The sequence below is a fragment of the Embiotoca jacksoni genome, unplaced genomic scaffold (genome assembly GCF_022577435.1).
Source record: "Embiotoca jacksoni isolate LCO1_2020_lvr unplaced genomic scaffold, fEmbJac1.0.p SCAF_23, whole genome shotgun sequence".
In the NCBI taxonomy this organism is placed as follows: Eukaryota; Metazoa; Chordata; class Actinopteri; family Embiotocidae; genus Embiotoca; species Embiotoca jacksoni.
The window spans coordinates 10,489,496-10,625,103 of record NW_027185374.1 but is presented as its reverse complement, the minus strand read 5'-3'; the positions used below and the strand labels follow the sequence as shown (position 1 = coordinate 10,625,103).

At 42.0% G+C, this 135,608-nt stretch overlaps 5 protein-coding genes across 12 annotated transcripts in view; 2 read left to right on the top strand and 3 right to left on the bottom strand.

Annotated features, from left to right (window-relative positions):
- Nucleotides 1-16,943: 16,943 nt before the first annotated feature.
- On the top strand, nucleotides 16,944-51,425 carry snap25a (synaptosome associated protein 25a). Its single transcript, XM_069158674.1, has 8 exons — nucleotides 16,944-17,116; nucleotides 32,873-33,016; nucleotides 34,819-34,860; nucleotides 39,317-39,365; nucleotides 43,281-43,398; nucleotides 48,077-48,196; nucleotides 49,156-49,300; nucleotides 49,797-51,425. The coding sequence occupies exons 2-8, from the start codon at nucleotides 32,945-32,947 to the stop codon at nucleotides 49,863-49,865; spliced, it is 615 nt and encodes a 204-aa protein (XP_069014775.1). The 5' UTR covers nucleotides 16,944-17,116; nucleotides 32,873-32,944; the 3' UTR covers nucleotides 49,866-51,425.
- An 11,274-nt stretch (nucleotides 51,426-62,699) lies between these two features.
- sccpdhb (saccharopine dehydrogenase b) lies at nucleotides 62,700-72,274 on the bottom strand. 2 transcript variants are annotated; one of them, XM_069158671.1, is made up of 12 exons: nucleotides 72,061-72,274; nucleotides 70,924-71,036; nucleotides 70,354-70,434; nucleotides 70,061-70,190; nucleotides 69,777-69,826; nucleotides 69,213-69,343; nucleotides 68,448-68,565; nucleotides 66,745-66,864; nucleotides 66,292-66,348; nucleotides 64,821-64,932; nucleotides 64,177-64,258; nucleotides 62,700-64,019 (listed from the first exon to the last, which is right to left on the bottom strand). In XM_069158671.1, the coding sequence occupies exons 1-12, from the start codon at nucleotides 72,254-72,256 to the stop codon at nucleotides 63,920-63,922; spliced, it is 1,290 nt and encodes a 429-aa protein (XP_069014772.1). In that variant the 5' UTR covers nucleotides 72,257-72,274; the 3' UTR covers nucleotides 62,700-63,919. The 2 variants fall into 2 exon arrangements, with proteins under 2 accessions (XP_069014772.1, XP_069014773.1); XM_069158672.1 differs by having other exon boundaries at nucleotides 72,036-72,153.
- A 710-nt stretch (nucleotides 72,275-72,984) lies between these two features.
- cnstb (consortin, connexin sorting protein b) lies at nucleotides 72,985-91,760 on the bottom strand. The gene is made up of 11 exons (XM_069158673.1): nucleotides 91,481-91,760; nucleotides 86,676-87,166; nucleotides 84,852-84,961; nucleotides 82,345-82,375; nucleotides 80,368-80,454; nucleotides 80,118-80,229; nucleotides 79,429-79,450; nucleotides 79,273-79,333; nucleotides 78,348-78,604; nucleotides 75,092-75,236; nucleotides 72,985-74,850 (listed from the first exon to the last, which is right to left on the bottom strand). Exons 2-11 carry the CDS (start codon nucleotides 86,761-86,763, stop codon nucleotides 74,642-74,644), a joined length of 1,122 nt encoding a protein of 373 aa, XP_069014774.1. The 5' UTR covers nucleotides 86,764-87,166; nucleotides 91,481-91,760; the 3' UTR covers nucleotides 72,985-74,641.
- Nucleotides 91,761-95,571: 3,811 nt separating this feature from the next.
- kif26bb (kinesin family member 26Bb) lies at nucleotides 95,572-121,726 on the bottom strand. 7 transcript variants are annotated; one of them, XM_069158664.1, is made up of 15 exons: nucleotides 121,485-121,726; nucleotides 120,916-121,278; nucleotides 118,363-118,842; nucleotides 115,491-115,615; nucleotides 115,219-115,390; nucleotides 111,419-111,628; nucleotides 110,889-110,982; nucleotides 108,575-108,846; nucleotides 106,695-106,872; nucleotides 106,361-106,499; nucleotides 105,942-106,101; nucleotides 102,572-105,740; nucleotides 100,246-100,415; nucleotides 97,625-97,775; nucleotides 95,572-96,026 (listed from the first exon to the last, which is right to left on the bottom strand). In XM_069158664.1, exons 1-15 carry the CDS (start codon nucleotides 121,542-121,544, stop codon nucleotides 95,821-95,823), a joined length of 5,949 nt encoding a protein of 1,982 aa, XP_069014765.1. In that variant the 5' UTR covers nucleotides 121,545-121,726; the 3' UTR covers nucleotides 95,572-95,820. The 7 variants fall into 7 exon arrangements, with proteins under 7 accessions (XP_069014765.1, XP_069014766.1, XP_069014767.1 ...); XM_069158665.1 differs by having other exon boundaries at nucleotides 115,491-115,612; XM_069158666.1 differs by having other exon boundaries at nucleotides 95,811-96,026; nucleotides 100,260-100,415.
- Nucleotides 121,727-125,400: 3,674 nt separating this feature from the next.
- Nucleotides 125,401-135,608, top strand: part of hnrnpub (heterogeneous nuclear ribonucleoprotein Ub) — a 10,821-nt gene continuing 613 nt past the window's right edge. The window contains exons 1-14 of the mRNA XM_069158663.1: nucleotides 125,401-126,063; nucleotides 127,481-127,595; nucleotides 129,579-129,655; nucleotides 129,789-129,928; nucleotides 130,056-130,155; nucleotides 130,986-131,098; nucleotides 131,359-131,622; nucleotides 131,745-131,864; nucleotides 131,962-132,090; nucleotides 132,195-132,363; nucleotides 132,474-132,767; nucleotides 132,906-133,180; nucleotides 133,309-133,446; nucleotides 134,112-135,608. The exon at nucleotides 134,112-135,608 is cut by the window's right edge and continues 613 nt beyond it. Coding sequence (XP_069014764.1) covers nucleotides 125,556-126,063; nucleotides 127,481-127,595; nucleotides 129,579-129,655; nucleotides 129,789-129,928; nucleotides 130,056-130,155; nucleotides 130,986-131,098; nucleotides 131,359-131,622; nucleotides 131,745-131,864; nucleotides 131,962-132,090; nucleotides 132,195-132,363; nucleotides 132,474-132,767; nucleotides 132,906-133,180; nucleotides 133,309-133,446; nucleotides 134,112-134,162 — 2,493 coding nt within the window. The 5' untranslated portion in view covers nucleotides 125,401-125,555 and the 3' untranslated portion in view covers nucleotides 134,163-135,608. The remainder of the gene's footprint in view (nucleotides 126,064-127,480; nucleotides 127,596-129,578; nucleotides 129,656-129,788; nucleotides 129,929-130,055; nucleotides 130,156-130,985; nucleotides 131,099-131,358; nucleotides 131,623-131,744; nucleotides 131,865-131,961; nucleotides 132,091-132,194; nucleotides 132,364-132,473; nucleotides 132,768-132,905; nucleotides 133,181-133,308; nucleotides 133,447-134,111) is intronic.

Here is a 135,608-nt window from a genome sequence, read left to right as displayed (position 1 = left end):
TTAAGAAACACACTCACAAAGTGAAGAAGTATCACCTAATTTGAACATTTTTATAACTTTCTAAATTAGAAATAAAACAGTGAAGTTATACTTAACACGTACATGGAGCAAACGTTATGAGAGTTCTGGGCAGCAGTGGTGGACAAGCAACGTTTGTTGACCGATGAGGACAAATAATCAGTGCAATTGATCACGTTATCATGATCATTCTTCAATGAAATGCTAATAATCCTATATTTTCCATTGTAACCTAAAATATAGCATTTTTAAAAAAAGATTTTTGGCACACTGAAACTTAAATGGAAGCCCAGCTGACATGAGAGGTTTAATGGAAGAAAATACATTTAAGTCAAAACATGCTTGACTACAATTTGTCATCGTTGCAACTGGCTGGTTCTTGTACGTATTTAATAGCTAATAACATGACTCCAAATCTAACTGTGTGGTGTTGCTCCACTGCTGCCTCCGAGTGGAGATGGTGAGCACGTGGTTATGACATGTCGTGTGAACAGTAGCTGATGCTCGGCGTTCAAGTAGGTAAGTCATGTAAACACTGTCGCTAAGCAACGAGAGGCTACAAATTTAGCATGCCAGCAGGCGGCAACGCAACGCACGAAATAATGACAGAGGGAAACGACGTTGGTAACGTCAGCATTTTCCTCCTGGTAAATTTAGAGGCTTTTTGAAGTTCATATGGACTCTCCTAGTGAACACAACCCCATTTCAAAGTAGTTGTGTATATAGGCACGTTTAACTTAATAAAGGGCTGACGTCAATGTGGTGTTTGAACCGAACAGATAAATAGTTTAGGACGTTGTATTTGGTGCCTGCGGGTCTCATTTTGTTTTGTTAAACTCTTGACCGACTTTGTTCACTGTTCCAGAAAAGTTTCAAAGCCGTTGTAATGTCTTTGCATTTGGCTCCGTTTTATACTGCAGCATCGTCTGCACCCACCCAAACTGTCTCCCTCAGTCCTTTGGAAAAAAAAAAACGAAAGGAGAGATGGGCTCGGTCTTTTCTCACATTCTCTCTCCCACTCTCTCTGTCTCTCTCTCTCTCTCTCTCTCTCTCTCTCTCTCACACACACACTCACACTGCCACAGACACACTCACTGTCACACTTACACACTCACACACTCTCACACACACTCCCAACTGATTAAGGCCTCCTCAGTGGTCAATTGCTCAGCAATGGTTGGATTCCTGAGCAAGGGGGGACGATTTAATCAAACTTCAACCAGGCAACACGGTCATAAAATATGCATGTTATATAAGGAATTGTCGGCAGCGCTTTCTAATAAGTCTATAAATACAAAAAAAAAATTAAAAAAAGAATGTTATGTAAAAGCGGAGGGTGACAAGAAGACAGAACAACTCAAGACGTGGCTTGTAGTGACTTTTAACTTCCAGGATAATTCCAACACTCATTCTCAAGTCTCTGGAGAGTTTTACCGTCATGTAAACATTCATTTCATTCTGAAAATCTAATTAGGCATATTTTATTTTGGGGGAAAAGAACTTCTTTTTTTGTGATGCATTTAATATCATGGGACATAATGAGGGGTCTGAGAAGTTTTCGTCACTTGTGATTATGTTTCTCGTTAGCGTTATTTCCCTTAAAGCTCCGGAACGCAAACTTATCAGTGTCAGTGTATTCTCATACTCCATAGTAATGATGTATCTGTAGCTGCGGTTCGCCGTAGCCGGAAGAGGAAAGGATGCCGAGAGAGAACATTTAACCGAACACCAAACATCCTCTGAATATTCATACGATCCTGATTTTATCATGTACAAGAGAAACACGCTGCAGGGAGGGAGAGGAGAAAGTAGGTGAGGGTTTGTTCCACAGCAGCCAGTGGATGATGAAGAGGAGTTAAAGTGAGCAACAGAGCAGAAAGAGGAGAGTGAGGTGAAGGAAAGACGAGATCTGCAGCCGGGTTAAAGTAGGTCAAGAAAGAGGAACGTGTTGTTTGCAGTGGAAGATGAGGTGAGATTCAGAAGGGAGATTGTGTTTATATGGTAGGTAGGTAGGTAGGTATTTACTTTACTAATCCCCGAGGGGAAATTTTTTTAAATGTGCGTGTGTGTGTGTGTGTGTGTGTTAGAGAGGAGTGGTAAAAGGGTGTCTTCCAAAAAACTGGCTAGTCATTGCTGCATCTGGAGCAATCAGAGTGGTGATGCTATTTTTCCAAATACAGGTGAAAGCTGGAGGTCATAATAGTTGGAGCACAAGGGCTAAGACACGAGGACTCGGCAGTGGGAGACGTAACAGGGGTGTTTTCCCGAAGCCGGGCAGCCACTGCAGAGCCCGAAGCTGAGGAGGTTTTTCTTTTTTTTTTTTTTAGGAAGAGTTTTGTTATGCTGCTGCACCACCGAATCGATGAGGAGGAGAGAGGAGAGAGGAGAGGAGAAAGGGGAGGAGGGTCAGCCTGGTCTACTGTTGTTTCACTGCAGTGGAGGCTTTCTGTCCTCCCTTACTTTGCCTCACGTTGATAGACCCCGTCTCTGTCCCTCTGTCTCTCTCTGTTCCCTGCTGTCATTCTAACTGATGTCTCATCTGTCTGCCTTCGCTTGACACGCCGTCTCTTTCTGTCCCTCTCCTCCTTTTCCTCCAGGCGGACCCTGCTTTCCGATACCTGGCGCCCCATTGTCCAAAACTGATCTGGCAACCTTGGCAGAAGTTGTCCCCGAGTCCCGCAGTGTGCAGACGGTGCACAGCTCGCCAAAACACACTTTTCCTTTTTAGCTGTATCAGCGTCTTCCAAATAGTAACTTAGGACAATTGCACAAAACGGAGTCGTTTTGAGTTTGTTTACGAGGCAGTTTGATGAGGTCCAGTGTGTATGGAGGTGGGTGGTTGTCTTTCAGCAGGGATTTACAAACACAGGGAAATGACTCGATGTGATAATGCACAATAAACACACTGCGCTGTTAATCAAACCTTAAGACAAGTTTGGGAGACTGTCGTGTTAGAAAGTGCACCAAATTGTGTTCACATTCAATTCACAAAGCTTGCTGTATTAGTTGTGGTGGGAGCCAGGAAATAGGGCAGGTGACGTTATTACAGAGCAACAGTGTTTGCTTGAGGAGGAGGTCAGGGTGGACGGAGGGGTCAGCACACCTTTAACAGGGGACACGGCTGTTTGTTTCCTTTTTTAGGGCCAACAAGTCAACTCTTTTTTTTTTAAGTATGACTACAGTGGTCCCTCACCATTATGTTTATTATTGCAAGCATAATATGATGGTTCCCTAACCTCAACTTTGTCATTTTAACACAAATAGCAAAACCCAACAATACAAAGTATTTATTTTAATGTTTACCATGTTGGGTTTGTGCCTTCGTGATGCTGTCATGGAAACCTGAAACCTGAAAACACAAAAATGACCTAATTTGTCCATGTCCTTATTTGGACCACTACCAAAACAACGTACCTTTAAATCTAAACTTCTTCCTGTGTTTCACAATAAATGCTATGAAAGTGAAATGTTTGATGTTTGCAGTTAGGTAAGAGGAATCACTTTATGTTGCCGGGATGCACACGTAACGTGCTTTTACACACAGGAGCATAACCTCTGCATGTAATCCATCGGGAAGCAGTGAACACAAACACACACCTGGAGGAGTGCGCTGTTCATTCACTCCCCCTTGCATTTCTTTTCTTTGCCAGCGCGAGGAAACGAAAAGGTAATTCTCTGGTCTCAAGTATAGACAATTCTCAATTGACCCGAGTTAGTGAGAGGTTAGTGATGGAGCAACACCAGACAGAGGAGAATGACTCAGGGAACGAGAACTGATCATTCGTATTAACTATGCTGACTGGCATCGACCAGACCTTTGCAATGACTTCCTAAACTGCACCTGATATGTAAATCTCATTTTTACTTTTTTTTTTTTGTAAATGAAACAAAAAATAAATAACATATAAAATAACTAGCTTTAACGCTGCTGTTTTTTTAATTTATTTTTTACCTTCAGACGAAGCCCAGCTAGCTAGCCTGAGGAACCCCTGTCTTTATGCTAACCGTCTCCAAGCTGTCGTCTTTTACATCAAGGAGATATGAGAGTGATGTTGATCTTCTTTTCTAACGTAGCTTCAGTCTCACCTGAGAAAAAAAAAAGGGCATCTTTCTGATGTTTCTCAGAAAGAAGTAAACTCTATGTTTTTAAATTTGGACAGATGCCCTGATGTCAGACTGGTTCTTCAGAACTGGTATGAGGGGAGACAAATCCTGAAGGTGCACCCCACTCTCTGTGCTGTATTGTGCCAGTCAGGGTTTGATGATGAGTAATCACTTTGCTTTTGGTCTGAGCCACACGCTGGCTCATCGCTGATTCATAAAGAACGACACATCTGTTTGAACCATCAACAGCCGCTGATCAAAGCTCGGCTAATTCTGTTTAAGAGCATCACAGAGCAACGTGTTGTCATTAGTTTCAAATCTATTTTGTCTTGTCTGTGTTAAAGTGATGTGTATGGTGTGTTTCTGGTTTTGTTTGTGTGTGTACAGCGTGAATTGTGGTCTGTGTGTAGCTTATTCAAATCATAATAATTCATGTGGTTAACAGACTTAAGGGCTGCGGTTTGAGTCCAGTACTTTAGTTGTGTGTGTGTGTGTGTGTGTGTGTGTGTGTGTGTGTGTGTGTGTGTGTGTGTGTGTGTGTGCGCGCGTGTCTCTTTCAGTGAGCGCGATTTGGACTCCAGAGAGAGGGAGAGAGACAGACAGTAAATTATGGCGAGAGCGAGAGAGAGCAAGTGAGAAGCTGATAGAAAGGAGCAGGAAACCAGACCAAACATGGGCACAGGTGACGCACAGAGGATACCCAGTTTCCATAGCAACAGGCAGGTGCAAGACACTGGGAGCTCGCTTTTCAATCTGCTGAGGTGAAACATTTGCATGCACATCACAGTGTGATTAGCCCAATTCACACACACACACACACACACACACACACACACACACACACACACACACACACACACACACACGAAATGTACACAAACACAAAGACACAGCTCGATCCGTAGGGGGAATCACAAAGCACACACACACACACACACACACACACACACACACACACACACACACACACACACACACAAGATGTGAAGACACATACACACACGTGTGACATGGAATCAGAAATAGAGAAGATGTGATTGGCCAGCTGGGACGCTGACTTTGCTGACCCTACATACACACATAATAGGAAACGCCTGACGCATTGACGATGTGGAGGGATGAGAGGAGGATGAAAGGGGAGAAGACACGAAGGGGAGAGGAGGAGAGGAGGGAGGAAGAAGGAGAAAGAGATAAAAGGGGAAGGGGAGCTCAGGGATGGGAGTGTTGATCTGTACCCTGGAGGTGCGTTACATGATGAAGAGGAAGGAAGAGACACAGAGGGGGAGTGCTGGGGTGGGGTTGTTATTGCCTGGTGAGGAGAGAGGGAAGGAGAAGAAAGCAACTGAGAAGAGAGGGAGGTGATGTGATGAAGAGGTGAGAAGGACAGAAAGTTGAGGAAAGTAAAAGTAGTTATATGCAATGTTTGGTGCAGAAATATTGGACAAAAATATTTATATTTTACCAGCTCTCATTGTATGGTGATATAATGTTTTCTGGTTCTGATTTAAAGCCACTTTTACGGTAGCTGTTCTTCTAAAGGTGGGGTAATGTTGGTATCCTCACTATTTTCAGTACACACAGGTAGGTTTGAAAAGTGCTAATATTTTTGTCTGGTTTCAGCAGCTTGCGGTCAAAGTTTGTCCATTCATGGCTGCATTTAAAATAGTTTTACAGTCACATAACGAGCGTCGTTGTCATCAAATTTAAATAACTCTCTACTCGGCGAAATGCACGGTCGACTCTCAAACTAAGCTGAAATGAAACAATAGCGTAGTAGTTATTTGATGAAACTGCAGTTCTACGTGTATGTTCGTATTTAGTTTCTTTCAGGTGTTTGTTGGTGGGGCGGCCCAACCTCCCAAGACAATGGTAGCGGATACACTTGCTTTCAGACGGACTCCTCTTTAAGGCACCAATAGCGTTGCTCTCATTTGTACACACAAACAAGTGACAATAATTGTTGGGTTAAGACTGAATACAGACGTTTGAGCCCTGCTGATGTCCTCACCTACCCACTACTGGAACTGACACAGTCACTGCATCTAGTTTGCATAAATGTCAGTTTGGGGGAAAACGATCCATTCAGAGGTCAGATAGGTGAAGGATTTCTGAAGGCATCAAACAAGCAGGTCCAATGAAGCATGCAGGCAGCTACAGCCATACTAGCTGCTCTGTGAGGTTGTATCTGAAGCACAGCGGCGCTTTTAGCAAAACGCTAGCGTCAGCGTGCTAACGTGCTCACAGTAACAATGTTAAAAGGCTGATTTTTAGCAGGTACAATGTTCACTGTTCACCATCTTAATTTAGCATGCTGACATTGGAAAATGTGCTGATTAGCACTAAACACAAAGTACATTGTGGCTGGTGGGAATGTTGTTAGTTACTGTTATTATTCAAGTGTTTGGTTTCAAAAACAAAGTAGAGGAAAAAGTGTTTTTTTTTTTTTTTTTAAAGTTATTCAATTTAACCCGAGAGAAAGATGAATGTCTGTGGCAAGTTTAATGGCAATGAGTGTGTTATATATCCAGTCATTTTCTGCTTCTCATCTGAGGTCCAGTTGTGGTGGCAGCAGGATGAGCACGTTAGCCCGGATGTTCCTCTGCCCAGCGACGACATTTTCCAGCTCCTCCTGGGAGATCCCGAGGGGCTTCCAGGCCAGATGAGAGATACAATCTCTCCAGAATGTTCTGGGTCTATCCTGGGGTCTCCTCCTAGTTGGACATCTACGGAAAAGCTCCACTGGAAGGCTTCCAGGAAGCATCCTAATCAGATGCCTGAACCACCTCAACTCAAGGAGCAGCGGGTCTCCTTGAGTTTTATCCGGATGTCGGAGCCCCTCAACCTACCTCTGAGGCCCAGCACAGCCATCTTACAAGAGAAACTCATTTCAGTCACTTGTATCCATAATCTCTTCCTTCCGGTCACGACCCAAAGCTCATGACAAGAGGTGAGGGTCGGACCGTAGATTGAACAGTAAATCAAAAGCTTAGACAGCCACCTCTCCAACAACTGCAATTTGGTACATCCACTGCTGACACCAAACTGATCCACCCGTCAATCTCACGCTCCATCCTACCCTACCTATAGAGCGATTCATGTCTCTTTTCATGCAACCATTGCAGCCCAGTCTCACACCAAAATGCTACATTGCAAAACATACAGTATTAGTTTTAAAATCGCATAAGACAGAGGGAGGTCATGTGACCGAGTAGAAATGGTGACAGTATCTGTGGAATTCAGAGGTTCAGACTTTTCCCCAGGAGAGATTTGTTCAAGTCTGAAAGAACAAAAATTCATGTGGATTTTTTTTTTTTTTTAGTAATGCAAGCAAGTAAACAAATGTAATCCACTTATGTACATAAGTTAACTTATTTTAACCGAAACATGATCCCCATGTGGTTTTTGGTGCCTAAACCTAACGCGTGCGTATGTCTGAGACATCAGTGGGATTGTTGGACAGTCAAATGATGTCCAACTATTTATTGGCTTTAATGTATTTATTTACATGAACCTAATTTTCCAGTGTTAGCATTTGTAAAGCAGCTCCTTTTGTCTTTTTGTCTCCTAAATTTGAGCAAACAAATTAAATTGGAAAAGGCCCTTCTGAGGGAGAGATGATGGAAATATTCATTTATTTTTAGCACGTTTATTCATCTCTCATTACCGTACAAGTAAAACTAAATATCTTATTTCTCTTATCCTGAAACAAAGCTCATGACATTTCTCTGCTCACTGGGCATTTTAACCCTAGTCATGCAGAAACACGGTGTCAGCTGTTCAAACATTCAAACGCACATTTATGTGGAGCTTTATCTACGCACATGTGCCCATACGGGAGATTGGGAGTACGCACATTTGGATTTCAGTCGGCAGTAATGTTCCACTTCCTTCGAGCTAGCCAGGAGGGATGTTAGGTTCTGGGCCAGTGCACACTCGCCACTTCTGCTCTGTTTTGGTTTCCCTTTCCTCCTCTGCTCTCTGCTCTATTGTTGCATTACCTTGACTTACATTATGTTACATTACCTTGTTACTTGACATGACACTCTCCAGGATGCGTGTACGTTTTATGGTGTTGGATGAGGATACTTGATAACTTACGTAACCTTTCTGTTGCAGCTGTGTTTTTCTGCTCTGTCCTCTTATCATCTGTTCTCCTCTGCTCTCTTGAGCTCAGCTGTTTACACACAATGAATCAAACCTTCACTTCATTCACAAATACTACTTACAAAAAAATACAACTGAAGGAAGACAGAAAGGAGGAGAGGAGAGAGGAGGGCTGTAAATTGATAGCAGGGGGAAAGTAAGCGAGCACTGGAGCAAACAGAAGAAAGAAAATAGAAAAGCCAAAGATGGAAAAAAGAAGAAAAAAGAGGGCAGTGAGGCGTAGAGCCGCGGGTCGATGCAAATCCATTCTGCCTCCGACAACCATCCTCACCGTCGCATGCAAGACCTTCAGTCCCACACTTATCAATGTCACCACTCACTCCCGATCTATCAATACCTCAATTATCAGATTGAATATCACTCTCTCCAGTGGGCCTGATGAGACCGAGAGCTATTCTTCATGCACGTCTTTGTTGGCGTGCAGTCGCTCACAGTTCAGCGCCTCTGTAAAGACAAAGCAACACAACAGGCCTACAGGTAACCACACTGAGGATCCAACCACTGAACATGAACCGTGGACGATGCTGAGATCGAGTCTGTAACATATAAAACAGTTTAATGTTAAAATACATAAATAAACACCACTAATCTGCAGTGTAAAGTACATTTACTCTTGAGTACTGTACTTCACTACTTATAGTATTTTTACTTTTACGTATTTCAATTTGATCAGAAGGAAATATCATACTTCTTATTGTACTGCATTAATTTTACAGCTACATTCAAATTATAGATTTAGATTAAAAAAAAACACTTGCAATGTGCAAAATGTATTGAAAAATAAATGTGATTGATTGTTTATGCAATACATTAAACTGCTCAAAAGTTGCTCAGATAAGCTGTACCTAATCTAACGTGTTGGCTGTTTTTTCCTCCTCCGAAAAACCTGCACTGTTTACAGAAACGTCTGCTGCCAGTCATCTTCCTACCTGCCCTGCTGACACACTGCTCTGCGATTACCACCTCTGATCGTTGATTGGCGGAATACGGTGACACCTTCACCAGTTTTATGCATAATACAACCAAAATGGGGGTCACTCTTAAAAACATTCCTTCACAGCACTGCGAGTGGTCAAAAATATATAGTGTTCCTTTCAAATTCTAACTCGCATGTTGATGCAAACCCAATATTAATATATCCATATCATCATATCATATCATTCTTCCTTCTTTATAGGTAGTTTTACTTTTGCTAAATTTCTGCACTCATATCTTAATTTAGAGTATTTGTACGTTGTGGTTTTGCTCTTGTTTTGTTTATCTTGTGTAAAGGATGATGACTTCTTCTGAGTTCTGCTGTTAGCCAGGATAGAGGTACACTTCTGAGGAAGTACATTTAATAGAACAAAACTTTTATTTTGGTGTCATTTAATCAGGTACCCATACACTCAGGGACTGATTTACCAAGATCTCAAATAAAGGGTAATAAATTGCGTGTTCCTTCTAAAAGTTTACACTTTTTTTTTTTTTTGCACCAGTTTTGCAGGTAATTTACTAAGAGTAATTGCGTCATTGAAATCAGGTGCAAATCGCTGTATTTAAATGAGGTGTTTGCGTGTGTTGAAGTGATTCCAGCAATAGAAAACAGCCATCGCAAAAGCAAAAGGAAATCTGATGCCATTGAAATTAAGAAATAGAAATATAACAAGAACAAAACGCTATAGAGGAGATTATTAGCAAGAAAGTCAATACTGTGGGAAAAATAAAAAGGCGAAAAAAAAAAAAGTCATAATAATAAAACATCGGCAATAAAAGAGGAGGGACGGTGGATGAGATCCTCTAACAAACACCGATCAGCAGGTCCAGATATTTCTGTGATGAGCAGGTGACTTTTCATTCAGGACCTGTGACAGCTCACCTTGAATAACAGGGCTGGCGGGATATCCAAGCAGCGATACGCAGGAATGACCCAGAGGCAGGAAAATGCTGAGTCGTAAGAAGTTTTGACATTGCTAGTATTTCGTGGCTCCTCCTTGTTATTGGCTGTCAAGCAGCATTCATTTCATACAATAACTCAGAAATGTCATCGCTGGACAGACGATATGTCTGAATAATCTCTCCCTCTGTCATCTCAAATGTTTCCACGGGTGTAAAACACGTTCTCAACCTATTCTTTAGTTTCCCTGCGTCTCCTTCTCACCACAATAATAACAGCAGCCGTCTCTCCAGATTTGAGGGATCTGATTCAGTCGTCCTAAAATACACACGCAAACACTTCTCCTGTTTCTACTTTCAGGTGTAGTAAATATCGTTGCGGGTGCTAGATTGTTCTATTCGCATGTTGCATGTTGCATGCCCCCACCCCCAGTATTTTGCACCTTCAAGCAGACACGCCCAATATTACATATGCATGCAGGCAAACACGCAAAATGGACAACGTGTGTTAAATAGCACATTTCAAAGAAGCAATCCTCACTGTACGTCGTTAGTAGATTTGCTTGCGGGCGGTGTGGAGTTTGCACGTGATTTTACACACGCAAACCATTAGTAAGTCAGGCCCATAATGTACAAAAAGCTTTTTGTGACTAAAGTTTCAACTGAGGGAAAGAATATTCAGATCTTCAGAAAGTAGCAAAACTAGACTGTTTCACATCTTTATATTTCACTTGGCGATTTACTGATAAGCAACAAATTAAATCATTTTAAAAGCTATAATATGTGTCTTAAATCTTAAAGTGAAAGAACAAATTAAGCTGTTGCATTTGCACCAGTATATTTGACCAAATATCCAGAACAAATGCAGAAACCAAGATACTTTTAAATGCACTCGTGGCTTCTTTATACACGGTTGAATCTGCGCCGTGAAATAAATGTAACCTTAATCCGATGGAACATTTCAACACAACAGCCGAACCACATGAAACACACTGCTGACAGGCTCTCCAAAGAACGATGAAAAAGAGGTCTAACAGTGTGTTTGGTAGGATGACTAAGGACTGATATTTGAGGGAGAGGAGAGAGAGAGAGGCAGATTTTAGTGCTGAGTCACAGCAAGGCTGCTGCTGCAGCGCCCTCCCCCACACTGAACCACTCAGCCTGGCTGACTGGCTTCATCTCATCCTGCCCTCCTTCACTTCATACACTGATTCTGTGTTTATGTATTATGTATAGATAAATATACAGTGAAAATATATGTATATATATATATATATATATATACACATGTAAATATCTATATAGATAGAGATAAAAAAAAAACCTATATATATATTCACTGTATATATATCTATAAATATATATACAGTATATACATTTAAATGTGTTGTGCCTCTCGTCCTCTCTGATGTCATATGTCTGTCTCAGTCGATTTTTTTTTTTTTTTTTGCACATTTCTTTCTGTTTTTTTCACATACCTGTTGTTTGTTGTTGTTGTTTTTTTGCCTCATCACTGTTTCACAGCTCACCCCTGCTCTCCTCTCCTCCTTCAGTTCCACCGGCCCCCCACCTTCCCTCTGAAGTTTAATTAAGAATGAAATCAGTCAGAGGGGGGAGAGATGAGAGTGCGTGAGCTTGTCTGCTACAGGGTTGATAATGCTGTGGCTAATCTTCTCCTCCACTTGCTGTGTTTTGCTCTTTGACTGTTCGACGAAGCCTGAAAAGTTAGACATTCTCTTTCATCTCTGCAAAAAGCCAAAATATACAGCAAGCTTCAAAGATTGAAAAGACAAATAAAGGTGAGTAAAGGATGAGTCGTTAAAGACTCTCATTGACAGCGTTCATTTCAAATGTACTCTTCATCAGCGTCAACTCATCTTAAGGCATCACGTTACATTCAAATGCTAAATTACAGTGACCAACTCACCCTTAAATCTACGAGCCAGAGAACTAACAACGTGCAGCGTTACCACTTCATCAAACGGTTCAATCTGGAGCTGCTCTGTGGAGGATAAAATGTGAAAGATAAGCAGCAGAAGTGCCAGAGGGATGTTTCCGGAAATAAGCTGACAATGCCTTATTCAGATGGCTGATAACCCTGTCAGACAAAAAAAATCACCCTAATCTAAATTTCTCACTGTATTAATAGAAAAAGCGTGTCCAATTGGATTAACCTCAATCAGGTACAAGTAATAATGTCCTGAAAATCTCTGGGAGGACCAAAAGGTAGATGTTTCTGGATGGATTTGCTGAGTCACTGGAAGGCATTCAAGTATTCAACTATTTCTTGTTTATGCTGTTTCCTGATGTTGTGCATTTAATCACATGTAGCATGAATGTATGGAATGTATGTTTTGTAAGAAATAAAATAGAAAGGTTTGAATGAACAAGTGCATAAAACAGAGCCCACTGATAAAGAACTGCAGGACCGTACACATGTCCAATGTTTAATGATTTCTTTACTGTGAACAATATAATGGTAAATTGTTAAGATTACCAGTAGCAGCTGGAATAAAGCAAAAGGCTTGAGGTATATTGAGACGCAGACCAAGCAAGTGTTTATTCTCCCACAATAATACAGCAAAACCAACATGGTGCACCAAAAACCACTGCCGACCAGGTGGCACGAGGTCCCAGCACCACCAGCAGCCCTCCTGAGCTTAACTGGCAGCCTTTTATAGGCTCTTACTAATTACCACCACAGACCCTACCAATCCACAGGGTAGACTGGTCCACACAATCCAACAAAACCAACTACACACATTACAGCCATCAAGATATTTGCATATACACACATTACATTAAATTGATTATTTTATCCAAACAATTTTACATTCCAGATATAAAGGTATCATTTCAAGTTTAAGTCAGCAGAAACATGTCACCCCTCATCAGTTAGCCACTTGGTTTCTCCCAGGCTCCAGCTGCCCTGGACTCTTTTGGCATGACAGGAAGTACACAACAGAGGTAAGAAACTAAAGTGCACTTGCTTAACACAACGTTTCACCTGGAGATGAAACTTTCAATTAAAATTATTTTTTAATGTCATTCATTGTAATGAAGAGGACCTTCATTACAATGAATATGAATCCATTGAGGTCTAAACTTCAGTTTGAAATGACCAAGGCTGAGTTACCACTTAAACTCCCCCACGACCCCTGACACCCAGAGTCCTGAAGAGTTTCCGTTTTCACCATCAGTGAGGTTTTTGATCTACTGCAGATTTTTTGGGGAATTCAACATTAAAAGTGCAATGTCAGCATAAGAAGGGCTTTCATTATCGTCTAATGCTGTGTGCCTGTCTTGTAGAGGAGCAAAAATCATGACCTTTTCTATTTTAGGTTTATGGTGCTTGTATAGTTTATATTAGTAAATAATAGTTCATATTGTTCAAATTACCACCAATTTACAGATTTGGGGACATGAAGATTTACTCCAGCAAAGGATCAGGAGGTTAAAATGGGCCTGGATTAATCAAGCCATGGTTATAGGCACATTCTCCATGTATTTGTCGTTCATATGGCTGAAATATCAGGACGACTGAAAGACCAGTAAACTATTTTAAAATAGAATTACTTTGGGTTTCGGAGAAGATTTGTAATGTTTCTGATTAAAAAGTCTCAAAAGCATTTCTACACAGTACCAAGACTTTATGGGAATCATGAAAGTATCATTCATCTCATCAGTTATTAGATGGAGTGAAATGTGGTACACACTCATTAAGTTTTCCCCGTTAGCACCATCATCATGTCAGATTTTGAATTAGTCCAATACTTTGCTTATACCTGCAAAATGAATTCCACCCTCCTCCACCTCAGCTGCACTTTTTTTTTTAGTGCTAATTAACAAATATTACTTTGATAAGTTAAGATGGTGAGCATGGTAAACATTATACCTGCTAAACCTTTGATTGTTAGCATTACAATTTCCAGCATTGTTACCCTGCTGTTGTTAACATCTATCTCAGGGCGCCACTGATAGAGCTGCTACCCAGGCTGCAGTCTCACGGCATTAGTCATTAAATGTGTGTGGATTAAATCATAACTAATAATGCATCTTTTTCACAATAGACATTTTGTTTCAGTCTGGAAAGTACAGATGGAATTAAAAATGTCTCGGTACCATGAAGTGAACCAACATGCACAAAGGCAGGACCTCCCCCTGTATGGAACGCAGCCATCACTGATACACCTGTAAATGGTCAATGGTCTGCATTTGTACAGCACTTTATCACGTTAGCAGTCTCAAAGCTCTTTACACTGTTCCCCTTTGCCCATTCAGGCACTGAGGCTGAGCTGCCATGTGCCCACCATCAGGAATACATTCACACACCAATCGTACACCACTGGGAGCAACTTGGTGTTCAGTGTCATGCCCATGGACACTTGGGCATGTGGACAAGAGGAGCCAGGGATCGAACCGGCAACCTACACATGCTTTGGAGTGTTACCGGGCTACTCGCTAATAAGGTGGTCACTAATATTATTAGTATTAATCCGAACACACACTTGTCTCTGATGGTGGAAGGAAGCCAGGGGAGAACATGCAAGCACTACAAAGAAAGGACCCGAGACGGCAGGAAGTCAAACCAATCCTCTTGTGATGAAGCCGCAGTGCTGACCACTGAAACACTTTTCCATCATTCTGTTACTGAGAATGATATTAGTCATTTTTGAGACTAAAAATACATACATGTTGTCTTTTATTTGTGTGTGCATTGGAATAGGACCCATCAGTTTACTGTAAGGACCCTTCGAGGCCTTTGGACCTCAGTTTGGAAACGACTGCTATAACCTGATCTTCCACACTTTCTGTTGTCTCTCTTCAAACAGACCTACAATCCTTCACGTCCATCAGCCCCTAATATGGTTTGATATACTCCTGTTATATTGTTTTTAAAGGAGAGTGAATGAATGAGAAACCTGTAGATTCATTCTCCTCGCTCAAATGCACACACACATCCCTACACACACAAACTTCCCCACAGACATACATGGACTCACTGTGCGCGCACACACACACACACACACACACACACACACACACAGAGTCCCCACTCTTCTCCTCTGGCTCTCCTCTCCAAATGGATTTTTCATGCAGAGTTATCATTATCATTAATTTAGGAGACAGGTTCGCTTCAGAGCAATTGAAGACACATTTGTTACAGTGCCAAGCAGCGGCTGGAGAGGGAGGGGAGGAGGGGAGGAATGGAGGAGGGGGGGACATTCCCACGCTGTTGAGTCCACAGACGATTCAGAGAAAACATCAATCAGTCTCTTTGTACGCTTCTCATTTGACTGATCAGAAATACAAAGCATTAGCGTTTAGCGTTTTAATTAATCTGGAGCACACGAGTGCTTAAAATCACACTGTACATGTTGTATGTTTCTGTGTTCATACATAGTTTCTGCCACTGAGAACATGGTTGCAGAAAAAAAACAAAAAATGGCTGAGTGACACAGCACCCAGCAACTGTTTCAACGTCACACCGTATTTTTCTTCTGAGTAACTGACAGAGAAAATGTGATAAATGACACATTTTGCTGGTGTGCAGGAGTGGATACGTGGGATACGTGTGAGACAATTGTTTATGGCACTGAGCTACGCAAAAATCTTGATTTCAAATTTCCAATAAACAAGCAATGACTTAAAGGAAAAGGCTGGTGATATTCTATCTTTATCTTATAGTCAAAAATCTATAAAGACCAAACCTAATAACCTATTCGTCCAGCTCACAATACTTTCTGGTTTCCCAGATTGTCTTCTGCTCTTGGTGTCATTCATTCATTGGTTCCTACTGAAGGAAATAAATCACAAATATAAACCTTGATTTTAGAAAGAGGCTGACAATTCCTCAAACATCTGGGAATTGTAGCAACTGTTACTCAAACAGGAGGAAGAAACCAATCCAAAACAGAGAAACCAATCACTATAGCTCCCAGGTTATGGCCAGATTAAACTTCTCTGGAGCCAAGAGCAAATAGATGCTACTAGGCCCCTATTAACCCCCCAGTTCATCTCTATGATCAGTGTGTGCAGTTTTAAATGTGGGACCACTGTAATTATCCAGGTTTAATGTCAAGTAATTTGATTAAACACAAATAATTTAGGTCTATACACCATGTAAGATCAATATCACCTGCAGGTCTAGATCTGGACTCGTAGTACAGACGTGCATTCGGACCAGTCCGTGTCTCTGGAGCCACAGGGCCCACTTAGCCAACAGGTGGTCCAGTTTTGGTTGGAGCATGCCTACTCATAATGGTGGGATTTAAAACAATAATGAAGTTCCCATTCAGATCCCACTGTGTGTGTGTTTGTGTGCAGTGACAGTGCAAAGCGAGTTTGACTGGAATATAGTCCACATTTTTTAATCTGTTGTCACGATGAAATGACACTTATGAGCTTGCAAAAGCTGAGAGGAACCTCGAGAAATGTTGTCTGGTAAAGTGTTGAGCAGGAAAAACAAGGATGCCTAAATTCATGTATGAAGAGCTGATCTATTGAATCTAGATCTAGCATCCATGTGGCGGGATATGAAACATAGACCAGCAGCATTTGAAAACATCTAAAATATTCAGTCGCTGAGCTGCTGTCCACGCAGCTGGCCCTCGTAACAAAGACTTTTCTCTCTCGCTTTTTCTCGCTCTTTCTCGCTCTTTCTTTCTCTCTCGCTTTCTCTCTCGCTCTCTCTCTCTCTCTCTCTCTCTCTCGCTCTCCCCCTCGCTGACAGATATCTATTAAAAGCCGCTGCTGACGTCAAAAGTGTCCGCCATCTTTGACGAGAGCTGCACTGCTTTCCCCCCATTGAAGAAGAAGTAGTGAGGAGGAATCAGCCGACGCGCAGTGCCTTTGCAACATCCCAGTCATTTACAGAGCGACTGGTATCGGGTAGCTGTTGATATACGCAGACTTTTCCTCCCATACTGACGGTGGGCACCGAGAGCAGGCACAGGTGAGACCGGAGACCTTTTCTACTACATTTTTACCATTTTTATATTTCTAAAACCAGTTGATTTATTTGTAAATTGAAGCAGCAGATGATTCCGTGTTTGTGAGCGGTGGACATCGGGTTTCTTTTCAGTTTGAATGACGCCGATATGAAAGGTCATTACATGCTTTTGGCTGTTTGGGGATATAGTGGATGATTTGCAGCGTTGTTAGCGGGAAGAAAAGGGTGAAGAAAGCGAAGCAGGAGAGGAAGACGGCAATGCGTGACCTCCTGGGTGATAAATCTCAAACACGCAGTGGATGGCTGAGAGGATGGATGCGGTGCGCTATAATGCGTATATTCAATGTGGGCGTTTTCAGGGTTTCAGTACCTTGGACAGCGCTAGAGAGGGAACACGCACACGCACACACACCGCGGAGCCGAAATAAACGTCTCAGCAGGTCGATGTTTGCGACCTAAGAAAAGAGGATGCGATTTAAAAAAAAAAAAAAAAAAAGGTGGGGGAGGGGGGTTGTTTCCTTCAAAATCGGTGCCGTGGCGGAATGAGATCTCACCTCAGAGCTGGCAGCAGGTAGACTGCTGATGTCGCAGCAAGATGATGAGGCATGAATCAATCTGGCGCACTCGTGGCTACCACAAGGCAAAAAAAAAAAAAAAAGGAGCATCCCCGCTGATCTGAAAAGAGGAGTCGGGGTGATTGCGGTGGAAGGAGTATGATTGAGAGAATGTCATGTTATAGTAAACTGCGCCATGGTGAAGGAGGTGGTAGGAGGGTTGCCGATATAAACTGGGGGGAGGGAGGGGGGGAGGCTTCGCTCCATTTTAATTTCTTTTACGCAGTGTCTTTGCATCATCACAAGCCAAATTCGTGCCACATTGACGTGACCGAGACATGAAGGCAAACATATCCTGCTGGTACAACGCTTGGGGGGGATGACGGGGGTGAGGGGGGGGGGGGGGTGAGGAATGAGTGGCGGGGAGGACCTTGGTGAAACCCGCACTACGACACCCCCGCCCCCTGCGTCCCACCTCTGTACCCCATCTATCCATCCACAGCCAGCCAGCCGTCTCCGTGGCGACGCACAAAACTGTCAATAAGCCCCGAGCAGCTGTCTGTCAATCATCACGCGTGGTGCACGATGGCAGCGTGCTAAATTGGGTACCCCACTCGTGTACCAGTTTGGAGTGGTGCGTTTCTGGTGCAGGACATGAGGCTCCCTGCAGACCACACATGACGCTTTAAGAGTGTGACGCTGTTTCCATACTTGACCTTTTTAGCTGTAACCCATTTCAAAAGGATGCACGAGACCGAGCATCACCTTGCGTGAGTCATAATCTCATCCTTCATATTTTGAATTAAAATATTGTATCTAGTGGAAAAGATGTTTGACATCTGCATTTATGGAGGCAAAACATTGTCTTGTTTTTCTATCCTTTTGTAGTGAATTGAGGCTGGTGGCTGCCTGTCACGCACAGCGCACAACGCCATGCCTGCTGTGAGAGGTACCTGACCCTGCTGATGCAGAAACAGAGACCTGAATTGTTGATTATCTGGTGGTTTGATGATGCGGTAGAGAGGATACTGAAGTGGTGTTGATCTCTGGCACACCTGGAATTATTGTCCATTACCACATGGTGCGTAGGCAGCTGATGGCCACTGACACATGATGTCACTTAAGCTTTGATTGAGCTGTTGACACATCGCTGGGATCATTATAATGAATACTAGAACAGGAGACGAGCAAAGGTTGCCCTCAGATCACATTCCTTTAATGATTGCGACGTGATTTTAAGTGACCTTAAAATTACAGCTATTGTGGTAAAGACGGAAGCAAACAATCCTAAACAAAGAGCCTGCAGCCTTCGGACAATGTCCACTGTGTGTTCACGACAACGGCACAGACTACAGCCTGCAGCGTAGTAAAGCCCCCAAAGGATGCTCCAGTTGCCATGATCACTATACCATATCACGTTATGCGGCGTGCACCGTTTGGACTGCAGAGAGGGAGAGAGACAGAAACAGGGAGGGGGTGGAGGTGGTGGGAGGGGATGTCAGGCCTATACTGCGCGCATTGTGAAGGGGCCGCTTTCTGTTATAAATGGTGGCTCACAACACCATCGCCACCCGCTGATTGTTTCCGAGAAACACCTTGGTCGTCGTTCATTTACCCGAGCCTGCCTGCGTCGTACCTTCATGCACCTTGAGGGAGGTGAAGCCTCTCTGATTGATGCTGGTGAATGCCGAGCTGGCTGGCTGGCTGCGCATTGCGTGTTTTAGCGCAGGTACAGGTCTTATTTGCTTCAGCTCATTTTTGTTCTGATTCAGGCTTTCACCCAGAAGTATTTTTCAATCAGATTTAAAGCGTCTTTCACAGGCCCAACCATTAACCTCGTGTCTGCCCATTAACATCATGATACAGTCACACAAACCCTCTTTGGTCTTAAAAGAAATGAGATCAGTCACGTGATCATCTCGATTTCACCTTCTACAACCAGTCCGAGAGATATTTGTCGTTTCTCTCCGTGTTTGTTGATGGAAAGATTTGATCATGTTTAGAGGGCAAAAAGGTGTTCAGGCCTTCGTGTGTTGTTTCTTCATTCACACTCACAGGTGTTTGCATGAAAGGATGTTGCTTTTTTCACATGGTGGATATTTCATTCAGGAGCAAGCGTCACGTTTTATTCTCCACGATGACCAACAACCGAGCAAGGTCAGGCGCAGAGTCACAAAAGCAGTTTAGCTTCTGAAATAGAAAATAACTGCATTTGCTCCAGGTTGAGAGAGAGAGAGAGAGAGAGAAGCATTCACGGTTCTTTATTCAAGACCTTCTATAGCCTCTTTTTTTTTTAAATTATTATTTTTTTTTTATTAAGTCCCCTCGAGCGAAGAACTTGACCACCGCTTGTTCCCTCTTTAATAGAGTGCCTTGTATTGGGAGTGTGAACCAGAAGCCGGCCGTGGTTGTTTCTCACCATCAGGTTTGAGCTGCATGACAAACAAAATCATCGTCATTGATTCAGCAGAGCTCGTTCTGCTGCTGTCGCATTAGCAGCTCTGAGATGTGGCGAATGATACCCTGTGGTGGACAAATGTGTTATTTTCTCTCTCAAAGCTAAGTCACTGCGGCTTCTCTTTTCATAACAGTCTGACGGATGGATTTAGTTTTGAATAAGAATAGTTGATTTCAGCTTCAGACATTTTACACATTAGGTACGTTCAAAAAGAAAGGTCAAAGAGGATAAGATAACATACAAATTATATCAAGTTACTGATAAATGACTCAAGTTATATACATTTTGTTAAATGAGTTCATTGCTTTCTTGTTGTGAGTTAAAAGATAAAATTGACACCTGGCTGTCTGTTAACTATTAAGGTAAGTGTAGTGAGCCAAGTTTACCAGCCTACAGCTAGTTTAGCATAGCTTAGCACAAAGATTGAAAACCAGAGTTGGAAACAGCCAACAAATTTGTCTACAAATGAACCCTTTATATCCTGTTTATTTAACCTGTACAAAAGAAAGGCTAATATGCTAATAATGAGCTTCACAGGTGCTGGAAGTTTTATTTCGTTACATTTGACAGAGCAGCTGTTTTCCTTCTTTACTGTTGAAGCTAAACTAACAGGCTGCTCGGTGTTTAGTGTACACAGTGGAAGCGATTTTTTTTTTTTTTTTTTTTTTTTCATTTTTACTTTCAACCGGAAAGGGAGTTGGCATTGAAATGTTGAACTAGTGTTTTAGAAGAAAAGGACAGACGAGATATCCAGTCTAAAGTTGTTTGAAGAAAATGCTAAATACTGTTGATTTCTCTCCGAGCGTGAGCTACATGAGAGTAAACGGCAGTGAAAACAGCAAAGTCGGGTTGAAAGGCAGCATTGAGCTTTTTAGTGTCAAGTCAGCCCCCACGGGACGACCTCTCACTTTCTCCGAGACACTCTGCATGTAAACAAAAACAGAGAAACAAAATGGACGCTCCCGGGTCCATCCCGGGTCCAAATGCAGTGGTGCATTTCTGCTCTCAGAAAAGCACATCCTACACCTTTTTTTAACTGAACTTCCTCAGTGGTACACAGCATTCATATGTTTCTGTTAGAGTAATGTGTGTTGTTTTTTTTAAAAACCACTTTGTTCAGTTTGGTCCAGTCGCATTAAGTCGGATAGTTAAATGGTTATTAATGGCGATCGGTTGCAACCTACTTGTCAAGGCTCCCTTCAGTGCTCGCAAAAGCATGGCTTGTCTAAATTTAGTTTCATTTATCCTACCTCAGTTGGTACAAGGTACTTCTCACAGTAGCGATATGACAGCTACAGAAAGTTAATATTATCTCCCAGGTGATGATTTAGTTTTTGAAGCTTTTCTGGAAATGAAAATGAAAAAATAAATAAATCCTGCCTGATTTTTACCCTTTAAAAGCCACATTTATGAGACTGTTATCTGTGGATCCACTCTGCTGTCAGCCACTGCCATCATACTGCCATCTGTCCTCTCTCCGTCTCTCACAGGGTTCCATTATTATTCTTTTGATTTATGAAAGGAATTTAGAGAGAGAAAATGAAAGTAATTAGAAAGAGAAGGAATGAGGAGAGGGAGAGAGGGAGGGAGGGAGATGGAGAGATAGAAAATGGCACAAATCTGAGCAGGAGAAACTGTGAAAGTGAAGCCGAATCCTTTGAAGAAACGGTGTGCATCCACTGCATGTGAGAAAACGGCATAAATACTTCATATACAGATAGTTGCCGGCATTAAAATGATTCGAAATATATATGTATTGGAGGCAAAGAACCAGACGCAGCAATCTACACCCAGGAATAAACTTTGGGTGTCAGGTTTCACGCTGGTCGAGCTGATATTTTGGAGTGCGATCATTTGTGTGAGTGTGTGTGTGTAGAATATGATGCACGCCGCCGGAGTTTCACATCGATCTGTAGTTTCAAACGTATCACTTTCACCGCAGCATCAGCCACGGCTTCAGCAGCTGTGATTGTTTTGTAAACCATCCCTATGCAACTGAAGCTCCCATTTTCAGAACAAAAGCACGTATAGACATTTTAGTCCTGCGTCAGTGAAGCATAAAGTCAGCAATTCATCTGCTCGGATCAACATGGATAACGCCCTCTGTGCTCGACATGACGTGGCATCGTGAGCTCAGGACGCGGACAATAGGACAGTATCAGTCTTGTGCAAACATGATACCGCGGAGTGTGCAGACGGTTTTCACTGAGGGATCAGCGGAGTGTGATGTGGTGGGTTTTTTAGGTGATGTTGTTGCTGTAGGTCCGTCTATTGGGTTGTGTAATTTATGGTGCTGCAGTGCAGCTGACCGCAGTTGTTGTCGCAGATTAGCCTCTGCAACACCTTCACGTAAACAACAAACAACTTGTATCGGATAGTTAGCATTCAGAAGAGGTTTGATTTGTCACATTTTAACTTCATTATACAGCACACGTGCACTATTAACTGTGTTACAGGACAATCGCTGCATACAGTTTAGGACATGATGGTGTGCTGTATGATGTATTGTGCATCTGGTTACACTTTGTAGTCAGTGTGTTCTTAACTTTGCTGTCAACAAAGGATTTCAAACCTGAAAGTTTTGTCCCGTCTTGTGTTTTAAGGTGAATCCTATTCTTGTCGTGCTGGATGTATTGATGTTCTGGCCTTAAGGTTCATCTGCAAAAGGTGAAATGGTTCAAAGGTGTTGTGAGCAAACACCGTATAGTATTATTGATTTTTCTAGACTGACCAACACTGGAGGTCAGCATTGCCGCCTGCGGCATTTACTGCAGACATACAAATATGACAGTGTTTGACTGACTTTATTTTGCTTTCTCTAAAGTTATTATTCTAGGCCAAACATTTTTTTTTTTTTAATCACTGGTTTTCAATGCTCAGTGTGACTATTGGCCCATTTTCTTAATAGCAGAAAGCTGCATATCTTTAAACAAAAGAAAAGGAATTTCACACACATTTCACTCTTACCTGCTTTCATATCCATTAGTCTTAAGATAGGCCTAATGTAATTAAGTTAGAAATGATTTATTTAATACATCTATTTTATCCTCCTGCAGACAGGGAAGGGAGCAGAGGTGTAATTTGATATTTTTATGTTTTGTCAAAAGGTCTTTCTCATCTTCTGGGTGCACTTAACTGCTTTTTAATGTCTCTTGTAAGATCATAAATCTTTATGATTTCTCAAATATTTAAACTGGCTCTTACATGACACTGACATGACCTGGCTACTAAAGGTTGTGGTGAAGTTGAGAACCATTTTAAACTGAATGTGTCCTGTTGGCTTGTGATATTAACCTCTGGAGATCACTGATTGGAATACTTTCCTGGAGCGCCGGTATGGAAATGTGTTATTATTCTATGTCATAATCCAAAACTAGAAAAGCTTTGACTGAAGGTGTAAAGAAAGACATCGATATGGACCAGGGCATAACAGTTTGGTCTACTGCAGTGCCGCTACACCATCAGGAATTCTGCCTTCGCACTCTGCTTGCCGGCCTACCCGGGATTCCATCAAACGCGCAGATATAAAAAGGACATCTGCTGCATCTTTCACCCAGAGAGCCTTCACATCTCGCTGCCTTGACGTTTATTACATCGTAAAACATGAGAGGCTGCACTTCTAATTCAAAACAGGCTGCAGAGACGGCTTGGTTGATTGTTGGTCATATGTGCGCCGCCAGCCACCTCAAGCCCTCCACCCCCCGACTCCGTCTGAATTCACCCCCCTCTTTTCTTCTTTTTTTAGCTTTGCAGCTAAGCCCACGAGCACCCATCCCTGTCATGTTTTGGTTGTCAAATGTCATGTCTCCACGTCCCTCCAACCGCAAATCTATAACAACCACATTTATAAATGTGGCTGCGCTCACATCTGTGGGCGAATGATGAACCCAAAAAAACTTTTTGGTCGCCCATGGAGACCACAGAAGTTAACTTTTAGCACGGGGCTGAAAGGGTGCATACAGAATTATGGCCTTATTTTAGTCTCTTTTTCTTATTCCTCTCTGTCGCCTCACCTTCCCACCACAGCTTTAAATAAACACCTCAGTCTGCACCGCTGATACGTTCTTCTTTTTTCTGCCGTTTGTTTCCAAGGAGCAGGGAGCTGGCTGATAAGGAGCCATGGAGCTCAGCACCAATAGGAAAAGTATGGGGGGTGTGCGTGTGCGGGGGGGGGGGCAGGGGTGGGCAATCTTAAATCACTAAGTGCCCTTGTCTTCACCCTTAGTCTCTCTGGTCCCTATTAACAAATGGAGCTGAGACATCACCTTCAAAAGACAATAAATAAGATGATGACATCGTGCTGCATAATAATCGGGGACCTCTGCAGCCATTTTTACATTAACAAAACACAGAAGTCGTCATATGGTTGTCCCCCGGGCTGCTTAGAGTTGAGTGGTCACTTTAGAAGAATAGAGTTTGAGAGTCGCTGTGTGTGACTGGAATACCAAGTGGACAACCTCCTATCGATGTGGCTGTCTGTAATTTGGACTCTGACACTTCCAGAGAAGCTGTAAACTGATCAGAAATCCCGGAACCGCTCTCACTTGACATAATGATGAGAAACTAATAAAACCAAGTTAACTTGTATGTTTCTAAATACATCAGAATCAAAGTAGAGCACCAACAAACCGTAACATTCACTGTCTTACATTGTCTGTAACCGCACAGCTTAGTTAACCACCTCAGGCAATATGTCTGGGAGAATTTACTTATGTGTCGCATAACATGCCTCGGAGGACAGCGTGATACAGATTGCGTTTGAATGTTTGTATTTCTCTGCATGGAGAACATAGTATGTGGAGTCTGCGCCTACCCAGTGGAAACAGCCTGGGCAGAGATCACAGTCACACAGCAGGGAATCTATTTATACATTGTACCTGCCCCTATATTCTAATACCTACATATCTACATCCTTTAAAAAAAAAAAAAAACTCAGTGGTAATCATATCTTGACAAACTGCTTTGGCCTCTTTGCCTAAATACCAGAGAATCCACTAATAAAACATTTGTTCCTTGTAATAAAACATTTGTTCCTTGTTCTTTATGCAAAGTGTCTCTACAACAGCATGTTGTTATTCCAGATGATCATTGCCAGGCCTGTATGAGTGAACACCTGCAGTTTACCTTGCATCATTTTTAGGTAGTATATTGAGAATAATGTACAACGATAATTACAGTTCCTATTTTCTCATTTACTATAATGCAAACACAGGGGGGTTTGTGTGCAGCTCTGATTTGTTATGTAATATTTTTATAGCTGCTCTTATCAGTGGTTTTGAAACTGTTTCAAAGCACTATTTTTCCAGTTTATTTATCTAATATACTAGCTGTGCAGTGTTATAAATTATTATTGCAATTACTCATTGATTCATGATTTAGTCCATAAAAGGTTCAAAAATAGGAAATGCCATTTCCTAAGTCAAAGTTATTATGGTGACATTCATAATGCTTGTTTAGTCTGACCCACTGTTGAAAATCATCCTGGCAGACAAAGAAAACCAGCAAATCTTGAGAAGCAGGAGCCTGTGAATTCTTGGCAAGTTAACGCAAATTATTGTTAGTTCTCATTTTTAAAACACTTAGCGTGTTAGCATGCGCAACGTTCGGCTGACCAGCAAGTTGTCAGTTCTGACTAAAAACGATGTACAAACGGCCTAAAATATTTTCTGTTGATTATTTGGTCAACTTCTCATTACACTTGCTGTTCCCTGCAAAGGAAGCTGGCTTTAATGAACAAATCTGACTTTGACTGCCTCATGACTCCCGCAGCTCACCTTCACTGCAGGGTCACAACACAGGAGCTTTTGAACTGCTCTCCTTCGCAGGTGGTCCGCGATGCTATAATCCTCCACCTTTCACTCTTGCAGCCTTGTGTCTGTGAGCTGTGGAGGGGTAGAGTGGGAACAGATGAATAAGTGATGGGGTCTTGGACTTCTCAGGTCAATAATGCATGGCATTCTTTAGAGAGCGGGCCACCGGGATGTCGCTCCGGCACTTAATGCGCACTCCTCTGTGGAGACTGAGCTCCCGCTGTAGTGACACTTGGGCTCGTTGAATAATGTTACATCACAGTTGTTATTATTCAGGCTCGCTGTGGTTCCTGGAAGGCTACTCTCATCTTATTGTCGTGGTAATAATGTGTTGAAACCTCCTTTCTCAGGGGGGATATAAGAAGCATAGCCAGGTGCAGAGTTATTGTTCTTTTCAGCCGCGGCTGCTGAAATGTTTATAGCATTAGATATAATTTGACATGAACCATTTCCTCTGTCGACAAATGAAAATGAGCTCTGTATTCAGAGGAAGCAACCACTTGGTCGCTTCAGTCTTCTGTCAGGAGCGATAACAGGCACACCAAGTGAACCGCTGCAGTAACTTTCTAAATTAAGTTGTTCTACGTAACAAGATTTCATTTTACAAGAGAATTTGACATTAACCTCTCAGCTGTTATCGTGCTAACTGTACCAAGATGTCTAGTTTTAAACCATCAGGCTTCAGGATGACCTTTAAATCCACTTATCGTAGAAAAGTTCTGAGTCGGAGTGCATCATCGCGCCTTGAGTTTGTGCAGGAGGACAGAAAATGAGACGAACTGTATCGATTCACACTCTACTGATGTCTCACAAATATTTAATGTGTTGTGAATATGTATCAATGAAAGGTCTGTCATTCAGAAACATAAAGAAAAATGTTTGATGCAGAAACAAAGATGGAGCTTCTGAAACTGATACTGGAAAGCAGACAAAATGGCAGCCAACACACACACATTCAAGTACTTGGAGCAAAAGGAGGGAGACACACACAGACACACACACACACACACACACACACATAAATCTAACTGTGCATGGAACATTGAAAAACAAAGACCTATTGTCTCCGTTGCCATCAGAACAACAAAGCACTACAGTATCTTCAACTGAGGAAAAACTAGGCCATAAAAATACCTATTTGGTGCAATAATAACTAAATCCACTTTATGTTTTTAGTTACTTTGTAAAAGTAAAAAATGAGCAATCATCTTCAGCATTATCAAACATGACTTTTTCCCCTACAACGTATGATACGCATTCTTAATGTGAGACTCATTCAAATTTCTACTGATACAGTGTAACGTGACTGAGTTTGGTGGTTTGGCAGGTGTAACCCACTCCATGTTTTCTTATTTGTACCAAGTAAAGAAGAAAAAGGGAAATGTGAGCGAGATAACAGGAGAGGAGAGATGTTAAACGTGAGAGGAGATGCAATGAGAAGGTGTTGCGGTGGAGCAGCTGGCGGGGGCTAATAATCCTCCCCAGGTAGAGTGTGATTGGAAGGGGGATGAAATATGCCGTTCTCCAAAGGGGTATGTGTGGGGGATGGAAATAAGGGCATCTTCATATCTTTGGTTATTGTTCCCATGGTGACTGCCGTGTGGTTTCGTTCTGGAGGTAGTAAACACCTCACGGATGCAGAGCCAGAAGTATGGCTGTTCCACATTAAACATTCATGGAAGTTATTTTGTGCTGCGGTACATAAATGCAGGTATTAGGCGTTTTCTATTACTCGACCAATTATTCCAGATACCAGTGATAAATGCTCCGTGCTCTGCTTTACTCCCAATAATTGCCTTGAAACCTGGGATGGCTGTTACAAGTCATATATCACCTTTGCTTGTGCCATAAATGAAATCAAGCTCCTAATCAGTAGTCCTCACTCTGACACGGTCCTTGGGGCAACATGGATGTAATAAAGTGTGCGTATATACGTGCATGTACAGGACAGTATATAGATGGATATATGTGTGTTCAGTGCACCATACAACACGATAGGATTTTAATAACCGAGAACATGATGTTCTCTCTTCGAGCTTTCCATTTCCTGTTCCTCATTGCCTTTCTGTTGACTTCAGGTCAAAAGGTCACACCGATTACCATTTTGCGTCATAAATGTCAGCATCAGTGTAACAGATGAAGACAAGGTAAGCGGAACTCGGAGGCAAAGGACACGTGGGTGTGTGTCAACACAGAGCGGCAGACGCACAAAGGTGGATTCGTTTGTTTGTAGAGGAGGTAGATGTCGATTCCCTTCACATTTCTATCAGTCTTGTGTGTCTCTACAGATGGAGCGAAGGTCTTCTGATACACCGGTGTGGAAGATTTTTGAAAGAAATAAAGAAAGTGTTGAGGCAATAAAGGATTAGTCAGTCTCTTTAGTATTTCTGATGTTGACAGATGGAAAGCAATATTGATTTTATGACTTTAAAAAGATCAAGGATTACACACACTGTCCCAGGATTACTGTGGTGTACCGTCAACAAAACCCGGTATCACTTTAAAGCTTGTAATACGCCCGTCAGTCCAGTAGAGGACATCGTGTCAGTGTCCAGTTTTGCTTCACCCAGGTGTGAAAAGTAAACGCACATATGACCAGTGCTGAATAAGGAGGTCGTGTTGAAATTTAGAGTGATAATGTCTGTGCGGGGTGGTTGGTGGAACAAACGGGAAACTGCATGTCTGAGTCTGCAACAAAGCAAAACTCAACATGTTTTTTTTACGTAATGTATTTAATTTAACTAAGTAGATTGTAACTTACGTGATTTACTTATGTAAATTTACTCAAACTATACACGTGGTTTTTAGCGCCTAAAACAAGCGGCAACCATCAGTGACGTCACCCATTAGTTTGTGAACGGCCGTTATGAAGCCTCGAGTTCAGATTTTGGACGGCGCCATCTTGCTAGTTTGGACTGGTTTGGAGCTGGTAGTGATCGTATTTGGGCGAGCTGGGGGGGAGCAAGCGGTGGATCTGACTCGATCTGATTGGAAACCCGCCGATACTACGTCCCGCCCACTGATAGCCGTAACCTGACTGCACCACAGGCCTGTATATCAAACACACATGCCCCCAAAAACGCAGTATTTTTAAGTTTATATTCTAATCAATGAGGGATTATTTTCAGATGGACCTCCAGAAAACTAATAAGAAGGAACGACTTTTGCTAACAACAGAGATATCTGCTGGAGACATTTTATTAACTGAGAATTTTATGAGACCAGATGAATGGGAGTCTATGGAACCGCAGGCTTTTTGGAGCCAACCTCTAGTGGCACTCGGTGGTATTGCATCTTAAGTCACTTCCGCATCGGCCTAGTTTTTCAGACTCGGAAGCTACGGCCACTTTTTTATACAGTCTGTGGGGAAAACGTGATTCAGGATCCTCTAGTGGACTGACAGGTGTATTACACGCTTTGTACTGGGTTGGACAACAAAATAAGTATAAATAATAATTCATAAGTTTAGTATTACTCAATTCAGTCTGGGGTGTAGTCGTTCCTTATTGAAACAGGTTTGTCACACTTTGTCTATTGCAAAACAAGTACGAGCAAAACTATTATTTTATGATAACAGAAATTGTACGTGTCATGATGAGCACTGAGGCTTAAAAACAGATTCCTGATTGTTCCGGACAGAAGTTTACGATCAAACTGCTGACGGCCGGAGGACTGTCTGTGGGTAATTAAAAGTACCTCTCAGATGGGCTGGCCAACATTTAATCAGATAGGAACCTCCTGACAGATCTGTGTCTTCTGAGAGGAAGCATTTCATTGATGACTTAGCAGCTTTCTGGTTAAAGACTCTGTAACTCACAGGTCACCAGTGTGATCCCTGTAATGGTATTTCTCTCTGAAGCCATTTAACTCCATCAGCTTGTCTCTACCTGCTCAGTCACGGCACAGTAAGCTCCTCTGGGTAATACTTACTAACGTGACATTATAGCGCCGCATCAGTGCAACTCTTAAGGGATTAGTGATAAACAGCGAAGCATTTTTAGCCAAAATGAAGAGAAAGATTTCAGAATTTAACCGTTTTTCTGCCAAAACTAATGAACTAATGAGGATTTTCCTGTTGACACACAGATTTACAAGATGAGAGCTTAATCTTGTTCGCATCCAAAATTAAATCCAAAGTCTGACAAAAATTTACTTGCACTCATAATAGTGTCTGTACTGTTCCCACATGCACTGCTGAGTTCTTCACTTTAACGGGGTCCTGAAACACGCACTGATTTAAAATGCATATTGTCACAAAATGCCAGCTCTAACAGTGTTTTCCATCTGTTCATGAGAGACCCTGATGATAGACTCATTCCAGAGCTGAAGCAGGCAGCGCTGAAGATGCAAAATGTGCAGCTTGTAATTGAGATGTAAAGTTAAAGGTCAGTGTGACCTTGTTAAAACTTAATTGCCTGAATTTCGTTACGTAACCGACAGGCAGGCGATGATGCCCTTTCTTCCTTCAGCGACTCATTCTGAAGATGGTTTCTGAGTCTGACTTGATTCAGACATTAAGCGCTGAAGTGCACTGACCACTCGGAGGTTTATATAATTCAACATGGCTGCCGCTGATGTGAAGCGATGCGGGAGAGCGAGAGAGAAGGAGATAAATCAGAGCAGGGAGAGCGAGAATTAACATATGGGATAAATACTATGGTTTCCAATTCAACACACAAGAACTTAATTTTTATAAACTGGCCTCTAAATTCATGTTAATGAAACTCATTACGATGCAGCTGTTGTTCCGACACGGGACTGAATCCACACGCATCCATCCGTGGATGGTTCGGACCGTGACACGCTGTGTGATATTGTCTTGGCTGTAAAATGCAAATGGATTCATATGCCGCGTATGTGCTGCAAGTGTGCGACTAGCAGATGTTGTTGTGAACGTCTCTGGACACGCAAGTGGGTGAAGCAAACACAGAGAGTACAGCGGGGCCTCCGAGGCAGAATATCAACCAGGCTGCTCGCTCAATCACCAGCATGAGACACGTTCACGTGGGCGAGTCCATCTGTCGGAGACGAAACGCAGACTTTCACTTCTTACTTAATCCGTCTTTACCTGAAAGATTTGCTGATGGGTTTTGTTTCCCCCATTATTGTCTTTCTGGAGTGGCAGGGATTTATGATGACGTTAACCATTGTATGCAGCAGATTTTTCCGGTCTCAGTTTGCTTTTTCATTGTTAGAAACGGCATTTGTATAAAATTTCTCCATGTCTCTATAACAGGTAAATATAGTGGGGCTTCCTTTAATGTGTAAATTGTCATTTATGGCACAATAGAAATGTGCTACTGAACCACCTGATGAATAGGAGTGTAACAATCACTCTCCTTTCAGCTCTGTTTTGGTCTCTAACCTACTCAGAAGGTTTAGCAAGTAAACGCTCCACTACAGTCAACATCTATTTGCTAACTGTTTTCCTGACTGTAATGACCTGTTGGACAGGTAGTGCACAGTGGATGTGTGGAGTTTATTATTGAAAACTTGTATTATTTTTATTGCTGCTGCTGGTAACAATTCTAAGGAGAGCCAAACCAAAACAATGATCTTAAAGATGCTAAATAGGTTTAATAACCATAACTTTCCAAAAGAATGAGCCAACAAACTCTTGACCTGCCGTTTGGTGTTGATTCTCAGGGGTATTACCACGCCTCTCATATTCATTCTTTTGATTTAATGTTAGTAATGAAGCTTTATCTACACATACATGGTCTTTTCAGGCCCCTGAGAATGTCTTTTAAAAAAAATCATTCATCAGTATTTTCCCCTGGGCAGTGAAGGAATCGTTGTACTGCGCAGTCAGAAAACGTATATGAACATGTTTTAATAATTTGTCAAGCTCAATTTGGAAGCTCGTTGCTGTACGATGATGTCTCGTAGACATATCTAATAATCTGCAACTCATCTGACAACATGACAAGTTGTGTCATGATCATCTTTAGCGTTAGCTGCCGGTAATCCGACATCTGGAGGTGATCAAATGTTTGGCTTGTGAAACTCTCCTCTCATGACCTACAGAGAGGAGGAGAAGATGGCAGCTATGGGGTGAACAGCCTGTTTATATCTCTCTGTGGCTAATCCTCCAAAATCCCACTCAGCCCTCTCTGTCTGAGGCTGCCATTCCTCTGCAAACATCACTCGCCGGCTCCCTTCCCGTTCACTCTCCAGCAAACAAACAGTGCAACTGTGGCTCCTTAATCCTCCATTAGGCCACCTGCAACATAAACAGACCTGGGACACAGCAGCTCCCGCCTGGAGACTTCCTGGATTTATATATATATGATTTAATTCCATTCATGCAATTTGTTGCACGCCGTGCGCTTTCGTCTCTCGTTTGTCTTCTCGGCTCGCCGAAATACATTTTCCATTTTTGTCGTTTAGCAGCTGCTGTTTTCCAGAATAACCTGTGGCCAGCGGGGAGGGAGGCATTTACCACCCTGTTCAAGGACATCTTGACAGGACACATGTCCGGTGATGGATGTATTTTGAATTATAAACAAAAACAGGGGTTTAATTGATTAATTAATATTGAATTCAATGAATCTAATAAGTCATCAGCCAATTTGAAAATCCAAGTAAATCTTCAAAGAAACATATGCCGAGTCACTCTGGCTATTCCCTCACAGCGGTCCATCTGAGTCTGACGCTGTCCAGCAAACATTGGCTGCATTTGCACCTCCAATCAAATACGCCAATTATTCTGCTTTCTTCCATTTATGGTACCAACTGTTCAGTGAGCTCAGAACAGTACAGACAGAAGATCATACAAGTATGATGTTGTGCATCTGGTACATGTTCTTTCTTCGATATCACAGCAGTCACACATCAAACTACCCGTTTTATCCACCGTCCTGAGACGCTCTACGCCTCGGTGGACTGTTTGCGCCGCCGCATACTAAAAGCTTCATGTTTTTCGCCTCTCTTCCAGCCCTCCCCGGATTCCTGCTAGGATCTTCTCTTCCCTGTTGGAGACCTTCTCCACTCCCCACATCCAGCAGATATGGCAGAGGACGCGGACATGCGCAATGAGTTGTCAGACATGCAGCAACGCGCCGACCAGCTGGCCGATGAGGTGAGAACGACACACTTGCCGCATCAGCAGTTTGACTGGTGATGGCAAGCACACTCACTCTGAGACCTGACTCCAGTACATTCACATACATACAAGTAAGAGTCACATGATCATCAGAGACTTGGAAATTGCTAAATGTCTTTAGACATATAAAACAAATATGCAGTATAATTAATGCATATAATGAAAACAAAAATAAAACACCCTTTTCAATCATTTTCAGAAACTTAGTTATCTAAGCCTGAATTTGAACTGCAGTCTCATAATGTTTCATATCATAACCTCAATATTGTTTTAAACACAAACAACTTTTGTTAGTTTCTTTTGTTGTTTTCTCTCTGATGCAGAACAACAGAGATTATACGTTATTATACGTCAGACGTTATTTTCTGCTTTGGGCTGTGCCTGTTTGCATGTGTCTGTGCAGGTGATGGAGAGCATACCTGCATCTGACTTTACATAACATCTTTGGTGTGTGTGTTTCTGTGTGTGTATGTGGTGCGTGTGCACAGGACACAAATGTTCTCCACAAAACTGATTGCGCAAGTGCGTCTCTCCTTCTGTTGTGTTGGAAGTTGTGCCTGTGTGCGTGTGTCTAATTGTGTGTGCGTGTTTCATCAGCGGTTAGACAGAGAGAAAGTCGTGGCCCAGAGCCGATCAGCCTACACCCCTCCAGCTTCATGTATGACTCACAGTTGCACAGCTGAGCAGAATATTAAATACTCACACACACACACACACGCGTTAACATAGGGCACGCACAAAATGGCGGCGGCAGAATAACAGTTTTCGCCTCTGTTGCGTCGACTTACACAAGCTTTCAGACCAGTAGAGACACAACAACAGCTCGCATATGAGAGCCGTCTCAGATCAAAAACCATGTGGCCGACTGGTAAAATGTCAGAGCAAGTGTTAATCCTGGCCGCTTGACTTCAGATGAAAAAGAGAAAAAAAAGGAAAATAAGGAAAAAGCAAAGATGAAAGAAAAAGAGAGGGATGAATTAAAGAGGAAGAAGAAAACTGGCTACATCAAAAATGGCAGCTCAGTGCCAGATTTGCTTGCTTACCCAACACCCCCCCTCACGCCCCCCTCCCTCTTCAGTCCCTGCTGCTCCAGACGATCCGCCGGGCTAGCAGTGAGCACAGCGAGGCGAAGCTGTGTCATTGTAAGGAGGACAAGACATCACAGAGTGCCGTCTCTGCTGCTGCTGTGCTGTGCAGCAGCCTCACTCATTAGAGAGAGAATTGGAACATGCAGTTTACATATCTATCACCACACAGGCTAATAATGGATATCCAACAGTGAGAGAAGGACATAAAGAGAGGAGGAGGAGGGTTCAAAGACTGCTTTTATTACAAAAATGCAGTTTTTTTGTTATTGGCAGAGCTGCTGGTGAGTTCCCAGATCTCAAACATGCCTCTGGACAGCATGTAAGCACTCTAACTTAAATTTCTCAGAAATAAGTCTCTGTTATTACATATCAGTTCCCGTCATAAGGTCAGACATTTTTCAATACTGAGGATGCAGACAGTCAGCCTCCGAGTTTACGTTGAGTTCATGTCGATAAACGTCTGACATTGATCCTTTTTGTGTCCTGCTGATGCTTCACTGACTTGACTTTGTTTTGACGCTCACTTATAATATGCTCCATTGAATGACCATAACATAGACACATGATCGTGCTGTTTTTTGTGTAATCCCCAGACAGACTATCTAAATGTAAAAATGTGTTCATGATGACTGTTTAAAACTCTCCTGTAACCTCAAATGGAAACTAACTATATCTTTTGTTCCTCCACAGTCACTCGAGAGCACTCGTCGAATGCTGCAGCTGGTGGAAGAGGTAAGAAAACCCACAACCCTCCGAATTACGGCTCCTTGTTGGTGCAAAAGTTAGTTCACAGCCTGTGATTATAATAATAGAAACTTAGAAAGCAGGAGTTGTAAATTACTGTAGTGATACTGGAAGTCTATTAAGTCTGACATACACTCTTGGTGCTCAGTCCTGCTATTTTGATGAGAAATTGTGCAGAAGAAAGAATTGACTGTCCTGAGTCTTTGGTATGATCGGGGAAAAGAGGAAACTGCAGTAATGCATCAAATTCTCGCAGTTTTAGTTTGAAATTTAGTTCCTAAAAGTTTCATTATGAGTTATTCGGGAAGGGAGGAGTGGCAACACAGAGCAGGCACACGAAGTAGTTGAAACAAACATAGTTTGATTCGAACTTTGCCTTTGCATGTTGGTTTTTGAGGAATAACCACATCTTTATAGAAGAGCTTATAGTAAATACCTTTAGTCATGCTTTAATTGTGGATTTTAGGAAGCAGGTTTTACACAATGCCGTCATTATTCTCACTTTCCAACAAAGCTGTTCACAAACCGTTTACATGCACAACACTGTAACAATGCTCATCGAAGCACACCAGAGGAGGACAATATAAGCTGTCTGACAGGAGAAGAGCTGGATGTGTGCTGGTCGAGGGAGGACAGTAAGAAGCTCCTTGTTATGTGGATACATGTTTTCACTGAAGTAAATCTGTTAAAAGCAGTTAAAAATGAAACTCCACCTTTATTAGACGGGGTGGAACAAACAGAGAATGAATAAAGACTGCCGTGATTTAGTGTCCAGCACTGATATAAGAGGCAGTTAAAAGATTTTGACTGACTTGGCTCACAGACAGTCGATAGATCAGAGGTCTCCAACCCAAAAAGCTACTTTAACAAAATGAAAGTGTCCGTCACATTTATTCACATAGCTGAGCTTCACCAAACCAGCTAAATAAGCTTCTTTTCTTTGAACAATAACAAATTGATATTCCACATGCACATATTTAATCAGTAGCTCGAACTACTGGCTGGAGACACCTGAAAACATGAATTCCTTTGGCCACAATAATCATGCAGTGAAAAACGGACAGTGACAACCCATTAAATACGTAACATGACTTATTATTTTGTGTACATGTCTGAGATGCCAGCCGGCTTTGACACAACACCTTGGAAAGAGAACAGGTCGGACAGCCGTGTGACATGGACACAGAAAATAAAAACATAGCTATCACTTCATTTTATAGGCGTTATCGTGAAACGAACACATTTTGGCCTGAGGACAAACGGCACACCTTTTGATGTCAGGCTGTGTTGTCCTATATCACCATTTTTCTTGTCCAACACACTATTTGTGTGTGAGGTGCTGATGACCTCACTGATATCTGCATTCCTCCGATCTAAGTGCTCGTGTCCATTAATGCTGTCGGGCAGCTCTGAGTGAACCATGAGTCAGAGTGATGGCGTGAATAGCACATTATAGGAAAAGAACCGACATCAGTGTGAGCAAAGATACACACACACACACACACACACACACACACACACACACACAAACAGACCTTGTGGATTTGTATCTGCTCATGTAATATTCATGCCAATAATTAATACCATGATGAACTGAGAGTGAACGTGGCAACAAGCGGTCGGAGATGGAGGAGTGAAAGGGAGGATGAAAGGGAGGATGAAGAGTGGAGGGAGGGAAGAAGCGTGGGCAGCTGGAGGGGGGGGGGGGGGTTGACAAGCTCCCCGGTGCAGCTCTCAAGGTCATATTGATCATCAGTGGACATATCTCACCATGCAGCTCCACCCTGCAACTGTACCGCAGGTAGGGAGGGACTGAAGGAGAGTCAGACAGAGGAGGAGAACGTTCACAGCTCCCTCAGTTTAATGGATGGTCAGAGAGATGGAGGTCAGGGAGAAAGCGAGAGGAGGGAAGCTGAAACTGAGTAAATACAAATCCCGTTTAAAGGAGCAACTCTTGGAGTGGAGAGAACGACAGCTAGCCACTACTGGAAATAACACAGAGTGAGAAAATGGAGGAAGTGAGCGAGACAGACGTCAGTGTGGTGATTATGTAAACAGTTCCTCCTGCGTTAATGAAAATCAGTCTCATCTGAATTCTTCCTTATTAAATTAGTTTGGATGCCAGTTAACACACAAATAGCGAACATGAAGCTGGAATTCCCTTCCTTATAACATTCAGTGGGATTCGTGACATCACACAGGATTTCTGTTATCAAATCCAAACTTTAAAAACAAATTATTTATTGAAATTACATAACAAACATAGAAGTACAACTGCAAGAATAACAAATATAATGCAACATAAAAAAGAACAGTACGCTCTAGGGGGCTTAAAATGTGTACAAAAATCTTTAATCTAGTGCAAACTGATAGTTTTAATTGCTTGAAGGCGAATAAACTCGGATTCTTACCTGTAAATTTACATTTATATATTATATAATATTTTCAGTAATGAAGGTAGGTTTTGCCAGAATATCAAATCCAGCCATGTGTATGCAACTGTGACATCATCCAGTCATATGAAGGAGGATGATGGGTCAACAAATAGCAATAGCTCTGACAAAACCATATAATATACACTTTATTTGAGTGAAAATGAGTTTATTCTTGACTGAGCTTCAGTCTTTTCAAACCAGCACCTTTCTTTTGTAAAGCTTTCACCTAGAAATCTTAGTGGCAGCACTTACAAGCAGTTGCTTGGTGGAAACTTTGAGCTGCTCAGCTGTTTATCTGTATTCTGAAGCAATGTGGAATTTACTCCTTTAGCTTGGCCACTCCGCAGTTTGACCCACAAATTGGTTTTAGAGCTAGCAAGTTAGCTTGCTCCTTACTAGTGTATCTAAAGCAAGGATTATTAAGAGGTATATCATATATTTAGAATATTTTTTAAATCATTTGATGAGCGAGAGGTGCTACTTGCAGCGCAAACAGCTTGCTCTTTACTTCAAGGCTTATTTGAAAAAGGAAAGATTATGAGGAGAAATATAGAACATTCCAAAAAAATGTCAGATACATAAATGAATGATTTAATACATTTTCCAATCCAAGAACAACAAACATAAACCTGGAACAACGATCTTTTATCAAAAGCAAAATTAAATCATTTGAGATACATGAATGTCTTGCAGCCAATCTGCACCACCAGTTTGAATTAAGGAAGCTGCACTGAACCATCCTCAGTCCTGTTTGGGATCACGGTTGATTATCCCTGGGCTTCCCCAGGGACCTATTTCAACTACTTTGGGATTTCTCTTGGACAGAAGCTTACTGAATTACAGAATAATTTATACACCGGTTTCCTTATTGCTGCCCTCTCGCCTCCCAAACATCAATGTGGCTTTCCTCCCAAACTGCTGAGGAGGCAGGGGGCTGGCGAGCGTGTAATAATGTGTGTATGTGTGCAATCCCTGCATGCAATAGGATGTGTGTGTGTACACGGACACACCATAATCTTATTTATGCCTATCAGGCTGAGCCAGGTGTCTCGTCTTAGTGCGGCGGTGCTGCATTTCCAGGAAGCAGAGAGAGACTGGCATTCAAGCGAGTGTCGCTATCCTTTCCCTTCTCAAACACTTTCTACCGGCATCAGTCTATAGCAGACCCGGCCGATCAGTCCCTAATAGCTTTACTGTTGAATACTCATGCAGGCTTAGCCGTTCAGATGTTCCGCAGTCAGGGAGGAATTTAAATGAAAGTCTGCAGGTTGAAAGAAAACCAACAGACAACCTACATTTTTGCAAGCAACATTAATGAATGCATGGTCCAATGCAGGAGCGGTGTTGGGATCTTGTATTATTAACGACGTCATCTACACAAAGAAATCCAATGGTAGTGTTCTCATTTTAATGAGGACTCTCATTTGCTGTCAAGCGTTATTCTTGTTAGTCTCCTGGGGGCTGTTTCCATGTTTCCTGCTTAAGGTGTAATGGCCAAATGACCTTTGCACCTTTTTAATCAATACCAGCTAACATGCTGAGGGAGCAAAGTATTCAAATCTGTTCCTCCAGGACAACAGGAACATCAACCAACGATCTCGGGGTACGGTGATGCTAAATTAGCCTCTGTGTTGTTGCTTTATATAAAACATAGTAGGCCTTTACTGTGGCTTTAAAATAAAAAACAGTTGAAATTAAATGTTGCAAGTATCTATTCTCCATAGTGCTAATCGTTCAACCATTATGGAATTACTTTGCTTTTTTGCTGGGAATTATTAAACAGCCTATGACTCCCAAAGAACACAAAATCAAGAGAAGGACAGTATGATGGTTTTCCAATTTTGCTTCCTGTAAAGTCAGAAAAAAATGTAAAGGGAAAATTGCTTATAGCAGCTCCTATTTTGCAGCAGCCACTGATTCCCTGAGCCCTTGCAGCCTCATTACTGACCCCTATTTCATTTCATTCTCCCCCCTTCCCTCCTTTCTACCTGTCTGTCTTTGGCGAATAGAGCAAAGATGCCGGCATCAGGACTTTGGTTATGCTGGATGAGCAGGGAGGTAAGTGTACGAGAGATAGCGAGTTTAGTCACAACACATACGTTTAATAACTGAGCTATTCATATTTAATAAAGTTGGTGTAATGATGTTGACAAAAAGCAGTAAATTATAATTATATTCACATACTAGCAGCACCACAAGTGACAATATTATCCGTGTTAAATTAATGGAATCAAACCACTTGTGAATGGATGAATTGTTTCATATGCACTTGCTTTTATCATTTAAATGCATTTATGAACTAATTTATTTTTTCTCCAGACTTTTTCTTTCTAGTAAAAGTTTCTGAGTTGTACTTTGATTTAATGCATGGTTTATTTGATTGGTTGGTGCAAGTTTAACTTTGGGGGCGTTTTCTTTCTTTCAGCTTCCTTTAACTTTTGTTTCCTTTGTCTAACATTTCTCTTTTTGTTTTGCCTAAATGCCTTTGATTTGCTCGCGGCTTTTGTTTCTTTTCTTTTTCTTTTTTTTTAAGCTAAGAAAACCAGCGAAAGGACATCTCAAAAGTGCCAAAACATTAACAGATGCTTTGAAGGCTATTCAATGCCAACCACTGTAGTGCCAAAACCCTACAGCTCAACAGCACAATACATTGTCCAGAAACCAGCCAGGTTAATGCGCTTGTCCCTGTCGCAGAGGGTGGCAGTATGATTTCTAGGCTGTTCTCAGATCTGTTTATCTTCTCCAGAAGCATGGAATAAAAACTGTACTGCAGCCAAAACACCACCTCTCCTTAAATGCACCCTATTTTATGGCTCTGGTCAATATTCGTGTCTTAAATTATTACAATATAGCCAGCCTGTCTTTAGTTTTTTCTTGTTACTGCTACTGGACGTCTTCATTTTCAAACAGGTCTGAGAACAGTTAAACAGACTCTCCTTTGTTCTCTTGTAAAAATACAAGAGGTGGATGAGAGAAAACGATCGACTTCGCTGGTAATGACAAAATGTTCTAACACTCATCCATCTACCTAAATTTGTACAATCCCTGGTTAGATGCAGCCTTTTTAATGAAGGAGCCAGTTAATATAAAATGACATTGTTTATATTTTGCCCAACATCAAGCATGTAATACGGTGTTTTGAGATGGTACTCTGTGCCCTACATGTCTCACAGTAGGAGTTCTGTGGCTGGAAGGCGTGTAAACCGATTCACCCATCCTGTATGAGGAGAGCTTTAATTGCACCAACATAGCTGTTCGCTCATGGGGATGAAAGCGCTATCCCTCCTCTGACCATCCATTTATCCCGTCATCCCTATTGTCCCCGCTGCTATTGTGCACCTGCGGGATCACTACTCCAAAACCAATTGCAACGGCTGACTGGACACACAGGCGGCCGTAAGCCTGAGCCGACCTATGACCCCACATTATTGACTTTTCTGCAGGCAGAGAGTCTGAATCTGTACAGCACTGGATACTGGAGACAGCTATGAAACGCTATAGTGGTTTGCTTCTTGTGAAATCAAATATACATTTTACCTTTGAGCCACTGACCATTTTTCATAACCATCAGTCCCCAATGAGAACAACATGCTGAGCGCAGTCGCCCCACTTCACTGTAACAACACTAACCCAACTGGATGGCGTTTATTGGGGGAATATATTAACATAAATGCATGCCAACCAGGGATTTTACAAATCTGAAAAAGTCAATGAACTAGTTTCTGAATCCACCCCATATTTAACCGTGCCACACTTTCACACTCTGCCTGCACTGTATTTTCTTTCATCACGATCAGGATGGAAATTCTTTGTGCTGTGTTGCAGCAGTCACCAACCCACCATCCACCGCATCAGCATGACAAGAGCGCCTGACGCTCAGAAAACACAATCCACTCATCTGAAAATCCCTTCAGTAGCACCTAACAAAGCAACACGGGCAGCTTTCAGATAAGCAGGCCAGTTTTATTTACCATGTAGCTGCTCTTATCTACAGTATGTTTCAATAATATCTGACTAACTCCAGGAACTGATACGATTTATGTAGCGGCTGCGGCTGCTACAGGCCGGTCAGAACAAAGAACATTTAGTATTACTTGTAGTATTCTCGTTAAGTATTTCAATATTAGCTAACATTAAATTGAATGTACATATGAACAGTAAAAGAAGCAGCTTCAATGTAGCTCACCATCATAAATTCTTCATAAGGAAGATAAAGGAGCTGTCAGTGTTGCGTGATGCTGGCGCTACATTAGGTTCAGGTGAAACTTAAAATATTCAACATAACTACAAACCTTTTGAACTATACGAGGGAACAATCGTTTATTCTCTGACTTTAACACCTCACATGTGGCACAAGGAACAGTTATGAGAATAGTTCAACATTTTGGGAGATACATGCATTTGCTTTCTTGCATGAAGTTACTTTGATACCACTCTCGTGTCTGTACTACAGTTGTATATGCCAGGAGGTGGTAAGCTCAGCTTAACTAATACTGGAAGGAAACAGTTATGCTGCCTTTATGCAAAGCAATGAAAACTTGCCAAAGAGCACCTACCAGTGTTTGGATAACAATTAGTTTTAATGGATTTACAGTACATTGTTGTTTCCTCCTGCTCCCACACAAAGTCTTAAGAAATCCTAAACTGGTGCTGGAAGGAGGATTTTGTTTCCTTTGGATGTAGCATAGACTGTATATTTAATATGCACTCCAGCTTCCGGGTGTGAAAAGTGAAGCCAATTTGAAAGTGCTTTAAAGTACAGTACTACTGAGGGCCACTAGCGGCTGGCTCCAAAAACATCTGGCTCCAACAGACTCCCATTCAAAACCCGTCAACTTTTCTCATGAAATACAAAGACAATACATATTATGATGTCATTAGCTAAATTCCGCCCTTCTGAAACAGAACCAGGGCAGCTGTTTGCCCCATAGACTGTATATAAAGATGGATGACATGTCTCCATTTTACAAAAGATAAGCCAAAATATCACAGATAGCGCAGTCTGTGCAGGAGTGACCAGGGACCCATAGAGCGATGACTCTGTAACTACTTCAGAACATCACATGCACTAGGGGGTGGAGTTTATGACCTATTCTTCATTATCTTATTTTGTACATCTTCATGTACATTGTTCGGTTTGCCTTTGTTTCCAGTCTTGTTGTAATCTAAGCTAACTGACTCCGGGCTGTGTAGAGTGGTTCTGTTCATCAAAGAAAGTGGATAAACTCATTTCCAAAAATGTTTTACTGTTCCTTTAAAATCAGTGTTGAAAGATTCCAGTTTTCAACTGAATACACCAAGTAGATTGAGAAATAATGTTCACTCCCATTATTTGATTTTTGGGGTCTTTTTGCACCGTATTCTGGCCTAAAAATTCCTTAAGTGCACATAATTGTATTTTATCTCACCCAATCGATGCACTCAGCTGAAACTTCGTTCAGTCTTAATCTTTCACCCTGACACTCGCATGCACATACACACCACAGTACACACACACACACACACACACATAACACACACATGCACACACACGACTTAGATGCTGCTCATCATAACTCATATTTCTGTCAATCAGTCAATGAAATTCATTCCACTACTGTCATCCCTTTGTCCTGACCAGAGCAACTCGATCGTGTCGAAGATGGCATGAACCATATCAACCAAGACATGAAGGAAGCCGAGAAAAATTTAAAAGATTTAGGGAAATGCTGTGGGCTTTTCATATGTCCATGTAACAAGTAGGTACTGACAATGTGCCCCAAAGGTTCTTTACATATGTGGTGGCGTCCAGTTTTTCCTCTTTTTTTTTTTTTTTTTTAAATTTTTTTTTACTTTCTTTCGTCATAGTGAGTGTCTGAAGTTGTTGTCTTCTCTCCTTTGTCCTCTCTTTATCTCTCTCTTCCTCTCCTCTTCTTCCCTCTCTCTCTTCTCGTGCTTCGTTCTGTGGGGGATAAATGACTTGTGTTTAATCAGAGCAACTGGAGCGCATCGAGGAGGGAATGGACCAAATCAATAAGGACATGAAGGATGCAGAAAAGAATTTGAACGATCTAGGGAAATTCTGTGGTCTTTGCTCCTGTCCATGTAACAAGTAGGTGCTGCTTGCCTGCCTGCCTGCCTGCCATTCAGAAATAAGAATAAATATATAAGAAATCAACAATAACAGAGGTAGAAGTGACATCACGATGGCCATCAGCCAATAGTCCGCTCTGCTCCAGCTCCAAACAAACACTGACTCTGGCCCTTTCTCATCCATTCGAGGTGGACATGGGAGGACAGGATATGCTTTCAAATACTTCCAAATTTTCCCCCATACAAACAGACACAGCAACTACACCTAAAGTCGAACTGAAATCTTAGTCATTCTTTTGTGTGATAAAAACTATGATGATATGCAACTAATGTGATAATATCTCAAAGGACTACAAAGACTTTTTAGAGATATTAGTGAAAACAGTTTTGAGTCTGCGTTGGCATGACAGCAGCTGACTGTCGGTGGACCGACAGCACTGCTAGCAGACATGCTGTTGAATTCAGTGGTGCGCTACTGACAACAGAAACATTTACTTCCCCTTTTTCAACAGTGTCATGTATCATTTGAAAACGTCCATCCCTTTAAATCATGCAGCATTTGTGAAGTTAAGTTTGTATTCCACCTGAAAAGTAGAAGCCGATATGATAAGCTAACTAGCTCCCTACAGTATGTATCAATATTTGCAGTTATTCCCTTCTCTAATGCAGAAAGCGTTCTCACTGCAAAATTATAGATACTTTTTTGGGGGGTAATTAAAATTGGTACTAAAAAACATCCAAAAATGCCAATATGTTTTTTCTTATCAAAAGTGATTTTTAATTTCAGTTCGACTTGTATGACAATTTTGATAATACATGCATACACATACCGTAGATATTTATGGAAACATGCAGCCTTGGGTTCCTCTCCACTGGATTGGCCATCAGACATACAGCATCCCCAAATTTAAAGCTCCACGACTGGTGAGCGTACAATAGTCCATGACATTAAGCCATCGCTACTTGATTGGCCTTGAGAAGTTGCACCAATACTCCCAAAAAACAAACTGTGTAATTAACGGAACAAAATCTCTTCGCACAGTCGACCCAGACGAAAATAAGACTGGTGACACCCAAATCCCTTCGAGCCAAGCTTAAAAAGTCCGATCCTCCACATACTATAATCTCTCCTCCACTCAGCCAAGGCCATGGCTCATCAATAAGTGCCTCTCTTAACACCCTTCTACCAAGTGCCCTTCTCCAAGTGCCCTGTTCTCTAAGCTGCCACTTCTCCAAACACCTTTATAATGGGAGTCATCTACATGCAGGTGTAGCCATTGTAGAAGTCCCACTTGTAGCATTTGTGTTGATTCCTTCTTTTAAAGAGGATTTTTTTTTTTGGTTGGTTGGTTCAGTTTTTATGCAGGGTGGTGGGAGGAGTGGACTTCTACAATGATGATCACTGTAGCCATTGGCATTCCCAACTGTAAAACCTCTTAGATTCAACAGAAAGAGCAGGGCTAGAGCTCCCGAAGCATCTTGGCACTCAGATCATCTTAATGTCTTCACTCCAGGTGGGAGTCGAGTGATCTTGGTCCCAAAATGCCTTCAGCCAGCCTGGTCCAGGACTGTTTGACACTTCTCCTCATCTGCATGATCTCTACCACCACCACACTGTTCTAACATCCAGTAGACCCTCACTTTTTTACAGGCAACGAGACCTTTTTGTTTCCCCCGTCCTTCCCCCCATCGCCATTTTTGAACCACCGAGTGCCAATAACATGGAATGACTGGCGAGCATGACCCTTTGAATGCTCATGCATGCGTGACGATGCAACTCATAACATCAATGCTAGACATGATGATGCTGAGATCATGATTCTGATGTTAAATGACGATTATGTTGATGGGGATGATGATGATGGTGATGATGAACAAATCTTTTCATGTTTCATTTACTATGAGCAGTGTTTCTGGTAAAATGAGCAACTCTTGCAAATGGGGATTTTAGATAAACAGGGAGTAAACAGCAGATCATCAGATAGAATAAACAGTCACAAAACGTATTCATTTGTCTTATTTTGAAAATTTGAAAACAGGTTCAGCTTCAACAGATCCTTTTCTCAAAGGCAAAAATAGTCCAAAAGCCTAGTTTTTATTCTAAATTTAAAAAAAAATGTAGTGTTGAAAACTATGCCAAAATCATAACCAAGCAATTCTTCATGTAATTTGCTCTTAAAAGTAATAAAAATAAGCAGATCTACATGATACTGCCGGAATGATCACAGCTATGATGTTGGGATTTTATCGATTGGCCCAAATCCAAAAGCAGTCAAAAATATTAACCAAAGACCTTCTTGCATAAGATCAGAAAAGAAGAAAGAAATGTTTTTTTCAAAGGAAGAGAAAAGGGGAATGCTGCTTGACAAACCAGTCGAATGTTTAGAGGAAGGCAGTGAACACCGCAAGAAGACAAAAATGACAGCATGACACAAAGCAAAAAGGAGAAAAACAGGAAGGATCTGCAGTGTCGCTGGGAGCTGGAAACTGGGTTAGGACACATGCGCAGTGAGGTATTTTCAGGGATGAAGCCAGGTTTGATGTGTAAAATGGGTACATCGTGCCACTGCACATGTACCGCGCAGTACCCTTGTCTTTACACGGCTCCGTGTGATGATCCAGCCCACGACCGCCTTGTTTTTTTCCCCCTCTGGTTCTGCTGCAGTTTCTCTGCAGTGCCACCTCTCCTGCAGAGCGCTGTGCTAAATTAGCCTTTATCCTGCACTGGCTGTCCAACATTAGTGTTCGCTAAGCTCCGTCTCCCGCGGGGAACTCGCTCACATGTAGGTCAGCCATATCACATAGTGGCATGATAGCCTGCTGGGAAGTCGACTCGAACGGAACGCTCACTTACAGTAGATGGACGCTAGACAGACAAAAGAGACATATTTTTGTGGGATTTTTCAGCACTGCTGCTCACTGTATTTCTTAATCCCTTCAGCACACTGACTGTCTGTCAGAATTAGCTGACTCCAGGTTTTTTTGGTGCTTTAATACCTTCATATTCTGGCTGCATGCCACTGATTGGTGGATAGCTCAACTTGCAGGTCACTTAAGGAATGAATTAGAGAGTATCGGCAATACTCCGAGGATCTAATCAGATCATCTCGGTTCAATCACAGCAAAGCTGATTAGAGTTGTGCATTATATCCATTCTGAGACTGCAGGGAAGTAGATTGCAAAGGAAAGTGCTGTGAGAGAAGATGAGATGGAGAAGAATGTGTGCTATATATGAAGGAGGAAAAAGAAGAGGAAGAGCAGAATAGCTGAAAAGTGGGAGGAAAACGGATGCAAAGAGAAAGGACTCAGACAAGGGTAGCATGTGTGTTTACCACACTGCTGTGTGTCAGCAGGGACAGCAAGCTAAGCAAAGCCTTGCCTCAGTCCATTTCTATTAATAAAAGCAGTGTAGGAGGCTGAGCCATCACCAGCCCTGATACAGCCAGAATACATCTACTCCAAGGTTATACAAAACTCAGCAACTGACACTATAACACAGGTACAGAAAAGACAGACTGGTGCTGAATGGATGGAGAAGAAATATGTTGCGATACGTGAATTATTGAAAGCTGTCCTGCATTCAAAAGTGCCTTGAAATTCTGGAGGTATAAAAATGATAAAATAATAAGTCGAAAGATGAAAAACTATCCCTACTTTCCACTGACCCTTTTGTGCCACAACAGAGGCTGGTTTGACATTTACATACAGCAGAGCTGCAATTGCATCATCTGTCAGCAGAGCTGCTCCTGAGACAGAAGCAGATAGGATCTTCAGTTGAGGGATGTGTTAGTGTCGAAACCCTTATCACACACTCTCCACTCCTCTGCCCCGCTGCTCACCTGGCATCCCCGAGGGACCAGAACTTCAAACCTGGAAGGAAAAGTGGTAACATTTAAAGCCACAAAGCCACGGTTGGGGGAAGGGGAGGGGGTGTCACAGAAGATCGAGGACCAGTCAAACATGGTGTCACTCTCTATTGACTCCCTCCAATTCTTTGTTTTATTTTGTTTCCTTTTGTCGTTTCGCAGTTTGTTCTCCGCATTGGTCGTCGTCCCTCCAAACAATGTGACGATCCTGTACACTCTGTGTTGTGTGTCTACCAAAAGCTTGTCTCTTCTTTGTTTTCTGTCACACTGGGACATTTAACTGTGGGAGTGGGGGTTTAATTATTGCTACAGTAGAGAAGTAGGTTGGTGAAAGAAAGGAAGATTAAGGGAAGGCTTTACTCACGCTGAGTCATCCTAAATGTTTCAGCTAATAAAATGCAGGTCTAGATGATACTGAAGCGACAGATATGACTTAGCATACGAGGCTTGCCTGATTCTGAACGGCATGTTATATACCTACAAGATATAACATCACACACTTTACTACTGTGTTACAACAGAATGAGCCTGTACCTACTAAACCCAGTCTACCAACCAGTCCACGCCTGCTACGCTTTGCTTGATTTAATCTAGTCTTGACCATATATTTATGTGCTGGATGCATGAAACCAATTAACACCTTTGTGTCAGCCAATCATGCCTACATACTGATATACATGTATATGTTGTTGCAGTACCTCATATCCAAGGCTCTCTTTGTAGTTTTGACTAATGGGAAGCCAGCCTGGTTGAGGTAAAATGCTGAGCCGCCCTGTCAAACTGCCTGAGTAACTGTCTCTCCTCGTCCTCCTCTTCGCTGCCGGTGGCCAGGATGAAGAGCGGAGCCAGCAAGGCCTGGGGGAACAACCAGGATGGGGTGGTGGCCAGCCAGCCCGCCCGCGTAGTGGACGAGCGTGAACAGATGGCCATCAGCGGAGGCTTCATCCGCAGGTAAGATGTCTAAAACACCTACGATGGGAAGTTAAGAAGGTGCTGCAAGGACACAAAAAAGTTTAAGAATAAGTTGATGAAAAGAGTAGTGTGTAAGCGAATCAGAGCAATAGAAGCACCAGTGTGGCTGTGGAAAGGGAAACCACGTGGGGACCACGGTGGGGTTCACGTACCAACATGGTCTGGATGCCTGCTAGCTTGTAGACTCCTGTTTAAACCTGTTTTTCAAAAGTTCCCCAAGTTTATGGAAGTGCAGTAGTAACACGACCTACAAACTCCAGCTAAAAAAACGACTACATGTTTTACATTAGCTCAAAGGCTTCTGAAGGTCAGAAGAGCTAACGTAGAGGTGTAAAGACATCAAGAGGGATCTGGAGTCAAGAGAAAATGAGGAGAGGCTTAGAGGAGATCAAGAGATGAATTCATTCTTCACCTCCTGTTTTATTGTCTTGACACGTCAGCAGAATATGTGTCACTAGAATGAGAGGTGGACAGCCTGATCCAGAACGAACAGATCCAGACTGATGATTGTTCAGTCAATATTTTCAACAAGCTGCTAACGCCTTCTTAACCATACATAAATTCATCTGCGAATATCTGGAAAACAATTTGATTGTGATGAAGATGTTGGTTGTCAGCAAATAAAATGTTCCCCATTCCAGGTTTTTTTTTTCCAAATGAAACCAGTATTGATCATTTTAAAATTGCAAATTAAGATAACTGGCATTAAAAATGAACCGTACGAAAAATATTATGGGAAATAACTAACAAACAACAAAAAAAGAAATGCTGCAGTGCACAGGATCTTCCTTGTGTCCAGGCCTGAGGTCAGACTCTGGTCTTTGTAGGGTCAGAGGTGAAATATGGAAGGTAGAGTCACAGATGGTATTAAGTGGTGCGTGTGTGGCCTGATGTTCACGCAGACCTCACAGTATTCAGACGTAACCTTTTGTGTTCAGGGTAACAGAAGATGCCCGGGAAAATGAGATGGACGAGAACCTGGAGCAGGTGGGCGGCATCATCGGTAACCTGCGCCACATGGCCTTGGACATGGGCAACGAGATCGACACCCAGAACCGCCAGATCGACAGGATCATGGAGAAGGTACACGCTTATGATACGTCATAGATTTTATAGCTTTTCAGCTTTTTCACATTTATCTCACATTATGCATATAAGCCTCAGCCTGGATTAGGAAGGTGTTCACTGTAAAGAGAAAGGATAAGTACCTCAATATTTTATATATTTAATATTTATCATTTTTAGAGCCCGACCAGTGCTGGATTTTTCTAGCACAAAGATGTGACGGAGAAAGGACATTTTACAGTTTCATGATAAAACGCACTGAAACAATGAACTTCACTGGAAATGTAACAATAATAGACAACCATAAATTAAATACACACACAGATACACACAGGTAGAGGAAGTTACCCCAAGCATCTTTTTCTGCATTATGTTCCATAACATTTTCTTATTAGCCAACACTAAGAATGATGGACACCCGTCCACTGCAGAGTACTGCATGTATTCTAAATACTTTAGCTGAAAATACCACCAACTACAATCACACTGATATTCTCCTCCTCTCCTTTTCCAGGCTGATTCCAACAAGACCAGGATTGACGAGGCCAACCAGCGTGCCACAAAGATGCTGGGCAGTGGCTAAACGCACCTGAGCCCGCAGCGTGACCGTCCCGGCGTCCCGCGCCGCACATCGACAGGCGCTGACATGCTTTCATCATGGTATTGACCTTCTAGGTTTGCACACATGCACATATCACCCCCCCCCCTTTCCCCTCCGCCCCCCACCTCCCCATTGTAAATGTTGTTCTGTGTGTCGTCTGTCGAGCTTTTTCAAGATGATTGTCCTCGTAAAATGATGATTTCTTATACTCCGTATATCATTCTTTCCAAAGGTTGTATATAGTGCTGACTTGATGGCTCTCTAGCTCACCTGTGAAGTTTTTATTCTCTTTATCAAAATATATATATATCATATATTATAATATATCATATATAATATATATATATATATATATATATAAAAGTACACTGCTCTGGATGACAAGTATATAATAGGAATGCGATACAAGCTGTTTGTTTTTATTCTTTTTCCTTTTCAGTATCTCAGTATCGTCTTAGTAAAACTGTGTCATTCCATTTAGGCTACTGTCATGCTCTTTATTTTGGTGTTGTCACGACAAAACAGGGAGACGAGCGATGGAAAAATATGAGTAAAGATTTACTAAGTGGCGGTACAGTTGAACGGGATCGCAAAGAGCACTTACAATCAAAAAGGCAGTCGTTGGTACATTTTCCTTCATTGCAATCATACTGAGTTACTGTTTAGACAATGTGCAACTAGATTCTCTGTAGCTGTATTAGACATTGCATTCCAAGTGATGTGAATTGTGCGTTCTCTGCATGACAAATGGTAGATTTTAGTCTTATAAATAAAACCTGTCTGAAAAATATATATAAAAAATGATAACATGGCAGTAGCAAATTGACAAAACGCATGCTCAGTATTAGGACACAGTTGATCGTTCCATACTCCTGCAAGTTTGCAATAGTGCCACTCTTTCTGTCTCGATATATTTACCGACTGTGACCATCTCGTTGTACAATAATGCAAAAAGGGATCAAAAAAGTGAGATGAAGCTGAAAAAAATTTGAGGACTTGGGGTTGCATTGCAAAAAAATGACCTGTTTTCTAAATGATTATGCAGTTCAGTGATGAAGATGTTGATTATGTGATGAAAGATGAGGACTGGTTGTGTACTGTAACATAGGTTTTGGATGCTCTGAAAAAAAAATACAATAAACGTTTGCAATGTAAAGCAAAGACGCATATTTCTGAGAGACCTTACTTTTTTAAGAAGACTGTATCTGTAAGTTTATTCTCCCCGTGTGGTTTGTTATCGGTAAAAATAACAATGATGATATTGAATAACAATGATATCTATACTCTGAAACAAAAAAATACATACAAAAGGGTTTTTTTGTTGCTTCTGTACTTTAGAGCTATGCACACCAAATCGCCAAAATGTGGAGTAGTTAGAGTAAGGTGATTAAATACCTAAACCTGAATGACACAATAGGTTAAACTGTGAGATTGATGTCCTCAACGCATGTAATATTAAAGACTCCCTCTCTGTATTCTGTCAGTGTGTGAAGTGGTGGACATTTTGTAGCTAGCTGAATTGATTAAAAGTAATAAACCCTAGTCTCAACCGTGTCTGTCGTTATTGCTTAGAGGCTTTTGTGTCGCTCTCTAAAGTCCAGGGTGACATTTTCAGAGGATATCACTCACTCTGCGCGTTTGTACATGTAGATTATCACCGACGCGGCAGACAGTCCACCCAATGTCTATGTTCTCTCTGAACAAGGAGCCACTACAAGTCCAGGGAGGGTGCTAAAAATCCTTATTAATACACTGACAGTCAACAAGATACAATAATTTGCTCTTCATATTGTCAGCTAGAGCATCGTTTTACAAGAAATACAAGACTCATATAAATGTACGACAATGCAGTCAATAAAACACGAACCCATGTTGACAGCCAATAACAGGTTATACATGATGTGTCAAACTGCTGTAAACTTAACTATTAACATTCAATATTTGTCAATTAATAAGCAAAATCAGTTGGGGAAAAAAATAAGTAGATACAGAAATCTTTGAAATTGCCCCAACCGCAGAAAGTTCTCAGAAACAGTCTGAAAAGCGTTTGCGTGTCTGTGTGTTTTATTTGTCCATAATTGATGAATATGACCGAAGAAAAGAACTTTACCGCCGAGTCCCTCCTGCTAATTAATGTTCCTTCTCACAGAGCATTCACAAGAACGAATCCAATAATTATTTTCAAAGATATTTGGATTTCTACTGATTTGGCTCACTAGTGTTATTCTGATGAGGTGAAATAAAAGGATGAACTCTTTCGGGTGTGTTTGTTGTAGCCTATTGGTAACTCTACTCTTTAAGTTTCTTATTTTCGCACACATTTTTGACCTAAAAAAAAAAAAACAGAAATAAAAGTATTGACTTTCTTACGTGTTTGTATGTTGAATCTGAGCTAAACTGCTACTTGTGGTTGCGACATGGGAAGTCGTTGCACGGCATGCTTGGTTGTGAAATCGCCGCTGCCAAGCAACAGCAACACGGACATAGAGGGTGTCTAGAAGCCACAGAGGATAACAGAAGAGGAGGCCGGTGGGAACATCAACATTTTCCACATACGTCTGACTAAATTACAAAGAAAAACGCTACAGTGGAATGACAATGGCCGCTGCACAAGCTGGACGGACATGTCAGAATATATTCAGGTAGTCTAAATTTGGCCTGATGGTGGAAAGCTCATCACATCCAAAATCAAAGACTTATTTCCTCTTGGATGCTTAAATGTGCATTAGACATTATGCATTTATGTACTATACTTTTCATGTATTCCACTACTTTTATGAACCTTTAATAGCTGCATTTCAAGCCCCACAACAATTCATCCACACGAGTAAAACGATGTTTTCACTAGAGATTTGAAAAATTTCTAAAATCTTCCATTTTTCAGCATTGGGGCCAAATTATCTTTTTACACACTGCTCTGCATCAAATGGGTGTCTCATTACAGTTTTACCTCAGATCATTCTGAAAGTTATGATATCAAACACATATTTAAGATAATATTTACAATAGATCCCCTGAGAGTGTTCCAGTCAATATTCTTTCTAATGGGAGCAGACATAAGAGGCTTGTTCGTAAACATTAAGAAGTGTTGGTCCCAAATAAAGATGGATGGATGGATGGATAGAAGGACTGAAGGATGGACTCACTACTGAAGGTAAAATTGGTTCTGGAGATAAGATATTAAATGAACTGTTTTACCTTGATCGCTCTTCAGACTTTACATGTTACAAGAGGCAAGACAAGGCTATTCAAAGTGTTTTACATGAGACACAAAGATATTATTGAAATAAATGATTTGACAGTCAGGAAGTCAGTAAAGATGTGAGAATTGGACTGATGAGGTCCACTTCTTTGGTCTGAGTCAACACTCTAGCAGCTTTGTTATGAGTTCGCTAAAGCATGAATACATTTCTAAATCCTATTGAGTCATACTGTCCTTTGATTCTTGAAGGTCTGAGTTCATACTGAAAATTCTAAATAGGGAATAGGGAAAAGCAAAGACAATCCTCTTTTCAATTTTGTTATTTGTCTTTATATTTCAGATTTTTTTAATGTATACATGTATTTATTCCCCTTTATATTTCCACATTCATTTCCTTAATCGTTTACACATTTATTCTTTATTATGGCACTCCTATCGCAGGTCAATTTCTGTAAAACAGCTCAATAACAGAGGGTGTGGGAAATTATCCTTAGACATAATTTACCGTACACGTGGTCTTGTGTGTGCTTGTCTTGTGTAGTGAATATACAGTAGTATATAGAGCAAACATGAGTAGGGAATAGAGTATATGTTTGATATGACACAGGGGTAGAAATTCAAACCATAAATAGTAAAAAATAAAATAAAATAAAATAAAAACAGTATTCTTTGTCAGCAGACACATACATGTCTGAAATTGTATTAACTTCATGTCCTGTTCTGTTTGATAAAGATCTTCTTTCTTGAATACAGTTACCCTTCACAGCTTGATGAGGCCCAGGATAAAAAAAATTAAAAAAGCTTTGATCACAAGGCGACAAGAAAATCAATACTGATCTGAACAAAGGCCGGGTGAAACTTCTTTTATATTTGGTTTTTAAAAAAAAAAGAAAGACACACCAATCAAAAGGGTTCAATTTACATTAACGATGACATGGCTGTTCGATTGATCAATGCAGGAGGCACAAAGCTCCCGAAGGACCTCAAAGCTGAAGCAAAAGGGATTACATCTACTTCAGAGGAGTGAGATAGTCCCATCTGCAGCGGGATCCACACCTGGGTGAAGAGGGAGACAAACCCAGATCTGTGATGTCATTCCCACTGATACCTTTAGATCAGACAGCCAGAACTTTAAGAAAGGCTGATTTGATTGGATGAAGATACTGACAGAGATGCAACAGGAGCATTTGTCTTCCTCTGGACCTTTAGACCACCAACTCCCAACAGGCTCTGAATAAAGTGCAAATCTTCACTGACAGTAGCAGGTGTAGGGCTCTTCTGAATAACAGCTCGTGAGTGTTAAACTCCCCAAGAGGCCTGGAGGTTGCACAGGCCGGAAATGTAGACCTGGTTTTACAGTATCAGAGCTGCGTCCCCTTGTGGAAATATGCAGCCTGTTAATAGTGTGACCAGGTGTCCCACTTTATGTGGGCCTGCACAGCATTTTTATGCCTTGTCCCACGTATTAAAACCATGTCCCACATTTTGATTGGTTCTTATTTCTAGTAAACACTGCAGAACAGAAGCTTTCCTAAAATCTGTCTTTTGTCTAAAGGCTGTGAAGAAAGCAGGGAAGGCTGTTATCATGGGGCTGTTTGATGTCATTGAACTATGTATAAGTGGGTCAAGTGAACGTTAGTCTATCATCATCTTTGCTGCCATCATTATGTGAGCATAGAGTCACTAGCTAAACTGCAGAATATGATAGAAACTACCAGAAAGAAAAGGAAATTCAGCGGCTGGGACACTACTTCTAACTGGGTGAAGACGGTAGAAGGTGATTCTAAGAGTTTTTCGCTTTTTTTGTTCGAGTTATGTCTCAAATTCACATTGTGAAGCGACAGTATAAGTGAGTCTCACTATGAATGTGTGGCACAAAATGAGATGTGCCAAACTGTGGATACATTGAAACCCACAGATGATTCCCAGAAAGATCAGGAAACAGTTGCTGAAATAACTCATGCTGACCACAACCATATTGGTGAGCTGACTGTGGCGGTGAGCTGGCACCACATAAAACCATTTACTGTATTTACTTTACATGGGAGTTTGAAAAGTAAATTTGTTTAGTCCTTCAAATGCTATCAGCCTGACCTGTAACCTTCAAAGTCTATTGTTTGTTCATTTTAAGTTTGATAGACATATCAGAACTTCAGATTACCTCTCAGCATTGGTAACATGTCCCACATTTCGTTTGTTGAGATCTGGTCATCCTACCTGTTAAATGCAAACAACTGCATGAAACTTTAGTTACACACCGGTTCCTTGAGCTGTTTTCCATTTGGGAGTGGAAATTTTTGCTAATTATGCCATCTATGGACAAAGGACAAAAAAACACCAGGAAATAGAGATCATTAAAGACAACAGAGGCCTGTTTACGAACAGTGAGGATGTTTGAATAAGTTGTGGGATGAAAAATCGTAATTATTATGGTACTGTGAGGATAACTTGGATCCCTCTTTTTCAGGCTTAATCCTTTTGTCTCAGATCAAACAGCAGAGTTTTGGCACAGAGGGGGCAAAGACTGGAGAGAGCTCCCGAGCATTAGTGAAAACAAGTGCTGCAATAGTGCTCAATCACCAAAGGACCACAGTATCTCTCTCTCCCCCTCTGACTGTGGTTCATCCATTATTTAGCAGGATAACAAAAATACCCTTGAAGGAGACTGAGGATAGCGTTGGAACCCGCTGGATTGTTCTGGGTTGTGGAGCGACTGCAACACATTCTGCCTCATCGTTATATATTGCCTTTGGTGCACTGGTTAGTTTGCTGGTTTATGTATGATTATGTACATGGGCAGAAATACAGGCGGATGTAGTTGTGCATGGCATGGTACATCAGTCTACCTTTAAATGAACATGGATTTTGGAATTTTGCGTGTTTCACACATAGAAGTAAGCAGGTAATAAGGAGCCTTTAACACCTCCGCACACAGCTCCACTGAAACAGCTGGTTTTCACATGCTGAGAGATACAGAAACACTCCTCTGCTGTCAGCACATTTACACAGATACTGATGAGCACAGCACACTTCTTCGCCCCAAAGACTATAATAGGATGCATGTTTTTATTAAGTTTAATGGTGGTTATATGAAGCCGGGGATAAGTTGTACACACAATTTCAAATGCTAACGTTGTGGGTCTTTTTATCTTTTACTTCTCAACAAAAGTAAGATGAAAAATACTGAAAAAAGTAATACAAAGATATATGGCACGAATACGCACAAATCATACAAAAATGTCACAGCAATATACGTCACATATGCGGCAGTGGCACCTTTCTAACAGGAGAGAACAAAACATACACTCACAACACTGCCCTGCAAAACTGCTGCACAATATTTGTGCTATTAAACTCAGAGGCTTTTTCATATAACATAGGAAACAAGATGTGTTCACAAGACAAAATACATTAGCCAAGTTCAATACAAAACATTAGATCAGGAAAAAAATCATGAATCAGTTTCCTACCTAATTCACGTGCATGCTACATTCACATTCCACCAGCATCTGCGATTCTAAACCAACAATTACACAAAATGTCGATTTGGATAAGTGCATCATACACAAATGAACCAACATATTGCTGCATTTCAACCAGCAGTGACGTCACTCATTAGTTTGTGAATGACGGTTATGAAGCCTCAAGTTCAGAATTTGGTCGGTGCCATCTTGCTAGTCCCGAGCGGTTTGTGACCATGTTTGGACGAGCTGGGGGGAAGCGAGCCAGCCTCTAGCGCACTCGGTGGTATTAGAGCTTATCGGCCTCATTTATCTGTGCTGGAAGCTACATCCAGTCTTACATACAGTCAATAGTGCGCACACTGCTCTGAGAAGTGGTCAAATACACCCTCTGCTGTCCAAAGTAAACACCTACATCAAATTTCATTTACTGGGGTTTAGGAAGCACATACAGTATATTTAAACTTTGGATTTTACCACCCAGTTACATACAAGTTAAACCTGCATTATTAGTAAGAAAATGTGTCTGCTGTGGTTTTTGCCCACTGGGTTGCAGCAGAACGATTTATTTATTCTTATTTTACCTCTGTCTTCGGTCTCAACCATACAGTGTATATAGAAATAGGAGTCTATTGGAGCTAAAGATTTTTTGGAGCCAGCCCCTAGTGGACCTCAGTGGGATTACACTTTGAAGCACTTCCGCTTTGGCTTCTCTTTTCAGACCTAGAGACTATACATCCATTTTTAACACAAAAATCTGAGTTAACTTAGCACAAAGGAACAAAAACAAACTACAGAAAAGGTGAGTGAAACAAAAGCTCAGTTATTAAATGATCAGTAGTTGTCATAAAACAGGTGAATCTAATTGGCAGTGCTGTGGATGAAGTTAGCAGTTCGACTGGTCTGTCCTGAAGGAGAGTTTTGGTCATTAAAACTTGCAGTGAGATTTGTACATGTACTGTATCTGTCTGCAGGCAACCCCCCCAGGCTTCAGCAGCGTCACTGCCTTGTTTGTCTATCTACCTTTCTCTCAGTCTTCTCTCATTCTCTCAGACTGTGCAGCCCTTCCTTCCCCTCAGCATCATCTCGAGTGCTATCTCTATGTTTTAGTCTTCTCCACTCATCCCTCCTCAATCCTCATCCCTTCTCTCTGCACTTGAGTTGTGTCTGCAGCCTCTCTTTCCCTTTCTCTATCTCAGTCACTAACACAGTCTGGGATTCAGTTTTGTCAGAGTCAGAGTCAGCAAATAAAGCCTGCAGAAACAACAACCTCCTGACAAACAGAGTGTGTGTGTGTGTGTGTTGGGCCCAGAAAGCAGTGTAACAGAAATTCAATGTGACCTCAAGCATGGACACATTCTTAAATCCATTCACACAAATAAAAAAAAAAAACGAGGGACTTAAAAGGGAGAGGACAGAGCTGCCACCATTTCCTATCTTTTATTTGTTCCTGCTATGGAGCCTTTGGCTGAATGCTGTTCATTCTCTACACAGGGTTATATGGGAATTCATAGAGGAGGTGGAACACAAAGTGACCTGCGTTTCTATGTTACTAACCGGTTGTAATGTCTACTTACAGGATGAGATATCTGCTTATAAGTTAAGTTTTTCAAAGAGTGAACTGTGAAACCTTTCATACTCACACCTGGCGTTTGACAGAACAACAATTTAATGAAGCATTTGGGTGTTGTAGTAATGAGTGGTGTCACCAGCGTATTTAAAGGACATTTGCTAATTGCAACCATCTGAATAACCTCCCATTTAAAAGAATCTACAGTGGCCACAATATAGCAAGTGTTGGTTTTGTTCCATCGGGGGTAACTGTAGAAACATGGCGGTGCAACATGGTAGTCTCCGTGGCTCATTCGAATCAAAACATAATCATGAATTTTATATTTCTTTCTGCCAATAGATCATACTGAATCCAACACACTGACCCTTAAAGCAGACTTTAAGTTGCTACCTGTGATCCTATCTCCCCTTCTGCAGTCAGAATTAGTGCTGTAAAAATGTATATCCCTCCAAAATTGTTGTTTCTACTTTAATCTATTCCCATTCTAATACAAAAATATTTATTTAATTCCATTTATTTCATACCTTTCAGTCATATTTGGAATAAGAAGAGATCTAGAATTTAAAAAGCTTATTTGCGGAGGTCCAGACCGGCTTCGGGAATGAGACTTATTTACTAATTTTCAGTTGTATTTTTGGGCATACATGTAATGTGGGTGTAATGTTCGTGCTTTCTTCTTTTGGGCCCAATCTGATGGGAACGCTGTAAATCCAATTTGGGAACAAATGGAGCAGAGTTCGTGCTATCTGACATCCTTTTGTTTCTCCAATGCCTCCGCCATTACACTATGTTCACTATGATCCCGTTGTAACACAGTTTCTGAAAATATGGTCTGCTATTAAGGAAAACTGTGGATGGTGAAAAAGGCTCTGTGCTTGCTCCCATTTGTCCCAGCGACCTCTTATGGTTTTTGGAAACAGAATGGGGCCCTTACAAGTGAGGCTTCAGTGCAGTTCACTGTGGCTCTTTGTTGTAATTGCCCTTATTTTATCTATAAAAAGATAGCAAGGCCCTTTTTATAGACGAAATATTTAAACAACTGTGAAATGAAGATAATTCACCGTAATCCCATCAGTCCTATAGTTATATTGAAGCTAATACACCTTCCTTTCCCAATTCACCTATGAAATCTCTTTTATTTATAATTACTTGTCTAATTTGCAGAACATGGGTTCACACAGCCTCGATCGCTCCTCTGCATGGCCTCCTTCAGTTTATGACTGCATCGCCGTCTAAAGTCAAACTCTTTCAAATGTTTCCAGATGTGGATCCAACCTGTGACAGATGCAAACTCTCACCGGCCTCTTCGGCACATTACAGTGTCGTCATCTGTCTATTAATCAATCTGTAAAACACTGAGAGGTATTTTCAAAATGATAATTCATTCAGATCCTACATGACAGCTACTTTTAGCATCAAATGAGACAATAATAACAGTCATCTCTCGGGAGCTAAACATCAAGTAACACAAGTTCTCACTTTGCTAGCATGGAGTCTGATCCTTCTGCTCTACAAGAATCATCATCCACCGAGTTGGAGTGAAGGAGTTGATCCATCTTAAACTAGAGAGACTGATATTCACAGTATGTGACTCCACCGATATATTTGACAGAGTTTAGAAACTATTTATTAATTAAGTTGTGTTGATTATGAATGAAGGCAGGTTACATCCATCCTGGATGGATTGCTAATCCTTCACAAAATTACAAATGTATTAAGTCACATTTATTGTTTAAATATTGTCTGTTTGTGGCTCGTAGCCAATCACCATGAGACCATCTTTAGGCTTTTACTTTGTGCATCTGGTTGTTTGTCCATATGTCGGTATAAATTGTTGTACAGCTGTTCTGCTCCATAAAAAAGAGCCTATACATTTTTATTTTTTATTTTTTTTAAACTGTGACATCACTTTAGGGCAAAATTGGGAAATGGAGGGGGAAACTGAGGTTGAAGAGGTTCTATCCAGAGGTTAGATTTATACAGCACAGTAGGTCAGAGGTCAGAGAATGAAAGCAACACAATCTGCCAGCGCCTGCATCTGCAGCAGTGGGGGCGAGGGGAGTGATGGAGGAGGGGAGTCCTATGAAACGCTACAGTGTGCTGTTTTATGTGAACATGTGAACATACAACGTCCCACTGGACAGAGCGAGGAAAACAGGCCAAATGGAAACACGGTGAGACAGAGAACCAAAACCGAAATACAATGAAAGATTCACAGAGAAAGCAGTTACTGTAACAAGAGGCAGACGCACAGCAAGACTTCCTGCTGCACTGCAGTCTGTGTAAAGAAGGAAGAGGCTATTTACTGAAATAAAACAGTCACCAGGAATTAGACACACTCTCAAACCAATAATATTGTCAATATTTACATGGAGAATAACGGCTGAGAATGTTTCCGAAGTTCACTACTGACGTACATTATTACCAAATTCTTTGGTTAATTCTTTTATTCATTATTTTTCTGCCACACTTTATTTTCTTTTATTGTCTTATAACTGTAGTTGTATAGTGTGTGTAGTGCTGTAATATGTAAAATACTTGCCGTATATTTTGCTAAACCAGGTCGGAGTAATTTTGTTTGTTTTAAAACTCTTTTTTTGGTTTTAGCTATTTCAATTTCTGTCTTTGACCATTTCATATACCATTTTAGAGATACAGGCCATTTTCTACTAGTAAAACACCAAGAAGAATGTTGTCGTGGTGGACATGTCTGTGGTCTATTGTGTACAGGTCATCCATACGGGTGTCAAGGTTGATGTATCGTGATGGTAATGTGCTGAAAAATCAATCAATCTATCCAAATGATTACACTTTTATTGTAAACCTTGTACAACAAGCTTTGGCAATACTGATGGCCATGCCAATAAAACAAATGGGATTTGTAAAGTGCAGGCGGATCATTAGTTAGACAGAGATCCAAAGGCAGAGGAAGAGGAGCTGGCTGAGGTGAGGGACATGACATGAATATCTGCACAGCCACAATGGCGGACGGGGCCAGTCGAGAGGGGTGGGGCTGCTCACTGTTACGAAAGGGAAACCACTGCAATCTCTCTCCCCTTCTCTCTCATTCTTGTACATTCACACAGGGCAAAACACCACCCCACCCATCCCAGCTCGGCTCCTCATCACACTGTACTTAGGAGCTGTTAAACAAAGAAGCCACCTCGCACGTCTCCTGTCAGCAGGCTGTTTTCACACAGAGCTACAAGCACCTCTCTCAGTACATCTATGTGTGTGACAGCTGTTTTATTGGAGTCAAGGGGAGGCATATGAGACAGAGGACTCACAATAAGGAGAAAGAGTAAAAAAAAAAAAAATAAAAAAAAAAATAAAAAAAAAATAAAAAAAAAGACAATAGCTGGAAGCTCTTTTGAACCGTGACATCCTTTAGGTAGATGTGAGATGTCAGGTACCAAACAACAACCTTCTTGTGACTGTAGTTCCTGTTTCTCCTGATTTTAACCACAGTCCTCCTTGATTGGCTGTCTCTGCATCCTCTAGCATGAGATGACCTCTGCTGTCATGTCGAGCTGTGTCATTGTAAATATTTGTCAGCAACGTGGGGCAGAGGAAACGCTGACACCTGGTGGTAGAAAAGGGGTTTGGTTGGTGCCACTTTGTCCAGAACTGTCTGCCACATCGGAAGAATCCCAAGAGCAAAGTGTTTGATGCAAAAAAGAAGTCCGCAATAGCCTCAATGTTTCCTCACAGGATCTGCAGATAGCTCTGGAAGTTGCTGCTGTCGAAGTGCATGAGTCAACAATCAGAAAGAGATGACCTGATTGATTGACCTGCAGGGGATGTGTGTTGGAAAAAAGAATTTGCTTTCCAAAAAGAACAATTGAGGAAAACTACAGTTTACTAATAAACATAAAGGAATAATGTGCCCTGGACAGATGAATCAAAGATGCAGTTGTTTGGTCACTAACAGTAAACATGTTTGGTGTCATTCTAGATGTGAAGCACGGTGGTGGTAGTGTCATGGTTTGGGGGTTGCCGCGTTGCTTCAGTGACTGCACAGCTTGTAGTCACCGATTCAACTTCTGCATCATATTAAAGAGTGCCTGAAGAGAATTTGATGTCATCTGCATGAAAGCTGATGTTGAACAGGAAGTGGACCTTTCAACAGGATGATGATCCTCAGCAGCACATCCACCAAAGAATGGCTCCAGTAGAAGAAATGGAGGGTGATTAAATGACCGAGTCAAAGCAAAGACTTGAATCCCGTTGAAATGTTTTAGGGGAATTTTAAACGGACAGAGAAAGAAAGAAAACCCTGAAACATCTTGTTTTGAATGTAAGAGTGGTCCAAAATTTGGTGGAAAGTTCTGCAGAGTTCTGCAAAACACTTACAAGAAGTTTCTTCTGCTAAATGCGGCAATGATAGCTTCAGGTGCCAAAGGTGTAGTTACGTTTTACACAGAAGAATATTATTCTTTTCTAGTTTTGTTTAACAAATGGTTGAAAAAGTTAACTTTCCTTGTGGTTGTGTTGAAGTATACCACTTGTATATGTAGACATTGTTTCAAAGAAAACAAATGTTCGCTTTTTCCAAATTTGACAAAAAAAAGCAGATGATTTATTTAAATTTTTATTTTGCTGTATACACAAAAGCCTAAACCATCATTTTCAGGGAAGGATTTCAGAGACACACAAGACACCTGGGGGATACTTTAATGAGTATTGTAAATAACCCTACTCTAGTCCAGCAGTAGGAAATAACAAGTGCCACTAATAACATCATAAATGGTTTTATTCTCTTGAAGTGTCCCAGTGAACCATGCGAGCGTGACTGTGAGTCGACATGAACGATAGCAGGACCTTGAAATTGTTTCATGGAATTCAGGCATCATTATTTTACTACTTTTCTGCGCTTTTCCAACTTCAGCATGTAAATTGACTTCTATGAAAGAGACCTTTGGATGGCATAAAAAAAAAAAAAAAAAAATTTAAAAAAAGTATGAGACCGCTGTTACAGCTCCTGTAGTAGAATCTCTGTGAAGAGAGTAAACCATGTGGACTCAATAATGAGCTTCAATCTGAAGAAAACTGTGTGACACAGAAGTATGAAGCCAAAACAAGGTATGAAATTTATTTTACTCGATTGTCTCATGCACATAGTTAACATAGATTGCATTGCACACTTCAGATATTACATAAATTATATTATAAGAATAGTCATATTAATCCTGTAAAATAGCTTCTATTCTATTTTTCTGTTATTTTCTGGTGTTTTTAGCTTCGTGTTAGAATTTTTTTTAAATATTTTCAAGTGCAAATTTGCTCGTTTTCTAGGATTTTATGAGCTCGATAGTTTGATAAAAACAACTTTGCCCAGACGAAGTTGTGTGTAAACTATTTTGCTGTTCTACTAACTGCAGTAAAACTAAAGTAAAAGCATATTTCGTGTTATCAGTCCCTGGGGTGTTGAGAAGTTAAAAACATATTTCTTCTCCCAGATTGAAAAAGGTTTGCTTTGCAGGGGGAAGCAAAGAAAAAAAAGGAGGTTGGCGAAGACACAGCTGGCCTCAGCGGGTGGCAACCAGAGTGGACGGTGTGTTTCTGAAGTGTCCTCGAGCAAGACTACGACCCTCCCTCTGCATCAGTGGTCCTCAGATAAATTACAAGCCTCAGAGTGATGTTAAGAAACCAAGAAGCAGTCAAAGTGATGCAGGGTTCAGGGACTTTACAGGGACGGTAAAGGGCGGTCATGTCGACTGGATCGAAAGGTCACGTTACGTCTCCAGTGGTCATCACTGGAGCTGGAAGCTGCTGTGACCTTTACAGTGGCTCTAAAGGGTTACTGGTGGTTTCTGACCGAGAACTTGATGCTGTGATTGTGGAGGCGGTCGATCAGACTGGTTTTATAGAAAGCAGCTCCCGGAGTGTAAACTCCTCCCCTGTCAAAAACAACAGACAGACAATAATGAGGTGGAGAGGTGAAAGAAGAGGTACTGAATAAAGAAGGAAGGCAGATGGAGACAAGACTGAAAGACAGACAGATTATGAAAGAGGAGGAACAGGAAGATTGAGAGAAGAAAAATAGACTTCACTGACCTCCTGGGGAGCGAGTGGAGTTCATTCAGCAAGGTTACAGCTGCCTGTACCACAGCAGACACTGTGGCTACATAACCAGGCTCTGACAAATAGAAACACAGAAAACGTCTGTTTACAGCACAAACAGCCCACAGAACTATTTACAACACTGTACCTGACCGTTAAGTAAATAAAGTGTCGTGTATCCAAAGCCCGATGTGAAATCACATCAGAATAAAAGCAATATTTCTACTTCTTAACGTAATGACATCATAAACTCACACAGCGTAATAGTATGATGACATTTGAGGTGGGAAACATACATAAAAGAGCAACAAACATGTCTGAAAGCAGCTTCCCGGGTGGACGAGCTAGTTATAAAGTTACTTCAGAAGTGACGACAAATCACTTAAATATGTTTTTATTACAGTATTTAAAGGCATCGTGTGCAATATGCTGACATATTGAAGTAAAGCATTTATTTTGTTGGATTTATAGCTAAGCCCTTTGCTGCAGTGAATGCTCACCGATGGATATTAATCTGCAGTTGAAAATAGACCCAACAAATGCACTTTTTACTACGATATGAATTCTGTTTGTTAAAAACTACAAAGTCCAGAAACCCACAGGAGCAGTGTGATGACTACGGCCTGTGGCAGCTTTACCTGCTCCGATGACCTGAGTGCAGATCTTGGCGTCGGGTCGTCCCTGTGAGGGATCGGCTCCCTCCGAGTAACCCTCCCCGAAAAACGTCAAGCTGAAGCAGGTGTCTTCTATCTGTGAGAGGAGAGTGAAGAGGGAGAGAGGAGCTGAACGAGTGGACAGGATGAGGAAAATCAAACAAGATTTCACAGCACAACCTTACTGCACATCAAATAAAACTCCCAAGAAAATATATGCAGGCATGTCTGAGAGATCATAACAAATACAGTATAAATAATACATTTATTTCATATGTACTCTTTTTTACAGTATATTATGTTTTTCTGTAATTTACAGTTGCTTAATTTGAATTAATATGCCATTACCATTAAGACTAATTTAAAAAAAATAATGTATTCATGACTAAATAAGCAAAAGTCAAAGTCACAGTTGTGAAAAGAACATTTTTAGAAATTATTCATTAAAGGTTTAAAACCCAAAATGTCTGATTAGATAATCCATCAAGATTTATTGGTCGTGGTTTGATCATATTTCTTCCTGCAACATGAATAACAAGCAAACAACTCCAGAGCTGAATCCCCATCAGTGCTAAAAAGTGTGACATTAACTTTTTTCCAACAAAGTGTTGCTCGGTTCCAACAAGAATAAATAGTTGGGGCCTTTACCAACAAAGAATAAATCAACCCTAGTCCTACATCACCAGACCTATTACTACCTCGCCGTGCCAGTGCTGGAGAATAATCTGGCAACGTCCACATATCATTGGTATGCGGGAGAAAAACACTCTGGCTTGTTTGTATTTCTTTTAACCAATCATGATTGTTTGGGGCAGTGCTAATCTAGAGAATACAGTGACAGTGCCCCTCGCAAAATAGTGTCAGTAGGAAGTTGTTGTGGCGGAATATTTGCACGAGCTCTGGCATTAAATTAGCTAACTTCTTGCCAAAGACCAAAAAGAACTAAACAGGTTATTGCAGGATCCAAAATTTTTGACTAAATTTGCCATTTCCAATGTTACAAGCGCCACCTCTTGTTTTAAGACGCAGACTCTGAACGGAGTGGTAGAAGAATGCTTTGCAAACTGAAGCAACATAACATGATTCATAAAAAATTATCCATCAAATAAGTAGATTGTTTTCAATAATATTTTTGTAATCTGAAGTTTTGGGAGAATAAACATATTTATTGTTCAAACAGATTAAATTAAGTCTTGTTTGTGAGCATTAATAGCGGATTCTTTGATATGTCATCATACAAATTTATCAATAATTAACTTAGGACAACTGCAGCTACTGTTGACGCAACGAGTGCTGTCCCATTTCCTTACTTTAAGATGTTAAGCCCCGCCCCCTTCTAGCTCTGTTCTGATGGGCCACTTCCCAGTAGACGCTCCTGAACGAGGGATAGGGTCACGGGATGGGAAATGGTATCATAATCATACAAATATCTAAAGTGGCACAGTGTTTGTTTTACCTGTTTCATGGTTGGACCAGCTTTGGTGAATAAACCAAAGGAGAAGAGAGATGGAAACTGTGGGCAAAAAAAAAAAAAATCAGTTATATATGTAGCAGTCACAAAATAAAAATAAAAACTAAGTTTGAAAAGAAGTGTGATCGTACAGATACAATACATTGGCTGTATTTACTCCATAACTCTTGTTTAATAATTGACGTTGAAACTGTATAATCCAGGTTGTTTGGAATCATTTCTCTGCTTCTCTACCGCTGCATATACATGAGTAGCTTTGCATAAACCCTTCAGGTCACCACACACATACACTGTACTGAGACATTCATCCACATTTTCAAATACTTGGGAGGAACCAACTTAAGTCTTAAAGATTTTGCTGCCTCCACGTCGACGGCACTCAGATTACGTGCTGTGAACGGCGGCATTAGACATGGAGAGGCTTGTTTGATGAACTACCGTTGTGAGGAGTGTCCTGCCCAGCCTGAATTTCACCATGAACCAGAAGAGCAGGCCGCCACAGAGCAGCTTGATGACCGAGAAGAGGCCGCCGACCCCGACGTAGGAGCTGTACTGGACCTGTGGTTGCAGATGGGGGGGGGGGGGGGGGGGGGGGGGGGGGGGAGTATGGGAAGGGAGGGAAAATGATAAGGAGATGCAGATAACAGGTGCAGGTGAGGGGGGAAATGAAAGATGAAGGGAAAGTGGTATGTCGAGAGAGGAGGGGGGAGGGACGGGTGGGGGGGGGGGGTGAGAGAGATGAAAGTGATAAGGAGTAAAGGGAGGCAGGTGGTGGAGGAAGAGGAGGGACGAAGGTGAGAAGCAACAATCAGGTGGCGGGAGGAAGAAGGAGAGAGTCAGAGGAGGAAAAACAAAAAGGGAAGCGGAGATGAAATGTCAAAGGGAGTAATGAGCAGTGGGGAAGAAAGTGATGAATCACTACAGATGACTCATCATATTTCCACTCAGGTAGTGGATGGCGGTCCAAACAACATAATGAGATAGTTTCATTAAGACCTGAGTCTCTGGCTGTGATCAAAAACAGTGACAGCTGCAGAAATGGCTGACCTAGTTACAGCAGGTAGAGAGCGGTGGTGGTGGTGTGTGTGTGTGTGGGGGGGGGGAGATCTTAATATTAAACACTGAATCTCCTTTGAGTGATTTCATGCAGCGTACCACACCGTGCTCCTGAGGGACGCAGATAGCAGCGAGATATTAGCGCTGCTCAATCTCTCTGGTCCTGAGGCACAGTCAGGAAGAAGCAGGACATCACGGAGCCGTTATTCACCGCCTCCAACAGGGCACGGCCAATTATTGATTACACATAAAACTGTAGTGTCGAGTTAGACTGTACCTCAGGGTTAGAAAGAACTCGGAGACGTGAGAAAAGTCACATCAGCTGAGATGATGAGGTGATCGTGACCTTCATAAAACGCCTGCAGAGCTAGTCTGTGGGTCTGAATGTGACCTCGAGCCTTCGCGTTACATTCATTAACAGCAAGTCCTCTGATACGTGTGGTGTTTACGAACACAATGTACTTATAATTGCAGCTGATTTTTTTCTTACATTAAATATTATCGGTCAGCCAAATAGAACAGACGATTACAGCATTGTTGGAAAATTGCTGGAGAATTTGCTTTTAATAGTTTAAATCAAGATTATGTAACTTTTGCTGAACAACAGCCACAAGTATTAAAAACAGAATAAAACGTAGCTTAATTCCCATTCAAGTTAGCATCAGGCTAAACAGGAAGTCAGCTAGCTCAGCTTTAAATTTGGAAATCATGACAATTAACAGAGCTGTTCACCACTGGTGCTGTCTCGAAATGTTTCGATGAAATGATGCTGTGCTTCTATATGCAGGAAAACACATGACATACACATTCCTGCCTCTCACGGCGGGATGGCATGTGTAGTGTGCAGCGGAAGTTACACGACATCCTCTTGTTTCAAGCTGATCCACTAAAGGGCAGAAAGTGTCAGCAAAAGCACCAGAAAAAGGAGGGAAGGATTTCAAAATATCTGTAAAAAAAAATCTCTGCACATGTTTGATGAGGAGGCAACACGTTTGTTTAGAGTGTAACTATGCATAAAAGAAAACTCCACGAGGTTGCGCTGTAATAGGAAACGCTACGTCAGTTCTTCTGTTATATGATCTTACTGGTGTTCGTTGTTCCTCCTCGTACATGAAGCGCTGGGTTCTCTTGACGACCGAGGGGTCCGAACCCATGAAGGGGATGGCGTACTGCTCCATCTCCTTCCAGAAAAACAGAAAACCCCTGGACACACAAACAAACAAACACACACACACACACACACACACACACACACACACACACACAAAGATACATCCAAATTACTCAAAGAGCATGCAAAGTGTTCTTTACCCACCAGATCCATCCCTGCTTGCAGCCTCAGCACAGTCGTACTGAAGCTCATTCCATCCACTGATAGTCTCCTAAATCTGCCTCTCCATCTCTGCCGGGACCCGCCGTCCAATAAAACCTCATTACACTGAATGTAAGTCACGCTGCCAGACAGTAATAGTCTGCAAATGGCTGCAGTCCTGCAGAAACTTTGTACCTTCACGCGTGCTGTGTTTTTCTACACTTACTTAAAGCTGACTTGTTAAGCGTGTTTCAAGGCTGTTTTACTTTATGTGGTGATGATGACTGCATTAACTTAAAACATTTTTTAAATGAAGGCAATTGTAATTAGAAGAGTAAGCCGGCTTTTACTTTTACCTATTAAATTGTAGGCCAAGTGTAAAAAAAAAAATCCACTAATTTCAGGTGGAGATCTCTGCTGAGCTCTGGAGGAAACTTGTTCGAGGCATTCCGCTGCCAAGCTTCACGCACCAATAAAAATACTGTTACTTAAACGGAAGTGTTTTAGCCAGACAGTAATCGCTCTGTAACGGACTCACCTCTTCTTGACTTTGGCTCCGACCACAGGCAGCGGCTTGTGGCCAAACTTCTTCCTGAGCTGGCGGAGGCATCCGCTGTCTGCGAAGCCGTACACAGCCGACTGCCAAGTGGCATCGTGGCCCGACGACCCCTGCGAGGGTCGAGAGAGCGCGTTCAATCACGTCACCATGCAGGAAACCAAAGCTATCCAAGACTCCCTCCAACGAGCTCATTAAAGGTTTAAACTTGAATAAACAGCTAATTTCTTCTGATTGACAGACTGCAGGAACCTGAGCCTGCTGGGAACGCTTCACTCTGGAAAAATTTCCATTCTGAAAACTAACTTGTGGCATGTTTTGGTTGAACGTCAGTATATTTATCTTCAAAGGAATTTAAAAATGGCTATATAAAAATTTTACTTTTTCTAATCTTAATTACCAAATATTATACACGTCATGGTGTGATATGAAAGGGATGGCACACCTTAATAAAATTTGCACCAAAACAAACATCGCTTTACTATTAATATTGTATTACTTTGATATTTATATTATCATTGCAGAAGCTGTGCTTGTTAAGTGTACCTCAGGCCCGCTGCTAATTTCCAGGAAGCTCTCCACTGCTGTCAGAGTTCCTGAAATCAGAGCAAACCAAAGTTAAAATTTTCTAAACACATTCAAATTCTTGAGTTCACTGACAGATACACACACACATTTTTTTTTATTTCACAAACATGCTGGCAAAAATAAAAAATCAACAATCTGACAGTAAAACATGACACAACACTGCTTGGTGTAGCTACTGCGGCTTAAATATGAAGATCGATTTTTGAAGTTTGCTTTGCTAAATGAGCTGTTTTGTTTCTGACCTTTGAACTTCCTCTGCGTGTAGAGAATACCCAGATCTGCCGGTATGGAGTCAAATCCACAGCTGCCGATCACATACACTCCTCTGTCCGCGGCCTTGGTGTGGTACTCCAGCTGCATGCGCTCCAGGAACTGCAGAGGATCAGACCCGTCCACACTCATCAAACACGGCTCGTGTCTGTTTAGGCTCAATATATTCAGTACTTGTCAGTGTAAGCTGTGAAAGAGACAAACGCGGTGAACCAGTTCCTAAAACCTGACATATGGACTTCTAACTACCTCCTGTAGATCCTACCTGAGGCTCCCCGCAGATGTCTATGTAGTGAGCTCCATTTTCAATGCAGGCTTTGACCACTGGTTCACCATAAAATCTGTACTGAGAGGAGAAGAGCAGAAAGAAATGTGGTCAAACACGAAACCAATAAGGATGCTCGATGTGCGATATTCTGCCGACATCCATTGTGCCGATATTTTCGAACGCTTTTTGCTGATTAATTAAATTTGTAGTGTTGAAGATGTGGCTCTTTCTTAAGACTGCCGTTGAGCAATCACTGCAAACAGCAGCTTCGCTGTCTGTTTCACACACTGAATACATATCGTTGCACCCTTGCGCTGCTAACATGGCATCGAGCATGAACTCATGATTAAAGCATCATTTAATCAACCTGTCATATCAGCAAAGTGTTCATTTTGGGCCGGTGCCGATGTTTCATTTTGCAACCTTCACATGACATCATACGATACGATCGCGCTTCCCCACAAACTACACGATCGCAGTTTCTAATCCAATTTCACAATCTGCTAAACATCATCTCTGCGTTGTCTTTGTTTGATGCCTTGACAGAACTTGGATTACGATACTTACTGGTCCCACACAGTTGAGGATCAGCACACCTTGCTGGCACATGATGGCCAGAGATTCCTCGATAGACACATCGGCGACAATGATTTCGATGTCTGTCCTCAACTCGGGCATGGCTGACAAGAGAGAAGACACAGATCAATGTCAGGAACTGTAAAGTAAATAACCCTTATAAAGCTCTTAAACACTTATATAGCTGTAACCTCAGTGGTTTGGTATTTGTTCATGTTACATGTAAGTCGTCAGAGAAGCATTTTTGACAATATTTCAAGGATATTGCCAACGGTGCTGAAATGTCAGATAATAATAACTTAATTTTGCATATATGTGTGAGGTTGGAAGAATCTGACAAGTCCTCAAATACTGTGTGAACTCATGTAGCTTCTATGGAGGGCCACAAGCATCTTGACTTATATATATTATACATATATTATAGAAACAGATGTATTAATGTGGCTCCGTCCCACTTTGAGGAGGTCCTACTTACGTGCATGTTGGCTCACTGCCATGGCCCTGAGATATCATTATTACACCTGGGCATTAAATACTGCGACAAATTAAAATGTCTGTGGGGAAAAAAGGTCTGTGGATGTAGCCTACTTATTGATGGTTAACATGTAGTTTTTGTTAATAGAAGTGTTTATTGACAGATTAATATTTTGTTTGTAATTTAGGTTTTATCAAATAAATTATTTGGAAATACATCAATTTGTAAAGAAATGTATGAATGGATGTTTTTATTTTACAATTACATTATAAATAATGGGTTTTTAATACTACATCTCTGACACTTTTAGTCCTCCATAGGCTGCAGAATAAATAAGAAATGTCCGTTTCTTATCCTCAGTCAGGCTGAAAGCTACACGGATCAATAACTCGACCTGCCGGCTCCTAAATGTAGCTCGCGGGTCTGGAGCACAACGAGGACTTATATTTATTTAGAGGTCAAGTTAAACGTTGTTCACTTCTGGCTACAAAACCAGCCACAAACAACAACAATAACAACAACATCAACTGCTGTGCCTGCTGTCTCTCTCAGTGGACCCTGCGGCAGCCTGACATGAAATCGTTCAGTCTGACAGCGATCAGTCTCGGCTCAGTTAGCTCCAGCACACCCTGTCCAACGTGTCCGGCACGTACACAGCCTCCCCGCGGCTCCCTTCAGCGCTTCTTCCAGCCGCCGTCTGCTTCTCCCGGCCACGGCCCATTTCAGACAGCCACCGCCGGGGCTCTCTGCGGCGCACCGGGCGACTTCCTCCACCACAAACTGTCCGGTGAAGCCCGTGGCGCCGAATATAATAATGTGGTAAGGTCTGCTTGGGGTTACTGCCGCCATTGTTTACGCTTTACTTCAAGGTCCCGTCTCGGTGACGTAAGTTCCCGTTCTGTCCGCTGATTGGCTGCGCAGCGAACGTAACTGTCAGGAAGCAATCAATGAACACCTGTGGTGGCCGCAGTGCCGAGACTGTCAGTCCGCTGATTGATTACCACTGATTACAGAGCTGCTGCAGGCTTTACCACCGTCTAACAATGGTATGTTGAGAATTAGTTGAAATCATTTTAATATAACATTTTAATCAACGAAGAAAAGTTCACCAACTGGAAGGTGTGGGGAGCAACTAAACGTCTCCCTCCACAATTCAGCATTTATGCACTACAAACACGTTTGCAATGAGTTTAGCCTTACAAATTAGTCTAAATATTTCCTCAAAAGAAGTATTGTGACATACGACAGGTGGGACACACAGGTGGGTCAGCCTCTGATAAACTGCAGACACTTAGCAGCCTGCATCTGCCCGGACACATGGTGTTTCTCCACCATGCAGGACTGCAGCAATATGTGGCTGAATTTGCTATTCAGACAAAATGGTTGCTGATTCCGTGGTGAACAGTGACATCCGGTGGTGGTGATCTGGAATGACAGTTGGGGAATTTGTGGACTGAAAATCCTCAAGAGCTGCATGCAACACTCAAATTGTAGGAAAAAAAATCGTAATTATTATTAATTTGAGTATGTTCGGTTTTTTTCAAGGATGACTACTTTAATATTTAAAATCGGACCAAGCCTTAAAAAAGAAAACTCGCAAATGTTCCTTATTTAATTGTTTCTTTGACTCCCTTGTGGACACAATTGAACATAAATATTGAAACATTGGGTTGCACAAGTGCAACATTTGTTGGTAAACAATATCCCCAGTGACAATACAGAGGTAACAGTTGTCACTTTGAAAACATCTACAGTTCAGAAGGAGAGAATAAAATAAAAAATAAATTAAACAAAAACATCAGTACAAAGCAAGGATGGATAAAGGGACATGCTGGTCAAATTGAATTTTCTCTATTCCAATGAAATATTAATATTTGCAGGCATGTTGTGTTACTTGAGCCAGCCAGGAAACGCAACTGTTGGTCCTCTAAAGCTCTGCTTCAGGATCAAATAAATGATGCCTGTTTTTTGAAAATGATGTCCAAAGCACAGGCACTTCTTCTCTCTTTTAATGTCATTGTGTATAATATTTGCACACTGAGGGGAAAAGACGGGATTTAACATAAATTTTAGGGTCACACACGAGAGGATGAACATGAAAACATTGAGCACCGGAAGTACAAACACAGGGTAAGTGCCTGAGTTTGTGGAGCGGCTGTTAAATCACTGCATTGCATACTGATAACCATGATGACCACACTGGAATGCACTGTTATAAAGTTGTAGACTAGATATTTTCATACCAAGAGCCAGAGTCCTCTTGAATCTACACAAAAAGCATCATTCATGCAGGCTGTAATATGATGCTGTGCCTTGTTTTTAATAGGGCACTTGTATATATCGATATCACACACACGGTATAAAGCTTCTGTTTGAAGTGGTCACGTTGCCATGATACAAGGAATGTACTGAGGTAAACACGCAGTAATGAAATCACTCCTATAAAAGGATCATAAAGACTCGTCTGCATCTGGAATCACTGTTTATCCAAAATATTAAGATCTTTAAAATCCTTCTTGCTTTTCAAAATGTGAAACACCAGTTTACTGTGTCTGATAAAAGAGTACACCCCTGCAGTGTACTTGTGTAGCAGAAATGGGTCTGCACAGAGCAAAAGATAATATATAAGATATTAAAAGAGGGGGCGGGGGGTCATTTGGTCCATCGATGACACTAAAAAAAACATCACACAGGTATGATTCTATTAATTCGAACGACATTTTTTATAAGTCAAAGCAAAATCTGCCGAAAACAAAAGACAAATGCATCCACAGTTACATCTGCTACAACTGTGAGGGAACCAATATAACACAGATCAACTACTGCTGCTGTTTTAATATAAATATATAGCTGAGAGTTGTGAGCCCTCTTTGTGTGGTCTCTGTAATGGCCACACACACACAAAGTAAACATGCGCACGTCATCACGTTTTTCTTCCGAGGTGAAAAAATGTGACCTCTGACAGTTTTTACTGTTTGGTGTTGCTTTGAGCACCAGTTCAGTTCAACATTAATCGTAGTCCGTTCGAGCCGATTCACAAGTCTCAGTGAGACAAAGGATGCGAGCTCTTTTGTTCAGAGCCCTCCGTTTCATTCTCTGGAGAGAAATCACAGCTTCAAACACTCTGGATGGAGGCCTCAGATCAATGCTTGTTGTCTCCACACCGCAGCTTCTGTCCATCGCAGCTCAAATGTCTGAAGGAGCTCTTGTCTGTAACGCAGGTCTCAGCAGAGTCTACGTCCGGAGGGGCAGCCAGTGTCCGAGCCCTTCGAAGAACCTGCGCACGTTCACCACGTAGAAGTCCACGTTGTGGGTGAAGTCGGTGCAGATGTTGGAGTAAGTGTCCACCAGGGTGCAGTAGAGCGCGGTCCCGCCTATGCTGATCACCACGGTGACCAAACACAGCAGCAACAGGATCAGACAGGAATCCCCACCGACCTCATCTGCAAGTAGGAAACGGACAACCGTTAATTTGTGTGTGGTGTCAAAGTGTTTCCTTCCGCAGGATGAAGATTTCACCATCAGTCCTTTTTTTAGGCATTTTAAAGAACCCTCCAGTGTTTGTATAAAAATGTTGATGATTCTCAAGCTGCTTTCTCTATTCAATCAATACACACTTTAATAAAACCAGAACGATGGAGCTGTGCGGTGTTCATGACCGATCTTACGCTTGCTCTCCTCTACCTTGCTCTATGCCGTCCTCTGGCTCGCTGAAGCGAACTTTGCGTTTGGAGTTCTGTTTAACAGCAGTGTTGCTCGTTGGAGGCAAACCATCCAGAGACGCTCTCCTCCTCTTCAGGATGGACACCAGACCGTCTGGGGACGAGTTCTGATGGTGACAAAGAGACGAGAACGATGAGAACTCGTCGACAGCAAGTTTGGTCACATTATCCATCAACTCCATCATCCCTTATTTCTGTACGGATTGGTTTTATTTTAGCTTTGTTCATCAGTGCTGTTGGTAATGATTGTATTAAGGTAACCAAAGTAATGACAGAGACCGACACATCTCTAAATACATCCAACAAGGCAACAAACACAGACAGTGAAAATGAACACAGATGATGTAATAATGCCACAATAGTGACGCCAGAATAGCTCCCACTTTTTTTTTTTAAGTTAAAACCCAAAGTGCAGCCTTAATCTCTCTGCATCATTTTCATTTGTGTCATTGTCATTCTGAGTGACATGTAAGAACTCAGTAGAGTCTTTAGAGAAAGAAATCTATCAAAAAACATAAACTGAGGTCTAAATCGTATTTTATAAACTGTAGTTGAAAAGTCTTTGGAGATGTAACGTCTGATTCTGACTAGGAGACTTTATCATGTCTCAACCTTAGCGCAATGAACTTGAATTTTATTTAAATGAGGACATTAAAACCCCAGAATGAAATACGAGATCTAACATAGTCAGCGGTTTTCCATGAACAGGCTCCATCAGCAGGGGAATGGCCGACCTACAGCGTGGTCGGCGCTGGTCAACAGAAACCCAGCAGCGTTTTAGATGAATTGGAGCGGAGCCACAGAAGTTTGGCTGAGACGAGTAAACGCAGCGTTGGTGAAGCACAGGTGCAGCAGCACACGAGCACAAATTATTCTCTGTGTTGGAAAGACTCAGCAGGACGGACTAATCACGACGGAGCATGCTCAGTGTGCAAAGGGGGGTCGAAATCAGACGGGAGAAGCTCCGTACATTATTACCATTCATTGCAATACAGAGCTCCTGTGTGAGGTTCGGCCTGCAGTAACAGGAGAAAAGCTTTGCAGACCAAACACCCTAATGAAGAGCTTCTGACCTGTTTGAACCCTCTGAACAAACCGCAGAGCAGAAAGGACTCGCTGCTCCGTCGTATGCTCGCCACTCAAATGGAGTAATCTCTCAAGCTGTCGGCCTCATGTGCTGCCATAATTTATAGGTCAATTATTCTGCGTGGCCAGTGGGTCAATAACATGCTGAGTGTTGCACTGGTCATCACTTTCGCTTCATGCACAGAGACACGTGAGTATATGATGTCTGCCTGTACGTCAGCCGCTCTGGGAGCAAATCACAATTCTCTGCTGGTGGAAATTGTGATATTAAATGAAAATCTGCTTTGTTTGAGGAATCTGTCGGGACGTAAACGTCTGGAAATTTATCACGTGGAGAAAGATTTCACCCAGAACTGTACAGGTCAACCTCGCGATCATGCTGGAGGTAAAATCTCTGGCATTTATCCTGTGAGTGTCCACAGTTTCATCTTAATCTGTCCATCATTTGTTGATATTTCAGTCCAGATCAAACTGGTGGACAAACAGACAGGCAGACATCGCTGTCCCTAACGCAATGAAGCTAGCAGGCAAAATCCAGCCAATCATATTTACATATTTGGGAGGGGGTTAGCACATGAAGCAGGACATCAAAAAAAGGTCGTAGGTTTGAAACTGCTGAGTTGGCTGAGGCCTCTCTGCATGTTCTCCCTGCGCCTGCGTGGATTTTCTTTGAGTGCTCTGGTCCAACCAAAGACATGCATGTTGGGTTGATTGGTGATTTTAAATTGCGAATGCGATATAGGTCTTCTCCCACAGTCAGCTGGGATACGCTCCAGCACCCCTGTGACCCCGCACAGGATGAAGCGGGTCCAGATAATGGACTGACGGTGTTGAGTTAGTGATTGGGTTATTTATGTACGAGTGTTAGCACAGGCTGTAAGTCCGGAGTCTGCCGGACAGGAAAGAAGAGCAGCAAACAGAACTGAACTAACAGAAACATCCAAAGCCACCAAAGCATCATAAAACGTCACGTCATTCATATGTTTCTAATGCTTTATTCTGGGCTTCTGAGAGGACACAGTCTTTTTACACATCACATTGTTAACAGTGATCTATTATATTAATGGCTATAAGTTAATGCTGCTGCCTGCAGCTCAGTTTTCTTCAGCAGGTCAGAGTTTAGGTGTTTAGGTTGGCCGAGGACTGAATATATCTTCTTTTGAGAGCTACTACACTTCGACTTGACACGTTTGCGTTAGTTCAGCCTTGTTTGCTGCTGTTTGTCAAAAACCCAGTAGATGTCAGTGTTCCCAAAAACGTACAACTAATTCATAGAAATGTAGATACAAACTATTCCTTCAGGCCTGGCAGATGTTTATCATGAAATTAGGGCTACTTTTTTTTTACTCTCTTTGCTGTTCTTCCCAGCTGGAATTTGCCTGCAGCTCATTCCTCTGAGTTTTGATTTCTAAAATATGTTGGGGGAATTGTTAAGACAAAGGAGGAAGTGCAATCTTGCAAATAGAAAGCCCTCCAAAGCCACTCATAAAATGTGATACAACATTTGCAAAGAAAAGGAGTCCCTCCCTGTAAAACCCTCCGCTGGACTGCATAACAGTCATCGTCCTGAAGCCATTGATGCTTCAGCCTTCAGCCAGGACTGTTTGTTTGGACTCTGATTTCATCCCCACCTCCAGGAAGAGCCAGGCCTCTCCAGCTCAGGGGTTTGAGCCAGGACATGATATCTTGGCTCAGGCCGCCGCTCAATAATCTAACACATTTGGCTGGTTGGACATCCCCAAGAGTGAGGCCACACCAGTGAGCATGGGTGGAGGACGATGATCTCACGGAGGGACCGCAGAGATCACTGAAGGGCGTGTCCCAGCAGAGACAAAGAGCTGGTCAGGATGTGTAGCTGAAAGGAAAAAGTCTTCATTTCCATAGACGGAGAGTATAGCAGAGCGTGAAAACAGAAGAGAGACGAGCGAGGGAAGGAGGAAGGAAGATGGATGCAGACGTAGAGAGAAAGGAAATAAATCATGTTTGCACTGCATTTTTGTTTTGATACAATTTCTGCAGTCCACTCATTGACTTACATCAAATAATATTAGAAAGTTGACATCCCCTCTTCCTGTTATACTAATCAGCTGTGAAGGCAGATAGACAGACACTAAATAAAAATGGATTCCTACCCCGTCTGTGTGGGACAGTTTGTCCAGGTCGTTCTCTGAGGCCTGGGTAACCCCCGTCGGCCACTCCACCTTCACCTCCTCCTCCTCCAGCGTCTCACCACACTGCTCCTCCTCCTCTTCTACTTCCTGTCCTTCCTCATATGTCCCTTCTCCTCCTCCTCCTCCATCCTCCTCCTCTGTCGGCGGTGAGGGAAGCTCCGACTCTGAGGTCGTGCTTTTCTCTTTTTCTTCATCCCCATGTGTTTCAGGCGTGTTGTCTGGAATGTGGAAGAAACAAACGCCCATTGAGCGATTGATGGTTATTTATGAAGCATTAGGGTAGTTGGTGACTTTACTGTATATTGAAGGAGCACACCCATGTATGTTGAGGTGTCCCTGATTAAAAGGTCATGACACGGAGGAGATCTTTTATAAACATCAACCAGAATTTACACAATTTTGTCTCTTTTCCATTGTAAATAATGAGCTGAAGTGATCAAATAGAGCGTATTCTTGTATTTTTACAGTCCTGCACCATGAGGAAACACCGTCACATCACTTATTGGTTTTGAACGGCTGTTTTGAAACCTCTAATCAGGCCCTTTGGCCTTCACTGTCTTGTTTTTTTGGAGACAAAAGTAACCAAATTTGGATGAACCCCACACTGCCTCTCTTTAAGGGTTTATATCTAAATCACTTATAGAACTATTGTCAGATAAACCATCAGAACACTGATCAGGAGGGAATTTAACTATTGACATTATTTTCAGATCATTTTATATTCACACAAACATAAGTTAGAATAACAGATGAGTGAACTTCAAGTCTGTGCTTTACAGTGTTTCTTTTTCACACATTCAAATACACACACGACAGAGCTGCCATGCAAGGTCATGCAATTAGTGGACAACCCTCTGGCCCATCTGAGCCACAGCGGCTTGTTTACCTTTATCCTGCCGGGATTTTAGCGTCTCATTGTTGGTCTGACTGTCTCTCAGCGTCGTGTTCTGTGGAATGAAACATAGTCGACAATTCATCACAAAGAAAAAGTCTGAGATTAAGAAAACCCCAATAATAAAACAGGGAGGCTCACATGTCTTACCTGTTCCAGACTGATAGATGGTCTGAATGATGGAGACAAAGACAAGAACAGGCAGGCAGAGGGACAGAGAGGTGGAGAAAGATCAAACAAAGTTAATGGTTTGTTACCGAACTTATTAAAAACTTATTCTGAACATTCATCGAGCGTTTGCAACAGACACTGGCGTCTATTCTTCAGCCCAAATCAAACCCACCTGCATCACATGACCGTGGGCAGCAGTAACATACCAACAGAGTCAAAGCATAGGTGGGACACAACAGCGTCTGGCATGCAGGCCTCCAGTATTTGTCTGTGTCTCGCGGAAATTACTATACTGCGGAAATCTTTTCTATCCTGTCAGAAATATAGATTTTTCCATTCATTCCTGTGTGGTTTTTTTTCTTCACTGCATCCTCAGACATTATCAAATTCTTCTCTGGTGTATGACTCCTCGATGTGTTCGAAGCCAATTACAAAAAGGCAAAATGGAGGCTAAAAGGTTTCTGTCTGACAGTGATGGAAGTAAGGGGAGGAAGTGATGTTAGAGAGGAATTTACTGGAGATAGTGAGAGTGGTTCGAGTTTCTGCAGTCCGCACACGAGTCAAAACTTACGAAAACTCCAAATACAGAAAGACATAATGTGACATGATCTGAGTATTTATGACATAGAAATGTCAAAATGTGCGTGACGTCTGCTGCTGTGGAGTACCTGAGGTGTGTTCTGCACATCTGGCTCAGCCTCTCGATGTGTTTCTCACTGAAACTGTCCGTCTCATCAGACCGGCTGCTCTCAGTGTCCTCCTTCTCCTTCCACTGGCTCTCTGGGAGCACATACGGAGGTACAGGTGCACACAACATAAATATACATACCTTCTCATTATATATATATGGCCATGAATTATATTTAGGTTTTTTTTAAACAGAGTTTATATTTGGAAAGAAACAGATGCATTCAGTACCCCAGTTCTCCTGCAGGGCGGCGAGGTTGCAGAGCAGACGTTCATGGTAGAGCTTCTCTAGCTGCAGGAACTGGATGGCCCATTGATCTGGTCGCATCACCAGTTAAAGATACAGAGCACACTCTACTACACAAACAGTGATGCGATCAATGTAAAAATCTCTGATCAGCAACACCTTTACATAGATTAGTTTTATCATGCTGGCTTTTAAGACTTAGTGGCTTTAATTACCTATAAATTATTTTGACAGTACAAATGTCTTCGGTCATGTTTAAAACACAAATAGAAAAAAAAATCCAGAATGATGTTAAAGATAGAAGATGCAGAATACAACATTCATGTAACATTATCCTGTGCAGAAGTGTTCATTTTCATGACACCAAAACAACTAAATGCAAATTTGGACTAAAATTTAGCAGGCTGGTGACTCACAGATGCACCTTTCTATAAAACAATAACTATAAACAAAGACAAGCACATTGGCAGCAGAGAAAAAGGGCTCAGCTGGCTCATCATCAAAAGCTTGACTTTAAGTCAGTCTGGGTATCAGACTGCTAGCAGCAGCTTAATATGTAAGAACAGAAAATGACAGAAGAAACTTGTCTATTCACCAGATACCATTAAGAATAGAGGCAGAGCAAATCAACCATCCGCCAATATACATGTGAATAGTAACTGGTCATTTTGAAGAGGTATAGACCAAGGTGTTGACATGTTATAAATAAAAGTAAAAGTACACAAGTATTGGCATCTGAATATTCGCTACCAAAATTAATCATGGCGAATGGTCCATTTTACAATTATAATGTAGGGTTGTAATTAGAAATGAGTTCATGTGTTTACTTTAATGTTACAGCTGGTAAAGTAGGGCTGTTGTTTTTTTTTTTAGGTTAATGTGCCGCTTTTTTGGGAGCTTAACCTAAATCTGCAAAGTCATTTTTAACTAAGCTGGTCAAACATGACATGTAGTGGAATAAAAGTGTAAAGTATAAAAAAAAAAAATCAAAGAACACTCAAGTAACTGCTCAAAGCTTTCTGCTGTGGTAATAGATGAAACATCGGTAGAATCATGTGTCAAAAAAAGTAAAACCGCCACAGCTAACAATCTGCAGCAGACACGTTTTCTTTAGTGTGAAAACGCATCAATCTGGACAAGGAATGCAACAAAACTTAGATACCTGTGATGTAACGTGAGGCTCTGTAAGCTGTACTGGAAGAGATCACTGTGATGCTGACCAAATGTTTCGATAAAAGGTTAAAGTCGTGACATTTTGTTGCTTCAGTGGGATTCTCCTGTCACGTTTACATATCAACAACCTGTTCTCCCAGATTCTCCCTCAACAGTCTGCCATGCTGTTGCTGCTGGACATGTTTCCTTTCCTGCCTCCTGATTCCTCTCTTCCATCTATACATTACGAATTCTCTGTCTCTCCACTCACACGTACACATAAATGCACGCCATCCTCCTTGCAGCAAGACAGGCCGGCAGATGTTGCCGGGGCAACAGCACAAACAGCGCCAGAGGAAACTACTACTGGAAGCCCTTAGGGCTTTGAGCCAAAGTATGGGGAACACCCAGTGCCTGATAGGCAAATGAGCAGATAGAAAACAACAACATGACAGACAATGATGTGACCGATAGCCAGCCAGACAAACAGAGGAACAGATGACTGGAGGTTTTTTTTCCTCTGACATCTTTACAGGTTCAAATTCATTCTTCATCAGACCAGGACAGGATAAAAACAACAACTTGTAAATCCCCCATCTGCTCTTATTGTGGACCCTCACCAAAGGTAAACCCCTTTACAGCCAAACACAGTCAAAGCACTTACACAACAGAGTTGATATGACTCTCCTACATCTTTTTTCATCATTACATGTACCCGTCTGACTCAGCTGGGAAAAATGACACAATGCATTAAATTCTGGAAAACGTCACAATGCATTACAAGACTCACCGAGCACCAGAAAGGATACAGTCCTCTTTAACCGAGTAGGCCTCTGCAATCTGGGGAAAAAAAAGATAATTGATTGGACGGGAGGTACAGTAAGCTGAGTCACACTGAACCTACTCTGTGGTATAAAATAACCGAAGTCATGTGACGGCATTTCTCGGTGAACCATTGTCATCAACCCATGACTCATCAAAGCACCGAGTGGTCTTAAACCACACGTCTTTGTGCTGAAAAATGTCATCCAACACTAATTAGGGCGTTCAACAAAATGTAGATGTTTTTTGTCTGAAATTCACCAAATCCCATCAAAGATGAGGATCACATGGCGGTGTCAGACCAGGAACCAGCACCATGCAGACAACCTGTAAGAAATGAAGTCACATGTAACTACTTATGGTCCAGATTAACATGTTTTTGTGGCCTTGTTTCCCATCTCCATCACCAGGACACTGTTTCATTTAGTGCATTAAAAAATGGAAAAGTTTCCCTTCCTGAATATAAATCTGTAATTCCACGACACAACATAGTTTCAGGGTTGCAGCTGATAAGTATTTTAATTTATAATAAAGACTGCAAATAACACATGACAACATGACTTTTTGCTTGTTTTATGAGACCCTAATCCCAAGATATTAAATATACTATCTTATATGCATCAAAGAAAGAAAATTATTCTGAAACAAAAAAATATTCGGTATTACTGAATGAAAAATGACTGCAACCAATAAATTATTTTCTATTAGTCAACTAAATCAATTATTGTATTAATCATTTTAGGTATAGTTAGTTTCCAGTTAAGTATTTCTACATTTATTTTGTACCATACAGTTGTGTCTTCAGTGGCCTGTAGTTTCTCCATATTTTTGAATATGTTATTACACCTATCTCTACTTTATACGAGGGGCAATCCAAAACCAATGACTCTCCTGTTTGCATTTGTGACATCAGCAAGGACCTGAAACTTGAGCAGAGAGAGCACACATAAAACTTTGTGTCAAATGTTTTGGGAATAGAAAGATGCACTCTAATCCATCAATTAGGGGCAACACACTTTGAGCAGGCGCATTGTGTAGTTGGAGAACCAAAGATGTCACAGAGCATCCCAGTAGAAGTCGGTGTTGACAGTCTGACGAAGGGGACGAATTCACAACCAAGAAAATCCACCCCGGGTGCTCCGGACCTGACGCACCTTCTTTGGTCTTGTAGCCACATTCTGCCCTTTTGAAACGTAAATGCCACTTAAAACACCTCGCCCACCTTATCGCTTCATTGCTGCAGGCTTTCTGAAACATTTCAACTGTCTCTGTCACCGATTTTCCCAATTTAACATAAAGTTTGATGGTCGCTGTCTCCTCAAGTCCACGCTGAAATCCCTGGTGAAAAGACTAGTTCTTTTGCTTTAGACAAATGAGCCTTTGACATTTTTCTGTGCACCAAAATAGCAGGTGCTCCCATGTATGACCTAATATGGAGCTTAATTCCTGATAGAGTATCGTAGACACTGACCATGTTTCTGCTTAAGGAGGGCCGTAGTTACATGTAGCATCGCTCACACCAACACAACTTCCTTGTCATTTGACTGACATTGTGAAAACAACTCCCACTACGTGTCTGACTCTTACAGTCTGGATCATATAAACTACTTTTTCCGAGTCAGACTGACCTCGGCTGCTGCACATTGCCACTCCTTTTCTGTCCCACTATTTGAAGCAAAACCGTTTATCTTTGGTACCATGATTTCTGCAGTTGGCAGCGATGCAAAGTAAACTACAAGCTCCTCAAAGCTCTGCAACAGTGAGACAAACGAATCCCATCCACAATGCTGTGAGGAAACTGAGATTACAACGTGAAACCGCTGATGTTTTGCGGTGATCCTTTTCAACGACACAGAGCCGGAGGCAAACTATATTTATCACACTGCTAATTAGTATGTCAGTTGAACACCATCATTGTGATCTGAGGCAGGGTGCTGACAAACACATGAACAAAAGAGTTGCCAGTTCAATTCCCTGCACCTGCACAGTAGAACATAATGTTCCTTTCTACTTCCACTAACCACTGCTGATGTCTCCTTGAGCGATGCATTTACAGAGGGTGACTTTCAGACAGCGGACTTTTTAAATTGTAAACCAAGCCGTATCTTATTACATTTGCTGGTGGTGAAACTCTACCAGGCTTTTCTGATCCATTTCCGAGGCACCGGCTTTGTTATATTTGCCTCCGCTAACAGAGAAAAGATAAGACTTTATGAGCAGTGCAGAAGGACCGCCACGCAGAAACAAGATATACTGTAGCTGTAATAAATATATGAGGATGCACACACACACACCCACACACACACAAAGCTTTTCTGTCAGACTAAATAAAGACGCGTAGCCTTCCCTCTGGATTTGGGAGAAGATCTTCCTCTCGGTTGTTGAGCAACGCGCGCGTACACACACATACACACACACACACACACACACACACACACACACACACACACACACACACACACACACACACACATACACACACACACACACACACCTGGTGAAGGGAGTGTGGCAGCAGCGTGGAGTCACTGTTTTCTCCGAGGGACTGCAGGGAGGCCAGCAGCTCAGGGCTGGGGCCCTGTGGTCCATCTCTGGAGACGCTTCCTAGAAACATAAAACACAAACAAACTCTACAATGAAACATATCAAATGTGTCAAAGGTTTAAGTAACATCATAGCAGTAACCTGCAGCATCTTCACCTTGTAATGTCTGATCCCAGGATCTCTGCTGTTGTGTTACACTTGCTGAATCATCTGTGGTTGGTGTCATCAATCACTTACAGAATGTATTAGCATGAAATTATTACCAATATAACTCATAATAGTCCTAATGCATTTGTATATTGTCTTCTATGGTTCTGAATCGAGCTGCAACCAGCAGTGACGTCGCTCGTTGGTTTGTTAACGGCCGTTATGAAGCTTCGAGTTCGGAAATTGGCCATCGCCATCTTGCTGGCTTGGAGCAGTTTGGACCATATTTGGACGAGCTGGGGGGGAGCGAGCGGTGGATCTGACTCAATCCGATTGGAAACCCAAAGATACTACGTCCTGCCCACCAATAGCTGTAACCTGACTGCACCACAGACCTGTCAATCAAACAGACACGCCTCCAAAGTAACCTATTTTTAAAGCTTATTTTCAAACTCATGATGGGATTGTTTTAAGATTGACGGCCAGAAAACTAATCAGAAGGAGCGAGTTTAGCTAGAAAAAATTCTATTGACTGATCATTTTTGGAGACCAGTTGAATAGGAGTCTTTGGAGCTGGAGGCTTTTTGGAGCCAACCTCTAGTGTCACCTGGTGGTATTACAGCTTAATGCACTTCTGCATCGGCCTCATTTTTCAGACCCGGAAGCTACGTCCACTTTCATATACACTCTCTGCTCTAGAGTATTTTTGTCAAGTCTCCTCCCCCCGCGATGATGTCATCAGGGTTATCTCAGTTTTGGTGTTGGTGTTGGGAGTTTGAAAGACTTGAGCATCTACCAGGCAGGGGATGTCTGACAATGTGATGCTAGCGGTTGAATCATGGGAATCATAGGATCCAGCATTTTTGCAGCTTGACTGACAAAAAAGAAATTCATCATAAAGAACACTACTCCATTTTTCAGCGAAGGCTTGGTTCACGGTTAGGGTAAGGCTCATGTTAAGGTTTAGAGTTGGGAAAATCCTTGTGGCTACAATAAGTCTTCAGGAAATGAATGTAAGTCACGGTGCATGTGTGTGTGGGTGTCATCTCCAGGGGATACGCTACGTGCCTAACCTGACGGGCAAAACCTCAGCAGGTTGCTATTGGTGACAGCCTGCGAGCCCCTCGCCTGCCACCGTCACTGTGACAATTAGTCACGATTAGCTGTAGCCAAACGGTGCAGCACTTATGTAACAGCGCTTATCAACTTCAGCTGTATAGCACAGGACACACATCTAAGAGTATCGGCCTTGGCTTCCTCACAGCTTAGCATCATCCTGATCATCTTAAGCTCTGCTTTTTCCAACCGTGGTCCGCAGATGGATGATAAGCTTTGAGTTGTTATGAAAACCTTTCAATCAGTATTCCTGTACAGATTGTGTGCTCTCCTTCTACTTTGCTGTGACTCCACTGTGCTATGAGATTAATAAAGTCAGTCAAGGGTTGTTAAAGGATGATGTACAATCTCTGAGAGGCATTTTATTGAATGAGCCATATATTTTTTGAGTGTCATTCCCACCCACAGTAGCTGATATACTGCACAAAGAGCTGAATCCTCCAAGGTGCCAAGAGAAAAAACACAAAGCAGTTGTATAATGCACACAATAAGAGAAAGACAAGTACTCTACCTGTGTCGCTGTCGATGAACACCCCTTCCGCTCTCTGTGTAGCCCCAGTTTCGGGACCTTTGAGCGGGCAGGTGTTTTTGTTACCCATCCCTTCTCCTTCCCCTGAAGCTGCTCGGAGACCCTCCAGCTGGCTCTCTTTTTTCCAGGCCTTCCTTCTAGGAGAGAGATCAGTGAACTACTTGAGAAAGTTTGTGCGGCAGTAAGTTCCCGGAAAAGATTCAAGGGCGCCTCGAGCACTGGTAGTTTTAGTTTGAGATCAGTCTTGACAGAGCATGTGATTCAATCCTCCATCACCTCCCCTGGGTGGCCAGAACAGAGAGGTTTGAAACGTCCACCACAGTCTACGAAGGCAGGGCTGTGGAAGATGTAGTTCCCAGCTCTCACAGGCTTTCTGCCGTCCTCCAGTCCTGTGTGGTTTATTTATTGCGCCTCTTCTATTTTTTTCTTCCACACCGGACTCAGCGTAGCTTCCTTTCCTTCTCCCCAGCAAGCTGTCAAAAAAATTAAGGCCATTTTTAAAAAGAGAACATCATATGCCGCATGCATGCAACGCGTTGTCAGAAGGAACAGAGGAAGAAAGAGTTAGATGCAAAGAGAAGCAGGACTGCTGGTGAATGGCAGTTATGTCATTGACTAAATGGGTCGTCTTTGTGTCTAAACTATGACTACCAACTGAGGCATGGTAGAGTGCTCCCTTCTGAATGAATCTTGGGTTGAAAATAACGTCATAGTCGACTGTGTAGAAGAACAATTAGCAGTGAGTATGTCACAGACAGACAGCACTCTGTGCGCTATTTATAATCCAGAGTCAGTTCTTCCAACATAAAGGTCTTAACGTTCAGGATGACATGTGTTCTGGCTCTATCCGTAAATATCTCAAAATATTGTAGAGAGCCATTAATGTTTGGACAAAATTGCTGCCAGTCCATCACATAATTGGATATTTCAGTCTGGATTTAAGTGGAGGACCCACAATGTCAACGGGCATACCTGATGTCACGTCGGTAGCACAGCGAGAACGTGATCACTTTCCACTATTCTCTGGAATTTTGTTGACTGAAATGATCAATTATTAAAAAAACATTATAATAATAAATGGATTTAACATGAAAATAGAAAAAAAAATTGAAAACAAAGAATGGGATATTAATACAAACTAACAAATATAAGGGTTTTTTTTCCAAATACAAAGTACGGCCAACTAGCTAGTTAATCAGCTGATAAGTGTTGAGCTTTAAAGTGCTATCTAGCTATTTTTCCATGTTTGTATGTCTTGGCACCAAAGGGCGTACTCATCTCAGCATTTCATAGAAACCCTCTAAATCTTCCTAAACTCAGCAACTAATAATTCACCGAGTGAAGTTTCAAACACACAAAAGGTGTAATTCACCCATCAGTCCACTACAACACATCGTGTCAGTAAGGTGCCTTCGGCTTAGCCAACAAAACACGAGTGGTTTGGTTCAGGAAAAACTACCTGGTTAGGAATAATAATCTTATGTAATCTATTCTAAATAAAATGTAAAGTAATGTTACATACATCACGTGAGTTACTTAATGTACATTACGCAAGTTAAATACGTTTTACTATGTAAGTAAAGTTACATTTCATTAAAAAAAAAAAATCCAGGTTGACTTTTGCTTCCTCAGACTCGAACGCAGGTCTCCTCTGTGAAAGTCCTGCGCTCGCTCCATCCAACACCTTCGATATCTTCCCGACACGGACTTTATCACTCTTCGTACTCCGTCACATGACCTCCTCCCTCCACAGTCATACATACAGTACGTGTTCTTTTCACGCTTAGACGAGGCAGAACATGACGCTGACATAGTGTCCTCGAGTGGACTGAAGGGTGTATTAGACACTTTGCTGTGATACATGACACAAAATCATATATGGTATTGCATGAAAGTGTCAAATATATAAAAGCTCCATTTAAAGGCCATAAACTGATGTTTCATCCAGATCCATGATGCCTGACAAGGTAGGGATTAAGTGTTTGACCTACAGCTATTTCCCATCAAGTTCCCAAGGGTTTACCTGCAACGGTGGACAAAAGGCTGACATTATCAGGAAGAATGACCTTTTACAGGGAAGTCGCTTTAACCTCTAACCAGTCCTGTCACTGACGATTATCCAGAGAAACCATACACTGCTTTGTGAAGGCTTTGTGAATTTTTTTAGACCTTGTTCCATCTTGCCAGTTTAGTTTTTCCTCCTATGACGGTTTGAGAGGCGATCACCGTTTTAATGCTACAGACCTGCGTCCATCTGCTCAAATCACACCTGGTGCAGTTTCACACACAAACTCCTCTACAGGCTCCCAAATACAGTGACCTCATCTCTGCATTGGTTGAGAATGAATTAACTATGGCTGCCATGCTGTAGATAAAAGATATTTCCGCCTCATGAAACTTGCATTTTCAGCCCGAGTGGTCCGAGAGCACGAAAGCTGTGTGATACTAAGCTTCCACGCAGCATTTTAGCAGTCATGTGAACGTCGTGAGATCTGCAACATGGAATGTGACACAAAGTACAAATGCCGGGAGCAGAGACTGACTCATAGGATGTTTAGCATAACATTAAGAATGATGCGAGGGAAGGTCAAGTTGAAAATCGATGTTAATTGTACTAAAATATGTTGCGACAGTTGTGGGTTTACTTTTACAGTGTTTTGCCTTCTGAATTGATTCATGCTGAAAACTATCTTTACTAAAACCTTCTACTTTGTACAGTACTTGACAGTGTGGCTGGCTGCTAGCTCTAGCTTCAGATTTACTGTAAAGATATGAAAATGGTATTGATTTTTGTATAAACATAGTTCCAAATATCTCAAATTATTCTTTCTTGTCCATCAGTTTTCTTTTGTGTTCTTTTGAATGCTAATTAGTTCTCTACTCCATGTGACATTTGCTGTTGCCTTTACTTTTCCTCGCCAAGCATATAAAGGAACCGATGGTGGCCATGTTGAACACATAAGCCCACTCTCGAGCCCAGGTTTGGTTTCTCCATTGTGGGCTACTGCAGAAACATGGTGGTGCAACATGAGGTGGTTCCAGAGAACAGGAACTTTTTCATAGTTGTAAGAACTGCAGGAGGAAGTACCTGCTTTTTTTTTTTTTTGCTGAAACCGACAACCATTGTAGTTAGAACTTCATCTTGAGGGACTTTTTTTTAGCTCCTATAGGACATATGGTGACTGGTTCATTGCTTTACATTGCCATCCGACAGCCTTTATCACAGAAATAACTAAAACCGTTACATCACTCAAAGGCGCCAGATTCCTTTGTCAAAAACAGTGATTTTGCCTGGCAGAACTTGAGAGTTGCTGGTCTATAGTTTGTAGAGTTGCAACAAATCATATTTTAGCCAACAGACCAAAGACCCACCTAAAACAATCTGTATTAGTTTAAGTGTATGTTATATTTAGAATACTTTCACCACTTGACCTTTCTGTCACACAGCCCTTTCAGACGGGGAACTGCAACAATGAATCGCGCTCTTCAATGCCACCAGACTCATTTGATAAAAACGATCATTTTACCTCGCAGAACACGGGAGTTGCTGATCTACCGCGGCCTCAGTCAGTTTGTTTGTTTGTGCTATTGAGTGACTTTTGTGGTGTTTTAACAAGTTATTTGGAATCATAACTAACACCTAAGTCACACAGTAGCCAAGATACCTACTATGAAAGTGTCAAAACACTCCACGGAGAAAAGCACACAGTCCATATTCAACACCTATGCTGTTTGGACAAGCAGTCTGGACTTCTGCAAGTTTGTGATGTCACAAAATCACACTCATGTCATATGTGCACAGCACAACCCACAGTCCAACCATTTATGCAGAAGAAAATACCAAGCAGTCATTCAGTCGCGGTGCTAGCAAGTTACCAGATCGAAGAAAAGCTGGCCTAGGCGTCCATCACTCAGAGAAAGTCAGCCAATCAGAAGACTGATATCGGTGAAGTCTACCTTAAAACAAAACAGACACAAACAGCCTGGTCGTGGTAGAGATTCAGCGGGAAGCTTAAGACAGAAGATGTAAAAATGTATTCAGATGGTTGGATGGATGTCAAGATTGCAAAAAAAGAGTGTCAAATATGGGACCTTTAAGTTTGGCTTCAAACGCCTCTGAAATAAATAACAATGACGGCAGCCTGAAAGGTAGAAAGAACGCTACAAAAAAAAAAATTAGCTTAAAAAGAAAAACACCATTAATATGTGCATTTGATATAATCCTGACAAAACTACATGCATCTTGCTGCTGCTACTGCCTCTCGCAGCTGCGAAGAACAAACGCAGCATTTAGTTTGTGCTGTTCTTACTAAAGTTGACTGTCGAGTGGTTTCAATTATTTCCCATTAAAACAAATGTCGCACAACTGGGTGGCCGCGTGCGTGTTGTGCACGTGTCTCTGACGTTTTCGTGCACAACGAACCCTCGCGCTCATTAAACGTATTTTTTTTTTTTTCTACCCAGATGACATTTCCACGAGTCTTCCTCATTTATTTATTTTGTATCACACATGACATGGACATTAAGGCTGTGAAGAGGCTGATCTTACAGAAAGAGCACCACAGCATCCATATGTCCGCGTGTCTGTAAAGTAGGCTGTAGACTTTACTGCGTTTCTGGTGTTACTCCTCTTTATTGTCGTAACAAATTTCCCATACTGCTGTGAAACCCCTCTAACACGTAAATTACCCAGCTGTTATTAAAAGAGACCATCTATCGTCTTCCTGTAAATTCGTAATAACACGGAATACACAGCTCGGGTCTGAGGGATGGAGAGATGTACTCACTGCTGGGTGATGTCTCTCAGTTTCGCGTCTGGACATCAACGCCCCGAAACAGCGTCGCGGTGTTTTCCCCCCTGTTCTCCCCGTCGGCCTACAGCAGCAGCCCCGCAGACCTCTCTCTGTCACCCGTCCGCCTATCACACTCTCTCATGCTTCTTGTTTACGGATTTTTATTTTTTTTTTTTTTCTGCTTCCCCTCATTTCAGAAAAACACAAGTCCTACATGACATGTTTATTTCTTGACGTGTGCTCGTGGCGGAGGCTGCCATCTTCCGGCAGATGTGTCCCACTGGCTCGTGGCTGTGTCAGCGGTTATGTAACCGCAGATAAAGCGGTCATATGATGGGGTGATGTTAAAATGATAAACCGTGCACCGGATTACAAGGAGAAATGTTCCAAATGTGCATCGCCTGTTCGTTGTATTGTCACGTTTATATAATCAGAATGGATCGATTATTTAAACTGATCAGATTTATGAATTACACGTCAGTCATACTAATTGTGGTATATATTCTGAATCCGTCTATTCTTCTTCTTTGTCATCATGGTCTCACTGTAAGTCTATATACACGGCAAACATCAAATGTTTCAACCTCAAATCCTTTGTCCTTTTGATATGTGAAAATATGTCACTTTCATACAGAGACTGGATATTAAGGGGACACTTTCCTCTGAACACATCAGCCCCACAAGTCATTTTAAGATGTAATATTGTTTAATAAGAAGCAAATTAGTTGTAGCTATAGTTCAGGTAAATCCCAGGAAATAACACCATGTTCTTCGGCCAAATATTTAGATTGAAGATGTATAGTTTTGTTACATGTGGTATCATATAAGTAATGGAAAGAAATTGGAAAGAATTAGAGGAATGTGCCAAATGAACACATCATTCATCAGTGAGAGTTTGAATGAATCAAAACACTCGGCTTGTGAAATAATACTCACTGCAATATCACGGGATATTTGTAGGCACCTTAACATCTGTGATATCAATGGACTCTAAACCATTTTTGAACCTGTAGCTTACATTATATATTTTAGCTTCTTTTTTTTTTTTTTTTTTAAATCATATCAAAATTTTAAACTTCTCAGAGGGTGTGTGTGTGTGTGTGTGTGTGTGTGTGTGTGTGTGTGTGTGTGTGTGTGTGTGTGTGTGTGTGTGTGGTGTGTTTGTCCTGTGTGGGTCTCATGAAGAGGATTTTCTTGAACTTCAGATGAGGCTAAACAATGAGGAATTGGAGCAGAAAGAGAGGGATTGCAAAGTCAGGCAAGAAAGTTTGCGTGTGTGTGTGTGTGTGTGTGTGTGTGTGTGTGTGTGTGTGTGTGTGTGTGTGTGTGTGTGTGCGTGCGTGTGTGTGTTTCGCTCCAGTTTGTCTTTCTCTCCTTTAATGACTCCGACTGTATAATTGGGCTGCTTTAGGGCTGAACTCTGCTTGCTCTCATTACTTTTTCACTTCCTGTTGTTGACGTTGTGCTGCATCACATCAACGCAGGAGAGATTTCACTCCCTTTTTCTTTGCGCACGCATCCTTAAGTACACAAACACGCATACATAAAAAATGCCTCTAATCAGACACACAGATGTGACGGAAGCTCGAGCAGGAACATCATGACGACTTTAATTTTTGCTAATCGAAGGATGTACAGGTTCCGATGTCTCTAAACGAACACAGAAACTAACAGAGGTGTGGTCATTTCATTCACAGTGAAGTACAACATGCTGATTAATAGGATTCACAAAACAAACAGCTTGTGTGTGTGTGTGCGTGTATGTGTGTGTGTTTCTTCATGTTTGTTGAAGTGCATCGATCCAGGTAGAAATTCTTCTTCACTGCGATGCATCAGCGCATTGTCTCTCATTGGCTCATTAGACATAATGACGTTATTCCTTTAAAGTAATTACTCCTCCATTACACTGAGAGTACAATCCACATTTTCTATTCTTCCCTCTAATGTGTTTTAACAGTCGGTTTATTGATCACCGACCAGCCCTCTTCTGAAGAAACAGACAAGATTCACAATTTTGGTTTCTGTGTCCAGGAGCTTCAGAACATTGACGGTGTCCTTCAATCCTTGCTTCCCACCAGCAGCTGTTTGATTCTGGAAACTTCCTTCCTTACATCAGTTTCAAATAATGAAATACACATTTGTAATTGTTTAGCACCAAAGTCTATGTACAAAATGGCATCAAAGGTGGCTTGTTATTCCTTTTTAAACACCCAGTAGGAAAATAACTGTGATGGACAAACCTCCTCCAAATAAAAGATGACTAATTACTTCCTTCGTGAGGCAGCAGTAAACTTTGTTTGTTCAAGTACAGTATGTTGACTAACTAAAACTTATGATTTTCTGTAGCTCAATGATTCATAAGAAAGAGGAATATTAAATATAAGGAGCAGAAAGAACTTAAAGATCACATTAAAATGTTTATGTATTCTAAATCTAAAGAAAAGCACGATGTCCGCTTTTGCTACTTGTCAGTGAGTGAATGTGTGTACTTAAGATCTAGGTTGTGAATTTCCCCATAAATTTCTCAAACAGAGGGAAATCAGATGATTAACAAATTTACCAAAGTGCTTCATTTTGGGGCTGTAATTACCAGAGTAGCCCTGTCCAGATGTGTACCACACTAAAGCAGGTAAGACACCTGTCAGTCCACTACAGGATAGCGCGTCAGTGTCGTGTTCATTTTCTCGCACAGGCCTGAAAAGTACACCCATGTTTGAAGGAGGAGGTTGAGTGCAGAAGTCATGTGGTGAAGTACAAAGTGATTTGAAGGGTTAGGGGATGATTGGATGGAACAATCATAGGACTTTCACCTGAACGACAGGTGCTCGGATCCGTGAGAAACGTAAGTAAGTGTGGTAGCGGGGCGTGGTTTGGGTCAGCTGCAGGAGGGACTGATTGGGGGAGTGGTTCAGGGAACGGTGCCAGGGAGAGACTTAATTAGCGCAGGTGCATCGAATCACTGATTGTCTCTCTCCCCCCATAAAGTCCAGCAGTAGCACGGCTGTCACTCCTGGGGACACTGAGCAGGAGAGTGGCTGCGGATCAGATGGTGGGCGTGTGCTCGGAGGCACAGCAGGAGAGCACAGCGACTGTGACAGATCGATACTGTGGCCTAAATAAACACATACTGGAGCTGGTGCAGTGTCTTTGTGCTGAGGGGACCCGCGGTAGTAACAGACAAACATAACTTGTGTGACGTACCTTGAGTAACTTATGTGATACATACATGTCACATTACTGATGTAAAAGTTCTTATTCTAACCCAAACCAGGATCTTTTCCTGAATGTAACCGCATGGTTTTTGGTGCATAAACCTAACGCACCATTTCATGTCTGGACGAGGCAAAACGTGACACTGACATGATATCGTCCCAAATACTGACGGGTGTTTTACACGCTTCTGATGGATACCTAGTTGCAGCCATGGTAGTTTTATCCAATATATTGTCTGTAAAGATTTTAACCCGGAGGAATACTTTCACGAGAGGCAGGTTTCAAGAACCAAGAGTGTCTTTTAGTTTATCACCTTGCAGCAAAATGTAAAAAGCATTCAACACTCAGCAGATTCTTTACATGAACAGGACAGCTTCTAATCATTGTCCTTTAGCTACACGGAAATGTCCTGTTAGCATTAAATGCTGCACTTAGCTGAACTGATGGCTTTGAATATACTGTACAATGCTACATAAACACAGTGTTATAGTTTTTTTTAAAGGACAACCTGCACATGTAGTGTCGTGTTAATGTCTGGTAACATAAAAAAGAGTTAATCAAAAGTTCATACCATTTTTTTTAAAAAGTCCAAAATGTGCCTGAAACCATCAGCCTTCTTTAGGGTGGCACGGTGGTGCAGTGGTTAGCATTGTCGCCTCACAGCAAAAAGGTTCAGGGTTCGAATCCGGTCCTGGGCCTTTCTGTGCGGAGTTTGCATGTTCTCCTTGTGCTTGCGTGGGTTCTCTCCGGGTTCTCCGCCTTCCTCCCATCATCCAAAAACATGCACCTTAGGTCAGGTTACCTGGCGCCGCGCTAGTGGCAGCCTGTTGCAGCAGCTCCCCCCCTGAGAGCCCCCCTGCTGCAGCGAAGAAATTTCCCCTCGGGGATTAATAAAGTGAAATAAAAAAATTAAAAAAAAATAAGTGCTAGAGGACAGTAGCTCCCGTCAGTGACCTTTGACCTCCCTGTGAAGGCTGATATGGATGTACAAGACCCCAAACTTGGCAAATGGTTAATTTAAAGAGACCAGAGGCAATGTGGTCATTCACAGCAGAAGGTGCGCGTAAAGTGAAAGTGTGTAGGAGACACCTAGCAAAACATAACAGCAGCGTTAATTCTCACTACACTTTAAATCCCTTCAAGGCTCTCTGCTCTGGAGCTTGTCGTCTATGCTTCTTGCGCCGTCTCCTGGTGCCGGTGTCAAAGCAGGTGACCATCATGACGTTGGCCTTGCATAGACCGACCCTGTTCTCCAGCCGAGCCGTCACCACCTCGAGGGCCTCCAGGTGCTCCAGGGAGTCCACGTCGAAAGTCTGCCACAGGTCGACTGGGGAGGGAGAACAAGGTAGCAGTTTACATTACTGTATCAGGGGATTGTAGGTAATATCACCATGAAATTAAAGAGATTTTTTTTTTTGCTATCTAAAATTAGCCATGATATATCTGCAGGGTGACATTGCATTGAACGCTGAGATTTCTTAATTTCATCATGGTTTTGAAGGCTCTCCCATACAGTAACACTTGCTTTGCACTTTATTTGTCTGACTACTCCTCAGTCGATGGGTCCCACAATGCACCGCAGCACCTCGTGGTTTGAGTACAAAATAAATATATATAAATAAATAATGTAATGATGTGACCAATACTGGTCAGGATATTCCTAATGGAGGATTGTGGACACTGTCCCAGTAATAGCAGGATGCTGCCCCCTGCTGAAATGCTGTCACACCACAAACTCATTATTTGCCCATTCACTGAAAGAAGAACTTTAACCATCAGATAGTTAATCAATAAGCTATTTTATTTATTTTTCAATCAAAAATGGAAAACATTGTCCTGTTCCAGATTCTCCATTGTGTGTTCAGCTGCTTTCTTGATCACAGCAACTTGAAAGAGGGTACACATACATGAAAGGTGTCCAGTGATTCTGGAGGGTCTGTGTGTGCACCTCATACAACTAAATCCACACACACTGACACGTCTGCGCTCTTTGAAATGTCTCGGACCAATATTGGTGCTGAAATGTGGGAAAATCCTAATCTTCAGACTTTGTCCAGAGTTCAGAAAATGATCCTCTGAAACATTTAAAGCTGTTCTTTTTTTTTCTTTTTTTTTTTTTTTTATAGAGGAGGTAGTTGTTCACCTCCTGTTCACTGATCGGAAATATAGCTATTTTAAAATTTTAGATTTTTGTTGGTTTGCTTGTTTTCATTTTGGAAAGAACAACATTTTTATTAATTAATGGAGAAAAAGTATTTCAGATTAACAGAAAAAATGTCAATAATCATTACATCTAAGGCAAGTGACAACCAGCAGTGACGTCACCCATTGGTTTGTGAACGGCCGGTATGAAGCCTCAAGTTCGGATATTTGCTGGCGCCATCTTGCTAGTTGGGAGCGGTTTGAAGCCGGTAGTGACCATATCTGGACGAGCTGGGGAGGAGCTCGGTGGATCTGAGTCGATCTGATTGGAAACCCAGAGCTACTACGACCCCGCCCACCGATAGCTATAACCTGACTGCACCACAGGCCTGTATATCAAACACACACGCCCCCACAAACACAGCTTTTTGAGGCTTATTTTCTCATTAATGACGGGATTATTTTCAGATAGACTGCCAGAAAACGAATAAGAAGGCGCAACTTTAGCTAACAACACCGAAATAACTTTTCAATTTATTGACTCTGAAGTTCATGAGAGCAGTTGAATGGGATTCTATGGAGCTGGAGGCTTTTTGGAGCCAACTTCTCATGGCACTCGGAGATATTGCAGGTTAAGACACTTCCGCATCGGCCTCATTTTTCAGAAGCTACATCCACTTTTATATAGTATATGTTCTCAGCCTTTTTTGTGATGGCCTCCACTTGCTATACAGGGCATCTCTAAAAACAAGTTCAAGCCAGAGAAAAACAAATGTCACTGACACTCTTGGTTCCACTTGGCGGGCTCCAGCATGAGATTGTGTTTGGCCTGTTCCAGCTCTCGCCTCAGGTTGTTGTATTTGGCTCGGACCTCTGAGATCCTCTGCTGACGGTGCTCCAAAAACTTCAGCTTGGCATTGAAGCATGCCGGCCCCTGAAGAAACACAAACACACACATTTCACTGTTTTATTCGTGTTGTACACAGTAATAAATAAAAAAAGATTGTACTATAAAGACTTTGTGTATCTTCAGCTGCCCCCAGAATAAAGCAGTCACCAATCACTCACCTCTTTGCCGTTCCTATTAATAAATAATATTGCCCGGTGCATGGGCTGCAACACATTCACTTGAATCCTTACAAATGCACACAGGGTGTTTTAGAGGTTGGATGAAGAACACCACCTCCCTGCTCTCTTTCTTTCTCTCCACACACTCATAAACACCATGATGGGGCTCCTCTGGGGACTGAAACCACACAGGTCTGTAGGCTACAGTCACTCTCATTATATTAACCTTATTACACAGAAGGGACCATTTCAAAGGTCAACACGTGAATATATTTAAAGGAAACATAACAAAACTTTTAAATATAAAGGACAAAGACCTGAAGTATTGCACTACCAGTGATCTAACATAGACCTATATATATATATATATTACACACTCCTTCCTGAGTGTTGTGGTTTAGAAATTCTCTCCTTCCGAAAGAAAAACCAAAATCAATAAAACTCAAGAGGAGATACTCCCATTAAAATTTCAATCAATATGTGCAATTTCTTTTGAAATCATGTATTATCTTTTATCTACAACGTGTTGTGTTTGGTCTACTTCTAGTGTACCTCTTTGTTCTTTGACGCAGCATTGACCCAATTTCCCCCATGTGGTCATTAAAATTGTATCAAAGTTGCCGCGCCTGAGACTGGTGGAGGAAGGGAAGAGTCTCATGAGGCCAGATCTTTCATCAGGGGGACATTACGTCATCGCATGCACCACATCTTGCTCTTGGACATATTTCAGCTGTAGATGCAAGGTGGACTCTTTTATTTAAGCTTTACTTACTCAGGTCAGTTCATTAAGATGCAGCTCTTCTTTAACAACATGCCGCTTCTATATATATAACATCAGTTCACATACATGAACACCTGGTAGCTGTATAGTAAAACCACAGGCTTTACATCACTGTGATAGTGGGTTTGTGGATGGATGAATTTCAGTCAGTGTCAGTCTTTCACTTCCCCAACCAGATTTTCCTCTGACTTATTGAACTACTGACTGATGATCAGTCACCTTTAGGACACTCTTGCCCATCAAATTACTGAGATGAGACCATTTCTGGAGATGTGCTCATATGATTAAGATGTGAAATCACAACTGAATGTAACTAACACACTCAAATAAAGGGTTTTTTTAAATATCTTTTTCACAAGCAACTCTATAAACTTGAAAAACTGGATGTGACTAACTATTAAGTTGATCGATCGGCTCCCAGCTAAGCTAGTTTGGCTAGCCAGCAAGTTGCCCTTGAAATACATCCTTACCATAGATTGTATTTAAAAATGGACACAGTCTCCAAGTTTGAAAAGATAATCAAATGTGAAAGCGCCCTCAAGTGCAATACCAGTGGGGGCCACCAGCAGCTGACTCCAAAAAACTTCTGGCTCCAACAGATTCCCATTCAAAAGTGTGAATTTCTCTCATGAAATACAAAGTCAATACATTTTTTCCTAAAGTCATTTTGCTGTCGTTCACTAAATTCACTCCTTCTGATCAGTGTTCTGGTGGTTCTTCTGAAAATAATTCCATCATTAATTAGATATTCAGCCTCAAAGAGAGCTATGTTTTGGGGCATGCCTGGTTTCCGGTATAGATGGGTAGACATGGTGTCTTTAATCCAGCTCGTCCAAATTTGGTAATTTTAGGCTTAAAAAAAGATGACTAAAGGAAATGCCAGATTCAGGACTGTAGGTCACAAACCATTGACTGACATTGCGGCGGGTTGTCGCTTCATCTTTATGCACTTCTACCCAATTTCGTTCCACTGTATTAATATGGATATGATCGGAATGACAATTTTTTTTATCTTGAACCTTGAACCAGTTGGCCACAACTACTCTGTTTACTTTATTTCACTCTCACAGACAAGTATTTGATGACTGATGTGTACCTGACATGTATGAGAAAGGTTTCCAGACGCTGCTTGCCTCAGAATACTTATCTAGCTGGAGACGTGTTTCCTGAATCTTTGCAACAGAGCTGGTGAGTGTGACGCACAGTGAAACAGGCCATTATTGTAAGAATCAGTTTGAAAAATACCCACAGTTTTCTTTAACAACTAGTTTCATGATAGCAATTAATTAGCTAAAACTAAGATAGCCTACTAATTTAGCTGAATGTGTTCTACGCTGTGCTAAACTTAAAAAGAGCAAGAAGAAATTGAATATTTGACGAGCGATTTTCTTTGTATCAGAGGTTAATGAATCTGGGTATTTTGTTAACTGAGCGGCGTGACCAAGATCCTTTATCAGTGTGGCTATTCCCGCTGGAAGCCAACAGAGGTTGATAAAGATCATATATCACGTAATGCCCTTTAACCTCCTAAAACAAATCAAAATAAATCCAGCACCTGTTTGCCAGCACCTGCTCTTTTCTGCATCCTATGCACATTGTCGATCTCATAGACCTTGATCTCGTAGGCCTCCGGGATTCCCCGATCCATCCAGCGAGACCGCAGACCATTAGCCGAGCGTCTCAGGGACATAGGTGCATCATGGGAAAGATGCCGCTGGTGAGTACCTACAGCAGGGAGATGGCAGTGAAATGCAACATCTCAACTTTGCCAAGGTTTTTGTTTTTTCTCTTCTTCTCTCTCTTAAACTTTCGAAATTATTTCAATTTAAAAAGCGAATGAAACCATATTTAAGCATTTCAGTTGACTTTTAATCTTGTTTTTACTCTTGTTTTCTAATTCCCATGTTCGTGTTTGGTATCAAATTGTAGCACAAAGAGAAGCCACTGCATGCAGCCACTCTGTTTAAAAAACTGAATTTAGACTATTTAGAAATGGTGCTTATGGGCTTGCATGGCGACTACAGCTGCACTATTCATGATCTACTACATTAGTGTACGATAAATGAAGGGTTGTGTCCCCACGTGACCTTCGATGCCCAGACCATTGGCTCTTCTGGGAAACTGAGAAAACATTTTACCTGAGGAAAAATGCAGCTGGCAGGGCGACCATGTTGTTTATAAGATTCAAGACCAAGGACATGATTTCTCTCTCTGAATTGACTCAGTCTGCGGGTGCAGAAAAAAATGGTTTGTGCTTAATGTCATCAAACTGGAGATGAGTTAATTACAGAAGGGGACACTTAAGGAGAAATTAAGTACAGACAGAATTTAATCACTCGATTAACAGTAGATTATTTCAGGGGACTTAGAATTGATACGTCCCTTCATCATAAGCTTTGTGTTCTGGTTTTATTGCTCCATTAGCAGTATCATCACAATGTTAACCATGTTTTCAACAAATGCTGTTAGAGGTTAGTAATTCCATTAGCAAGTATTGTTAGTATGCTCACACCCATCCTGTAATTTACTGTACCAGCCAAGCACTCTCAATTTTCTGCATGTATGTCTACATTAATAAGTGCCACCACCGGATTCATATATTAGTGATGGTGCCTCCTACACAATAAGCTTTTAATGCCAGGAAGGAAACTGGGTCTGGCTGCATTCTCCAGATGTGGGTCATCTCTAATTAATGCCACATTAATATGTTATGTGGTCAGATTACAAACCAAAATGTCATGATGGAACCATCATTCATGTAAAAATAGTGTATATGATTAGCAAGTTGCATATACTAGATATTGTCTTGAGAAGTAATTATTTGTATAATTTGCGTAAACACCATATAGTATCTTGAAAAATTATTTTCTTTTGTTTCTTTTTCAATTTATTTATTCAAACGCTTTACTTTTAGACTATATTGAAATCTTTTTTAATTAAACATTTAACATGGGCCTTTAATCCAAATATTTTACTACTGCATGTATTGCACTTATTTGAACTGGCATGTACCAAAATCTCAGGAATAGATGCAGCTTTTGAGCACCTGTCATGTATACGGCATACTGTATACTGCCATAAGGTCATTGCTAGTAAAAGAAAAAGCTTTGTCCTCAGCTGCATTATTAAGCAATGGTTATTAAATAATGACAAAGTTGAAAGAAAACATTGTTGGTCCAGATGATTATCCATCAGCAATCATAAATCCCACTTGATATTTGTACTCCACTAGAGTTAAATGGAACCATTATTTGCTCTTAGGGCAGGAAATTGCCATTACTCAATCTTAAATGCCCAAATTGTTGCAATGATTAAAGAACTGCCTAGATTGTTTGCAGGTCTAGTCCAAATATTTTGAGATTAAATAAGAAAAACTACTGAGGATGGGTCATGATTTTCAAATATTTGTATAACCGTTAAATCAAATCGTTTATGTGTCTATCGTCTTATCTCCCTTGATTTTACCAGCGCCAGGTAGTGACGCGTGATTAGCACCAGAAGGTAGCAGTGATGCACTAAAAAGTGTTTGCCAGCCGCCAATTAAACAAGAAAAGGAAGAGAAGAAGAACATGTTACTACAACGCTACGGTAAAACGTGTGGCTCTGTGAGATTAGATGCTACTGTACAAACATACAAAACATGCAAAGTCTACGACAGTTGTCAAACAGTTCTGTGTGAAGCTCCTTCTTCTGTGATAGAATAACAGTCTAATGATACCCATTAAATGTTGAAGAGTATTTTTGCCCATCCCTAAAAACTACCCCCTAATAAACAACAAATTATGAGCACAAAGCACTTGGATGAAAGTTTATAGTGTTTCCAGAAGTGAAAGTCATTCAGTTCAGTTCATAAAAGGCCAGTTTAGCTCCAGGTGTTTTACCTGTGTTGCCTCGCCTCCGAGAGGATCGGCTGCTGCGAGCCACACTGAGGAGAGAGCTGCTCCTGTCACTGACAGAGTCTCTGTTCGAGGTGCTGCTGCCTGTGGCTTCACTGTCCCTGACCATGCTGTCGTAGCCACTGCTCACCAAACTGTTCCTGTTGGAGAAATGCAGGGAGGTCTTCCCCATAGCCGGTGGCAAATCTCCACTCAACACGCTGGTGGTGTCACTCGCGTGCCCACTCAGGTGATCGGGCATGCGGGGAGCAGTCATCTGGCTGTAAGGGGAGGGAAGTGTGGTCATGTGGTCTGGTCCTCCTGAGGTGGGACTGGAGGCCCTTTCTTTAAGGAGGTCTGAGATCCGACCGTTGACGAACCCCTGGATGGCGGATTTTGTAGATGAGCATGTGGAGCTCTGGCTTGGAGTCCGACTGATGGAGTGAAAAGACCGAGGAGGCGAAGAGGAAAAAAAGGAGGCGGTTCGCTCGAAGCTAACTGTTTTACCATCTGGGGAAAGACTGGCACTACGGTTGATGGCCTGCTGCAAGTTTTTGTGGGAGAGACTGAGGTTCTTAATGCTGGGGGCGGACAGTCGACGGACTTTGGGGCCAGCCATCTTCAGTTTCCCAACAGCGGAGAGCTTGGAGTGGGAATGCCTGGCAGAGTGAGGTACAGGGTTTTCAGAGGGGAAGAAGTGACGACTGTGGTCAGACCGAGGATTTTTCCGGGGGCTCCTGCTGGCCCTTGGAAAGGTACAGTCTCCCTCATGATATCCTTTATAACCTGCCCTACAAGTCCCTTCAACACTTCCCTTAGAGCTCCCTTTAGAGCTCATAGAAGTGTTGCTACTACCTCTTTCCAGAGTTGGGAAGTCCCTCGGGGTCCTCCCGAGGGAATTAGTCCGACTGGCCAGCTGCTCCAGTTTGGCATTAAAAAGCCTTCCACTGCCCTCAGTTGGAGACTTTTGCCTGCTGCTTGTATTATCATGTTTCATTGCAAGACTGGAGGTCTCAAACAAGGATCCAGAACCCTTTCTGAGAGAACCGCTAGAATCCTGTTTGAACTCTGAGCCATGTTTTCGAGGAGAGGACATATGGTGGCTGTGGTTGGCAGGGGAGTGGTGTCTGCCCTGCCTCCTCTCCAGAGTTACCCCTGGGCTACACAGAATGGATGATGTCACCCCTCTGGAGTCTCTGTGGTCGTCTGCCATGTGACAGCCAAGGAAGCTGTCCTGGTGGTTGGCGTTTTGCCAGCCCCGAGGTAAACTGCCTGTTTTACAGGAACTGAGGGCGGTTTCTTGGCAACCTGGTGAAACACCAATTCTCATGGGGTTACTCCCGACATGTCTGCAAACGCTTTCTCCCCCCTCTGAGACCCTTGCAGAATTGGTGTAATAAACATGCTTGCCATCTCTCGGGTGACTCTTGTCTGTATTTTGTGGTCTCTTTTCACACATTTTGTTTTCTGCTGGTTTGCGGCAGAATCCCAAATCTTCCAACACCATTGGATCATAAGAAATGTGGCCACAAAATGAGTAAAATGGCCGATCAGACTTTTTGACAAGTGTCTCTGAAACAAAAGTCCCACTTTTCTTCTCAACAATGTTCCCTTCTTTTGGGCATTGAACATTGTTTCGTTTGAGCTCAGACTCTGATTTTACTCCTGCAGAAGTTTCACGAGGACTTTCTTTTTCTTTGGCACCATTCAAATCACAATCTACATCCGTGTTAATTAACATGGGATTTATAAATGAGGGCAGGAACCTTTTTTCCCTTGTGAATTGATGTTGGGGCTTTTCAGTGCTATCCTCTGTGAATTCAGGCTGAACAACGGATGTTTTGATTGTATTAGCGGAACCTGCAGCTGTAGATTCTTCACTGATATTGCTGATTATTCTGATTGGTTTAGAGCTGGCAGAGCCTTGAACATGTGCCTGTGACTGGGCGCTGTCTCTGATACAAATAATGTTTCCACCTGTCCTCCCTCTGTCGTACGCGCCACTGATGGTCACCTCCTCCACCATTGAGAAGACAAGTTCATCTTGACCTTTTAGGTCCAGTGGCTGTTGAACAGTCACTGTGATGGTGGCCTTCATTTCCTTACTATCCTCCGTGGGGCGAGTATGTAAGACATCTCCAAGTATAACACTTTTAGCCAAGGAGTGTGAAGAGGAGCAGGTGGAGGAAGGAGATATGGGAGAGCTCTTGCCAACTGGTGAGGTCCTTTGGTCTGATTTGAACCAGTCAGCAGTTTCAGGACTCTCCTGTTTTTCTGGAGGCTGAAGTCCAAGGGAACTGGTGACAGTCTTTCCCTGATCATCCGCATCGAAGCCCTGGGAGGAGAGATCATCACCTGGCTTAAGAGCTCCAGTGTTAGGAATCTCAGACCGACATGTCTTGTTAAGGCTGAGGGTTTGATTTAGCAGTTCCTCACTGGAACTGGCTGCACTACACTCCTCACAGTCATACAGACCCGAGTCCTCTCTCTGAAAATGGTCTCCAGGGAAGGCACCATCTGTTTGGGTTTCCCCAGCAGAGGTCTGACTGCAGCCTAACCTCTGATTGAGCAATGTCTGTGGTGCCTCTGAAGCTTCAGCCTGTTTCCCCGTGTCCTTCTGGGGCAGTGGTTTGCTCATGACGTTGTTAAGAGAAGCCCCCATTAAGGAAGACTTTAGCACCTCCATCGTCATCTCACTTCCATCAATACAACCCAAACGTTCTTGAAGTTCTGCAAACGTGTCACATTTAAGGCAGTCCCTCTCTGGCGGCTTCCTCTCCGCATTCACAGCTTCAATATGTCCCTGAGCAGTTTCCTCTGTCTTCTTTTCTCCCTGCAGCTGAGGGATTCTCAGAAGCTCTTGGAGGAGAGCGGTGAACTCTGGGTCATCGAAGTCCACCTTGTTAGGATGCAAAGAAGGTATGATGGGCACAAACTCAGGTTGGGCCAGCCTTGGGGCTGCTTTGGAGTGGAACAAGCCGTCTGAGTCTATTTGGATGACTGTGTCACAGGACTGGTCACTACTGGAGCGCTCATCTAGCTCGCCACGCAGGCGGAAAGGACGGACATCAACATCTACCTCGTCGGTGGAGTGGAACGCCCGCAGGGACAAAGGCTGAGGTCCTCTCTTCTCTCTGTTCAAACTCCTCCCGCAAGGAGAACAGGAGGTGGATTGCTGTTGGGTAAAGACAAATCCTGTTGTTAGAACTAGCGTTTGAGAGCTGAAATACCAGTCAACAATCATTGGGGTCAATCACATGGCAATACAGTTTATGGAGTAAGTTTTAAATCAGATGAACTCACACCTCCTTTACGTAAAGGGCGCCAACACTGTCACACTGTTTGGTACAAAGATGTTACCGGATATGTGCGGTACCTTTGTCCTCTTCTGTGTCTTGCGAATGCGAGAAGCCATCTGGATGGTGAAGAAGGTCTCTTGAAGGTGTGCCAGTGAATCAGCAACTTCAGCGATCACTGCGGTGTGGCCATTTGCATGGCCCAAAGACTCTCGAAGGAGCATCGTCAACTTACTGCCCCTGTGCACAAACAGTGACAGACAAGTGTCCAGACATTAACTTGAGAGATACATCGGTCCTCACTGAGCTGAATCTGTTCATTTCTACATACTAATGTAAGGTTTTTAACGAGTATAAATGGGTGTACAGGCATCTGACTATCTGACTATTCAAAGAAAACAAGTTACAAGACCAACTTCCACTTCACCTGACCTTCAAAAAGTCAATACAGCTGACTCCAAGCCAAAGTATTAAATCTATATACCAATAACATTCTTACTTGCTGGGGGTGGTTTTATGTCCACTTAGAAGAGACAAGACAATAGGGCCGAGTTCAGAATGAGGAGGTTTATTTCTGCTCATGCCCCTCATACCACTGCACACGTCTATCATGGTCAACTTAGTGGGGCCACGTGAACCTAAGGATGGAAATCACAGAGTAGAGGAAACCAGAAATGTAAAAAGCTTAACATGTTTTCAAATATGAAAATAAGGAACACATAAATAATAAAATATATAATAAACTGAATTACATAAGTAATAACTGGAAAATAACTGATTGAAAATGCTGAATTCACCAGGTACAAGCTATTAGCTGAATATTTTATTTCAACCTTTTCCGATGGTGCTGCTCTCTGTACGAGGAGGCTGGACGTGAAGAGTGAACAACATTATGGAGCTGTGGGACAGGTACGTAACAAAGTCACTGTGTCGACGTGCTGTGATGGCGGCATCCAGAAGGGAAGCAGCCCGCTCTGCTGTGGGGGCCTTCACTCGGTTGTGGTTACGTAGCTGGAAGGAGGGGAGAGATATAAAATCGTATATGGAGTGAAGTTTTCATAAAATCTGCAACTTGATTTTTATCTTTTTTTTTCAATCTGGCAGATGCATGTTACTTCTGTTACTATGCGTATGTCATTGTGTGTATTCTGATCAACAAGTCCTCCAACCCATGCAACCACATGGGTAGTTTGTTCCAACTCTCACATACAACCAAGCGGCAACCAGCAGCGACATCACCCATTGGTTTGTGAACGGCTGTTATGAAGCCCTGAGTTCGGATATTTGCCGGTGCCATCTTGCTAGTCCTGAGCGGTTTGGAGCTGGTAGTGACCATATTCGGACGAGCTGGGGAGGAGCCTTAACCTGACTGCACCACAGGCCTGTCAATCAAACCCCAAAAACGTGGCTTTTTGAGGCTTATTTTACAATTATTGATTATTTTCAGATGGACCGCCAGAAAACTAATAAGAAGGAGCGACTTTAGCAAAACCGAGATAACTCCTGGAAAAATGTTATCGACTTGTTGACTGGTTGAATGTGAGCCCATGGAGGAGGAGGTTTTTTGGAACCAACCTCTAGTGGCACTCGGTGGTATTGCAGCTTAAGGCTCTTCAGCATCGGCCTCATTTTTCAGACCCGGAAGCTACGGCCATTTTTTTGTGTCCCAGCGGTCTCCTGCACCCAAGTCTGCTGTTGTGTCTAACATTCACCCAACCAACCTGCGATATATGTCATCCGAACTGTGTCACTTCTCCAGGATAAAAGATGGTCATTATTGATACAACAACTCAATGCTTAACTGGAAAACGTAATTGTGGGTCGTAATAAGCTGTCTGCACAAAACATCTATGGGATCATTTTTTGGAGGATGACAGTTTCATTTTGATACACATAACAAAATAAGAGGATTGCTTAGCTGTGGCAGAAAGTTGCACAATAGTAAAAAGTATTTTTAGGAATAATAGCTCTGTTGATTTTATTTCATTCTCCAAGTGTTCACTGGATAAAAAGAGAGATTGGCATACCTACACAATGACTTGCTGGCTTGCAGCTGACAAACAGCCGTGCGAGGGAGGACAGAGCTGCACAATCATAATGTAATCAGATGTAATCTGCTATGCAGTCTAATTGGTTTCACTCACTACCAGCATTATCTTCTTCAATACAGTGAAGACCATTATATAAACTGACTGTCTAAATACAATTAATACATAGTAATCTTATCGCATCTTGAATACAAAGACTAAACTTTAGCTTAGAGGTAACACAAACAAGAAATCTGACACACTATCTGAGTATCAGTGAGCAGTTAGTTGGTTTTGTGGACAATAAAAATATTCTGCCAGGTTTTCTGGAAACACTTTCTTGTTTAAACCTGTTACAGAAACAGTAAAATATCACTTATTTTGGTGTTAATTCTTAAATGGAGTGTTTGATGTGTTGCCAAAGTAGCTGAGCCAAAAAGACGTCAATTATGGGCAGTAAAGTAGCCGCAACTCTTTTAGTTCTGGATTTGGCAGTGTCTTGTTGATGTTTACAAAGATTGATTAAACGATACATTTAGTGCCAGTAACAATATCTAAATCATGATTTTAATGCTGATTCTGCTGCTCAATGTGGGTCACTGGATCACTGTGTGTTTAGGCAGAGCAACAGACCGACTGACAGAGACACAGCAGAGGTAATTTAACAATCCTCTTTTTCCTTTTACCTGTATCCCATAGACAGGGTCCTCTTGGACTCTAATATGGGCTTTTGGGCTGTCCTGAATGCTGCCTATGGATGGGACGACCTCCCCCAGCAGATCCCTCAGCGTGTCCTCCTCCCCGCAGCACAGCTCTACAGCCGACACGGACACAGTCAGATCGGTCCATGTCTTCTCCCGGCGCCGCTCGATGGCGCTGTACAGCCAGGAGATGGCACAGGGGATCAGCCCGAGCTTCTGGATGCTCTCCCCGCTCCCCACCATGCTGGACCAGGAGCCTGAGGCAGACAACATGTATGCTCCATGTGTAGTGCATACAAATCCAGTACACAAACATTTACATGCACATGCTGCCTGTAAACATGCGTGCACCACATGCAAACATATATACAGTCTGAGAAGCAAAATGTTTACATTATTTATGCTTGAGAACTATTTGAATCAATTATGTGTGTCAGTTACCCTATCTGATGCTTTGAATGCAAATGGGAACATTTTAGACTGTTTTTGGAAAATGGTAATGGAGCACTGCTCTGCAACTTGTAATTTTTTGCTTCACTGCACTACAGATCTGTACTTGTGTTTTGTAAGAGATGCCTGCAGTTCACTCTAATGATGACCTCATTTGCCAAAGGTTTTTTTTTTTTTTTTTATCATTTTCCAGAAAGGCTATAATTAACTTGGGCAGGTTTTTAGCAACCTAAAAAGTATATTACTGACTCAGCTAACTTGGAACTTGGAGTTAACTGTTTAGTTTTCACTGTGTTGAATGTGACAAGTCAAAACTGAACCCATATCTGGTTGGATTTTGTTCTGAGTGCTGTTTTTGCAGAACCTCCCAGGGTGCAATTCAATTAAAGGAATAGCTTAACATTTTGAGAAACAGGCGTTCATGTCTCAGCGTTGATGGTACTCCTTTTATCTGTAGGATAAATGTGAAGTTGCAACACGCAGTTAGCTTAGCATAGCCTCAATGCTGGAAACCAAGAAAAACAGCTCGCTTGGTGTAATTTGTTTGATTTATACAAAAAGAGCATGATAATTACAAGTTGTGTTTTGTATATAGAGGACTGTGTGCCAGCCAAGAATTTATTGGATTCAAAAGAAACATGGTTTTTGGGAGGTTCATGGGAGTGAGTTGTGTGCCTCCAGCTTGACCTTCTAAATTGAGCCTGTGGGGGACAACATGTACTTCTGTGGCATCATCTATGGCAACGTTGCATGTCACAGAGGCTGGCAGTTAGCAAGTGACATTAACCAAAGTGCATCGAGAAATGGCCATTTTATATCATGAGAAAGTAGATATTTAAAAATAGAAATGTGTTTTCCACACACGTGCAATACATATAGAAGAACATCTCAGTAGAAGACACATTTTTATGGACTTGTGTCATATTGTGTCTCCTTGTGCACTTTTGTCCAACAATAGTTCTGAGTTATGGACCTGTTTTACCTTCTCTCTCCTCTTATCCAAACTCTAATTGAATGAGGATAAGAGAATTGGTTTACTCCAATTAAAGAGCGGCCTGCCGTTATTCAGAGAGAATAGTATTGTGCTGTGGAGGAGATTGATGCCCCCCTGGCTGCGGGCCACATGGACTCTGTATCGGCCAACTAATTCAATCAGGTTTACGGAGAGTGGCGTCATGTGAAAAAGCAGCTCCAAGGAGACCCTGTCCTTACCCTCTGTGTGTGTGTGTGTGTGTGTGTGTGTGTGTGTGTGTGTGTGTGTGTGTGTGTGTGTGTGCGCGCGCGCGCCCCACAAATCTATTAAAGCCCTACACCACCACTAAGTGCAGGGCTCCATCTCTCTAATAGCAACATATTACAGTCCACTTTGTTTACTGCCCCCTCTGAGCTCAGCAGAATGAAATCAAATTTTTGTGTTTTTTGTGCAGTAGGTTGAAATATCAGGCAATGGGAAGCTTTTAAAAAAAACATACGTGTTGTATAATTGATGAATAGGCTTTTTTTTTTCTTTTTTTACAAAGTAACAGGTGAAGGAGGGGAAGAAAGAGGGAATTGAAATCGTAACATTTTTATGTCACTACTGAAAAAAAAGAAGGTAGTAAAGAGACAAATGGAGCAGGAGTGAAAGTAAAGGAACAAGGAGGCTGCAGATATGTATCACAATTGATACAAGGACAGAGACAGAAGATGGAGACAGCGTTTAAATGATAAAGGAAGAGTGATAGATAGCAGGAGTGGGACAGAGGTGCAGGAAGAGGAGGAGGGGGGATGCCCATCAGCAAAGATAAAAGCGTCCCAGTCCCATCTTCAGATTTTAACCTGTGGCCTCTCAGAGCGACCGATTACTCACCCACATCAGCACATCCTAAACCCAGGACGCATCCATCACTGCCGCTGAGCACACAGCGGATGACGTCAGCCAAGACGCCTGCACACACCTCGGCCTAGTCAGAGAGTGAACAAAGGAGGGCGAGCATCTTGTGATTCATCTCCACACTGAAAAAAGTGCATCCAGTTCAGCGGAGGAACCGGAGCAGAGGAGGGACGCATACTGATTCTGTAGATTCCGCCCCTGGGCTTAGATACTGTTAGCAGAGCTCGGAGAAAGTTGAATATAACTGATGGACTGTGTAATTGTGGTGGCTATCGAGGCCCTATCAGTTTTCAGGTCATCAGGCAGAGTGAGCCAGTGTAGCGTGCAGAGAGGGAAAATATGCTGAATACTTGAGAAAACACATAATGCATGAGGCAGATGTCACACTAGTTTATGTAACAGTTCATTAAGTTCATTAAGATAGATCAGTATTAAAAGCCTGAATAGAAACATTTAAAACCATATTTAGATTATTTTTCAGCAGTAATCAGGATGAAGAACCAAACCTGGCTCGACTCTTGTGGATAAGCAGCGTCGAAGTTGAAGGTCTTCAGAGGACTTTTGCCGTCCCTGCCGAGCGTCATCGTAGTGTGAGGTTGGCTTCTGGTGACTGGTTCCATTACGGTGACTCTTTTCTTGGACGGGTCGACCCGGAGAACAGGTGGTTGGCCTTGGCCTCCCGACAGCGTTGGGCTCACTCTCAGCACGACTTTGACCTGCGAACCAAAGAAAACGGGAAACAGAACCATGTTGAGATTTTACATACAGAATGTTATAAGCTGCTGAACACCATTTGAAGTTATTCATTTGACAGAGTAAACTCAATGGTTTGCCACACTAATGTTACTGGCAGCATCCAAAAGCCACAGAGGCTCGCGATTTAGCAGGCGGGTAATGTTATGCAGGATATAAAGGCACAATGACAGAGGGACAAGAGATAAGGGTCCCTGGGAATATCAACATCTTCCTCTGATGTATTATTAAAAACACTTTAAAACACATTAAAAACACTATAACCAAAATGACAGTATTTTAACTTATCATCCGATTGGAAAATTAACTTCCAAGGCTGCTGTCATCTCTGAAAATGTCAACACAACACCACAGTTTCTGCACGTAATGAAATCACAATCATCTCCATTTTAAGTGGAAAAAGAGAGACGAATATATCTGAAAAAATGGACAGAGCCTATAAACCACATGGCCGAATACAAGTAGATAGATACATTATAAAACGTATATTTCTGTAGCCTAATTATCCTTAACTCTAATGCTTGATGCAATAATATTCAAATTAATGAATTATTATACAAAACTAATTTGACATTGTCCAGTTTAAATTACCTACACAAATGCCACCTGCTGTTACCAGCACACTGTTTGCATGCAGCTATTGGGCAGTCATCTGGGATGGGGCCAAATGCTTTTTACAAGGGATTGATTGAGCAGCACTATTTCACTGAGCCCACCTGATTTACACACTGTATACATTTATATCCGAAAGGGTCAAACACTTTAAACTACTCTAAGACAAGAAAACTCCATTATTTATTAAACGCATGGAGACTTGGTGCCTTCAGAAACACGTATGATTTGGGACCCCATCCAGACTTTTGAAAATAAAACCAGCAACAAACGGAAGCTCGTGAAAAATGCATGAGTTTCAAAACAACAGGGTTCAAAAATATCCTCATAGAAAATTCAGGGTTTTAGCCATCACACACTCCTTACATCCCGAATCCTGAGAAAACTATATGATTGTTGCATCTCTTTAAATAATACTTTTGAGGCGTGTTTTGAGACTTTATGTTGACCAAAACTCTTTTTTTTTTTTTTTTACTGCAGCTTGTCATCAAATATAACTGCAAAATAACGTAGAAAGAGTCCAACTGAGCCCCTGCTGCTGCGCAGCAATGGGAAGCTGAGGCACTATTTCATGCAACGTAGGCTTTGAGAAACCTCAGCAGGGAAAGAGAAAGCCTTGACAGAACAGAGTGGTAAATGTCAAAAAGAATCAGGGTTGACCATTGCGACGAAGGGCTAAAGACGATGTACTCTCCCGTTGTGAATGCTTGCAACTGACATCACTTAAAAGTGAGGTAAATACTCTCCACACATCTGGCAATCTGTCCTTCGGCTTCATAGTCATCCTGATTTAAAAATACATACCGACAGTCAAAAAGATGTGATGATTCAGTTAGTGCAGTAACTACACGTGCACTTACAGCTGCATGACGATGCATGCCTTCTTCTGCAATATTTCTGCATGTCCTGACATTGATTCCTTAATGCAGTTCTCTACAGGAAGCCTGAGATTTAGAGGCCTGAAGGTCTTAAATTAAGTTACATCCTGACTCTGACAGACATTTAACAAGACTCGTAGGTCAAAGTCTGCAGGAAGACGAGGCAACAGAAAACATAATCAGCCCGATTCAGGTTTATAAACCAATTATAAAATTATGCTTGTTCAGAATTCAGGTCTGCAAGATTACAAGTAGACCGGGGCACCATGACACCCAGTCCAATGTGGTTTTCTTGAAACTGTACAGGACATCATTACACCATGATGACATCATCCCTCATCGACTGAATTTGAAACCCTGAGAGCCATATTCCATCTGCCACACGATACGTTCCCAGTGTCTGTGAAGGATTTCTTTCCTCCCTTTCATTATTTGAATACCTTATGCAAGAAGTGGCTACCTAACCCTATTGAACATGTGTCAAACTCTATTTATGAGGGTTCAATAATTCAAGAGACACATTTACAGGCAGAGAAAATCCTCCTCGGCTCTCACACACATACATATTTTTTGCACACAGAGGCAAACAACAAGCTGAGTGCTCGGGCAGGTGCGGCTGGCGGCGGGGTCCATCTGAGCCCTTATCTGTAATCCAAGAGTCCATCTATGAGACAACAGGAGGGCAGGCAGCCATATTGATCTTTGTCTCCCAAAGGAGGCCAAGAGAATGGAGGGGAGGAACAAGATGGAGACATTAGCACCGCATTACAGTGTATCATGAAGGAGGAGTGATATAGGATCTCCCCCAAATTGACTGAGATCTCTTTACTCCACATCACGGGTGGTAAAAACACCACCATGGTGGTGTTTGTGGGCAGGGATAGTACCATATTCTTTAAAGACACATCACTAACTTTGATCTATTCTCCATATTTACACATTGCAATATTAGGTACAAAGTTGTCCCTGTGTTGGTCTTCATCAAGTGAGCGGCATTTTTTTCTGATACATGTAAAATGTGGTGTGATCAACAAGAAATGAAGCAAAAGACAAAAAAGAAGCAATAACTTTGGTGAATAATTATTCCAAGTTACATCGCTTGATCAACATCAGCACCAGTCTTACACACTTTTAGTGAACAGTTGTATGTGAATGTGTATGATTGCTCTATGGACATGAGCAGAGGGCACTCATAGAATTTTGTGTCATTTTTGTGTTGGTAAGTTCAGCAACAGAGAACCTGGAAATGTTTTAGAAAGTCTACGGGAATGAAGCAATGAACCGGGCGAGATGTTTTGAGTGGCGTTCATGTTTTCAAGAGGGGCAGAACATCGCTGTCCCAGACCGAAGAAGGCACGTCAGGCCAGGAGTGCAATCAGGTGTTTTTTCTTTGACATTTGCAGGGTTGTGCTGTGAATTCGTCCCACCGGATCACACTTACAACCTGAACTGTTGCAAGATGGCACTTTGGTTCTTCAACATGACAATGTGCTCGCTTGTAGTGTAATGAAAATGCACAAATGACCCAAAGAAACAGAAACATTGCTCCCGCCCCCCTCGCCGTGACTTCTTTCTGTTTCTTTCCAGTTTCAGGTCTAATTGAAAATACACATGTACCAGTGGTCACAAAGCTGCGTAACTCAGGTGCTGATGTTGATCAAGCAGCATAACGTGGAACACTTGGTGACAAAACGCATTGCTTCCCATGCTCAGTGCGCAGTACTGTGCTGAGCTCTGTTTGTGCACAAAAAGAACAGTCTCTGAACTTCTTGATCGCACCTCAACTTCAGTGGAACTTTTGTACATTTTTCATTTTGATTAATGAAATTATATATGTAATGTCTGTGTACTGTAAAACATACAGTAAAAAAAAAAATCTGTTTTGTAAGTGCTGTATGTTTCTCTGTTTTTTTTGTGTAACATTCATCCAAGTTCAACAGCACTCAGCAGTTGGATAGTTTCCAATAATCGCTGTAATTTTAAACAAATTGCACAAAAAACAAATGTGGTTCACTGCAAAACTGATAATTCTGCATCTACATGTGATCAAATTTGAGGTCTACCTTGCCAACATTGGGTGAGTCTTTGGTTCTGGTGGCAGCTTGGAGCAGGCAGGAGGGGACTGGTGGTGGATTTTTCTGGATGATCTCCCTGAAGCAGGTGGAGTGATGAGAGGGAGCTGCATCGGAGGCCTGGCCCTTTTTCCTCAACGTCAGGTTGAGCTTCTCCGCTGCCCTGCAGGGAAGGAAGCAGGGGGGCATGTCATTTCTCTGAAACTTGTGCTGTAACCAGTAAAGAAAAACACTTGTTCCGATGTGGATGTCCATAGATTTACCTGGACAAAAAGGACATGGCGGCGGTGTTGGCAATGGTCACCACTCTGGAAATGTGAGGGATCTTTGAGCTAGCCTGTACAGTCCCGACATCACCACCGCTCAGTGTGGCATCATCTGCAGCCTGCTGGGGGACAGAGCTCATTATAAAAATCCAAATCTGTAATTGCACTCCAGTACCTACTCCAAAAGGGGCTATTATCACGGGAATTACTCTGGGGAGCAACATTGGGCGCATCTGTGTAAGTAGGGTATCTGGGCTGAGAGCACATTGGGTTAAACATACATCATCAGTCATATTTTTGATGTAGCTGGCTGCATTTGGAGCATGATGAATAGTTTGTGAAGGCTGTGGTGACTCAGAGAGAGAGGCACAGTAAACACACTGCCTGTGATCAGTCAGGCAGTCTTACGTAAAGATACTCCGACACTTAAGCTGTAGCTCCAAGGTGTGTTTTGCACTCATTATCTATTCAACATGCATCTCAACGTGAAGCCACCTAGCCTCGCAGCAGGCCTGAGAGCCAACATCTTTGTATTACCGCTCTCCGTGTCTCCACGTCTCATCAGTGTCTCAACCTCTTCTGAAGACAAAATAACGACGTTGACTCTCTTTTCTTTGAATAGCATCCAATCATAAACTGGCAATTAGCGCCAGTAGTAGTTTGGAATCAGACTGGGTAATAGGGTAACGTACGTACTTCTCTGCCCCTTCTCCTCTCTCGTTTTATCTTCATAACCTTTTGTATATCTTTACTTTCTCTTTCCCTCTGCTCTAATTTCTCTGAATTCACTCTCATATGTCCTTTTTTTTTATCTCCTGTTTTGTCCTCCCTTCCCCACCCTCCATGCTATCCTCCAGCCTCCCATCTTGTACACTTCACTTCTCTTTCTCTTCTGCTTCCATCCTCGTGTTCGTCTCCTCTCTCCTTCCTCCTCGTCCTCCTCTTTCACTCATATTATTTCACTTCAGATGCATAAACTTGTATTGATCCACTCTCACACTGGACTCCCCTGTCTAATCTCTTATCCAGCACAGGATATTCTCATTTGTGGATGACATTATTGGTAGATTTAATTTGACAAGTTGATTATGATTCACAGGTTAATTACAATGAATGAAAGTGTCCAGTTGAGCATTCATTCAGCCCAGCGCTCCTCAGCTTTCTATTCATACGCAGCACATAATGAAAACAGTAGCAGATAAACCACTAAAATTCTTTGTAACTTTTTAATTCAGACTGACAAAGACAAAAGCAGGCCTCTCGATTCTGGCTTGAGACCATCAATTTTGCTGACTGTTTTTCGCAGATTTTATCAGCTAGCTAATTAGGGTGGCACTCACTCCATGAGTTGGATGAAATTGCAATCTACAGCTGACTCAGTGTTTTTGTGCTGACTTGTTTAAACTCTGTTTAAAGGATTTTAAAAAGGTACATGATGGCTAAACGATATTGTCCTGAAAGACTTACCAACGGATAATTCCTGTAGAAGACATTGAAATATCGCTTTTGTTTTGCAGTTTAGAACTTGTTAATTCTGCTATTATACATATGATTACACTGTTTTATGCCTACTCATTTCTGCTCTTGAACAAACCCCCATACATGATCGTCAACATAAGGCACACTAACATATGGACCAGCTCCTACAGAATATGTGACATCATGATTTTTTTTTTATGCAACTTCTAAAAATGCTCCTTGACTAGTTAGCTGAACAGGCTAATGTTCAGAGCATTTAAACACAGTTTTTCTATATATGCAAACCAATATAACACCGCAGCGTGTAATACACTTGTCAGTCCACTAGACAATACCGTGTAAGTGTCACGTTTTACATCGCCGAGGCGTGAAAAGTATAGACATGTGGTTTAGGCGCCATTAACTACATGGTGTGGGTTAGAAAAAGATCATGGTTTGGGTTGAAATAAGGGATTTTATGTAAGTAAAATTATAACGTAAGTTACTTAACGCACATTACATGATGTACTGAGCTAAAAAGAAATCCACGTTGCTCTCTCGCAGACTCAAGCGGGGCCTCTAGAGGCCTTCCCTCCTACTTGGACTTCATCATTTTTGGTTCATCCTCACATTACCTTCATCACATGACCCCCTTCTTATACATGTGTGTACTTTTCATGCATAAGGGAGGCAAAATGTGACAAGGACACGGTATCCTGAAGTGGACTGACGGGTGTAGTACACGCTTTGGTGTGATCACATATAACTCGTTTTGTATGCAGTATCACTTTTAACAGAGCTCCATGCACACTACTTAGTTATGTAGAGAATTCCAGAGGTTGCCAGAACTGCCGTACATGGTTAAAGCTGCTCAGGTATGATTGAAATATTGTCTGTCAAACAGGTCACAGGGTATCTACAAACAGTCTGAAAGGTAGGATTTCTGGATTTCCCTTTTGGCTGTGATGATTATGAGTAAAAAAAAAAACACCAAAACTGAGCCAACATCATATCAATATAATCTAAAACAGTTCTCACTCACCTTGTTCAGGTTCAGCCAGAAGCATTTCTCATTGGGAACTTTGAGAAAAGCTGGCTTCCATCACAGTAATGTATATTTCACCAGCTGCAATGTTAAATATGACCGTCCCCCCTATTGATCACAAGTGCTTTTTGACTGCGTGGCTTTTATGACGAGGGTAAATCATGACCCAATTCCATTCCATTAGCAAAAGTACTTTTAAGCAACGTGGGATCGAAATAGGCTCTGATTAGGCACTCTGAATCATTGGCTTGCTGACATGTGCACCTATAAAAGACATGCATTACCCATATGCTCATTAAAAGGGGGATGCACACTAGGGGATGTGTTATGTGTGATTTAGTGGTGGGAGAAGGCTTTTAGGGGTACCTGACGGTAAGTGTAGACGGTGACACCATCAGCTTTAGATACAGGTTTAGAGGCCACCAGCTGCTGCTGCTCCTCTACCCAGCGGTCCATGTCGGTGTTGGGGGGCTTGGCCGGCCCCCTCCGTCTGATGGTTTGCGGGGTCCTCTGAGGCGTTCTGGGGCTCCGCGGGCTGTGAGGACTGTGAGTGCGACTGCGTGGCTGATGCACAGCCGTGGCAGCCTCCTGTGAAGCCCTGTCTCCGTGCTTTGTCTCACTTTGTCCCAGCAGTGTGCCGGAGCTGAGGCTGGCTACAAAAGAAGGCTTAGCTAAGGACTGACCCCTGCTCAGAGCCAGGTGGACAGCCTCCTGTTTGAGCTGGTTCAGGGTCGTGCCACAAGCTCCACACTCGCCCTGCTCCCTCTCTCTTTCCTTGGACTCCGTGGCGGACCGACTGTGGACGCGGAGGTTGTCATGAAGAAATGCTGACAGGTCACTCGAGTCCTACAGAAACAGAAATCATCCTAAAATTACAAACTGGAAAATAATTTGCCTGGTATTGTTGCACAAAACTGTTGATCCATGTTAAAAAAATTTCAAAATAAGATCACAAATGTACCTCAGTGAAGACATAATAATGAAGGTAATTTGTTTTGTTTGATATCTGTCTTGAAAATTATTAATTCTGATATGAGAATGGAGTTGTAGTAAGGCACTGCAAGCAATCTCTGCACTGAGTGAAGTAATCATGGAGTTAGTATTGATTAATACTGCCCCTATAATCCTTATATGTGCTGTAAAAAAATGTATTTTTTGCACCTTTAAAACAGATGAAACATGTCATAAATCTTAGAGAACAACATACCATCATGGAAAACTTGTAAAATGTGCATTTTATTTTGGTAAGCTACTATAAAACAATAATAATAAAATAATAATAAACTGGAAAAAACTGTCTTTTTTCTGAGTGACAGCAGCAGTCATTCAGTATTAGCATGTTGTACAGTCATGTCATTACTGTGTCCCCGTTAGAGACAACTGTTATCCAGATAGTGGGCAAAAATCTAAATTCATTTAAAGACTGACAAGAGGAGGTTTGAAAAAGTTGAAAACACAACTTTTAAAAGTAGTTTTTTGACACCTGAGTTGCAGCCTGGACCCCGGCTGTCAAATCGAGCAAAATGGAATCAAACATCAAACCACCATCTCGTTTTTCATCCTGACAGACACACTGTTGTGTGACATGCCAACATTCAGCACACACACTCCCTGCCTGCCTCTGCCCATGCACCCTCTCCATCCAACAGGCCTCCAACACTGCCAAGGACCCATGCTCCCCCGGAGGAGTGCTAAAAAAGCTTTCAACTAGTATTCAAAAAGTGCTGAAACAGCAGGTTTTAAATTATTCCACTAAATAATATTAAAGTGTTCTCCTGGTAGTCTACGTCAAACTAAACAAACTCTACCATCTGCCACTTTCAGTTTCAGGTTGAGTGGCCTCCATTTCATAAAGACAATATATGACAAGTATATATTGAGTCAGAAATGTCCTGCAGCAGCCAGACGGGTGACTGGACTTTAAGCCAGCCTGTCTGAAAAGATGATATTGTAGAGCCATGATGCTTTTGAGAAATCAGGATCAATAAACCTGCAAGGAGCTGGCCGGCTTATCAGATTTCTACTGACCATGTCTGTGGCCGCAAGATTCCATCTCTCTCCCTTCTGCTCGCACTGTGGTCTCTCTCCGAGAACATGATGGCAGCCGTGCCCCATCACTGAAGAGAACAAACATAAATAGCCTTCCCCCCCAGCGGGGAGGACCGTGGAGATGCCACAAGGATGTCGAGATGAAATATTCATGCCCATTTAAAACCACTCGCACAAGAATGTCACTGGTTTACTTTGTCGATTGGAGACCAAATGAAGGATGATGTGTGGATGTGTGTTCCTCTAAAAGGCACCGCAGAGACTGATGGGCCCACATGAAACACTTGTTAATCGTCTTGAATATACAGTGAAGCACTTGGCAGATAATGCGTCAAAAGCAACAAAGTCTGCTGTGTGTGTTCATGTGGGGCTGCAAGTGATGATTACTTGCATTATCAATAAATTTTCTCACATTTCATTGATTGTTTGGTCTGTTGAATGTCAGAAAATCGCTTTTAAAAATGTAGATTACAATTTTTTACAGTTGAAATATCCATATTGTCTGTTTTGCCCAACCAATATTCCAAATCAAAAAATACATTTAATTGTCTACAGAAAACAAAGGAATCCAGAAAATATTTACTTTTCAGTAGCTGGGACCATTTTATTAAATTATCATCATTATTATTATTGTTTTACGTTTATGTTTTCAAAATAACGGGGTTTTTTTTCGGGGTTTTTTATATTTACATTTACATATATATATTTTTCGTTACATTGCTGTATATCGTTACATTGCTGTATATCTTTTTGGTCCTCTTAAAGCTTTTTTTATCGGCCTAAAAGTATACGCAGCCTGATCATAAGGGCATCTCTGGTCCGTACATCCCCGCTGAGCCGCTCTCCCACCGGAGCATCACTGCTACTGACCTTGCAGGAGAACTGATGGTGCACAGCCAGACTCAGCGCCTGTTTCTTCAGAGCAACAAGGGTCGCTGAGCACTTCTCACAGCACACAACTTTCCGATCAGACCTCCCGAAGCCGGGACTCGCTGGCAGTGGTCCCTTACATATAGTCCTGAAAGACATGGTACTCCTGATGCGGTCTCCTACAGACCCAGGGAGGGACTTGTTAGACGGGACATCGTCTGCTCTCTGGCACATATTCCGATGTGGGTCGCCCCGGGACCCCCCGGCACCCTCCGGAGTGGGGCGCTCCGTGGACTGGCAGCCTCTCCGTTTAGAGCTGGTAGAAAAGCCAACGGGTTCACAGTGATGCTGCACTTCTGAGTCCTGAGACACAAATCATTTGAAGAAGGATGTATGTGGGCTTTGGCAGTGCAGGGAAATTAGATATCAATCGACGTGGACAACTGTAACCACACCCAAATGTTTGTTCTGGCAGTGCAACAATATCAGTCTTATATGAAACTCTATAGACCACCTAACCGTTTACTTAAGTCAACAAATTTGACTCATAATGAATAAATCTGACTCACCCAGTGTGCTCTTCTGACCGAGGCAGGAAATCTGTCTCCTCTTCCCGTCACAGATGACATGACAACTTGTAAATATTTAAAAAGATAGCCGAACAAAGGCAGGCAGCATTTTTGTTGAATTTTGCCACCGTTTCGAGGATGTAAAGTAAAATGATCTCACTCATGTTAGGCTGAAGTGAAAAAATATCACAAACTAAAAGGTAGGAGACACTTGTCTGCCTGAGATGATGACAGTGGCACAGTGGAGAAGGAGTGGGCGCACTGGAGAACACTTCATGAATTCACTTGGCTATTTATTAGAAGCTCCTGAGGGAGGCAGTAAAGAGCAACATCCAAAAACAACAGGCGGGTGCTCAGGGTGCAGCGAATGATCCATAAACAAGCTGTGTCCATAACGGTGCCTCATGTCACTGCTCCTTCTCACAACGAAATAGTCCGTGAATGACGTGAAATCACAGAAACATATCAAATTACGGAAAACATCATGATAGCATTATAATACATTCCTTATAATTTTATTTTATCAACTTAGAGCTTTAAGGAACAGTTTTTTTCCCCAAACAGCTTTACTGATATGCAAGAGGGTCTGCATGTCCAATACATCACAACTTAAAACAAGTCAGGTGTTCAAATGATGTATATTAGAGGGGTAGTCAAACAACTAATATTGAACCTTCATAAAGTTGAGACAAACAACAAACAGATTTTAGAAATGTATAAAACAGAAAGTCACATATTGTGCTCTTTATACTCTTTATACTTAAGTGGATCCTACATTTTCCAAAATGCACTTCAATATATAACACAGTCCATAATGCTTCCACCTGCCATTAAGCCTATCACATGTGTACAGGTGTGTATTTGTAGTGTGGTGTTCTGCCACTTTTGTGTTTGCCTTTAATGACACATTCTTCCCAGTTTAAAATGTTGATGAGAGCATTTCTGAAAGTACATGTTTGAGAACAGTTCTGGGAAAACACTAAATAAACAATAAACTGACTGAGGATCCTGGCGTGTGGTGCCTTTTACGCCACACAGGATCACACTTGTTAGATACTGTTTTCTTAACTTGTAATTAAGTCTATCTATCTATCTATCTATCTATCTATCTATCTATCTATCTATCTATCTATCTATCTATCTATCTATCTATCTATCTATCTATCTATCTATCTATCTATCTATCTATCTATCTATCTATCTATCTATCTATCTATCTATCTATCTATCTATCTATCTATCTATCTATCTATCTATCTATCTATCTATCTATCTATCTATCTATCTATCTATCTATCTATCTATCTATCTATCTATCTATCTATCTATCTATCTATCTATCTATCTATCTATCTATCTATCTATCTATCTATCTATCTATCTATCTATCTATCTATCTATCATACCTGGCAACAGGGTCAACTAAATCTCATTAAGATGAAAGTTTCTGTCCTTCTTTACTCTCAGTTGCTCTGAAAAATTTCTTAAATTCCTCCTAAATTAAGACTCCCTGCCAGAAATGTTTGGGCTCAGTTAGGAGTTCTCTGAGATGACTGTAAGAATATTTATGAATAAGGCCCCTGACTTTGTTTCTTATTCATTAAAAAGGAGCATAATACTGCATTGATATAGCTTACATTGTACATAGATTGATAATAGGTAGATAATATTGTACATTATGATATTCTATGTCTTAATAGTGTGGTGTAAATTCTTCGGTCTTAATTGGCCTGGTCCCTTCACACCGCTCACAGTCGTCATAATCAAACAGTCTTCGGAGTCTGATGGTTTATTGAAAATCAAGGGTCTCAATAAACTGAGTGATCTCACGAGAGCAACTGATGTGAAATTGTCAAGAACCTTATAAACTGTTCAGGTCTTATTGTTTCTATTATGGGCTTTCCCCCAGGCAGTCATGTGCCGTCACAAAGCTCTTATTAATCCTATTTACTGAACACATATGTCGTAAATCATACGACAACACGCCTTTCATGATTCATATTGACTATAATCAAAAATGCACGCTTCTGCTCATTAGCTGCTGTTTCCTGTGTAGTGACACAATGGGTCTTGTCACTTTGAGTGACCCACTGACATAACAGCTGACTTTGTGGCTGACTCGTAACTGACACATATCCAGGACTTATACTGTGAATTACACAAAATCAATACTCCTATTCACGAAGCAATGAAAATAAATATTCAAATAAATCTTGAGCATAAAGATATCGGTGAGTATATAAAGAAATATTCCACAACAGACTCCTTTTATCGCTGGAAGCCTGACGCGGGCCTATCTTAAACTCCTCAGCTTTTATAACAACTAGAGCTGTAATTATAATATATATCGAGGGGGACACTCCCCACCAGCTCCTCCACAATATTCAAATAGCCTGTTCTTGTGTGGTTTGTCCCAAGTTTTGTTGCCTCACAACAGAAGCATTTCTCAACCACTATTTTATAATAAATGTCAAACTGTCTCTCTTTCATCACTTTCAAATCAACAGGTGTCAACAAGTGGAAAAGATGTGAGTGTTTCGCAGGTTATATCACTGTTGGTCATATTAGTTAACATTTTTAAAATTTTCCTATTTATTTAATGACTCCTGCATAAAACATTTCACATCTTGCACTCTTGAGTTTCCGCCTGCTATCACGGCATCATTAGAAGCTACCTGAAGTCTCTGTAAGCTCGTCTTTTTCTAGTTTGCCCACAAGTGTGCAGTAAAGAGCGGTGTGCAAGCTGCTCTGAACAGAGACGTCTTCACTTCATCTGTGCACGAGAATATTTGCGTGCACATACATCATACGGCATCGCCTATAAATATCATAATTATCAGTCAATTGTTCTGTGAGAAAATGGCCGAGATATTTCACCTTATACAGACACCAAGAAGATTATCAGACGATGTCAAGTCAGGAAATGTTAGATTTTTGTCCACTTTGGTTCTGCAGATCATAATAACATTCTGACTGGCAATGTATTTGATGTCATGTTCAACACCATGGAACATATTTGAAGGAGCTGCTTCTCACTACATGAAATAATGACAACAAGATCATCTGCGTACATAACATCGTTTACTAAGGTATACTTTAGGTATTACATGATTTCAATCAGTGGGACAGATCATCAATATAAAGATTAAAAAACAACCAGACAGAACTTTTCCATGACCGACACTATTGCTAAACTCAAATGGGGCTGAGACACAATTGCCTGATGATACCTGCATAGTCAAAGAAATCTGTGTATTTGGGCACCTCTCTTTGACTCAGTTTGACAAAATACTTTTTACGATTAACTTGATAAAAGGCTTTGAAGGCCTCAATAAAACACAAAAGAGCTGATGGGTTTTTACTTCTGTAGGTTGTTAGTTTACAATTTCAATATACAACATTAAATATAATAGGCAACAATACTGAGTGAAAGTGAAGGCCATGTTCAGCTTTATTTTTATTCACCACAATATCTGTACTTATCTAATAATAAAGGTTTCTGCTTGTACTTTGTTCATCCCCAATCTCTGACATGCAATGAAACAAGAAAAAGAAAAAAAAACCCGACTGTAATACAAACCGCTATTAGATATTGCTGTAAACAAATATCTATACGTTCATGTGTTGGTGGTTTTCTTAAAAATATTGGGAGGGGCAGGAAACTCGTTTTCTTTTCTTTTTTTTGTCTGACTCCGGCCTTGAAAAAAAAAAGAAAGGCTGCTGAGCAAATAAAGCTAAGTAATATCCTGCGACTTGTCTACGGGGACTGTTTTTCTCCACATTGAGCCCCACTTTTTCCCACAACAATGCTTTAGAACGGGATTGTTTGGTGGCAGTGACAGATGGTCGGCGGGCCGTGTAACCAAGCTGCGCTGCTTTCTGGGTAATTACGGCGGAGACGTCATTCTCCTCCCCCACACCGCAGCTCAGCGCAGCTCTCTGCCGGTGAAGGATTGGTTGGACAGCGGGTGCCATTTGGCGCAGTTTTGAGCTACATCCGTTAACAAAGGGCGTCCAGTTATTTATTCATCGTCGTATTTTAAACGCATCTTTTCGTCAAAAATATTCACAATGAGCGCAATTAACGTGAAAAAGCTTAAAGTGAACGAGCTGAAGGATGAGCTGAAAAAGCGTAATCTTTCGGACAAGGGGCTGAAGGCCGATCTGATGGACCGCCTGCAGGCCGCGCTGGACGAGGAGGCCCTCGCCGGAGATTCTCCGCTGGTCCAAGATGCGGCGGCCAGCGACGGTTCCGACCAGGCGGGCGACCAGGAGGGCATGGGGGAGGAAGAAGAGGGCGACGGCCCGATAGAAGAAAGCATGGAGGCCAACGAGGAGGAGGAGGAGGAGGAAGACGAGGAGGAAGAAGAGCAGCAGCCCGAGAATGAGGGCAAAAGCGGCGGCGGGGCCGGCGACGGCGACGGTGACGGCAATGGCGTCGCCGTCGCCGAAGACGAAGAGATGGGCGAGGGGGAAGAGGACGAGGAAGACGAGATGGACCCCATGCTGAAGGCAGATGTGGACGACATGGAGAAAATAGACGCAGAGGACGGTGAGCCCGAGGACCAGGCCGCTGAGGGTGAGTCCACCGAGTGGCTTCTGAAAATGTGACTGGTTGGATGGACTGTGGCTGGGTGTCGGTTTTTGGCTATAACGTTACCGCGGGAGGGAGCCGGAGGGGAACGAGTCGATGTGAATACGACGTCCATGTTGAGGCAGACAGCGTGACCTCACTACGAGGCTAGCGAGCTAGCGTTAGCTTCAAACTGAAACCGTTAGCTCCGCCAGCTAGCTTAAGTTTAGCATCGGTCATGTTGTAACGTTACGTATACGTAGCCCGGTCCTTCAAACGATAACCTATCACCTCGGAGCTGAATGCAGTTACTTACAATTTACTAATGTTAAGAGACAAGAGGGGAAGCAATGGCGTATTGGTTTTTTTTTTGTTTTTGTTTTTTAATTTCGTCTGGCTTTTCGTTTCGTTTCGTTGGTTAACGTATTAGCTTGCCAGCTAGCATCTCTTCCTTTGTGTCTGAGGTGCAGTGCTAACTCGCTAAAAAAAAAAAACAACAACAACGTTGTTTAGCTACTTCAGAGGTTCCCACGTTGAGGTTTGACTGGACCGATGTGTTGGAGGGGGAAACACGGCCCGACGTGAATGCAAAAGCTAGCCTCCATTTCTGTCTCGTTAATTACAGTTGGCGCAGAGCAGTTTTGGTGAACACCCTCCCAAAATAAAATAAATAATAATAATTTTTAAAAAATAAAAAAAAAACGCCGTTAAAATCAAATGTCGGCCTCTTATTGATGCTCGTCACATGGGATTACTGCGGCCTCTCGTGTCCGAGGCCTGGGGACATCTGAGTAGCTAACCTCTGTGCGGAAGAAGGGGCTCGCGCTCACCTGTTTGTCTCGTTAGCACGTGGTTTAGTTTGTTCGTGGTTTGAATAGAAATTGGGATCTTGTTGGATGAACATAGACAATGTGGATTTACAACGATTAGCCCTCTTATGTATTTCAGTGCAATATACGGGGGAGGCGGGGGGGGGAGGAGGAGGCGGGTAATCCAGGTCTAAGTAGGTTTCCCTGCATGATTCATTTGTCCCTGGCAAGAGTAGACTTGCCCTCCTTAATGAGTTAGACTTGTATCTGAACCTCACTGAAACAGTATATATTAAGCCCTGTATTAGGGTTAATTACCCTTTACTTTTCAGAGACTTGTTTTTTTCCAGCCCCAGTAAACACTGTTCACATTGTTCATTTGGGCCAGTTTGAATTGTAATTACTACCTGGTCTGTAGAGCTGTTACATTTTATGATTGTCTTGTATTAAATGTAATTATGAGGTGTTGCCTCTTGGTAACCTTAATATTGATGATTATGGTCGACACGATGTAACTAATGAACGGGCTATGTGGGCCAGAACCCCACTGCCAGTCCGACCTCTCTCTCTCAAAAAGGAGCACCTCATTCTATATCTTTGTTCTATTTTCAAAGGGGATGCGGACAAAGACACGAATGCTGATCAGAAGAATAAGAAGGGTGTTAAGAGACGCCGGGAGGAACATGGAAGGGGCTACTTTGAATTTATTGAAGAGAACAAATACAGCTGGTAAGGATGGGACAGAGCAAAAATGGCCTTCAGCATCCCTGAAACGCCATCAGTAGCTTTGTTGAACTGTATTGGCTTTAAGTGCCAATGCACATAACTAGCAAGAGGAAAATCCTCATTTTCAAGTATGATACTATTTATTAATAACATTATGTTCACACACATGCTTTGAGGGTCATCCCTGACTACTTAAAGAGCCTTACCATTTACTTTCTACAGTGCCCACTCACATTGTGTCTTTACTGGACTGCATTCTGTAGCAGAAGTGCATCTATCAAGTCTCTATGAATTTTCACATCTGTTCCTCATGCCACTTATTGTTTTGGAAAGCCCGTTGTGTCCTCAAGGTGAATCGAGGCTGCTCACAGAGAAACCCAGAGGAAAGTAGCAGATGTGCACTTGTGAACTGAGGGCGGGTGGGGAGCAATAGCTCAGAGGTGTGGGATGAGGGGTCCACTGCTGCAGCGTAGCACACAAGGATCTAGCAAAATTCCCAGAGTGTTTGGAACGTCCACGGAGGAGCTCGCTATTGACCGTCCATCGTTTTGCCTCGCAATGGTCTTATTTTTTTGTTTTGTTTTTTGTTTCTTTTATTTCACTGGTTGTATGATGTCAAATTGCTATTTCTGTCTCATGTCTCGTGTGTGTGTGTGTGTGTGTGTGTGTGTGTGTGTTATCATGGTGTGAGAGCATGGATGTGTGCGTTTGCAAGGCTCTTTTTATATCCCTGCATAGGTGGCATCATGCATGGCGTGCATGGGTGTGTGGGTGTGTGTGTGTGTGTACATGTACCTACTTCCTGGTCAGTGTTTTGTTTTCATTGCGATGTTGACACACTGTAAGGATTAAAGGGCAGAAAATGGAATAGCTTTTTTAGGATTTTTCTTTTTGTTGTTTGTTTTTGCTTTTTTTTAAACTTGGAGAAATCTGGATCTTTTCATAAACAATTTTTTTTTGATTTTTTATTTTTTAAGGATTCATTCATTTACAATTGAAAGTCCAGTTTTAACCCATCACTGATTTTTTTTTTTCTCTTTTTTTTTTCTTTTACCCTAATAAAGTTGTAGAGCTTTAATGTACCGTGTGTAAAACCAGTGCCCCCCAAACAGCCACAGGTCCATAGTGGCAGCCAATATGTGACTTGCTGGCAGCCTGCACTGACCATATGCTCAAGCTGAGGCTGTGTGCTGTCCAGAGCTGCCATAAATCTCCCCACTGCAGCTATTTGTACAACATTCAGGGCTGATTGGGGACAAATGACAGTGACAGATGCCTCTGGACTTGGAGATGTTAACACAGCTGCAGATGAGAATCTGCTTCTTCCTACTATGTATTTACTCCACTGCAGTTGCATCATTATTTCAGGTGAAACCATGCTTAAGCATCATTTAAATGTCTACCCTAAATCTGGACTAGTTTCTACAACTTCTCATTAGAGATTTGGGGATCTCTACTCAAGCTGCAGAGTTGGTAAGTTGCTGTAGCTCTCAGTACACTGCTATTGCTCTTTTTAAGCAGTTAAGCATGGTGACAACTTCTACTGCATAGTTAGACAGAGAAAGTGATCAGTCATGACCTTTTGATCTAGAATTCCACACATAGGAAGTTAAATATAACTCACTATTGCTGTGAACTCACAGCGATCCTCCAGACACAAACACACTCATCTGAAAGGGGAGAGGTCTGTTTTGAGTTTATCACTCTCACCCAGGGACAGCCTCGCATGCTAAAGCTAGTGGAGGTGCTCTCTTTCTGTGTATCTCTCACGTTTTAGATTTCGCTGGATGCTGCAAGGTAAGCGTTGTCTGCCACGGCCTACAATACAGCTGACTATCCCACAAGTTTGGCGATTCTCTTGCCCAATTCACTGTTTTTATTTTGTTTCCCCTAGTCTGTCTCTCCACTTCTTTCCCCCCCTCCCCCCAATATGTTTCAGCACTGACATGCGAATCCTCTAACTGGCATGTTGGTATCTCTTTTCAGGGCCTTTAAGTCCCCTGTTCCCCCCTTGGAGGAGGAAGATGAAGAGTTTGATGACACAAAAGTCTGCCTGGATACCTGTAAGTTTCTCATTTCATTGGGTTGATTGTATTTCAAGATCAATAAATGGCTTGGCAAAGACCTAAATAACAAGTAACGAGAATTATGGTTGTGTTTTGTTTTTAAACTTTTTTTTTTTTTTTTGTGCTTTAGACAACTGTGACCTGCACTTTAAGGTGTCACGAGACCGTTACAGCGCCTCATCTCTCACAATGGAGAGTTTTGCTTATCTGTGGTCCGGAGGCAAGGCCACCTACGGCGTGAACAAAGGCAAAGCCTGCTTTGAGATGAAGGTACAATAACAATGCCTACGTTTTGTGTCAATACACCTCCTGCTGTAGACCTTCATTTTTTTCTTATTACATCCCTAATTGTTTTGTAGGCAACATTTTGATAACGTGTTCGTCATTGTTTGTACAGATCACAGAGAAGATTCCAGTGAAGCACATTTCTGGCAAGAACATGGAGATTCATGATGTGCAGGTCGGCTGGTCCCTGGCAACCGGGACACTGCTCCTGGGTCAGTACCGTCATACTTATTATATAGTTGAATTGTTTCATTCAGTATCAGTGGAACAAGGGGTTGTGGCCAACAGTGACTTTCCATTTAGTCTTGGCAACATTTATTTATTGGTCTGGTGCACCGGAAACTGTAGTGTTTTGACCATTTTATGTTTGTAAGGACTAAAACATGATTGGCTATCATTGACTCTATCACTCCTCACTATTATATCAATGCAGCCATTTGCAGTGAGTCATACTTTTAAGCACAATCACTGCTTCATCCATTAAATGTCTGCAAGACTGAGAGCCTTGTAATAAAACAGTGACAGGCTTTACAATCTGAGGCTGCAAAGATGTTCTGTAAAACATAGCGTGTCTGGAGAGCTCCCTCTGGAGGGCTGTGAGCAGCATGACATGCTCATTTAAAATGGCTTCAGCTCTGGCTGCAACATGGCAATGGTGTCCAGACAGGCCGGGCAATATATCAATATTATGTTGCTATTGTGGTGTGACACTTAGATTTTGTTTTCCAGACTATTTAATTATTTGCTTTACCCACTAGATTCACATTACTGAGGATTATTTCCCCAAAAAAATTAAAGATATTTTGAAATTTCGTGAAAGCACGAATAGTAATCACTACAATATGGTAGCCATACTGAGGTGTTGGTTTAAAGATTTTGTGATATTTGTTTTTGTCCATATTGCCCAGCCTTATGTCTGAGGTCTACCAGGAGTGATGAAGTCCCAGTGTCTAAATTGTGTCCTCCAAATTTAGAAATATGATGTCACCTGTTGTATATCACCAGTGTTTTTGACAGTGAATGTTCTCCTCTTAATGTTTAGGGGAGGAGGAGCATTCCTACGCCTACTCTGGGAAAGGCAAGAAGACCACCAACTGTGTGACGGAGGACTTTGGAGAAACCTATGAGGAGAATGATGTCATCTGCTGCCTTATTGTAAGACATAACTCTGATCAAATAGTATTTGTTTTTATAAGAGCCAAACGAAGATTATGATTATCATGCCTCAGAGAATACGCAGGGATAAATTGGAAACGAATAGACTGATGCTCTGCAGAATATGTAGCTCCGGCGTTTTATGTACATCATAAATACTATACATGTCAAAGAATTGACACCTTTTTCATTTTGAAAATGAAGTTTCAAAGTGGACGTGTTCTGTTTTTCTAGCTTTCCATTTTTCTGTTTTTGCTCAGGACTTCGAGGGGGACGAGGTGGTCATGTCCTTCTCCAAGAACGGCGGAGAGCCGGCTGTCGCTTTCCAGGTCAGCAAGGACTCCCTGAACGGCCAGGCCCTTTTCCCCCACGTCATCTGCCACAACTGTGCTGTGGAGTTCAACTTCGGTCAGATGGAGACTCCGTATTTTCCCCAGGCTCAGGACTACACCTTCCTGCAGCAGGTCGAAGTCAGTGACCGAGTCCGTGGACTCAAGGGGCCACAGACCAAAGCTGACTGCGAGGTAGGCAGATGGATCAGATCATCAGATGTGCATCCAAGTTATTATTCACAGTGTCATGGTATTGAGTTTTAACGTCAGTTTGTAGACACGGTGATTTGATTTCTGTCTTATTTGTCATGCAGATCATAGTGATAGTTGGTCTGCCTGGCTCTGGGAAGACCACATGGGTCAAGAACCAAGTCCAAGAGAACCCTGGGAAGTACTACATCCTGGGCAGTGACACCATTGTGGAAAAGATGATGGTCAGTACTGATTCCAGCTCTTTGGCTTAGCTGGATAATATTACAATTTCTCTTCCTCTTTTTTTAAATCATGTTGTCTGATCTCCTTTTAATACAGATCAACAGCCTGAAGCGCCAGTCAAAGGACATCACAAAACTGACCGCCATCTCCCAGCGAGCACCACTTTTCTTGGGAAAGTTCATTGAGATCGCTGCCCGCAAGAAGAGGAACTACATCCTGGATCATGTAAGTGGCGTCTGCTCGATCTGCTTGCCGTACTTGTCAAATATTATACAAATGTGACTGTAAAATCCAATAATATGACCGAGCATCCTCTTCCTCCTCTCCAGACTAACCTGTCTGCCCCGGGCCAGAAGAGGAAGATGTGTCTGTTTGCAGGTTTCCAGCGTAAAGCTGTCGTGGTCTGTCCCTCTGACGAAGACTACAAGCAGCGAGTCCAGAAGAAAGTGGAGAGCGACGGCAAGGAAGTGCCCGAGCACGCTGTGCTCAAAATGAAAGGTGAAGCTCCTGCTCTTACATCCCGTCGATGTCCTGGGTTTTCTTCAGATGTTGTTGTCTCTCTAGTTGCATCCTTAACCATGTTCTGCTTTGTTTTCCTTCCACCCCAGGCTTCTACTCTCTGCCTGAGGAGGGAGAGACCTTCAGCGAGGTCGTCTATGCGGAGCTGCAGAAGGAGGAGGCCGGCAAGCTGCTGGAACAGTACAAAGAGGAAAGCAAGACTGCTCAGCCTGCTGAGAAGAAGCCCAACCAGGGCAGCACAACACCGAAAAGAGGAGGCGGCGGTGGCGGAGGCCCACGTGGTGGCGCCCGCGGAGGCAAGAACCAGTTTGGCCGTGGCGGTGGACCTGGACAGAGAGGTGGCGGCCGCGGAGGCTTCCAGAACAGAGGCAACTTTAGAGGAGGTGGGATTGAAAGTACTGAATCTTAACGTTTTCCTTTGAAGATGTTGGAACACACATTTTATTTTGACTCATATTGTCCCATTTTCTGCGAATGCATGTTGCAAAGACTGAATTGTAACTTGTACTGTCTGTCCACAGCTCCCGGCCCTCGCGGCGGCTTCAGCCGTCCTCCGCGCGGCTTCATGCCTCCCCCGGCCTTCAGAGGAGGATTCCCCAACCGCGGAAACTTCAACAGAGGCGGCGGCGGCCCCATCCCCAGTCTGGGCAGGGCCCCCAGGGGCGGCCCAATGAGGGGCAACATGGGCCCCAGAGGAGGACCCATGAGTAGAGGTGGTCCTATGAGCAGAGGGAACATGAGCAGAGGAGGTGGAGGCAACATGAATCGTGGCGGAAACAGGGGACATCACAACCAGGTGGGTGATAACGACACATCTGGAAGCTTTTGGCACATATTCACCCTCATTTTTTTTGTCTTTTGAAACATGATCGAGTCAAAGAGCTGCAACATGGCTATCATTTTCCTGCTTCTTTCCCACTACAGTTTCAGCAAAGAGGTGGTAACCGTGGCAACTTTGGCAACAAGAACGGCAACTTTGGTAACAACCGGAACAGCGGCAACTATGGCAACAGGAACGGCATGGACAAGGCCCAAGCCTTCAACCAGAGCTGGCAGCAAGGGGTCAGTATTTGAGCAGCTCAGACTCCCGGTGTGGATCTGCTGTCACTGTTGCACATCCAGTGCAGATACAATAAAACGTCAACGTTTACTTGCATATGTGAATAAAACGCTAATGTCCTGCAAAATGATATGTAGCTGAAACACAAATCAATTCAACTGCACAGGTTATTGGAAAATCAATTACATTTTAACTCCTGAGAAATGGAATGAATATGAGCCGTAATGCTGTCAGTGTTTCATTTCCCTGCTTGTATTTCATCTCAAGTTGATTTGTTAGGTTAGGTTAGGTAGTTACTTTATTAATCCCCAAGGGGAAAAAATTTTTTTCGCTACAGCAGCATACAGGAAAGCAATAAAATAATAATAAAATAACAATAAAAAAAAAATATTAAATATAAAATGCACAGTGTGTGTGTGTGTGTATATGTTTATATATATACATACATATATATACACACTACTGTATATACTGTGCATTCTATATTTAATATTTTTTGCTGTTATTTTATTGCTTTTTATTGTTATTTTATTGCTTTCCTGTATGCTGTTGTGGCGAAAAAATTATATTTATATATATATATTACATTGTGATACGTGCAGCCTGAAGGTTGATGGTCTTGATTTGTTAGATGGTAGTAACGTGACGCAAACTTGTCTGTCTGCAGTTCTGGAACCAGAAGCCCTGGAGCCAGCAGTACCAGCCTGGATATTACTAAGACACTTGTTCTAATGGACTGGTGGCCGACACTGATCCACCGCTAGCCACGGAACATCCCTCCACCTGTCTGTTTGAGTTTCTTTTCCTCATAGAACCCACTTTTAATAATCTAAACCCACCCGACTACAAGCGACATGGAGTACCAACATTCCATCAGAGGAGACCAGGCATCACGAGTGTAATCCAAGCTTTATATAAATCTATCTAAACATGTACAGTGTGGGTTCAATCGCATTCAGTCATCCTATTTTTTTTGTTGTATATTTCATTATCTTTTTTCCACCACTTTTAAATGACATGCTTTTAAGAAAATCTAATGTTTGTAATATCAGGAACCAGAAAACTTTTTGCCTGTCTGGCAGATATTAAGATTTTTTTTTTTTTTTTTTTTTTTTTTTTTTTTTCCCAGGGTTGTGCATTTTATCTGTGCTGTGATTTTTTTTTTTTTTTTTTTTTTTTTGCTTATTTTGATTAGAAAATTGTAAATATTTTTTTTTTTTTTTTTTTTTTTTTTTTTTTTTTTGGCGTAGGTTTTATGAAGTTTAAGAAACTGATGATTGACAGGAACCTTGGTTTCTTGGGAGGAAGCATGATAGCTGATTCTATTGTTAGACTGTACATGTCAATGGAGTCCACTGTCAAACAGCTGAACTGAAGCAGCTGATAAATTACAGAAAGTTTTTTTTGTCTTTTGTTCCCAATATCAAACCTGTAACGTAAACTCTATAGACCTACAATAAACAACTCGCTGGCTTTTTTACATTCTTCCTGGCTTACGACTTTTGATTCAGTTCAAAGGTGTGTAAAAGACCTTTGAATGGGCGATGGCCTGGTTTGCTACTTCAAACAATAAGGACATCCAGCCCTGCTACAAGCCCCACTCGGCACCTCATTAGTTGAGTATTGCCTTTTAAGTGTCTTGTCTGTGATTTGTCATTTCTGGTCTTTTAGCTATTCTGATGTGCTTTGAGAAAGTATTTTGGCCAAGCCATTTTAAGGATAGAATTAAGCCATTTTTTTGTGATGCATTATGTCTTTTTAATTCCCGTGTTTCTAATTTGTCATTTAAAATCTGGGCGCTAACGGTGACTCTCAGGAGAAAGTACGTTTCTAGATCGTCTTTAACAACGGTTCCTTTAGTGCACTAGACTTCTGAGAAACGGCGAGCACTTACCAGTCCAATTAATTGAAACACTGAATATTTACTGCATGTATTTCTTTTATAATTTGTTTTGACTCCACTTTTGCTATTTCAAACCAGTTTCTGATGACGCCAGTTCGGCACAAAAAGCGGTTAAAAGAAGGCGGAGTTGCTCATTTTCACCAGCAGACCTAAAGGGCTCCACAGTATCACAACACTTCCACACCACCAACGGCTCACCAAAACCTCGTCCCAACTTATTTTTCAGCTCCCAAGTCGTTGCCGATTTGTTTGAAAGCCCTC

Excerpts from the sequence above, each read along its gene's own strand:
- sccpdhb (XM_069158671.1), bottom strand. The coding sequence starts at position 72,256 with ATGGCGGCAGTAACCCCAAGCAGACCTTACCACATTATTATATTCGGC. Across the intron at positions 69,827-70,060 it reads CACGCAGAGGAAGTTCAAAG|GAACTCTGACAGCAGTGGAG; the intron begins GTCAGAAACAAA and ends CTCTGATTTCAG. Across the intron at positions 69,344-69,776 it reads AAATTAGCAGCGGGCCTGAG|GGGTCGTCGGGCCACGATGC; the intron begins GTACACTTAACA and ends CGACCCTCGCAG.
- cnstb (XM_069158673.1), bottom strand. The coding sequence starts at position 86,763 with ATGGGTAACAAAAACACCTGCCCGCTCAAAGGTCCCGAAACTGGGGCT. Across the intron at positions 80,230-80,367 it reads CGCCCTGCAGGAGAACTGGG|AGAGCCAGTGGAAGGAGAAG; the intron begins GTACTGAATGCA and ends ATGTGCTCCCAG. Across the intron at positions 75,237-78,347 it reads AACTGTCCCACACAGACGGG|AACTCGTCCCCAGACGGTCT; the intron begins GTAGGAATCCAT and ends TGTCACCATCAG.
- snap25a (XM_069158674.1), top strand. The coding sequence starts at position 32,945 with ATGGCAGAGGACGCGGACATGCGCAATGAGTTGTCAGACATGCAGCAA. Across the intron at positions 33,017-34,818 it reads CCGACCAGCTGGCCGATGAG|TCACTCGAGAGCACTCGTCG; the intron begins GTGAGAACGACA and ends GTTCCTCCACAG. Across the intron at positions 34,861-39,316 it reads TGCTGCAGCTGGTGGAAGAG|AGCAAAGATGCCGGCATCAG; the intron begins GTAAGAAAACCC and ends TTTGGCGAATAG.
- kif26bb (XM_069158664.1), bottom strand. The coding sequence starts at position 121,544 with ATGTCATCTGTGACGGGAAGAGGAGACAGATTTCCTGCCTCGGTCAGA. Across the intron at positions 106,500-106,694 it reads GAGCAGCACCATCGGAAAAG|GTTCACGTGGCCCCACTAAG; the intron begins GTTGAAATAAAA and ends TTCCATCCTTAG. Across the intron at positions 100,416-102,571 it reads TCGGAGGCGAGGCAACACAG|GTACTCACCAGCGGCATCTT; the intron begins GTAAAACACCTG and ends TCCCTGCTGTAG.